The 144,179-nt window shown below is 34.3% G+C and overlaps 1 protein-coding gene across 2 annotated transcripts; it reads right to left on the bottom strand.

Annotated features, from left to right (window-relative positions):
- Nucleotides 1-27,526: 27,526 nt before the first annotated feature.
- On the bottom strand, nucleotides 27,527-93,501 carry LOC123540158 (neuronal acetylcholine receptor subunit alpha-6-like). 2 transcript variants are annotated; one of them, XM_045324965.2, is made up of 4 exons: nucleotides 93,202-93,501; nucleotides 34,205-34,427; nucleotides 33,681-33,781; nucleotides 27,527-31,394 (listed from the first exon to the last, which is right to left on the bottom strand). In XM_045324965.2, the coding sequence occupies exons 1-4, from the start codon at nucleotides 93,255-93,257 to the stop codon at nucleotides 30,950-30,952; spliced, it is 825 nt and encodes a 274-aa protein (XP_045180900.1). In that variant the 5' UTR covers nucleotides 93,258-93,501; the 3' UTR covers nucleotides 27,527-30,949. The 2 variants fall into 2 exon arrangements, with proteins under 2 accessions (XP_045180900.1, XP_045180899.1); XM_045324964.2 differs by lacking the exon at nucleotides 93,202-93,501 and adding an exon at nucleotides 61,454-61,838.
- Between the last annotated feature and the right edge of the window lie 50,678 nt (nucleotides 93,502-144,179).

The raw sequence follows: 144,179 nt of genomic DNA, 5'->3' as shown, positions 1-144,179 counted from the left end.
TTTCACTAGTGACTGCACCACTAGTTAAAAGTTTGCATCTAATGTTCACTCAGTGAAAGATATTACAGTGTTACAATGAAACAAACAAATAGTCTCTATAAAAACCGATGTTCCTAATTCTATATAATGATAATCAATATATGAAGGCATTAGTAATATTTAAATAGGTACCTGAGTATAACAGTCATATTGTAAACAGCAACAATAATAGACATAAATTTTGTTTATAGTGAAATACAGTTAAAGCTGGTTGACTCGACATCGCAAGAAATGAAAACAGTAGTGGAATTCGACGAATATAGAAAAAGACAATATACTGCATTTACAAAAGTACTATATCAAGTAACTAAAAAGAGTGGTTTAGAGGCTGCCATCATTTTGCATGGTTGCATTCTATGCTTCCAAAAAATCTTTTTATAGATTTTATAAACTATCACAATAGCAATATCTAAGTGCCGTGTGGCGGCCGTAACAAGTCTTCTCCCCGTACTTGGATTCATTATTTTCTGGTCCTTTGAGGTCATGGAGTCCATTCCGTATCTATGTAAAGCTGATTATTGGGGGCGTGATAGGTGTTGAACTTTATCTCTCATGAAATAGACTCAATCAAACCAAGTCTCCTATTATTTTGCTTGGTTACATTCAATGCTTCCAAAGGATCATTTTACAGATTTTATTAGAAAATATTAAAAAAAAGGTCTTTGCACTAACTTGCAGACTAGAATGCTGACGAATTGATCAAGGTATTTATTTTTAAGCTTACAACTTCTAGCTCAACAGTATAAATCAATTATTTGTGCAATAACATCTAGCTCAGATACGTGCTGCACGTGAAGTTTAACACTCAACATGACTGGATTCGGGTAGTTTTTCTCAAAGGCATTTCAGGTTTTTACTTGTGCAATATAGTGCTCACAATATGCATAACTTCATTTAATATATATTTGACGACATCCATTTCAACATCTCCTCTTGACTGTCCAAACGTCCTGAAAAATATATCGAAAAAAAGCATGTTGTTCATTTTTTAGTGTAACTCTATACATATGGACCATCAGCTTAGTATGTGATTTCCTGAATCTCAATAATTATAACGTGGTCATCCAATGTGTTTTCCCTTAGTCTACCGATATTTTGGTTTTATAAAGTATTTACATCCAAACAAACATTCAAACTTTAAAATCGGTATTTCACTGAGTTTTGTTTTCTGAAACAAAGTAATTTTTAATTTCCTGGCGGCCTTGTTTGCTCCGATATATGTATGTAGAAATTACGGCACAGATATATACAAAAAATAGGATGCTACATTACTACAGCATGGTATGGCTAATCTCTGACCGATTGAAGCCTGCCTGAAATAACATATCTTATCGAGAGTAGATGCATATCTAAAGGTGGTCTCCTTTACGGAAACGTATATTGACCCCCCTTATATATGCATCATATAACTTGAATATTAATGAAATATCTAATTTCCAAGATATGAAACTAAATATATGCTATAACTTTTACCACAAATTATTCTTGTAAAATCATATAAAATGCTTTGATCGAACATGTTTATGTTTATAAACAGAACGCTGGCCGAACAGCGACGTTGCTTTTAAATATTAAAAAAGAATAGTTATGAAAGTGTATGTAATGTAACAGATGTATAATTATATTGACGTATGTTTGTAATCTCAAATGAAAGAAGTTACGTTTTAATGAAGACAAATAACCCCTTCTTTAAAGATGATTTTTATCTCCGTAAATAAACATCTGTTAAGTATTCGTTTATAATTACAAAATTACGTCACCAGCGCGCGCATTTTCCTGCAGTCAAGAGGGAAGATGGCTCACCGCACCCCAATGAAATATTTCTTTAACCGGGTCTGTTATACTTACACTTTGTATTCTTAAAACGATAGCTGACATCAGACATACTATTGTATTTTTTTTTAATCTCAGATCTCCTAATGCAGCTTTAGTGAATATAAATAAATTCTGAATTCTTCGTTCGAAAAGAAAGAAAATGCTTCTAAAATCCTTTGCCATTGGTTTCTATGATGTATGATTTCTGCCATTTCGTGTTGGCGGGGTGAAAACACGAAAACTCGACAAAAACCTAATTTGTCGTGTTTTCGTGTTGTCGAGTCGGCGGGGCGAAAACGCAAAAAACGACACATTTTACGCGAAAACTCGACGTTTAGAGGGCGCCGACACGACAAATTTATCTGTCGAGTTTTCGTGTTGGCGGGTATAAATATGTCGTGTTAGCGCCCTTTATTTTTCGTGTTTTCGTGTTTTTGCACCGCCAACACGAAAACATGACAAATACATTATCTGTCGAGTGTTTGTGTTTTCTCCCCGCCTACACGAAAAACACGACAAATACATTACGAGATATGAAACTTTTGAGCTTACGTGTTTTCGCTCCGCCGACATGACAACACGAAAAACGCTACAAATACTTTTCAGACATCGTAGAGTTACTCTGAAACCTATGGTGTCTAGTTTCTGCCGTTTCATGTTCCTTCTTTTAATGTTGTCAAATAGTTTTTATACATAAAACATGTGATATTTAACAATCTTAATAACAGGATATTTGTTTTTTCGTACTTAAATAACACTTTGATAAATGCGCATAGAGGATAATTATCAAAACATGTCATTCGATCAGATTACTTATTTATGTGGAATAAATAAATAACTTAACGGAAAAAATCGCTTATGTAGTGCTTTACATATAAACTAAAACAACAGCTTTTGATAATTTGCTAAATATTTAGAAATACAGCTTACTTTATATGTTAAATATATACATAATCATTTGAAGGACTACTTTCACATTCACCAATACATATAACTTGATCAACCCTTCCCATTCGTTTTATATATTTTAAATATAAGGGGGATCAATATACGTTTCCGTACTCCTTGAATAAACCGTTATTCTTTATCAAAAGCTTTTAATGGGTCTGTTAAGATACCATTAGATATGTTTTCACAAAATAACGATTTATATCAATATAAAAGAAACATTTGCTCCTGAAGATATGTAAACTTAGTCAGACATTAGAAGATATAGACGTTACGTTAAATCTATTCCTGAAACAATAAAAATCTTATTGCGAGAATTGCAGCTTTTAAATTTGCTTGTCTGTTTAGGACACAAACATTTTCACATTTTATATAGAGAAATGTAGTTAGTAATTCTCTGAACAGAAAAGAATTTTTATATTTGTACATAATGGTGCAGTGTTTGTCATTTTGACAGTAGCTTCTTTTTTTTTACATTTTCAGTTAGTAAGATGGGAAACATCTTTAAAAAGTGTACAAACACATCAGTGAATTTTTGTAGGTCAAGTCCTCGATTAAAGAGATATTTGTACATTTTGAACAAACATGCTCATAAATATATAATTTAAAAATCAAAATATCAGGTTGTTGGGTTAAAGATACCCGTTTTACGAATTCCAGTGTTTATAAAGATGTCCAGTTTTTGTCTCTAGTTGTATGCTGTGTGTTGTCGTCTTGTAATACTAAGATAATAAAGTATAAATACTGCTTTAAAATTTCAATTTTTGTATCAGTACTATCAACTAGTAGTACATATTAACTGAATATGAAAGCTATTATCTCCAGAAATATCTAAAAATGAAGGGAATTTGTCTCACCATTTTTCTTAAAAATGCTTAAAATGTTTTTAATATAAAACAAAAGCAAGAAAACTGCAATTTTCACCAAGAAACGAGTAAATTTATCTGAAACAAAAGCAAGTTCTAACATTAGTACTATCACTCAAGGCAGAAAGTACTGGTAACACACTGAAGGAGCAGTAATGTAAGCAACATTGCATAAATATGTTCCCCCATAGAACTACCACTTGTGTTGATATAATCTTAATTTAGGTAATATGTAGACACTCTATCTGTCCAGAAATTAGATTAAAACTGCTGATCAACATAAATCATATTGTAAATATGACCTCAATAAAATATATTTTTGTACATCAGAAGAGTGATCGGTTTAATATTTAAGATTGCTCATCATATAGAATAAAAATAAATATACAGTGTGAGTGGGTTAAATACTGCGTTTATATATTAAAATAAATAAAAAAAATAGTTCTCATTCCGTTATGATTCCCCGATAATTAAACGTTTATAGAAAGTCTTATTCTCTTCCCTAAATACTTGTAGAAGACATTGTTGAGCCTCCAGTTTCGATTCTAACTATTTTAACGGGGAATTAGATAAACATCTGTAGGAAATCAATCAATGTCGAATTGTTTTCGCTCTATTCGCTTTAAAGCGAAATCTTTGATAATGTTTTCGTTAGAACATAGAAACCATTTGTTATACGTTCTTGTAAAAATGCCAGATACTTATGTGTGGGGGAGGGTAAAGTAAACCTATCGAATTTACATAACAGTTCAGAACAATGCGTAATTTTTTAAGCTTAAAATACGTTTGAAAACCCATATTGCTGCATATTTATTCACAGCTGATGTATCTTGCTTTCTATTCCGATCAGTTATAACAATATTATGATGATAGTATCGTATTTTTCAGAATACCCCTCGCATTTATACATCAACTATTTGACAGCAAGAAAATAGCTTTCTGTTTTTTCTAAAGAATGTTCCCATATGTTATCATTTTACATCATTCTACTTTTGTACGAAAATAAAGAAGAGATTATATATAAAAACAATAGATATAGAGTCTAAGTAAAACTTCAGAGATGACAGACGATGTAAATATACTTATTAATAACATTCTCTGTTTATTCAGTGCGATAAATACCTCATGAAATAAGTCGAACTGTTTCAATTTGAGTTTTATCGTGGCATATATGCAATATTGACAACGGTGTAAACAATTAAACAATTTATGTTTCCTCTAAGTTAAAATGTTCACATGAAAGTATAAACCGATGCATTTAAAATGATCATACAGGTTTAAAAACAAGACCTATCAATGTTTTTCGTATTTATAAAATGAAGCATATCATCAATTCTTGGGTACTTGAAATCTGAATCTAATATTTTTCTACGCTGTTTTATATTAATACAAAATCATACACAATTGAAGAAGTGAAAGTATTTTCATCATTATAATACATTTACTTATGAAAACCTTAGAAACAAGGAATATTTACTAAACGGAATAATATGAAAACAGAAAAAATAGTTTGAGCTATAGGTCGCTCTGAGTACTATAATAAGATTCTGTTTTCTCTATAAAGTGATTATTGACTGTCATATTTATCTGTAAGTTGCTACATAATAAAATATTTAAGGCAAGCAACATAACAGCAGATTTTGTTCAGTCGATTCTGTTCGCAAAGTGTAATGAAATGTGCAACCAGCACCAGATCTAACGGAATGCTATTATACAGAAATATCGAATTATCTCCTTGATTCAAAGGTTAAGAAAATGCAACATCACTTAGTCCCAAGTTCTGGACTTTAAAATGGTTAAACATACAAAAAGACTGCTGTTTTTGACAGAAAATGAGTTTTTTGAAAAACAAAGCAACGTACTAAAAGAGAATATTAAAATTAATATTATCTGCGAATAGTGTGAACGCCTATTATGTAATAGAGAATCGATCCAAATGACTTCCGTCGCTAAGCGACAAAAATCCGGATTGATCCCTCGACGGCAATATGCGATATACAAAATGAAACTATACAATCAGATAAAAAATGTTTTGTTACGGCATAGGCACTGAGCGTTTAGCTTTCGACTTTGCAAGAAGTACCAATAAGCATCTTCGCGACTTGCCAAACCGCGACGTTTCGCACATTGTAAATCAAAGCTGCTTTTATGCTACATCAAAAAGAAGGCATAATAGCTTTTAATCTTAGGATTGCGTCCGTTCCGGCTAGCTGAATGGTATTGAACTTGTTGAAAGGTGAACCGCATCAACTAAAACAAATTAGTAAAGTGGTAAGCACAAGTTATTTCCCATCTGAAGAGAGTTGCGTATACAGCGAATATATTAGATATTTAGCGGCCGTACAGCTACATTTACTATAGACACTGCACGATTTCGAAGACAATGATTGATTATGACATGTAATCTATGACAGATTAAACTTTGCAGAAGCAATGAAATAGAAATATGCATGATCTAATTTCTTTTTTTTTTTTTACTTTTGTTTTCGTATGTTTGTCTGATATTTAACAAACAAAACGTTTGAAGAAAGTCGCATTTGTCTTTAAATCAATTAATTTTCAGGTGGGGAGTTGATGTAAATCGTAACACACTGATAATAATTCTTTTCTCATTTTGGCCACGCCGTCACAGATTCAGGTTAAATAAAAAGTTCCAGCACATGATGGAAGAGGTGGACACCAGATGCCCCAGCGGTCACGGGCGGGCACCTAGATATAGCGATCAACCTTCCGTTATGCCCCAGCAGTCACGGGCGGGCACCTAGATATAGCGATCAACCTTCCGTTATGCGCCAGCTTTATGGTTTACAAACATGAAACTTTTAGACACCCCGAGGAAACAACAGGGGCGAGGGTAAAAGGTTCAAAGTCAGCAACATTAACAATTCTGCATTGTAGGATGCTTTGCTTAATATTTTATCAGATACTATACTTAACTTTCATTATTCCACTTGAGTATCATGAGTGTATAATATAACTCGTATCTTATTATACGAGAACATATATATAACCAACCCGGTTTAAACGAAGATTGATCCTCGCGTTTTGTGGGAAAGTGTTACTCTGGCAAAACTGCGGCTGCAAAAGAACGACAGGAAAATCCAGAGTAAAAGACAGTAGGCAGTCGCACTAGACCTTGCTTAGAAATATAGACTATATACACGTGTACACAGACTACGTACACAAAAATGAAATAGAATGATATAAAAACACATTGTTTGCACTGATATTATATTTGTAACTAATCCAAGAAGGTTCGTTGCAATTTCAATACCTTTCCGAGTACATGTGTGTCTTTCATCCCAATAATGATAACAACTCTAATAATAGTTCAAAACATCCGATTGTGCACGGAAAACCTGTTGTTTGGCTGACGTACATTCTTGTTTTGAAGTTTAAATACTACGCTTTCCTAATGAATTCTATCTCAACGGGAACCCAAAATACTCTAGATCTAGAATCTTTTAAATAATAAAATCTGTGAGAAGATCCTTTGGAAGGATGAAACGCATCAAAGTAAAATAAGCGGAGTCTGTCCATTAGAGGTAATGAAATGTGCAAAACCTCGTATCGTTTATTATGACATTTGTATTATATCATTAACGTAAAATGCTTTGATATGCATTTGAAAGTAAACGAAAAACAGATAATTTTGTCTGTAGTAAGAATATATGTTTCTGTGTAATAAACATTAAAGTGCCAGACGGTATAAATATATCAAAAGTATCGTAAATAGCACATCGTACTCGAACAAATGGTACGTTTCTTTTTTCTGTGATGTAAATAAGAACTGAATCATAACTGTGCAGATGCAACATTAAATTCACATCCGCAGACATATCTCCTGATCGTTTATGAAAACATGCTAAACTCCAACTACAAGTTTTTGTAATCCTGTCCTCATTTATGCTTATCGTAATTAAGTTCTTATACTTTTAGTAAAACTGACGTCATTCATGTCTATATTAATTATATTTTTATACAAAAGATTAGCTGATAACGTTTTCCATTAGACTGTATAATAGTATATGAAATGTGTGTTAAACCATCCAATTTGTTTTCCATCTGAACAAAGAAGACTGAAAATTATGTGTCATTATGAAACAATTCACTGTTTGCACGTCACAATTATATCATAACGTCAATTGTCATAGAGACGCACTGGAAAATAAACCTACATCAAACAGACAATACTTGGTGGATGTCGCCAAGGATGTGCATACTAATCCTTGATAATGTGTTAGAATTGAATAATATAACAGTGATTTGCACTTGAATAAAGTCATTGTTTGCTGTTTAAATGCGCCCCGTGGTATAATTCCTTTACATCTGAACTCCGAACAATGATTTATTCAACAATAATTCATTGTTCGGGATAAAATGGCATGCGAGGAAAACCCACTAAACAGCCGTACGTTTCGTTGGCAGACTTTTACCATTGAGATGAACTCAAATATTTATTTACCTTTTCTCCGCCATTACATAACGCTTAACTTCAAATTCAAGTTAGGTTAAACTCCAGTTATCTACGCGATGTTAAATCATTATACTTATAATCTTAATGTAAGAAAAACTGGCAATAATAAGAAGTATCATCGTCCACCTATATGTACAATGTATCCATTTGACTGGAGAGGGAACTCTATTTTTTATTGATTTAAATATTTTATTCAATTAAGATTATCAGGAGGGGGTGTTTTATCGTATAAAATTGCGTTACGATAGTGCATATATGACTAGTCGCAAAAACACTTAACATAGAAAAGAAAACTCGAAAACTCGAAACAGCGTTGTGGAAATCACTTTACCCATTTACTAACTGTTTAAACAGAACTTCCATTTTACGGTAAATCTACTGTCAGTCTTCATAGAAGCTAGAAGGATATGTTTTGTATATATACAACTTACATAAATGAGGTATTTAATGAAAGACATATGACTTACACGTTAGTTTTCTTTCAGGCTTAACAAATGAGTTATAATAAACTTATAAAGAATATCGTTTGATAAATCAGCTATATTTATACAAATCAACGAGACCAGCCACATGTTACATGTTATGGCTAAACGGTTATTTTTAGTCAGCTTTTGCCTACACAATTTAGTTAAAGCGCACTACAATTAACACAATATATAAGCACAGTATTACCCACACAAACTAAATGTTTTTTTCTTGAGATTGCCACTTTACTATAATCCTGCCATGTCATAATTAGATTAGACATGTGACGTATCTAACATACTGTTCTCTCACCTTTAATCAGATTTGTTTTTAATAATCAATCATGCATACCAGTTCTTGTTAACATCATATCTGTTGGGACTTTCAAATATTTGGAAATATGTTTTAAAGCATTTCTATTAACTTAAAACTGAAAAGCTGATATTTTCTTTTAGATAAATCAGTTAGTATGCAGTTCTAACAAGATGAAACCGTTAACAAAATCTTGAAAGAATGACAAAACCAACATTCTACAAAAGCTGTCACCTTAAATGTTGCAAACCAATTTGGCATAAAGTTAATACATAAAAAGACTGACATGCTGACAACGAACCGACACCACGCCATGAAATTCCAAATGATTTAATGTCATAACATATCCTGAATGTTGTTCATCTTCATTCAATGTCGTCGATATGTTAAGTAAATGTCAGTAAACATGTTATAGTTTCCGAACGCGAGGGAACCCCGTTCATTCAAAATTTTTAGGTTAGTTCATATTTATGTAGTGCGAATTATTGTACTGTAATTTTTAAATCAACCGATCGTTAAATTTAAGAAGCGGTAGGATTTGCTTCCCGAAAGAAGGGGCAAAGGAACAAAACGTTCCAAGTTTTGGAAATTGGCATACAATGTAAGAAAATATGCAGATTGACGATCGTATATAAGCATGATCAATCATGATTTTAGTGCGATTATTATGGTCAATCTGCCATGTGATTTAAAAAAAATGACATGTACATTAGGCTACATCTTTGTCTTTTCAAATGTAAATGCTACAAATGTATTTACCTTAAAAGAGCGTGCATTAACTAGTTGCACAACTTACGTTTTCACAACAAATCGTTACAAATATGTGTACAGATTTAGGAATATTAGGCAAATACATGAAATGTTTATATAAAAAAATCAGAACTAGGTAAATACATGCATTTAACACTTCCACTAAAGTACACAATCTTCCCAAATGTTTACAGGATATGGTTTAAATCAGACTGACGCATTCAAATGTTAAACACACTCCCTCGCTCGGAGGTTTTAAATATCGTTTTGGCAAGAGCAATATGAGTCTTCTAAAGTTTTAACCGAAATCTTATGGCAGCTTTTGCTTTCAAATAGTCAGTACACACAACGGTTTTCAACAAATATTCGAATGATTCATTTGTTAATTTTCCAGCTAACATGTCCTGTATTACCGAAAGCAATGGAACGAATTTTCTTCGTTCTTATAATATATATAGTATTAAGAACACATTAACATGTTGCTATGTATTCTTGATGAAAACATGTTGACTTTAAATTAAACTATTATAGTAACAATAGTCTTAAGACAGTCACATTTAACCTATAATTTTGTACACTGTCAGTTAAGATAGATTAAGCTTTTCGAACTTTTTTGAAACAATAGGAGTTTCCATACTAAACTGACATATCCATAGTATAAAATTTGGTCGCATGAAAAGTCTAACTTTGATTACTTTTGTCTATGTGGTTTTGTGCTAAAGCATACACTGCGTTAGGGATTATTCTTTGGGGAATAAGGCTATTTCTGGATCTTTGCTCTTTCTTCATTAAATCATACCTTCATGTAAATATGTACGTAAGTAAATTAAACTATACAATCATATAACAATTTTTATTTTGTGAACTCAACCTAGTTTTGAAACAGTCGCAGAACTAACATGTCTCGAGTTTAAAAAGCAGGGACAAACGTTATTGCACCCAGTAATATTCAGAATCATAACTTGTTGGTTATAGTTATGTATGGAAAATATTTCTGTTGTGTTTTCCGGTTATGATGGATCTGGTATAAAAATAGACAAAGGTAAGAAAATCTTACATATTTTTCTATTATTACTGTAAATAAATATTCAGCGAATGCTATTTGATGCGTGACTAAACAAAAATGATAGCCATGCAAGATATTTCGTGCAGCGACTAACTATTTGCTTCCTGTTAACACATGATGACTATGATGATATTTCAGCGGTCGAATTCTGCTAGTGTTTTCGAAGAAATATCGTGTTTTTGGCAAATAATAGGCGTCAAACAAAGGTTTCCACAAAACAATGTGGCGTTGTAGTTCAGACAGAAATGCTGTAGATTATGGGGTGTTATGATTCGGTTGGTGGTGTTTTGATTCCTCGGGGATGAGGGTAGGGCTGGAGTTATAATTCTCCGTAGCAAATAATGATGGTTTAAACTCTGGATGATATATCACCATTTTCTAGTCTAAAATCAAAATCTACAATCTTTATCGTTAATACAATATTGATCTAATCTGCTAATGGTGAGCAAAATTTCAAGCATATAATTTAGCAATTTTTAAAATGGAAACATAGCAAATGGCGGATAGGCTGTTTTATTCAGTATGGTACTGGTAACTGTTAAGCTGAACTTAAGAAACAGCTTCAAACCACAATTGAAATGTGCAAAGGTATTTTTTAGAAAATCAGGTACTTATTTTATTAAATACAGATGTCAACTTAGACTAAAAAACATGGTCGATTCCCATTTATTTACGCTCAAACTATAGTTTGATATGTTGTTTTTAATTATGTTAAATAATAATAATAATAAAATAAATGAATAATAAAGTAAATGTCTGTCTGTCATGACCTTCAGTTACGCCAGCTGTGGCTTCAAGTGCGCCAACATTTACAACATAATTAATAATAATAGTTATATTTGCCACAAAGAAAACTAGCTGTACATCGTCCGTCGTTGTAATTTATAATAGTTTGTTGTAGAATAAGAAATATTTTGAATGCTTAAAATATATAAATTATATTTATTTATATATATTTATAATATTTATAAATTGCCGAGAACTGCTGATTTCATGTGGTTTATTTTACACGAATTTGATCTAAGCTTCCAAATGTGTTTTGCTATTCATTTGATTATGTTTACTTAAAACTGCGTAACATGTTTATATGCACCTGATACACTAATCAGTTTGTATCATTAGTCTACTTGATTACACGAGTTTGAAAAAGATGTTAAGTGTTTAGTTTATGGTTGACATTTTAATTACTTTTAAGATGATAATATATTATCATTATTTGAGCCGTGACATGACATTTCCAACATAGTGGTCAAATGACGTAATCGGGAAATGCGACGTTACGTTGACGCCATAAACGTCAAATTAAATATTTCATATCACTGCACCTGCTAATTTGAGAAAACCTCTCTGAACAGCTTCCCATTGTCATAAAGTTATAGAACTGGTCTCAAATGTTTTGTCAAAGACTGTATTTTGTAAAGCAGTAAAAAAGTAAAAATGTAAATTTGACCACTATGTTGATAATGTTGTGGCTCGACTCAATTTATGTTGTGATGATGTAAACACTGATTGGAATAATTTCAAGTTAATCTTTTTATCTGCACTTGATGTCATTGCTTCTGTCAAATCAGTGCGTATTAAACAAAGAACTGAAGAATGGGTTGACTCTGAAATTCTACAATGTACTAAGGCTAGAGATAAAGTTTTTTACAATTTCAAGAGAGAAAAAAACTGAGGAAAATTTACTTCACTTCAGGGCTATGAGAAGTAAAGCTAGCTATGCTGTTTATAAAACAAAAAAGAACTTTTTCAAATCTTCTGTTGAAAATAATCAAAATGACTCCAAGTCTCTTTCGAAGTGCCATAAAAACCTAGGCATACCAAATAAGCATTCTCAGAGATCAAGTAACATAGGGTTGAACATTGACGTAGTGACCGTACCAGAGCTCTACGCATACTAGTGAATGCTAATGACTTCGTGTGTTGTAGAAAGGTATTTAGTTTGTAACTGTAATTTTCTTTTAATTGAAATCCTCTCGAAACTTGAAAAATGATTGCTTAAATTTGGACAAAGCTCACTGTTTTCGTCGTTCGCTAGCTGAGCTGCTAAAAGGGCAAATATAAAAGATTCAGTGTAAGTTATATTTCACTGGTACTACCAGTTAGTACGTTCATACACTAAAAAACACGTCAAAGAAATTTGGGCAGTTTTGACCGATTACAATGTTGGCAAAATTAGATTATAATTTTTCTTTACAAGAAAATAGCCGTTAGGTAACAAAGCGAATACGCCAATAATCCGGGGTACACCAAACATGTTATAGTCACAGAATTGTTTCAGTTCACGTGTAGTCGGGAAGAGAATAGGGGTGCACTTAAACTGTCTAACTATAGCTACTGCAGTCATAGGGAAGTGGTAGAGTGTCTGCCTTAGGTGTGAGAGGTCCTGGGTTCGAGTCCCGGTCAGAGCTTAAATACAGCATGTTTTTGCTGTTATCAGACTGTTCCAGATGTTCTACATTTTTAGCGAACAGTATAATGGACCATTATTTAGCAATCAAGATCGCAGCTGAATGTTAAATCAAATGCACCCAAATAGAAAATACTCCATATATTATGTCCCTTTGATGTTTCTGCTCTCCATGTTCAAGAAGAGTTACATTTCTTGATCACAAAAGTTTCTTTTATATGAAAATATTTAATGCTCATAACTCTCTGGTTAAAATATTGTCAATATATCTATTTTTTAGAAATATATGGACATTTGCCTTCATTTAAAAACTTTTAAACTTCATACCTATGATTTGACAAATTAGGTACTTCTGTTGCTGATAAGCTAGTAAGTAAATTACCAAATATTGTTAATAATTTTGGTAGGAGTTTTGTTTACAATTTTTATTCTTCAAAAGGTATTAAGCCGAATAGTTTTTCATTTTCATTAGTATTGGAAAGCAAAAATTTTAAGTATCTAAACAATCTGTGTCCAAATAAGGTTTGATGGGATTCCCTCTCGTTTTTTAAAGGACTCGGCCTCAATCATTGCTGATCCTCTCTCACATATTGTTATTCTATCTATTATACAGGGTGTGGTTACCGACGATCTTAAGTCTGTCCGAGTAGTTCCTTATACAAGAAGAATGACAAGTCGGATGTTGGAAATTACCGTCCAGTCTCCATATTAAGCGTTGTCTCTAAAGTCATAGAGAGGGTCATTTATGATTAGTTAGAGGAATACCTAGTCCAAAATAGGCTCTTGTATGAGTTTCAGTCAGGTTTCAGGCATGGGTTTTCCACCGATACTTGTCTTAGTCAATACACTGATTATATCCGTTTTCAAATGGACAAAGGTAATTAATATGTTGGCATAATGCAGTTTTCTGGTCAACAATGCCTATAACCCCGGATGTTTTTGCGGATGAATTCCGGATAGCATCCGTAACGCATCCGTGGAACTCCTAACTCATTCATAAGTTATCCGGTGTATCCGTTCAGAAATCGGGGGCATCCGGGGGCAAGGGCGCCACGGATAATATATCCGTAAGGAATCCGTAATAAACCTGCAACAGTTCTTAAAAGATCGTAACAGATCTTAAAAGATCGTAACAGTCCGGAAGACAATCACTGTGGTAAAAAATATGAGGTATTACGGTTTTATTCCTGTTCTACTAAGGTTAATTAAGGTTCTGTTATGATTGCATTAGAGATTTATAACGTAATAAATTCGCAAAACCCATTTTTTTCTTACACATCCGGAGCAATCCAGGGATGGGAATCCGGAACTCATCCGCAAGCCCATCCGGGCAGTGTTATTCTAGCTTGAGGTATCGTCTGTTCAGTTCAAATAGTATTCCTGGCTTGGAAAATGAACCGAACTGATATTTTTCATTCACTTTAAAAATGCGATTTTTGCAGTATAATATTGAACGAAATACATCTTATAATTTCTCAGACAAAATATGAAATATAATTTTTATTACTAGGATAAAGTCTGTTGTTCAGTATTTGGTTAAAAGCATTGAAAAACATGAAATAAAAATGAAAATCTGTTTGAGTAAACATTAAATGCCAAAGGCTGCATCTGGTGTTCACTCAGTAAAAGAAATTACGATCTTGCAATAAAACGATGAAACATCATCTACATAAATTCAGTGCAATTATTGAGCCGTGCCATGAGAAAACCAACATAGTGGGTATGCGACCAGCAAGGATCCAGACCAGCCTGCGCATCCGCGCAGTCTGGTCAGGATCCATGCTGTTCGCTAACAGTTTCTCCAATTCCAGTAGGCTTTAAAAGCGAACAGCATGGAGCCTGACCAGACTGCGCGGATGCGCAGGCTGGTCTGGATCCATGCTGGTCGCAAACCCACTATGTTGGTTTTCTCATGGCACGGCTCATATTTATGTTTATCTCGCTGGACATAAAATAATAATTTATTAGACTGTGAGTAATATATCATAATATTTTAAAGAATGTGCATCTTGTTTTAATGGAATTTGCGTAAATCGTCAACGATAAAAACTTTCTCCTTTCTTCCTAATGATAAAACACCTGAATAATCTTTCACAGATATACTTCACAAGTATTCAGTCAAAATAAGCGTGACGGCAAATCCCATGCAAGACAGCTTTTTGCTTTTGTTGTTTTTTCTTCCTTTTTATATCTCGTGGCCGCGAGTTCGCATTCTTTTTCATTCTTATATCTCGTGGCCACGAGATAAGGTTTTTTTTGTATCTCGCGGCCACAACATAATATAAAACTCACATGTCCCCTCTGAGCTTCCGTACAGTACAGTCTGCACTATTTTTAAGATAATACACAGTACCGTTAATACATATAAACTCGTTATTTTATGTTTGTTTGAAATATATGAGTATTTAAATGAAGTTTGGGACTAAAGTCTGTCCCATCCCATCGGTTAACATCAACTTGGATGCACGGTGACAAAACTGGTGCAGCTGTCGGTAAAGTAAATGGCGTTAGTTAAACTACAAAAAAGTCACCCTCGAGAATTTCAAGGATTTTTCTCTAAGTACTCGAATTTCTAAATGAATGCCACATATATTTTTCCAACGGCAGCTCACTGTTGTTAAAAATCGGCCGCCATTGGCGTTTACTCTCTAAAGAGGAGGAGAACATGAAAGTTCACGTGAATTACTTGGGGAGCAGCTCAAAATGGATTTAAAAGTGAATAATCGTCGTTTTATACTGAAAAACCTTGAAAGATCAACAGATTGAACAGTTCGTATATTCAAAAACAAATTTCAAATGCAAGAAAGACAAACTTACTCACATGCAACTTGCAAATTCCAAGTTAACTGTATGCTGTATCCCAAGGTCCGATTTACAAATTATCAATTCCCCATTTATTTTTCCACCGTCCAGTCGGAATACAACTTCATTTTTGTTTTATGTCGAACAACTACACACTCTAGATGATATTCAGGCACCAATTGCACCATACATATGAAACAATGCGTTGATTAGATCTACACCATTTTTCATACGCATGGCTCAAAAAATAACCTGTATTCTACGATTTAAAAATCCTTCCTTCCCATTGAATGTATTTCAAAGATTTATCCTCGATATATCACCCTTTCCAAAATTAATTTCCATAAAACTACTGCTTTGAAAACATACTACACTTTTCTATCGCGTCCGATTTGAAAGTGACATCACAAATGACATAAAACTGAATGACGTCACAGTAGACGTGCCTTACTGTTCATCCAACCAGTGGCGTAGCTTCTATAAGGCACTGCAGGCTTGGGCCTCCAGATATCAGAGAAAACGAAAAATTAAAATGCTAAATATGCAATAAAAATGGAATGGTAAGGGGGGGGGGGGGTAAGGCTATAGGAGCTTATGGTAATCTAAACATCCGTATTGAACATGTAATTAGAGCTTATTAATTTTATTTCCATGATTGATAAAAACAGATACCAGTAGTTTAACAATTATCTCGCTCGTATACCACGGCCCCGCAAAATATCGCCCTGCAACTTTGTTAATGTCGGAAAATAGACATTGCTTGCAGCTTGTAGTTAACATTTTATAAGCGCTTTTAACCCTGCACTAATTTTTTTGGCACCAAATTTGAAAATGGCATCATCGGTCCGCCTTATCCTGACCAATGAGATAAGAGAGATGATTAGGGCCTAATTACGACGCATATGAACGAAAAAAAGTTGTATTTGCCCACAAAGCACGCAAAACTAAAATCTATTTCCATTGAAGGGATTTCAATCTGGAACCCTTTTTAGGCGTAAATGGACGCATTACCAAAAGTAGGTCATTTTGTGAAACATGTTTAATAAGCAAACACTACACGGTTAAATCCTTCTTTGTTTATAAGTTTATAAAAAGAAAATGTTAAAAATATTTTAGAATGATACTTAAATCACTTAAACTAGATTTTGTATAATTTGATTTGATACAAAGAGGGGCCACACTTGTAAGTCTGCATTATTGTGCAGCTTTAAAAAAAAAATACGAATACAATCTCATAATTCTAACATTGAAGTTAAATTGAGAGGGCGCCGGTGCTATAGAAAATTGTGTCAGAGAGGGTTCCCGTGCCGGGTGAAGGGAGTTAAGAGAGATCCTGTGTGACAAAGAGGCAAATTTCGCCGACTGAGAGGGATCCCGTGCATTAGCGAAATCGAAAGAGTTTTTAAAGAAACGTGATAAAAAAACACACACATAAAGTTTATTTACAAATAAGATGGGATCAACGGCTTCACATCTGAGATACTAGATCGTGACTTAAAGCTATATTCAAGCAAAGTTATCTCCGTCTGCATTCCATCTTCGTTTGAACTTGTGACAACTGATAAAACAAATTTAACGATAAAAAAGCAAAGGTCTATGGCTACGTCTTCCCGTGGTTCAGATTTTTTTTTGCACAAACTTTAATTTTGTTCAGGATGAAAAAGCCAGCTACGCTCCTGTCAACTATAAATCCGTAATGTTCAGAGCGTGAATCGCGGGTCAAATGTTATAGAGCCAGATCGATTTAGAATGTAGATCTACATCATTTAAACACCTCTAAGGGTTTTGAAAGTTTAAAAGAATTTATAATTTTATAGTTTTAATATAGTCAATTTTTTTTCTTGTGTAAATACCGCTCTAAAATCACAATTTCGAAAAAAAATTATTTTACCAAAATGTTTAAATGGAGCCGAATTTTTGTTTTTATGGTAAAAATGGTAAGCTGAACCATGCGCGGATCCAGAGGGGGAGGGTCCGGTAGTCCGGACCTTTGGAAAATCCTAAAAAAAAAGGAAATATGAGAAGAAAGAAAGAAAATGATTTTTCGAAAAGGCAACATTAGGGACCGCATTCAAAGTGTATACATGAGGCTGCTGCACGTAGAGCGCTAATTCATATTTATGTTTATTATCTCAAAGATACGAATAAATCTTCCTTTTGATTTAATAGGTGAGCTCATAAATATGTGAAAATAAGGGGTATATTGTATATACAATGGGAATGGAAAAGATGTTATTAAATGCTTCTAAAACGTCCCAGAATGCAGGAAATGAAGCGCTGAATTTCAAAATACTAGTATTCAGGGGGAGTATGCCCCGCTATTTCCTCTTTTAGCATGTTCAACAAATACTTAGTGACAACTCTTTATTTGTAACCGGCTAACATCCACATAAATAACCTCAAATTATTCAATATAAACAGACACATGTTTGCCATGGTAAGAGTTCGGTCGGAACACCACTTGAGAAAAATGGCTGGATCCGCGCATGATGTCTACTCACGGTGTTCCGGTAGGGCCATCGTCACATAACGTATGTGAGCTCGAAGCAACGTAAGAACGAGACTACGATGTTTAAAAGTCGAAACCACGAAACTATGATGCTGAAAGTCGAAATCATTTCGTAATATCACCATTGTGGTTTCGCGGTTTCGACTTTTTAGCATCTTAGTTTCGACTTTACACTATCGTAGTTTCGAATTTTCATCATCGTATTTTCGCGTTTTCACCAGCATACTTTCGACTTTTCATCAATGTATTTTGGACTTTTTATCATCGTAGGTTCGGCTTTTCATCATCAAAGTCTGAACTTATAACATCGTGTACCGCCTTCCTTTTGTTTTGGCCTTTTTTTTTTTAAATATCCCAGTTACGCAAGGGAAAATTAAGCTGGGCATGAGAAAGGGTAAGATATTCTACCTTTTTCTGATTTACGGGTAACATTAATCTTAAAATCGACCCAAATTTAGGGAAGCTCTTAAAAAACATTTTGATCTACTAACGATTAATACTCAAACATCAAAAATATGTTTAAATTACTCTGTAACACTGGAAGTTAAGCATTGCCAGTTGTTCCACGTATCATCTTTTATTAATAACATTTATTTGAATTCATAAAACAACAGTGAGACTTTTTTTAGCAATACAGTGTGAACTCGGCCCGACTTTTATTTTCTAATACATTTAAACGTCGATAATTTTGAGTTGTCCCCTAAAAAAAGTATGACAGGGCGCCGCCATATTGTTTATATACAAGAAGCGACACGACGTCATTTAGCATTACGGTCTATGGAGAAAAATACAAAATTGAATATATCAACTTCAAAAAATTTTTTTTTTGAAAAATGAAAAAAGTGCCTAGAGATATGGATCTGCGCTATATAAAAACATATTTTACGGCATCATAACACATATCATAATTTTAAAAATGATGTTAACCAGATAGGTGGGACAGACTTTAGTATACTTTTTAAAGTTAAAATATTTTGAAAAAACTAAATTGTTCAAATAAAGAAAAAAACCGTTGTGGTATCTTAAGCAAACGTAATATATCTTTGCTCATGACCAACAGCTGGAATTGTATAAACTGACTCGTAAACTTATTAATTTGATAAAACGCCTGTTTCTATACAACAACATATTCACTGGCGTTTTACATAATAATAAAAATAATAATAATAATAACTTTACAGACCGCATCCTGCCTTCTGATACCATTTTACCTCTATTGCCGAATACCAGTGCTTAACGTTTTACATGGTACGCCCAGACGGGCTGTATATATAACGCCCTGGTTAATGGTGCCATCACTTATTATTATAAAAACGAAATACTACACACTACCCTACCCACAGAGCCTGTACCAGCAAGTACATTTAATTTAACAGACATTGAAAATATAAATGTTGAAATGTAAAACCATTTACAAAAATAAAATTAAAAGACTTTATTTTATGTTTTTCGGTGGTTTATCGAAATATAACGGTGAATTATATCCTGATAAACTCACTGGCCACTCAGTGAAAATTATCAAATCTGATACCCGGATTAATGTCAAAAAGTTTACCGAGCGTACTGAAAGCCGGAAACAATATGACGATGACGTCGTTAAAATGACGTCATCTTTACGATGCTTCCTGATAAAATTTCCCGCAAATTTTGACATTTTATTGAAATAAACACAACAAAAGTAGAGTTTTAGACATAAAATAAACAGAAAAATTGTTGGTATCGATGTAATATCACGGTAATTTCACTCGTGAACACCAAAAGTTGTTATTTTCACTCGTGGCTGCGCCACTCGTGAAAATATCACTTCTGGTGCCCACTCGGTGAAATTATAACGTGATATTACACCGAAACCAACAATTATCCTCTATATCACCTGCTATTATCGCATATAAAACAATTATCAACAAATTTGAAACAATGCCATAATGTCTCGGAAATACAGTTTCTTACGGTTTTGTTTGAATGTATCAAGTGATTTACTTTTGTTTAGTTCTAACGGCAGTTCATTCCATAGTTTTGGACTGATAGAGCAGAATGTATCAATAAATGTTTTGCACATAGTGTATGGAACAACATAACGACATTCAGAATTTTCGGATGATCTCAAACCTTGTCGGCTAGGAAAATACTCTGTAAGGAAATCTGTTAAATACCTATATGCTCTGCCAATGTGACACTTATACATGAAAGAAAGTATCTTTTAAACTAAATCCCTGCTTTCACTGGCAACCAATGTAAGTCATACAATGCTTTTTAGGAACTGTCAAATGTCCTCCTGTTAAAGACAAACTTACATGTTTTGAATACGTTGCATCTTACGCATCTCGCCGGTATAGCTACGCCATACAGTATGATATTGAAGTAATCCAGATGGGCAATAACTAGAGACAAACTAAAATTGTAGTGGCTGCTTTTGTTAAATATTTTCAGACGTTCTTAATTTGTAGGTAATTCAACATGACCATTAGCTCTTATGATATGTTCGTGTTTAAAATGCTTTTCTACTTAGCTTTAGTATAGAAATGTCATTGTAAGAAAAGATTATTTTTTACAATGTATACGGTTGATTTTACACTTTCTTTATAAAACACAAAAATGATAACTTCTAATACATTCACCTTTGTTAAATAAACATATTTTGTTAATAAACATATTTGAAAAGAAAAATATTGATTGGGTCCATACAATATAATTCGTCTTTTAAAACTGATATAAGCTTCCTGTTAGCAACTTTTCTTATGTTCAATATATTTAAAACAAACACTGATAATCTGTTTTGTTTTGTTATTTTTTTTTTAATTATTAATATGTGTAATACTAACAAACTCTCGATGAAGCATATATAGAAATTCTGACTACTTGAAAGTTTGAAGGAATGTGATCAACGTCTTTCTGTTTTTGTGCAGCATAATCTGTTATAACATTTACGTTTGAATTACAGACAAAGTTTGCCTGATGTACTTATAGATATGCCAAAGTAGTTTTCAATCAAACCGCACGTTGGGAGAGAATACGATAGAAAAATAGGTTTGCACTAAGATACCTAATCTTTTGCTTATTCTATATTTATGTGATATTTTGTTCTAAGACACTCTGTCTGGTACCATTGAGCAGATTTGCGACCACTAGCTGTATTGGTACAGATCTGAGGCAGATGACAAGTTGGCAAGGATATATGTGCTTTGTACCAGCGTCTTTTTAAAGCTCATTATAGCGCTTGAATCAGATAATGAAAACACTGTTAACATATGTTCAACTACGGTAACATCAGTATAGATTGTGTGTTCATATTCTAAGTGTGTAATACATTTAATATAATGATAAAGTAAAGTTATCAATACAATGATGCAACAAAGCTGACAGTATCAAGTACATCTTCTAGTCAACTCTGAAAAGAAAACGCCAAAAATCTCAACGTTTATTGTAGTTATATTTACATTAGTAATACCATTATGAAAATACTGCAGAATGATTAATTCTAATTCCAGTGTCAGACGTTCTGCTGCCGAGTGGGGAAGTTTGTTACTCGCTTAAGCCTTAACAAGTACTTAACAAGTTTGTCATCTTCTGTGGTTGAAGGGAAACATATAGGGTCCTAACCCTATATAAACGTTGTCATATGATTTAAGCTGTGTGTGCATGTAAAAACCAAACACCAAGACTAATAACAAAATATTACCCTGGTAAACAGTAATGCACTGGAAATAGAATATTAAAATCTAGTCATTTCTATTGATTGTTTTTATTTGACTTTTTTGCAGAACGTATGTTTGACTTATTGAAACTGACATATTTGATTTGATAAGTATGTGTTCTTACTGATAGGAGCGTATAGTTTATGTGTCTATGATTTTTTTACATAAAAATATCTTTAATCTAGAACGCAAACATGATCACTCACACTATCGCAGTTAAAGATGTGAAAATGTATTCTGTTAAGTTCATAAAGTACTCTTGTCTATGTAATGCCTAAGTTGTTTCGGCTGTTAAAGTTATTATTACACGGTTTTTATTATCATTGGGAACATACATTTCATGAGACTGTGTCGTCTTTATTACTCTTTAAGGGCTGATTTTCAACACTTTATAGCAAAGGTAACTGTGCATTAGCTGGGTGCATCTCGCCGTTCTCATAGAGGTTTAGGAAATTCCAAATAAACTGTGCGCGTTCAAGCCGAGAACCTTTGCCCTTGTAAACAAAGAGGTTGTGAAACACAATAAAACTGAAATATTGTTGTCTCGTCACCGTAAATGAACACAACACGAAATGAACACGAAAACATAGTAAGGTCTTTTTTATTTGCCTTGTGTAATTAAAGTGGATCCTCTCTAATAGGAGCATGTTCGGATGAAAAGGGATTTCGGATATTAAAGGTTTATAGTTTTGATCGAAAATATATGCTGTTTGTTATACATGTTGTGTATATCCATCTACTTGTGAATGAATTGATAAGTAATAGAAAGAGTAGGGGTTCACAAGAATAATTAGGTTGTTACGGGAAGGCGAGGCCTTTGAGAAATAATCTCATTATTCGAGTGGACCCTACGCTTTCTGTTTTGTATCATGGTCCGCCAATATGAACAACGCATTCGGCTACTAATTTGTTTTGACAAGTTAACATTCCATTTTAAGCGTTGATACTGTCACGTGACAAGCGTACTTTAACTGAAATAGAGAACATTTTCCTACGGTATTCTATATGTAGGCAGGATCTAAGGCATGTTCCCTAACTTAGTTAGTGTACGGCGTTAGAGTACGGCTTATAGCCACGCCACTTCCTCAGTTGAAGAATATTACAGATAGAAGTTAGCAGTTATAATGACACTGCAGATAAACCATGATACAAACATAATTAATGTATAAGTAACATGTAGCTCTCTGTTTATTGTGAAGTCAATTTCCATGTTAATTTAACTTTTCAATATCACCAATAGACAATGTTTTCACCATTCCATTCCATAAACAGAACGTAGCTTAAATGCGAATATTTTACTTGTCCGGTCAGTACCAAATACCTGTCTTAAATGTAAAAAATGCACCAAAGATGTGAGAAAAGTACAAGATTAACAAATTTACAAGGATCTTTTACATTGGCAGTACTTATCACAAATATATCTATTCTTATAAATTTCTGTTCAAAGGATTCAAGCCTGTGATTATTGCATGCATCTACAGAGATTATTATTGAAATGATAGATCAGTCTAAAGTACGAATGCTATATATATATGGCAAGCCAATTGTCCAATAATTACGTGAACCCCGGTTCACGGTCGAAAAACTAGGATTAACGATCGATAAACTAGGTTTTTCGAACGTAAAACTAGGTTTTTCAAATACTAACCTATATTTTACGCTCGTGAACCCAGGTTTACGTTCAATAAACTAGGTTTCTCGATTGAACTATGAATTTCGGTCGTTATCCTATGTTTACGACCGTAAACTTAGGTTTACGAACGTGAACCTATTTTTACGAGCATGAACTATGGTTCACGACGTTATCCTATGTTTTCGCTCGAAATAATAGGCTAGTATTTGAAAAACCTTGTTTTACGTTTGAAAAACCTGGTTTGTCGAACCTAAACCTAAGTTCACGTTCGTAAACATAGGTTCACGCTCGAAAATATAGGTTTAGGTCCGAAAACTATGGTTCACGGACGTAAACATAAGTTCACGTCCGTAAACATAGGTTCATGGCCGTAAACCCATGTTCAAGCCCGAAATTCATTGTTGATTCTATAAGCCTAATATATCGACCGTAAGCCATGGTTTACGTTTGATAAACTAGGTTTCTCGATTGAACTATGAGTTTCAGTCGTTATCCTATGTTTACCATCGTTATCCTATGTTTACGCTCGTAAACCCCGGTTCACGCTCGTAAACCATAGTTTACGAACGTGAACCTATGTTTACGACCGTGAACTGGGGTTTACAATCGTGAACCTATATTTACGAGCGTGAACTATGGTTCACGGCGTTATCCTATGTTTTCGCTCGAAAATATAGGTTAGTAATCGAAAAACCTAGTTTTACGTTCGAAAAACCTAGTTTATCGATCGTTAATCCTAGTTTTTCGACCGTGAACTAGGATTCACGTAATAAATTGACAATTGGCTTGCCATATTGTTACAAATCGATAAACAATGTTTTATGAAGATAAATTGTAGTTCACGGCCGTAAACTTAGGTTCACGCTCGTAAATATAGGTTCACGACCGCAAACATAGGTTTACGGCCGAAATTGATAGTTGATTTCATAATCCTAATACATCAATCGTAAACCATGGTTTACGTTCGATAAACTAGGTTTCTCGATTGAACTATGAATTTCGGTCGTTATCCTATGTTTACGACCGTAAACTTGGGTTTACGAAGATGAACCTACGTGTACGAGCGTGAACTATGTTTACGACGTTACGCTATGTTTTCGCTCGAAAAAATAGGTTAGTATTTGAAAAACCTGGTTTTACGTTTGAGAAACCTGGTTTATCGAACGTAAACCTAAGTTCACGCTCGTAAACCCAAGTTCACGTTCATAAACATAGGTTCACACTCGAAAATATAGGTTCAGGTCCGTAAACTATGGATCACGGCCGTAAACCCATGTTCACGTCCGAAATTCATTGTTGTTTTTATAATCCTAATATATCGACCGTAAACCATGGTTTACGTTTGATAAACTAGGTTTCTCGATTGAACTATGAGTTTCGGTCGTTATCCTGTGTTTACGATCGTTATCCTATGTTTACGCTCGTAAACCCCGGTTTACGCTCGTTAACCATAGTTTACGAACGTGAACCTATGTTTACGACCAAGAACTGGGGTTTACAATCGTGAACCTACATTTACGAGCGTGAACTATTGTTCACGGCGTTATCCTATGTTTTCGCTCGAAAATATAGGTTAGTATTCGAAAAACTTAGTTTTACGTTCAAAAAACCTAGTTTATCGATCGTTAATCCTAGTTTTTCGATCGTGAACTTGAGTTCACGTAATTACTGGACAATTGGCTTGCCATATATATATATATATCTATATCTTTGAACATGTTTGAAATTAAAAACACAAATTACAAATGCATTGCTTTACATTCAATTTGTTAATCTAAGAACGTTTTGGAAACAAACACATTGATTTTAATTGTTATTTTCATTCAGATTGTTGCAAGTTTCTTTCATGACATCTAAGGAGTCTTGATACCTATATCATGATATAGATATTGTCGTAAGATCCTGTTACAAAATTTGTGGATCAAACAGTAGAAGTTGAGAAATTTACTTGAAAACATGGTATAAAGAACACAGACTTTTCTCTTTTGTATCAATGTATTTCTGTTATAACGTGTTTTATCAAAATAAGATACAAACTTAAGGTGGCCTCCTTGAATAATCAGCAATAAACCTTTATCAGTTGATTAGCTATGTTTAGATATTTTTATGTTAACACGTATTTTATATACTGTTAGATATAAAAGGGGATTATTCTCGAAGGTAAGACTGCTGGGCTTAAATCAGAGAAAAGATAAATAACACATTTAAAGTGTTTGTATAAATTATAAAATTTATATCTATTTTAAAAATGATTTTTGGAAATGTTTTGTACAGAATGTTTGCAAAGAAATGTCAAGATAATAACTAATTTATTGGAATAACGTTGCACCAACACAATTTTATGTCATATGGCGATTTTCCAGCTTCGATGGCGGAGGAAGATCCCAGGTGTCCCTCCGTGCATTATTTCATCACGATCGGGCATTTGGGTAGAACCATCGACCTTCCGTAATCCAGCTGGATGGCTTCCTCACATGAAGAATCCAACGCCCCGAGTGAGGCTCGAACCCACATCGATGAGGGATTTGTGATTTGGAGTCAGCGACCTTAACCACTTGGCCACGGAGGCCCCAAGATAATAAGTAAATTGATTACTACGACGTCTGCAGCTTTCACATATTAGGAACTTGTCTTAACAAATAGAATGCTGAGACCAAACTAGTCAGTAAGTCCAACGCTATGTCATTTGAAAAGAAATGAATATTATATCTGCATTTTTCAATTTTACGATGAATCCTGATCGTACGCACCAGTGTAAATATTTAAAGGATTGTGTTTAAGCATACGTGCATGTGTTGAATGCTCACAGATAATTAAATAAGAGCTAACACTCTGGTCCTTTGCTTTAATATGTTTTCATACAAGATCCAGTCTCAAAGTTACCAGTCTGTATGTTTGAAGAAAACAATATAATGATGGTTATACCAAGACTTCTGTTATGTTCCCATTTTGTTATCAAGGGTATGATATAAGTCATCTCAAGAAATGTCAAAAAGATAAAGATAAAAAGATCTTGCTTTTTTTTCTTCAGAAAATAAAAACTGCATACAAAATCAATTTTAGGTGTAAAACAAAAATATATAAGATTTGCATGGAACAGGAACCCGGTACACTGACCTCAGGAATGTTTCTTAATAAATTTTCCCCTTTTTACAACTTAAATTCACAAATATGTACTACTGAATAATTAAATGACATATGCCACTCAATTTATCAATTGTTTATACATGTAAAAATTCTAAGTCGCCATTTTTGATATTGTCACCGAAGGTGAAAGGATATAGAGGGGTATATAGGGGGTGTCCGTCCTTTAGTTCGCCCGTCCGTCAGTGCGTCAGTCTGAAAGCGAAAATGCTTATAATTCAAACAGTATTTTAGCTATAATCAGCGAACCTAACATACTTAGCACATTACCTTTGCTCACTTGATTACTTCTCCTTGGTTTGGTAAAAGGTAGGGATTTGACTGTACTTGAGTAACCTGTTAATGGATATTCGTGAAATGTTTCACAAAAATGTAGATCACTAAAGGTGGTGCATGTACACCTTTCGTCAGGATCTCTCCGGTATATATGTGTAAAGTTTGAAAGCATTCGGCCCAGCATTTTCTGAGAAACTTGATTACATGCAGAACTCTAAACTTTAGTGACGCGGACTCTGACGCCGACGAAAGGGTGATTACAAAAGCTCTAGAATTTGAAACTTTTCAACCAGGTGAGTACAAAATAAGCAAACACTGCTCTATCTATTGAATTAATTTAATGATCAATGCTTGTACACTAACTAAGTTTTCTTATCAAAATAGACCAGTATATAAATTTGCATAGTTCAACAATTAGAATAAAGATAAATTTTGCGAAAACGAACATTTAAAGGAAGATATAATACATGACAAACATCTATATAAACCCTTACAAACTCATCTAAAACACATCTGTTGCTCTTTCAAAAAACATAACGAACATGGATATACAATACAGTAAATGTAAGCATAAAACGCACATAGAGAAACACAAAAGCAAGAATCACCCTTCAGGATTCTCTGGAAATAGAAAACAGAATAAGTGCTTTATTGACGTAACTCTGTGTCAGTTTCTTACGACGTCAGAATTAAACTTTACTTGGTAATAAGTTTCCACGACGTTACCTACTACACATAGACGATAAAATAATATTTACGTAATTCTATTCGTTATAAATAAACCAAGAGTCTGACGACATCACTGAAATCACCAATGTTTACCACAGAATGAATCTGTAAAATAATACATAAATATTACGATAAAAATTTGTTTCACTTGCATAGTTCGTACATATTCTACAACGAGGCACATAAACTGCAGTACAGGCAGAACATACACCTGAATTTATATTATCAACACAGACACTCCTTATGATCATATTGAATCATTATTCTTATAAGAAGTATAACCGAATGATTTGCTTAAATTCTTCTATACCAAATAACAAAGCAGACATTAGGCACAAGAAAGAACAATATTCTCATAATGCTATAAGTACAAAGTCGTTTTCCTTCTAATAACCTCCAGAAACTTCCTGTTCAAAAAAAAACATATAGGTACACTATTCTAATATCTACGGTGTAAGAAGAAAAGAAAGGTATATAAAATGCTAGTTTGCTTTTTACAAATATGTAAATATCAAACATGATTCTTTCACAGACTGAAGATGCAAATATAGTTCTTCAACAAACTCGTGACACAAACAAAAATGTCCTACATTAATGTTGAACTGTTATTTACGTTGATTAGAGAACACTTTTTCCACCAAGATGGAACTTTGTTTAAGTATCTTGTTACTAATGAATGTAAAAAAACAAGAAAGAATATCCAACATTAAGCATTACTAGCAACGGAAATACTACACTGCTCAATGTAAGAATAAAATTAACACAACAGTACAAATAACTCTTTTTCATCAACGAAATGAATGTAAGAAAGTCGAAGATATTAGCAGTTTATTTCATATTTTGTAATACATAATGTATCCCTATCATTGCTTATACAGTGTATTTTCATACATTATTGTTCAAAGTTTATTTCACGATATATTTACATAACCTTTGACGTCAGTACTTGCAAGAAAGTATTAATGTTATTTACACCTTTTTAAACAAACTAAGCTATTAGCATACATGCGTGCATAATTTGAGCATAAAATTACAATTGAATCAAATCTATTTGGCAAATATGATAGTATGGAACTGAACCTTAATTACGGTACATATTATATACGAAGGCACATACCCGAGGAATACAGGCAACTGTTGAATCCACCAGTTTGCCTCCAGGGTTACTTAATTTTCACTCAGACACTTTACTAATAATGTGTAAATAATTTATGAAACTACACGTCGATGCTTTTGCGCAAATATTCTAAAATCATTCAGAAAATGAAAGCTACTGATGAATAAAGAGACTCGCTTCTCAAGATTTGTGTAAAAAGTTTAAAATAAGACACTAAATTGGACATATTTAAATAATGGAAGACTCGTTATTTTTATAACTGGTAACAATTGTAACGAAAATAATATGATTATCACAATGTCATATTAGATGTCACCTTCAATTACATTCGTTCATAACTTTAACACTGTTCAGACGTTTTCATCATGGTATTTTATATTAAAGTTGTTTTTCACAAATTTCGTAGCGCATAATTCAAAAATACAGATTCCAATGTCGAGTTTCTTAATCGTTTGAAAAAGCAATTTCATCAGTTATTTAAAAATAATGATCTGTTTTTGAAATGTTAAAATGTTCAATTTAATGTGTTACGGATTTTAGTCCTAAAATTGGAAACTCTTAATATTAGTTTACTAGTCTACAAAAAGTATATATACACCGAAATTTCACATGTCCTTAAGGTTTAGTAAAATATTCATAAAGACGCAATAAGGTTACAATAATTTAGAAGATGTACCTGACCGATTTTTGACACACACTCGATTGTCCGTTTTGTCGAGACAGCTTTACATGCACTTTATTACTGACTTGATTCTCTGACATGTTTATCAGGTTTAAGGTAGTTCTGTACATGTTTTAAACAACGGAAATGATGACTTTACATTATGTTTTCGGATGACTTGGAATAAACCTCAGAGTCTGCTAAAAAGAAAGGTAAAACATGCCATACACTGACAACTCATGCGTATTAAAATGACTGATATACAGGTAAAGATAGATTTAATAACAAAAACGTTTTTTATTCCAAAAAGCTTCTAATAGTGGTTTCTATTAAGTCATGGTAGAATGCCACACCGCTTTGCTCTGATCATATCAAACAAAAACAATAGATTGTGTTACTAGGGGTCTTCATTGTTAGAGTTTGTTTTGTACGCAAAATATCATAAGAAATGCAAGTTTTCCATAGACTTCCATTATGTGTCGAAATGTTTCATACCAGTCCAGTGTAAAACGCATGGCTCGGCCTTTTATGGTCTGAATTGTCTTAGTACATTATGATACTATGAAAATCGGAATCAAATATAATTCTGTATTGTATTGTATTGACCCAACTGTGCAGATATACTTTAAACTGAGAAATATAATGTAAATGCAAATGATAACTGGAAAATTACGAGAGATTTTCATGAAGTTTTTGATTTCAGTCAACGTGACATATAAAACAATAAAACCAAAAAAAGAAAAATGTTGTATCAAATGGTGACAGTATTATCTATAAATTAATTCTGAATGAATTAAAAATACCAAATTAAGATTTAGATAATATTTTTCAACTTCTATTAAACTAAAAGATAAGCACGAATATCTTTTCAGGGTGGCCAACCAATGTATGTTATCGTATACACGAAGGAAATCTCTCAATACAGGTAACATTTAATGAAGGCACATGTGTTTCCGTCTTCGACACTTTCTATTTTAATGAATCCGTCAAGTAACAAGAAAATTACAAACAAAATTGCTACAAGAATCGAGCGATTTATCAGGTCTGTACGATATCAAAAATCCACATGGGTTGGCCACCCTGCTATTGTTCGAAAATAGTTAGTGATACATGCGCCCATATCGTTACACAACAGTAGAAATCTACCCGTTAGAAATTTGTTTGAAATATACTTTAAATCTTGAGTCGAGTTCCTTTAGAATGTAATACAAAAAAAAATGTTAAAGCTAGTACGTTTACAATATACTTAACAGCAATATTATTAACACAGATATATAGAAGCTGAGCAGTATTCTTGTAACACCATTTGTTTCGTTTAACAATGCACTTTGAGTTCCAGGACAGCATCCAGTTTCCTGGATATGCAGATTACAGATAAACTCGGGAAAGGTGGCGTTGTCCCTTAACATTAGGCGTTCCTCAGTTCGCCGATCCTTGTTGCCAACAGACACTTGCAGCGCATGCGTAGAACTAGATACAATACATGATGACGTATTCATGTCAAAGTCGATTATCCTTTTATTAAGTAGGTTTGAACCAAGTCTTATTTCACAATCTTCGACCGTAGCAGTGAGATTCGTTTCACAGAATGTCTTTAATTGTAAACGTCTGTACATATATATTTTTCCATTGCTCTTGATGACATATTGAGGACTGGAAATTTCTCTTGGGGCTTCGACCCTGAAATGAAGTCAGTAAAAAGATAAACCAAGTGCATACCCATCACGATTTTGCTCCACAGAACTCTTTAAAGCTTGTTAAAAGTGGTCAATCATATTTGAGCAACATTTTGTGACATTTTTCCCTTTTAATATATCCGGTTAGAGATTTATGTAAGGAAAAACGACCCATTTAACAGTATCCCTATTAGAAATGTTTGTTTTGATATTTCTTATGAAATAATGTAATTACTCTCCTTTAGTACGAAAGTATGAAACAGCGGCCAACTACTTTTGATTTTAATATAATTTCTAATTTACATTTGTATTTGATTGATATTAGGATTATTCAACAATCTTAACCAAAAGGTATTTTTAAAACCGTGTGTAGCTTCGAATTTCATAAATTTCCAATCTAGCCTGGTTGCGCAACCAGGAGAGGTAAATGGAGATAATATTTTTTACAAATCTGGATTTCAGCTTAACATATATTTGTCAATGCAAGTTCTCATATACATATTATTTCGTAGGCAAATTATGTTTATTAAATCTATACATATGCTAAAAATACTCAAATACGTGTAATTGATCATTTTTAAACATTCCATCAAATCCATTTTTTATCTAAATCCGATTGACCCCCTTTGAAACATACACTATTATTTTATGATAAACACAAAAGCAAGTTTAAGAATAATCCTCCCGAACTACGTTTTTAAATAAAAACAGAAAAACTGGAATGTTTCGAGTGTTTTAAACTATTGAAGTGATCTCGTCGTAAACATTAGCTTCCACGAATAGCAGCAGTGAGCACAGTGCCATCTTCCGACTGCTGCCTCACTGGAATATCAAGTCACAGACACGTGACATAATACCCAACCAATCACATTATACAGACAACCTAGAACTGTCCTCTTAATATCAAGCGCCAAGCAAGGAAGTTACAATTACCATTTTTCACGTCTTTCTTATGACTCGGCCAGGAAGCCACCCCACGACCTCCGGCAATCAAAGCAGTCGCTCTACGGCTAGGCTGCTTAGGCACTTGCGGGGCGTGGAACAGAAGTTACGATAAATTCAAACTTGCCTACTGCTAAGACGGTCAGATAGTTACAAAATGGTGCACGTGATTGACAATACATTTAGCCTTTTAAATTATCCAGAAAACGGGATGTTAGAAATATTGCACGGCCTTAAAGATACATGTAGACATTTGCGATATATTTGTTCCTTTACGTTATCAAGAAGGCGGGATAAATAAAACATTGCACGACATTAAAACATTTATTCCATTACGCTGCTGTCGTATAAATGATATTGCTACAAATACTGCGCAGTACATGTGATAAACTAGAAGATGCATTTGTAGAAAAGCGCATGTCTTATCCAATGCAAAGTAGTAATGGACAAGAAGTCAATAGGGGACAGAAGCAAAAGTCCAGAAGACACCGATGGATGGCTGCAATAGGGATCATCTACCAAGAAGTTTCAACATTCTGGGCCTAGTGATTCTCAAGTTATGGACTTGAAACGGTGCTCCATGTTCTGATCCCTGTGACCTTGACCTTTGATCGAGTGACCCAAAAATCAACAGGGGTCATTAACTCTGCATGTCCAATCATTCTGTGAAGTTTCAACATTCAGGGCCAAGTGGTTCTCAAATAATTGACTGGAAAGTGTTTGCCTTGTTCTGGCCCCTGTGACCTTGACCTTTGCTCAAGTGACCCCAATTCAATAGGACTCATCCACTTTGTAAGTCCTATCACTCTATGAAGTTTGAAGGTTCTGGGTCAAATGGTTCTGAAGTTATTGATCTGAAACGGTTTTCCTATTTATGGTCCCTCTGACATTGAACTTTGATCAAGTGACCCATTATCTACTCTACGTTCTCCAGTTATTGATCGGAAATAAAGTGTGACGGATGGACGGACGGACTGCCTGAAGGACTGCCTGCCTGCCTGCCTGCCTGACGGACGGGAAGGAAAAAAACATGAGGGGAAAATAATTAATTTCTTTAGGCTACTAAGAACGTGGTATAGTAACAAATGTTGCACGATATTCACGATTTAATATTTACGTGTTCAGAGGGATGGTCAAGTTACAAATGTATCAAAACAATTATAACAAAATGTGCATGTAATCCGTGTTACATATTCCTTCCTTAACGCGTTTGAGAAGCATTCGCGAAATCTTAAGTCATTCGCAAAAATGAATGTTAAATAGTTGACATAACAGATTTAATCCAATTCGGCCTATCCAGTCTGCTATTGTTAGTGTAGGTTAATTACTCAAAGTTGAATGTGCTTACACGTTATCAATAGTGAGAACAGGGGTCCAGATCTTCTCTTGACTCACGGTAATCTCTTTCACAACAAGAGGATACCAAGACAGCCTACTGTCTTTCCATATCTGAAATATAGTGATATATGTATTACTTAGTGTATAATAACAATCGATATATGATTATGCAAACATAATATAGGATAAGTCAGTGGACTATATATAAGAAAATGCAATATGCAACTGATAGAGGATGGAGACATGTTAGACACATAAATACCGAATTTTATTTCATGATTTTGTAAATAGTAGTTTATTTTTATATATAAAGGTCGATTATATCTATAACTTTTACTGTTTCATACAAAGGGATTTTCATTTAATATTTTTCACTGTTACGGAATTATATATAATAAGAATTCTGTCAAAAATATGCATCAAAACGATGTATATAAAAGTACTGTATCAAGTCAAAAGAGTTATTTACTTTAAAAAGGTGGAAGATTGCTAGGATGCTTATGAACTGATCATTGTATTTATTTATAAACTTACAACTTCTAGCTCGACAGTAGAATCCAATGTTTGTGCAATAACATCTAGCTCAGATACGTGCTGCACGTGAAGTTTAACACTCAACTTGACTGGATTCGGGTAGCTCTTTCTCGGAGGCACTTCAGGCTTGTATTTGTGGAATATTGTACTCACAATCTGCACAGCTTCATCTATATATTTCACATCATCCATTTCAACATCTCCTCTTGATTGTCCAAACGTCCTGAAAAAAACATATCGAAAATATGCATCTGTTTCCGCTTTTAGTATAAAAAAAATCTTTAGGATGGTTATTTGGAATGATTGAGAGCGGGGCTACGAAGATCGAACCATAATATACTTTACGACTTAGTATGTATGTAAAGCTGATAGCTTATTCACTGTCCTGTTATTTTGGAATATGGTATGGTAAAGGCTGAGGATTTGTCTATGTTGAAGTATTACGTAATTTTATCTCTCCAGTGGTGATTTGCCTGTTACTATTCTGAGGTGGTGTCACCCCAAGATCCCCTCCCATAGCCCAAAACCTCCCCCCTACTGTGTTCCGTAATGTTTATTCTTGTTGTCACATTGTTTTACTTTGTCCATGTTTTTATTTGTATATGTCCTCATACATACATACACTGCTTTATGGTTTTAGACAGTTATTCTTCTTGGATCTATGTGTTTGTTTTAAAGAAGAACAAATGATATATATAAGGAGATAATATTGGTTACTGTGTGGTATATATTGCTTACTGGTATGTCGTACGAACAGGCAATATGTCCGGCCTTAGTGTTTTAAAACGTATTCACATCGTAACGAACATTCAAACTTTAAAATCCGTATTTCACTGAGTTTTGTTTTCTGAAACAAAGATATTCTTGATTTACTGGTGACCTTATTTGCTCCGACATACATGTATAAATTACGGCATAAAAATACATAAATTTTAGGAAGCTACATTACTACAACATAATATGACTAATCTCTGACCGATTGAAGCCTGTCTGAAATAACAAATTTTATCAAGAGAAGGTGCATATCTGGTGGTCTCATTGAATAAACCGTTATTCTTTATCTAAAGCTTTTAATGGGTCTGTTCAGATACCATTAGATATGTTTTCACAAAATAACGATTTATATCAATATAAATGAAACATTTGCTCCTGAAGATATATAAACTTAGTCAGACATTAGAAGATATAGACGTTGCGGTAAATCTATTCCTGACGCAATAAAATTTTATTGCGAGAATTGTAGTTTTTAAATTTGCTCCTTTGATGAGAACACAGACATTTTACAATCTATACAGATTAAAGAAGATAGTCAATCTGTGACTAGAAAAGATTATTTTTTATTTTTACGTAATTGTGAAGTGTTTGTCGTTTGACAGTAACTTCTTTTTACGAGGGTCTTGCAAAACATTGTGTCATTAGGTTCGGATACTACTTATCCCCGGGTACTGCAATTAAATAAAACTAACAACTCGAATACTACTGCTACATTTCTAGATTTACATCTCTGTATTTACGACAATTTTATACATAACAAAATTTATGACAAGAGGGATGATTTTAATTTTAATATTTTAAATTTCCCCCATTTGGATGGGGATGTACCCCGGGCTACATCTTATGGGATATATATTTCTCAGTTAATTCTGTTTGCAAGAGCGTGTAGTCATGTTGAGGATTTCAATGAACGTAACCAGTATATTACAAATAAGCTTCTTCAACAGGACTACCGTTAATATAAATTACGTAAATACTTTGCTAAATTTTACTATCGTAATTCAGATTTGATTTTAACATACAATAACAATTTAAAGACATTTCTGTGAGAAGGTATATTAAAACCCGTTTTTTATGGGGATGTGGTTTTCAAACTTCGTAAGATTTTAGGTCATGGCAATTTTTCAATTGTATTTAGTAAAGTCATTAAACGTTTTATTAAAAGAGGTTATAATCCAACTGTTTTGAGACACACCGCATGTTTGGTATTTAGCCCTTTTACAGTTGGACGCTACGCTTTCCTCTTTGATTGTGTCTAACGGAACAGGTGGAGGACTCTATGATAAGTAGTTCTTAAATCCCACCAGGACTGAGCTATTTTGATTTCCGTCTTCTGGCCTGCTTTGTCGGGCCCATAAGGGTGTTTCCCTTGTTGCTCTGTCTTCTGCAAAGGCGTTGGGTACATGCGTTTTAGGTTCTTAAGGATTGCATATATAAGAGCGTTTTTTTTTGTGTTTTACATTACATGCCTTCTGTTGCCTTTGCTTATGTTAGGGTTTCACCTGGCGGGGATAACTTTTATTTACACTGTCCTGTGAATTTGGAACATAATGAGGGTAAGAGTGAGGTTAGGTTCACCATAAACCGGTTTAAGCTCCCCAGTGGTTGTTTTGCCACTGACCGTTCCAAGGCGGTGCCCCAATGTGTTCCTTCAATTATTTGTTTTGTCCTTGTATGTGAGTGGTGTACGTGTGTGTGTGTTGATCGAGTGCGCGTTTAGGGAGGCTGCGTGTCTAGAACAGTCCTACGTTGTATCAAAGTTATTTTTATTACAAACCTTCAAAGATGTAACCTTTTTACCCTACTGTTAAAAGCAGACAAATAGTCTTCTTTTGGTATCTGTTTGAGACAATGATAAATAAGTGAACTTCTGGACTTGTGTTTCTTTCCAGAAAGCATTTTCTTAAGCCTTCGAAATAAAAAAAGTCACAGTTACAACTTCTACCTTTTCAGAAGCCAAAAAGACTTAACAACCACGTACTTATGAGAGGATGCGTTGTCGTGTAAAGATTGGACTCCTGAAGAGCTTGAACGTTTTTACTGTAACTAGATAGACAAGGCACTTGAACGACTGACACACTAGAATTGAAAAAAAAAATGCGTACAACATCTCTTTTTCAAACATACGGTTCTCTTTGTAATACAGGGTCGTTTTTTTATCTTTTCGCTTCCACTGCTTATTATCAGCCATTCTCTTTGGCTCAAACATGTACACCCAGATTTCGTCACTTGTTAGCAAGTTAGAAATAACCCAACTATCAAAGCCTTTTTATGTTTTCAAAAGCTCCCGGGCATATTTAAATCGATGTTTCTGTTACTCCTATATGAGCAAATGAGGTACCCACCTAGCGCAAACCTTTCTCGGGTCCAAACGCTTTATCAGAATTGTTTGCACACTGCCTTCTGCTATGCCAGTACAATTGGCTATATCTTTCACCTTGATCGGCCACAGCTTTTACAGCAGCGATGGTTGCCTTTGTAACAGAGGTTTTAGGCCTACCAGAAAGGGTATCATCTTCGACAGATAAGTTCCCACACTGGCACCAGATCAGAAAGAAAATACTACTGTACATGTTATGACCTATCCCTAGGTATACTATTAGAACCATGGCCATGAACGGGAAAATATATTAAGCCATTTAGTCGCGCATTCCTCACCTAAAACGCACAGTTCGGTAAATGTGTACTATGGATATTGAGCAAGTGGTAATTTATTGTCCATTGTGTACCGGTCATATTCCTTCAACATTTCTTATCTCAGAGAAATAACACGTAGTTTATAGTTCCGCCAACGTTATAGAAAAAACAAGATGAACTTCCCTGATGAAGTTCCGGTCTAGATTACCAAATCGGTCTGACCGGCTGGTGTGAAAATGTATGTCAGTTGTCGTTTAACTACACGTGTACACTTAAATGTGTATATGCAACGTACCTGTGCATTTTGAATTTAATAAACAATACAAATGTGTACGACTTTTAAATTCAAAATAATTTCTGCGATGAATTTCATTCATCACTTCAATATTTATTGTACAACTGTAAACATTTTGTATTCTGATTTTGTTCACATTTCGCCTAACATGTGCACACTGCTGTGATCTCTATACCGGACGCTCATAAGGGAAGTTCACGGTTTTTTTTTGTAACGTTGACGAAAGAATTAAAAACTGGAGTATCTCTGCAATATGAAATATTGAGACAATGTGACAGGTGTACGGTGAAAGATAAATTACCGCTTGTTCAATATGCTTGGTACCCATCCATCAAAGAGCGCGTTTTATGTGAGAAATGAACGATTGAAATGAGTTAGTGCAACCCAGGTTCTTTCAGTATACCTAGGGGCAGGGTGTAATTTTCTTTCTAAGCAGGTGCTAGTGATATCCCAGCTTTAAAAGCTTTAATCCATCTATAAACTCTACGCATCGAAAAATTGGCCTGAGGTCCACATATACCACACAATTCATCAAATATCTGCTTTGAATCTATATCAAGCCTAATCCGGCAGTCTTTACGTCCCTATTACAATGTGACAAGTAAATTGGTCGGTGTATATGACTGCATGTATTTCAATTTGAAATAACTCGGTCAGTTGAAAAGCAATGTGCACAAAATAAATGGATATCGTTAGTTACTGGACACACCATTCAACTGCAATGAATCGTTTTAATTAATACCTGGGATAAAACTACCGAAACCCATTAGTGACAGAACCTTTTGCAGGACCCTCGTAATATTTTCCGTTAGTAAGATGTAAAACATCTGTAAAAAGTGTACATACACGTCGATGAAAATTTATTTTAGGTCAAGCCCTCGATTAAAGAAATATGTGTGCATATAAAAAATAACGCCCACAAATATATAATTTAAAAATCTAAATATCATGTGCTTAAGTTAAAAATACCCGTTATATGAATTTTAATCTATGAGAATGTTCCGTTTTCTCTCCAGTTGTATTCTGTATTTTGTCTTCTTATAATATTAAGATTATAAAGTTTAAATACTGTCTTAGAATTTCAACATTTCTACCTGTCGTACATATTAACTGGATGTGAAAGTTATTATCTCCAGAAATATCTAAAGTATAAGTTTGTCTCACATTTTTTCTTAGAAATGCTTAAAATATTTTAAATATAAAACAAAACCAAAAAAACTGAGATTTTCACTAAGAAACAGATTTATCTGAAACAAAAGCAAAGTTCTAACATAACCGCTGTCATTTAAGACAGAAAATATTTGTAGCACACTGAAGGAGCAATTAGAGTAGAAACCTACTGTGTAAACAGTAATGTAAGTAACGTTGCATAAATATGTTCCACGTAAAACTACTACTTGTATCAATATAATCTTAATTTTGGTAATATGTAGCCACCATATCCGTCCAAAAATTAGGCTTAAATAACTGCCGATCAGACTAAATAGTTCTGTAAATATTATCTCAATAAACTACATGTTCATACATTAGAAAACTGATTGGTTTAACATTTAAAAAATTACTTGTCACATTGCTCATCATATAGAATAAAAATTAATATACAAAGTGAGTGGCTTTCTTACTGCGTTTAACTTGCAATTAATAAAATTTCTATTGTTTTGATTTCGATGTTATTCTCCGAAAACAACAAAAGGTTTATAGAAATTTGCCTCCCTAATTACTTGTAGAAGAAATGGTTGATCATCTAGTTAAGATTCTAACCATTTTAACATGGAATTAGATAAACATCTGTAAGAAATCAATCAATGTTAATTTGATTTGCTTTACATAGAAACCATTTGTTATATGTACTTGTGATAGCCAGATACTTACAAGGGGGCATGGGGGGTGGCGCGAAAGAAAATCGATCGTATCGAATTGCATAAAACTTACGAACAAAACATAATATAAGATACGTTTGAAGACCCATATTACTGCATATGTATTCAAATCTACTGATGTATCTTGCTTACTATTACGCTCATTTATAACTAGGTATCGTAACTTTCAGAACATGCCTCGCATTTACACATCAACTATTTGACAGCAAGAAAAAGAGCTTTCTATTTTACTAAAAAATTTTCCCATACGTTATATTTTTATCATTTTACTTCTACATTTGTACGCAAAAACAGAGATTATATATAAAACAAAAGATATAGAGTCTAAGAAAAACTGCAGAAATGACAGACGATGTAAATATACATAACACTCTATGTTTATTCGGTGCGCTAAATACCTGATAAACAAAGTCAAACTGTTTCTGTTTCAAGTTGCGTTTTATCTTGTCATCGTAGTTTATTCGTGTATATGCAATATTGACAACGGTGTAAACAATTAAACAATTTATGTTTCCTCTAAGTTAAAACGTTCACATCAAAGGAATGATCTTAACGTATAAACCAATGAATTCCAAATGATCAAACAGGATTAAGAACAAGACCTATCAATGGTTTTCGTATTTATAAAATGAAGCATATGAGCAATTATTTATTATATAAAAATAAGGACCATAATGGAAATTTCTATCTCCTTTTTTTTGTGTCATCCTTTGTGTTATAATGTATATGACATGGCTTTATTTAACATGCATACTTGTTCATTGTTATCTGTATGTTGTTATTTATACTGCCATGAATATGTACACTGTACACAGAAATAAATCTATCTACCTTTATTATAAGGTACTTAGAAGGTACTTAAAATCTGAATCTGATACTTTTGTACGCTGTTTTAACACAAAATCATACAAAGATATTTACTAAACAGAATAACATAAAAATAGAAAAGAGTTTGGAATTTAGCTACAAGTTATTCTGAGTACAATATTAACATTCTGCTTTCTCTACAAAGTGATTCTTTTCTATCACATTGTTCTGTAAGCTGATACATAATAAAATATTTTGGAAGACAAGAAACATAATATGATAGCAGATTTTGTTCAGTCGATTCTGTTCGCAATGTATAATGAAATGTGCAACACCAGTCACGCCCCTAGCACCAGATTTAAAGGAATTCTATTATACAGATACAACGGATAATGTCCTTGATCAAAAGGATAAGAAAATACAATCTTAATAATTATTCCCCAGTTCTGGGAGACTTTTAATGCTTAAACGTACTAAATGAGAGTAAAAGTAATTTGTCAATAGTATAAACGCCTATTATATGATAGAGAAACGATCCAAATGACTTTCGTCGCTAAGCGACGAGAATCGGGATTGATCCCTTGGCGGCCATATGCGAGATACCAAATAAAACTATACAATCAGAAATAATATTTGTTTCTTACGGCATAGCCACCGGGCGTTTAGCTTTCGACTTTTGCAAGAAGTGTCAATAAGCCTCCTAGCTACTTGCAAAACCGCAACGTTTCGCACATTGCAATTGCTTTTATGCTACATCAAAGCTTTAAATAATAAGTTTGCATCCGTTACGGCTAGCTGAATGGTATTGAAAGGTAAACCGCAACAAATTAGTAAAGTGGTAAACACACAGAAGAGGGTTACGTACATAACGACTATAAGATATTTAGCTGCTATTATAGATACTGCACGATTTCGAAGATAAGGATGTAATCTATGACAGATTAAACTTCGCAGAAACACTGAAATAGAAATATGCATGATGTAACTTCTTGATTTCTTTACTTTTGTTTTTGTTTGCCTGATATTTAAGAATCAAAACGTTTGTATAAAGTCGCATTTGCCCTTAAAATCAACGTTGAGTAATTTTAGACCGAAATCTGTGATAACGTCCTCATCTGAAGTTCAGAATCCATTTGTTATATGCTTTTGTAAATATGCCAAATAGTTTTCAGGTGGGGGTGTTAATGTCAATTGTATCACACTGACAACAGTTCTTTTATTTTAGCCACACCGACACAGATTCAGGTTAAATGAAAAAGTCGAGCATTTGATGGAGGAGGTAGACCCCTGATGCCCCTGCGGTTACGGGCGGGCACCTAGACATAGCGATCAATATCCCGTAATGCACCAGCTTTATGAACTATTATACACCCCAAGGAAAACCACAGATTTTAGGGTAAAAGGTTTACAATCAGCAGTATTAACAATTCGGCATTCTCAATATTACATCAGATATTATACGTAACTTTAATTATCAAACAACTTGGTTTTCTTTTGATGTATTATAACAGACATAAGATAAATATAAACGAGAACAATTACATAACCAAACCAGTCTGGACGAAGACTGATGAGCGTTATTCTGGAAATACTGCTACAGGAAAATCCAGATTTAAAGACAGCAGCCAGTCGTTCTAGAATTTGCTTAGAAACATAGACTATATACACGTGCGCACAGACTGCGTCAATATACACAAAAAAGAAATAGAATTACAATGTATATAAAACGTATTGGTTTGTATTTAGCCTACTGATAAAATATGCGTAACGACAATAAGAAGCTTCCTTGAAATTTCAATACCTTTCCGATTGCATGTGTGTCTTTCATCCGCATAATAATAACAACAACTCTAATAATAATTCAAAACATTCGATTGTGCACGGGAAAACTGTTTGGCTGACGTACATTCTTGTTCTGAAATTTGAATACTAGGCTTACCTAATGAATATTATCTTTTGGAATCTCTCTATTAATAAGATCTGTGAGAAGACCCTTTGGAAGCAGAGAACGCATATCAAAGCAATATAAGCGAAGTCTGTCAATAAGAGGTAATGACATAAGCAACATCCCTTATTGTTTATTATGATAATTATGTAAATTAAACGTATTTACTAACTGTTTTGATATGCATTTGAATGTAAACGAAAACCAGATAATTTTGCCTGTAGTAAGAATATATGACATTAAAGTGTCAGACGGTACAAATATATCCAAAGTATCATAAATAGCACATCGTACTCGAAAACTATTGTGATGTAAATAAGATCTGAATCATTTCTGTGAAGATGCAACATTAAATTCACATCCGCAGACATATCTCCTGATCGTTTATGAAAACATGCTAAGCTCCAACTATAAGTTTCTGTAATCCTGTCCTCATTTATGCTTATCGTAATTAGGTTCTTATACTTTTAGTAATACTGACGTCATTCATGTCTATAGTAATTATATTTTTATACAATGAATTAGCTGATAACGTTTTCCTTTAGCCTGTATAATAGTATATGAAATGTGTGTTAAACTCTTATTCTAACAATCCAATTTGTTTTCCAGTTGAACATAAGAGACTGAAAACGATGTATTATTATGCAACAATTCACTGTTTGTACGTCACAATTATTACATCATAACGCCAAACGTCATAGCGACGCGCACACTGAACAGACAAATATTTGGTGGATGTCGTCCAGAATATGCATAATAATCTTTGATAACGTGTTAGAATAATGTAACAGTGATTTGCTCTTGAATAAAATCATTGTTGGCCGTTTAGATGCGCCCTCGTGATATAATTCCTTCGCTCCTGAACTCCAAACAATGATTTAATCAACAACAAATCACTGTTCGGGATATATTAGTTAAAGAAAGATCATATGGAAAGAAAACCCACTAAGCAGCCATACGACTATTGGCAGACTTTTACCATTGAGATTTACTTTGTGCCCGTCTTTACATCACGCGTACCTTTGTCAACATGAAGCCAAATTACTAGACCATTAAATTCAAATTAGAATAAATCTTATTTGATCCGCGCAATGTCAAATTTTTAAACTGATAATCTTAATGTAAGGAAAAATGACAATAATAATTAGTATCAACTTCCGCCTAAAATTTATTCATTCGACTGGGCAGTGAACTCCATTATTAATTTAAATACTTTAACAGGAAGGGGTGTTTTATCGTATAGATTTATGTTACGATAGTGAATATATGACTTGTCGCAAAAACATGTAACATATCATCCAATAAAGAATATGATCATCACATTCTAACAATTTTGCATTGCCCGTGCTAGAATAAAGTAGCACTAAAAATGAATATGGTAAAACCAATATTTTACAAAATGATACTCTCATCTTTAATACTGCAAAACAATTTGGCATAAAAAAACTGACATGCTGACAACGGAACTGACACCACACAATGCAATTCAAAATGTTTTAACGTTATTACATGTAGAAAAAATGATATCGCTATCCTGAATGCTGTTCATCTTTATTGTTGTCGATAATGTGACTGTTGTGTTTGCGATAGTTTGAATTTAGTGTTAAGTTTCAAAACTACTCCAGTAAATGTCAGTAAATATGCTATAGATTCTGGTGGTCATATACGCGAGTGAAACCCGTTCATTCAAAAGAGTTTAATTCTGAGCTTATTTCATAACAAGAAGTGCTAATTATTGCACTGTAAATCAACCGATCGTTAATTGTAAGGAGCAGGAGGGTTTGATTCTCAAAAGATGATGCGAAGGTACAAACTGTTTAAACTAGGACGTTTTGGAAAAATGTCATGCAAAGTTGTAAACTATGCAGATTGACGATTATGTTTTAAAAATAGAATCACGCCGTTTAAAAACCGAGCCCGTTTCACAGTTTTGTTATTGTCGACATACGTGGTACCTCTTCAACATACGTGTGTTTCACTCGAGTGCCAATATTGTGGTAAATCTTCCATGTAATGACAAGTGCATAAGACAACATCTTTTTCTTTTCTAATATAAATGTAACCAAAGTACATGTTGTATGTGCCTTAAAATAACATTCATTAACTTCTTGATTATTAATTCAAAAACACAACTTAAGTTTTTTTTTTTCAACATTTCGTTACAAATTGGTGTACAGCTTTGGGAATGTAAGGGAAATGTATGAAAAGCTTATATAAAAAGTCAGAACTAGATAAATGCATGCATTTAACACTTTCACTAAAGTACACAATCTTCCCAAATGTATACAGGATATGGTTGTAATCAGACTGATGCATTCAAATGCTAAACAAAAACAATTAATCAGTTTTACACTCCCCCGCTCTGAGGTTTGATCGTTTTGGCATATTTACAACAGCAATAGGAGTCTTCTGAAGTTTTAACCGAAATATTTGCTTTCAAATACATAAAGTTAGTACACACAACGGCTGACGTTGATTGATGTTCAACAATTTGTTGAACAAATGTTGGAATAATTCATTTGCTAATTTTTCACCAATTTAAAACTCGTAACCGAGGTTTCTTCTTTCTTATATAACAGTATTAAGAACATGAGAACATGTTGCTATGTATTCTTGATGAAAACATGTTGACTTTAAAGTAAAGCACATTTGTAGAGTAAAATTGTTATAAGACAATCATATTGAACCTATAATTTTGTACAAATGTTGGAATAATTCATTTGCTAATTTTTCACCAATTCAAAACTCGTAACTGAGGTTTCTTCTTTCTTATATAACAGTATTAAGAACATGAGAACATGTTGCTATGTATTCTTGATGAAAACATGTTGACTTTAAAGTAAAGTACATTTGTATAGTAAAACTTTTATAAGACAATCACATTTAACCTATAATTTTGTACAGTTAAAATTACTCTTACAGATATGTCTACTTTTTATAAAACAAAAAGTATTTCCATACTTAATTGCCATATCAATATTATAAAATGTGGTCGCACAAAAATATGTATGTTTTGGCCAACTTTGTTTACTATGTCAATGTGTTTTTGTTCAAATGCATACACTTCGCAAGGTTTTTATTTTCTGGGAGGTTGTGTCCTTGGAATGAGGCTATTTCTGGATCTTTGTTTTCTTCATTTAATCATATTGTGATGTAAATGTGTAGGTAAGTAAATTAAACTATACAATCATATTTGTCACAAACTGATATGCGGGCCTCAAAGTAAGTACTGTAGAAAGACAGATTATTGCATCATCTTTCTGTAAATTTTTGAGATATTGAGGTAAACAATGATTTTCTGCATTTGATAACTTAGATGTCCATGTAAATTTTATTAAATTCGGTTCGGTAATAAGGAAATTATTAATTTTGAAACTCCAGCAATTTATGTTTTTATCCCCTAAACCACTGTAACGGGCCTTAAATTGTACAATTTACTTCTGCGTTCAAGGCTCTGTTGTGAATGACGTGCAAAACCAATAGTTCGTTCCTCTTTCTCCCTTGTACCGTTTCTTAAAGTAACATTTTTTCCCTTTTCTTTTCCATTATGATGAAGCAATGATTTTCATTACCAGTTTGTACCACAATGATTCTGCCTTGCCCACCTATGATATGATAGTGCTGATCAATATAATACCACCAACCAAACGAATATTATAAACCCCATGTCTCGTTTTATTCTTATCCGAAATTGTTTGCAGGTTACAACTGACATTCGTGTTCACAACCAATTATTCATCAACTTTCCGGCATGTAAATCGCTTTCATCATTGTACAAATAAACCACGCATATCAATATGTCTGCTTAAGATAAGTTTTATCATTTTAATTAATCTGAGTTTCGCATATTTTCACAATATTTTCCATATTTTCCTTGAAAATTGTCAGAACTGCTGACAGAATATTGCTTGTACATAATAACGAATAACGTTATAATCTACATATCTTACTGTCACACTTGGTTATTACATGAACATGTTAGATAATATATTTGTCAAAAATGTGAAAACTATTTAAATGTATGATTTTTATGTAAGTGGCGTCATTTGAAAGTCTAACAGAAGTGACTTCTCCGTACTGGTCCTCTCTTTTGAATCAAAATGCTTGAATTCCGTATTGGCCCTGTTTTCTCGTATTGGCCATGCTTTTCTCATATTTGCTCAGTTATACTTTGTATTACCTCTACCTGTTTCATATGATGCACGCAATTGATCTAATACAGTGAGTAATACTGTAAAGATGAATAACAATATGTTGTATTTAATTATGTTGTTTTACCACGTATGTATAACCTGATATGATGCCTGTTTGTCTTGACCCTCAGTTACGCCTGCTGTAGCTTCTATGCGCCAACATTAACATTGCTCTTATTTGCCACAAAAAAACTGTGCAGCGTCCGTCGTTGTAATTTCTAACAGTCTGTTGCAGTTTTAGAAATATTTTGAATGGCATAAAAATACAAAATGTAATTAAAATTGTTTGGAACTGCTGATTTCATATGGTTTAGTTTACATGATTTTGACCTTAGCTTCAAATATGTTTTGCTATACATTTGATTATATCGTCTAACAATGTTTACTTAAAACTGCTTAACATGTTTAGATGTACCTGATATATTAATCAGTTTGTATCATTTTATTTATGTGAAAGGCTACTTGTATACGCGAGTTTGAGAAATATGTATGCGTTCAGTTTATGACTGACATTTTGAATACTTTTAACATAATACATTATCCCTCTTACTTTTCCGACAACCAAGTCTGTTTTCCATTTTCCAGGGACTTCAGTAAATACTGTTGTTAACGAACAGTTAAAGTATCTTAAAAGACGATGCCACCGATTTCAAAATATTTGTCCATGTTAAAAGGTTAAAAGGAAAATACAATATTGCAATATTGAACATTTTACAATGCACATGTAGGGACATAATTTGCCAAACAGAACGTGTTCTGAAGTGACATTTGGTTAATCAAGTATCATTTTAGTTTTGTGCGGTACTTTTATCAAAATGTAACACGAAAATTATCTCTAGAAAGAAGATACGTATCTGAATATTCTATAATGTGTGTACTTTACAAAGATACGTTTTAAATGTAGCGTTCTTAGAAATCCCTATGCAATTTCTTGAGGGGTTTATTGGTCTGTTTCTATTTCAGGTTTTGAAAATGATTGTTTTAACATTTACAGTATATCGAATAACAGCAACGTGTTTCGATTCTAATTATTTAGAAGTGATATCTATTTTAAACATTTATAGATCAGTCCTCATGGTAGGAAAAGCAAAATAGTCTAAGACAAAATGTTTAAAATAAAAAGTGGAAAACCACAAGTCGCTAAAACGATATAAACGAAAGTGTTACAGGCTCGGTTTAATTGAGCCTGTTCATTGATAGTAGTGGAAGTGCAAGCTACCGTTCACGCCCTCTAGCCCTGGGTTGGGCAGAACACAACATTTACACAATCATGTTATAAAAAAACAGAATACAATTTAGAGACATCCTCATATATATTCATACGGCGGGGCACATGGAACCTTCAATGGCACATGGAACCTTCAATGATGCACAGAGTGCAATTCCATAAAAAGCAGCGTATGGTCCCTAGATAAAATAACGACTCTGACCTAAACGAGAAAACCATGGGCAGAACTTTAGAGATGATATGTGGTTATGGAGCCTGTATATCACAGAAACTGCCAAAAGACAACAGTAAAAATCAGGCGCCATATCCAAGGGGTGATTAAACAACACCCAGAGATTTTAAAGCGGGAGTATTGGAACAACCCAAACCGAAATGTTTAAGCTGAAAGATTAAACAGTACACTAACACAACATAAATGTCGTGCTGAGACACAAATGCGTAACCTAAACAAAGCAGTCACTACTTTTACTAAAGTTTTGTTTACATAATTATAATAAACTGAGTTTGTTGATACGGCACAGCAACACAAATATGTCATGACGCGACCGGCTTCATTGTAAAATAAATACACAAAAAACGCACATATTCCCGCATAATATGATATTGTTCACTTTGTTATTCTTATTGTTGTCTTGATCCAGCTATTTTAATGTTCAAAAATTTACTTTAGGAAAACAACTTTTTATAAGGAGGTGTTGTGTAGTATAGGTTTCAAGTAATTAGATTTGGAACAGTTTAGAGTGCCTAGGCATAGCAGTTTTGTTTTGTGCATTGTTTATTACTTTTAGGTAGTTAGTTAACTTTCTGGTCTTTTTATTACAATCGGGTACATTTAATTGCAAGCAGGGTCACCTGACATTGTTTGGACATTGACAGAAAAGTCTTGCGAAATATTTCAAACGACATACATGTAACAATTATGTTTCCCATTTGCACGACGTTTGGATAAAATTAATATTAAAAGAAACTGTGTGGTGCTATTTTCAAGTTTCTCTCTTATTCCCATTATCTTAAAAACTAGATTCACAAGAGCAAAATGTCTGTTATTTCGAAACTTTTAAATAAGATAAAAACTTTTTTTTTTCAATGAATTTGTACTTAATTCTCGATAATCATCTAAGCCTATGTCGAAAAATATGGGGTTTTTTTCGGCCTAAACCTAAATAACGTACGTCTTATGACTATGAATCCTGTTCAAAGAAATCGACAAAAGCAAGTTTTTGGAGAAGATAAGAAAGAAAAAAATAATTCACTCTTACTTCAGTCAATTTAATATACTCATCTGGGGCACTTACGGTGTGTCTTCTTGTACCATAAATCATACTATCTAACTATATAAAGAGCAGGGCAATTTTGCAGATGTTTAAACTGAAAGATTTAGCATAATATATGATCCGGTGATTAAACGTTGTCATTGTCTGTTCCTTCAGTATGATAAATTTGCAATCTGTGACAACAGTTACCCCACCCACCCAACTTCATACCCAACCAGCCACATTTAGGTGGACTATTTTGAGAAAATGTTTGATTTTTACCTTGTGTTGATAGAAATAAGAATTAGGTCGTAATAATGCTAACGCAACATGAAATAGTATCGACAGGCAGATCTCCTCCTAACCCATGCACGATAAGATACAACAATTACATGATAATACTGACGTTATAACCGTCTGATGTACTTACATATTAAATATTGAAGGCTATTAGTTTTTGAAAACTTTTTATTATTCTGAAATCAAAATTTATGAAAGAAATAAATGAAATAGTGGATTATATACTAGTAAGAATTGTTGCTCATTGAACTTTCTCATAATGTTCCAAACTACAATGATACCATTTGCGTTTCGATATTCTGTTTTATAACCAAATAACGATATTGTGAAATCAAACGTACGAAAAACAAATGCTTACATGTTGTTTGCTAAGAATTCTATGTGCACTGCATAAAAACGTTTAGACACAATTTATCTTGACAAATTATATATGTACGGTAGCGCAAAACGTGATTACTGACGTTTCTACGATTTTTTGTTTAGGTATTCCAAATGACTATTAGTTTGCTGGCTAACATTCTTTATATTTTCATAAGGAATATTAATAGTTTTATAAAGTAAGTTATTCGCTACCTCTTCTGTTTATTTCGGGGTTTGATTTCTGCGGTCCAGATGCCAACGCATACCACGAGGCATGCAGTAGTTTGTTACCATTAATTATTAAAACTACATACCATTGTTTCTCTTTTTATCATATGTGATGTTAACTTCTGTTTAAACAAGAGCTGTCTCCGTAGGATGACACATGCCCCCGATGGCACTTTGAATGAATAGTTATGGCCGATGTTAGAGTTAAGGACCTTTGACCTACGGAGCTGGGTCTTGCGCGCGACACATCGTCTTACTGTGTCACACATTCATGCATAGTTATTTTAAAATCCATGCATGAATGACAAAGATATGGACTGGACATGGCCATCAATGCACTATCATGAAAAATGATCTTTAACGTCTAAGTGTGACCTTGACCTTTGAACTACAGACCTGGGTCTTGCGCGCAACACGTCGTCTTACTGTGGTACACATTCATGCCAAGTTATTTGAAAATCCATCCATCGATGACAAAGATATGGACCGGACACGCCCATCAATGCACTATCCTTTAACGTCTAAGTGTGACCTTGACCTTTGAGCTACGGACCTGGGTCTTGCGCACTGCACGTCGTCTTACTGTGGTACACATTCATGCCAAGTTATTTGAAAATCCATCCATCGATGACAAAGATATGGACCGGACACGCCCATCAATGCACTATCCTTTAACGTCTAAGTGTGACCTTGACCTTTGAGCTACAGACCTGGGCCTTGCGCACTGCACGTCGTCTTACTGTGGTACACATTCATGCCAAGTTATTTGAAAATCCATCCATCGATGACAAAGATATGGACCGGACACGCCCATCAATGCACTATCCTTTAACGTCTAAGTGTGACCTTGACCTTTGAGCTACGGACCTGGGTCTTGCGCACTGCACGTCGTCTTACTGTGGTACACATTCATGCCAAGTTATTTGAAAATCCATCCATCGATGACAAAGATAAGGACCGGACACGAAAATTACGGACAGACCGACAGACTGACAGACCGACAAACGGTTCAAAAAATATATGCCTCCCTTCGGGGGTATAAAAAATGCTGGCTCAAGGTTAACTGATTGATGACGGTTACCGTTATCGTTAACACATGTTACGATGCACGACATAAGCCATAAGATGGTAATAAGCCAAACCAAATATACGTTGCACTGTTCCTTTAGTATTAACATTTATTTTGGTTGATCGTTTATTTTGAATTGTCCACGGACGATATCGCCTTCACTTTGACTAATTTTATATCTAAATTCAAAGCTATTGTTTGCTTGTGGGTATTTTCACACATTGTTTTGAAATTCTTAAGAACAACCTATTGGCATGTCTGTTACTAAAATAAACTGAAACTTTGAAAAAAGGTTGCCGCATGATTTAAACGGCCGATAGAACAGTGTCAGTGGTAATAAAAAATCACTTCTTTCGTTCAAACTCTTTACAAATAATTCGTTCAGACATGAATAGTAACAGAAACAACTGACGCTCAAAGTATCTTAAAACAGCATCATGCTTACTATAAATGTGATATGTTACAACTACAGAATAAACGGAACTCGTAATTAACGCGACTTTGCTCAAGGGAATGTTACATACAGCGTTTGACGTCATAGGCCGTTTATGTTTTTTTTTTTTATTAAATGCAGATTTCTGTGGCAAGTTTAGATGATTTGAAACCAAAGCGAAAATCTTTAACTTACATTCATTTATATAAACACGTACATGGTAATGTGTTAATACAAGTAATATATTTATGTATTTATAAAAGTAAAATCGATAGGAAAATAGCGCAATAAAAATAGGATAAGCGCATGCACTTACTTTGTACACAATTTTATACTTGTAGCATCGTGACATGTGTTATATGTGCTTTCTACTATATTTCATTCGATTTCGTTAAAAAAACTTGAAGACAATCAATATCAAAATATAGTATTACGATTTCGATCTGTCTAATCTATATATGTTTACTTTTCAACACTTTCAGTTTTGTGAACATATAGAGTATCGCTTGTACCTTTCTGTGAAATTAGCAACATTGAAGAAAACAACTTGTTTAATGTTTCAAAATTAATAAAACACAAACCATAAATGTTTACATAAAATGACATCTGTTTATAAACAAATCAAATTATATTGCTCAAAATAACGCAAGCGTCTGCGATATCATTCAAGTTCTCTCTGAATCCGTATCGCTAAAATAACTATCTCATCATCAGGCATTAGTAATAATATGTTAACATAATGCAGTTTTCCCAACAACAATGCCTAAGAATGACCCCATAACTGTGATTACTTTCACTTTAAAAACGAGTTCTGTCTTTCACTAGAATATTAACGAAATACTTCTTATAATTTCGCATAGAAAATATCAAATATGATTATATTTACAAGGAGAAAGTTACCTGTTGTGCAGCATTGAAAAACATAACAAATGAAAATATGTTTGATAAAATATCCCAGGACAAAGACTGCACCTGGTGCTCACTCGGTAAAAGAAATTACGAGCTCGAAATGAAATGAAAATATCCTCTACATAAATTCTGTGCAATAAATATATTTATTATATACCTATATAAATTCTATAAAAAAATCGGCTTGTATTTCACAATTAAATATGCAGAGACAGACAAAAAATCCGTATTGTACCTTTTAAATTCCATAGTGTACCTCCCGTATTCATGCTGCCGGACTATTTTCATTAATATGCATGATCCGTCACATAACTATAAATAGCGCACATAAAAACTTCACTAAGTACCATTTAATATCTATGAACATTAAGGATTTCGTTCAAGAACAAAACAAGAATCAAAATAGTAAAGGTATATAATAAAAGGGTCATTATAACAGTAGCCAGATCTGGGGCTTGCGCGCCTCGTGAGATCCGATCTGGCAAAATCCACTCGAGCCGAATACTGCATCCCAGATCAAGCTTCTGTTATAATAACCCTATTTTATGTTGATCTCGCCGGACATAACATAGTAATTTACACAGAGTGTAAAAAATGATAAGAATTTAAAAAATGTGCATCTTGTTTTGATGAATATAAATGACAGTTGCGTAAATCGTCAACTGATAAAAACGTTCTCCTTTCTTCCTAATTATAAACACCTGAATAATCTATCACAGATATACTTCACAAGTATTGAGTCAAAATAAGCGTGACGGCGAATCCCATGTAATTTCTAGAAACATTAGTAGGCCTGTTTTTATTTCATACTCTTTTTTTCATCTACTAACGATTTGTTCAAACAATTGTACAAAATCAATCAACGTCAAACTGTTTTTACGCTATGCGTTACGAACAAACACTGATAGCTTTTTGTTAGAACTGCAAACAAACAACATGTCAGGATGCCAAATAAAGTTCAATCAAATATCCAGGCGGGAGAGAGTAAGTACATAAATAAGACTGGCATGAAATGTATTAATTATGCAATGCCTTGTATATCCCTTTATGAAAGTGAAAATATATGTATGCAAAGGTTTTATATGAACGTTAAATTAAATTGATCGGTTTTCGTCTTTAAGCTTTTTCATGTTAAAAGGGCTAACTTGTTCAAGGTAATGCTTTTATTGAGATTTATTCACGACAGGGAAAAAATATACCTGATAGTATACATTTTCAGAGAGAGAGAGAAAGAGAGGGAGAGAGAGAGAGCTGCAACGAGTCTGAACATACATTTAGTTATTTACTTTAAATATAGAATCCTCATCAAGTATATTTAATCATACTATATATAATTTTATTCATACTATATGTAAATTAACTGTTAATTGCGTATATAGAGCTACATTCATATTGTTCAAAACAACTTCCAGTTTTTTAGCGGCAGAATATAGCCTGTACTATTTTTTGGCTTGTATATTTCTTAAAGTTAGATTATATAAAAAAACAAATAGATGCTCAAATAAAGAAAAACTCGTTGTGGTATCTAAGCAGATATTTGCTCATGATCAACAGCTGGAATTGAATAAAGTCAATTGTTGTTTCATGGACACGAATCGGAATGTAAGACCATTAGCTCTCATTTAGTTTGGCTACCGACTAGATAATCTTTTTTTTTTTTAGAAAAAATAATTCTTTTATATATTTTGACTTCATCAGTCTTGGCTCTGTTGTTTTGAGAATAAAAGGGACATAATGATACAAAATTTGTATTGCCTCAGGAGTTATCTCCTGTGAACAAAACATAAGGTCTGAACACAGACTAGCTCTCATTATATGTACGTGTTTGTTTCAAATGCTCTTATTACCTAGGTTTAGTACAGGAATGCTATAGTAAAAACACAAAAATAATGACTTTTAATACATTCACCTTTGTTAGATAAACATTTTTGTTAATAAATATATTTGCCATGAAAAATAATAATAAGGTCCATATAATATGATTCGTCTTTTAAAACTGATTACAAGCTCCCTTTTAGCAACTTTACTGACAATCTCGATTTATTTTGGAGGGAGTGGGGGGGGGGGGGGGGGGGGGGGGGTATGGAATACTAACAAAATCTCATCATAATTGAAGTATTTATAGAAATTCTGACAATTTGAACATTTGAAGAATAGCAATCAACGTTTTTCTGTTTCTGTGCAGCGGAAGCTGTTATAACATTTACGTTAGAATTACAGACAAAGTTTGCCTGATTTACTTGTAGATATGCCAAAGTAATTTTCAATCAAATCTCACGTTGGAAGAGAAAACAGTAGACAAATAGGTTCGCACTGAGGTACCTAATCGTTTGCATATTCTGTAGTATTTATGATGTTTTGTTCTAGGACACTCCAATATCATGGAGCACACTTGCAACCATTAACTGCACTTGTGCAGCTCTGAGGAAGCTAACAAGTTGGCAACGATCAGCTCTCTATCAGGTCACCTTGTTGTACTTTGTACCAGTGTCTTTAAAGCTCATTATAGCGCTTGAATCGGGTAATCAACACACTGCTGTCTTATGTTAAACTACGGTACAGTGAGTTCATATTCTAAGTGTGTAATGCATTTAATACAATGGTAAAAGAATCTTATCACTACGATGATGCAACAAAACTAACAGCATTAAGTACATCGTCTAGTCAACTGTGAAGAAAGAACGCAAAACACCTCAACGTTTATTTTAGTTATATTTACTTCAGTTATGTCACAATGAAAATATTGTACAATAATAATTCTGATTCCAGTGCCAGAAGTTCTGCTGCCGAGTGTTTAACTTTATTGCTGGCACAAGTCTTTGTCTCACCTTCTGTGGTCGAATGAAAACATATAGGGTCCTAACACACTATAAATGTTGTCATATGAACTAAGCTGTGTGGGCGTAAAAACCAAAGACCGACAACAATAACAAAGTATCACTCTGATAAATAATAATGCGTTGGAAATAAACGTAATAAATAGAGTATTAAAATCCAGGCTTTTTTGCAGAACATTTAGACTAAATATATTTGACTTATTTAAACTGTCATATCTGGTTTTATTCAGTCAGGAACATGCGTAGGAGCGTATATTGTATGTAAATTCATCTTCAATCTAGAACGCATACAAGCTACCTCACACAATCATAATTAGAGATGCGAAGATCAATTTTGTTAAGTTCATGGAGTACTTTTGTCTATATAATGCCGAAAGTTGTTCCGGCTGTTAACGTTATTTTTACTCGATTTTTATTATCACTGGCAACATTCCTTTCCCTTGTACACATTGAAAACCGTCGTTTTTATTCCTCTTTAATAGCTCATTTTCAACACTTTATAGCAAAGGTAACTATGCATAAGCTGGCTGCATCTCGACGTTATCATACACGTTCAGGATTTTCTAAATAAACTGAAAATATGCGCGTTAAAATGAGTTTGAATAAGCCGAGAACCTTTGCCCCTTTGGAAACACAATAGAACAGAAATATTTCGTCGTTTTCACTGTAAACATGAATGAACAAGGAACCATGGAAAATAAAATCCTTTTTATTTGCCTGGTTTAATAATACGAGTATGCACGCATTAAGCCACGTTTTAAAGAAGTGATAACACTAGTTCATTATTCTTGAAAGTCGTTTCAACTGGGATTGCAGTCCCTTAAAGAAGAACAAAATGCTGTATAGACCGTGGGAAGTGATATTACGTGGTAGTTAAGAAAACGGTCTTTACGCATTTTATACAACAGTTAATAAAAGACAGAAGCAGTATTAGCAGAAGTTGTAAAATTAACTACATTTGTGTAAATTTGCAACGTCTATATCAGTCGTATATATAAGATATACATTAAATATAAGAGGCCAGAAACTCATAGTTTTATGTGGTATGCAAGCCAACCAGTGTCACAAGACAGACACATGATAAGAAGTTGTAATTTTATAACTGAATATGTTGTTGCAGTTAAAATCACAAGTTAGACTCATTTGCAATATTTTACTATTCAATACGTTTCGAACGGTATAATTAAATGGTCCTGTACTTTCCATTGTATCGAAAACCTTAGATCATATAATATTCAGATTTTGCTTCAAGAGATTCTGCAGATCATTATGATTGGCATGGTATAATATTTCTCTTACTGTTGTCTTGTCTATGATCGCAGATATGCTTATGTTTTGTTAATTTCAACATCCATTGATGTTTGCATATTTCAGACGTTTCTCTAGACGAAATATTCGTAAGTAGACGAATTGTTTTTGTGATATTTGCACGTCGTAATATTTGCTTATAAAAATCTACTTTTTATTATGATGACGAAACCCATTCCAACAGAATACAGAGGTAGAATACTGCCACCCCATACAAAACAGGCAGTTGTAACGTAACCATTGTGATGACATGTTTGGTAGTGAAATATAACATATCGCATTTACATTAGATATTTATTTATATATATTAAGTTATTAGACACCAAATCAAGTGCCACTACTCGATTGTTTAATAAGCTTTTATGTTACTGTAAATGCCTTACCAGACACGTACACGTCCTTTATGCTTTTGTTTAACCAAACATGTCTAATTCCATTTTTCAATTTCGTATATATGTAGAACAATAGCATGAAAAGATAACACTTGTGCAACAAATTCAGAATATCAAGAAAAACGTTTTTAAATGTCTAACACTTTGACAATTGTAAGCACACATATAAAGACGGTGCCTAAAATTATTTCTTTGCTCGTTTTGTCCTTTTGTGCGTCTACGCGATGTGTGCATGTGTTTATGTATGGTGCTAGTCTCGTGTGCACGTCCTCGTACTGTGGGTTACGGTCTATTTTAGTTTTATCCAAATATTGTCTCAAATGATTTTACTTTAAAATGTCTATGCATTGTTAAATGGCACTTCAGTAAGTTTGTGTTTTGCACATCTATTCCAGTTATATTTTGACACATTCATTTTCATCATTATACTAATTTTACATACTATGATACAGTAACAGTTACTATGTTTATTCTATTGTATGTTGTAAATATCCAGATGTGTCGTTATGTGATTATGTTTCAAACACCAAATAGTTACATTTACTGTGTATTTTGTGCAGAAAAATAATAATATTTTCTTCTAAACAAAACTGATGCAATAATATCTAGTGCGACTGTTTCTGAAAGCGAACTAAAATTACAGTTAAACCTGGTGGGTCTTGTTGGCTGTTCTGTCTACTTGTTGTAGAAATAGTCAAGCATTTCTTTTACAATTTTCTTATAATTACGAAACGAAACCCCATATGTTTGTAGCTGTCCACTGAAAAATCAGATGATACAGTTTCAGTTTTGGTTTCAGTTTTTTTAAAATCTGGACCCGTACATGTTTCAACTGTTGCAGTATATATAAACTGTTTTGGGATCAGCATTGGAAGTGGTTTAACTTTTTTTGTCGTGACTATACCTTTGCTGCAAAACAATAAACAAAATACCAAGAGTCAAAGAAAACATTTACGTGTAAAATATGAGCAAACGCCTGGCCGATGCAACAAAACAATTATTCGATACACTTGTATGGACTGAACAATAAAACAAAGCTATAAAAGCAAAATTGAGGCCTCACTTGACTTTTCACACTTTTTAATCTAATATATTTTCAATGTTTGCAATTTAAGTCCAATTTAAGGTCACAGTAAAAAGTAAGGCATTGCTAACAATGTACTATTGATAATTATATACATCCAGCATCAATACAAGAGTAACGTTATAAATATGACATAAAGGCTTATTTATATATGCAAAGAATTCCTATGCTATTTCTACAATACTCCACTAATATTGAGGTAATTGTTAATATAAAGAATACACCAACCTAATTAATCTCATTTTAAAAAACATGACGATATTCGGTACCGTACACTACATGAAAAGTTAACAAAATCTTAGGTACACAATAGTACATGCATATCATCAGCTGTAACCCGACTTTGATTTTAATCGTATAATTGTTTATGTCAAATCAAGAGAAACCAACTTATGTACGGGTTAACGAAGTGAAATGTTCTAAACCTTTAATAAAGTAATCTCAGATTTTTTGTAACAGTTGGTTTTCTTAAGAACTCATTTCTCACTTACACTGGCCACGACATATTGTAGATTAACTCTTTTAAAATGCGTTCAGTTAGGAATCGTAACATCATAACCAAGTATCTGGAAAATGAATTAGGACGGGCGGTAGTATTCCCGCAGTGAACAGAAGCCAAGCCCATTACTTAAGATTCATTACTATTGTGTTCTATCGAAATAGGTGGCGGTTGCATGTGTAGATGGAAAAACCGAAACTCCGTTGTTTTTGAAGTATTAGAAAAAAAAAGTGCAATGACGTCCCCTAAAAGGCCTGTTTTTATTTCTATGTCGATAATTTAAAACATAAAGAAGCTGCTAAGCTATTCGTATTATTTACTTTTGCTTTCATCATAAGAAACAAACAATCCATACTTCACAAGAGTGTATCCAAAATATCTATTTGATATGTATGTTCATTATTATACATCATCGTGTCAGCGAGCGTTTGATTGACACGGGCAATACTCTTAATATCATACTGCACTCCAAAATAAGCGATCTGAAATATAATGTTGCGTTTGTTCATAACATTCTTAATTTGAAACTGTGATACTTTCTGCGATTTTATGTTTCCAGAATATATTTAGAAAGAATTTTGATCACTACCAGAATAAATTTGACTCATTTTCGCCTGTTTTTAAAATCTCGTGGGAATAGCAGAACATTCTTTGAATCCGGAATTCGTACTGTACATTAACATAAGTAAAGTGTCTAATATTAGGACTAAAATATATGTAGATTTTTCAATAAAGTGCGAATACATGTTTCTCCTCTGAGAAACTTACTGATAATATCTACGTAGTAGATTTTTATCAAACTGACAGTTTAAGTGATAAACCCTGAAAATAATGAGTACAGGTTTTCCGTGTTTTGGGCCCAATTAAATGACATACGTACTAATTACAATATTTCCAATTTTGATAAGCCCTTTATAATAAATAAGAAGTCTATAACGCTTTTATGGAGATGAAAACTCATGCACAGTCTGAATGCAGATATTTAAAAATACAAGTTCTGTTATTTGCAAAAAACCCAATACCATGTTGACTCTAATGGTTATTTGATAATAAAACATATCTTAGAGTAAACAAATAAGGTTATACTAACAGACACTATTTATTGAAAATAATGGAAAAAGTCTTAAGCGACTATGTTATACATTTTATGCTGTCTTTCCTTCCAAAATCCGTCTAAATGAGGTAACAGTCGAATTGACCATTAGTACAAACTTATTGATACAATATTGTTGCAATGTATCCTAATAAATAACAAAAAGTATTATGTAGAAGTAAGTAAACCGTTGCAACGCTTTTGAAATTATGCAGAAAACCAACATTTTTCATGCTTTTTTACCAATGTCTAACACTTGTTTTCATCCACTTCATCAGCTCTAAATATGTAAGGCTGTAGTCTTGGAAAAGAAAGTTAACGATACATAAAATCTATTGGACCACTGTAGTTGGTTTGTGTGGGAAGGGGAGTGGTGTGTTGGGGGAGGGAGACGGGGGAATTAGGGTAGCTTATTGGAACTATAGCAAAACTTGGAAGGGAATGAACAATACTTCTGATAGAGACCGTCGACCATTAGATGGTGTGTACATTTTACACTAGGCAACGGATATGCTATTATAGCAGTATACGAAATATTCATGTCGCTTTAAAAGCTTGCTTACAATTAATATTCAGCATGAACGAGTTCATAAACTAGGTATAATTTATAGCCTTAAGAGATATGAAGACATCATTATAACTTCTAGCTGTGTAACTGTTTTATGCACTTCACTTGTTCTCCGACGCATGTTTGCGATATCAATACGGTGGCATTTTGACATTTACTACAGCTATCACTTCATTTCTGTTATCTATATTGAATGTTAAGGTGTTCAAAAAACTGATGGTATCTATATGAGAAGCTTGGCACCAGTGTGCTATTTTCAGGTTTTGCTATTTTGTCTTATTGGCCAAGACTTTAATTTCTTGCGTAATATTATTTATATACTTTGTGTAAAAACTACCTATGTGTTAATTTATGCGTTTCTTTTATTTGGTGAAAACATGTAAAGATAATATTCAAACATAGAAGAATAACTTCACCAAATGTACTTAAAATAATATTCAGGTTTTTTTATTAAAATGAACTACTACCTGCGCGCGCGCGTGCGTGTGTGTGTGAAAGAGAGAAATAGGCATATGTCTTTGAATCAATCGAATATATCAATTGATCGGAGGAATTAAAGCAAATGTTAATTCTACTTGTGTGTCAGAAACTACGAACATGTCTTTTACTAATGGTGTACCTGCACCGTAAAGAACTGCATTACAGCTTCGAACGTTTCTGGTAATTTTCAATTAATGCTCGAAAAAAATGGCCTGCGGATAGTTTGACAGATGAATTAAAATTACACGTGAGAATACCTTTGGCAAAACGAATACAAATGAGCCGCGCATTGAGAAAACCAACACAGTGACTTTGCGACCAGCATGGATTCTGACCAACCTGCACATCCGCGCAGTCTGGTCATGTTCCATGCTGTTCGCTTTCAAAGCCTATTGCAATTAGAAACATCGTTAGCGAATAGCATTGATCCTGACCAGAATGCGCGGATGCGCAGGCTGGTCTGGATTCATGCCGGTCGCAAATTAACTATATTGGTTTTCTCATGGCGCGGCTCAAATGATATTGGTTTCTAAAATAACTGATTACGTTTGCATTTGCAACAAACATTTTTGTAGGCGACCTATTAATGCATTACATAAATATCTCCTTAGTCCCCATTTATACAAGACAGTTCCATCACATTATTAACATTCATAAAAATTTAAAACTAATCTTACCTCCAGAAAACGCAGGTCAAGAAATAAACACTAACTACTAATCCTTCTGTTTTCATCTCCAAAGAATTGTTATATTCCCAAAATAAAGTTCACTATTTATTAAATGATTTCAATCAGTTTTACTTACGATCGGAAATATTATTAAGAAATAACTTAATAAATTTGTACAAAAACTATTTATGCACGTATTGAACGAATCATTTTCTGAACTAAAGCTGCCTCATTTTGCACAACCAGTCCGAGTGTAACTGCTAGCGAGTGATGTTAAAACAATTCTAAACGCTCAATCAGAATTGTAATACGTCGGCCCATATGCAAACGTACGATAAAACACACGAAGCTATTGCAGGAACAAAAAATTAAAGGATAACGATTAGGCACCGCCTAGACTGAAAAAAAGTCTGAGCGATTTATGACAGATTAACCAGTCTACAACTGGCGTACCTGTTCTCTTTTTTGTTTATTATTAATAGGTAGCTTTTGAACACTATAATGGTAAGTATATAAGAATCTAAAAAGTGCTCCAAGTTCCACAAAGTCATTGAGGACGCACGCGTTTATGTATTCTTTTATATAAATGTAACATTTTTGAGTTTGACATAGGAAGACATTTGTTTCCATTTAGAACGTTAGGGTTTTAAATGGTTCGGCATTTTCATTTACATCGTCTATTACCCTTTTTGTAAGTATATACATTGTATCCGTTCCAAGATGGTCCCACAAATTTATTACTTTAATTTATTTAACTTTGTCATCTTTGTTTCAAATAATTAATATTATATGCAAAAAGGATCGTATGAACTTTGACCACCATGATATGTTTTACTCTGGAGAACATACGGTGACACGAAGAAAACAAACTTAGGAAATGAGTTAATCGATAAAAGATGAAAAAGGTAACTTTTGTTGTTTTCAAGTGTTGTTTTTGTTTCTGGAATACAATCCAGATGAAGATATTGCGGTTTTATGAAACATGTTTTTTTGCGAAAGGAAAAAAGTGTGATATTGTTTAAAGGGCAAGGTATGGATAGCATAAATACATATTTGTCAAACATACTTTGCATACTAGGTAAATGGTAGAAATATAAGAATAATAATATTTCGTGTTGTTGTTTTTTACATTATGTCTATCCTGGATGCTCAACCAAAACAGATTGAAAAATATACATTTCTAAAGAGATTTAACGCGACGTCATGTACCTTTTTAGTTTTTATTTCTTAAATAGATGTAACATAATATATGAAAGAAGAAAGATATTGCTTAAATAAAAGTGTAAATGGTATAGGTGAATGTGGTTACTGATATGACTTTCATTACCTTGCAGTGTTTGTATGCAACCACATACAGAGAAACATACTAGACAAAGGCATGTTACAAAATCCGCCTTTATATATATGTCTACAATACCATTTGTAACACGAGAAAGACTTTTCTAGATATTAACCGTCTTCAGTTGGACAAAACGGATTACAGATCAATAAAGTTTGTTCTTTTGAACGTTTGTTTTCTGTTAACTGCTTCCGTAGACAAAGGCCTTTTAAAACAGTTTTTGCCAACAGTATAATTGAACATCAGTGTTTTTCACCCTCATCAATTTGCTTCAAGATATTCAGCATATCATTCAGTTTAGCTTGGTTGATATTTTAAAACATGCCTATTTTGTAAACTACCAGCAATTTGGGTATATCTTCAAAATATACAATCATACGTTCTTGTTGACTTTCCAGTATCCATTACCGTTTGCATATTTTAATAAATGATTTAGATGGTATATCTATAGCATTTTTATCATCATGAGAAATTTGTCATAGATACACCAATCAATTCGACAACGTAATTATTGAACGGACTGATATCACCTTATAATGTTATAGGTATATTTTAAACGATAGAACGTAATCATTATAAATTAAGTAGCAAAAAAATCAAGAATAAATATCAAAAAGGGAGAGGCACGTTCCAAAAACGTAGCCTCCCAAAACAATAACCAAGCACGCGGACGTGCATACGACCCACACACACTCAAACAAATTAAACACTCCGAGACAAAACGAACAAATAAAGAAGCACAGTGGGGCACCGTCTTGGAACAGCAAACGACAAAACCACCAGTGGGGGAACTCAAACCGATTTATGGTGTACCTAACTTCGTTCTCTCTCTCCACCCCCAACCATGTTCCAAAGTCACAAAAGTTGTCCTCGCCATGTGAAACTCTAACATACGCAATGGCAACAGAAGGTATTTTCTGTAAGACATGTAAGACACCCAGATGGTCTTTGTATTTATATACAAATCAATCCTAAAGACCCTATAACGCATGTACTCAATGCCTTTGTTGAAGACAGAGAAACTAGGGAAAAACGAAACAGGCCAGAACAAGATATCAAAATGATAATAATAAGATTAAGTCAAGTATGAAAAATAACCAGGTCTTAATCTTATTATTATATTATTATTATACCAGATTTGTTGAGCGCCCTTTTTTTGTATATTTTGCATATGAAAAGGGCGCTCAACAAATCTGGTATAATAATAATATAATAATAAAATTAAGTCCTGGTTATTTTTCATACTTGTTGATTTTAACGCATAATCTTTTTTTTTAGTTCATTAAAAAAGTAAATATTGAAATGACACTCACTGAATATTCTCTGCTTCGGCTGTTCCTATTATGTTACAATCACTTTGGTGTCAATGAATAATCAAGATCTAGAAATACAGTTCTAAATCTGTAAGATCCTCATTACAAGCATACCAGGCAAAAATATTAGTCTGTGTTTGACTGAGTTTGTTCATACGAGGGAATTGACAGTGCAGCGTTGCCTTTCTATTTAAAGACTACTGTTCTGGTGAATTAAGTAAATTTGTAGGATGATAAGATGTCTTAATTATGTTCAAGCAAATATTTTATTTCAATATTGCACAATAACAAAGGGTTTGTTTCTATATACGGAATATAGGTTATTGTCTAGAATTTATGCCAGAAATATGAGAATAACTATTATCACTTCACATAAGACAAAGGTGGTCTATAAAACGGCCGGTTATGAAGGCAAGGGCGAGGCCTCTCTTGACCTCCTTTGTTACACTTCGTAAACAATTATCTTATTGTTTACAGTTAAACCCCGGCGTTGGACATTGACAGAAATTAATAGTAAAACTGAGAAACACTTGTTCTAAATTATATACATCTTACATAAACAGTAGCGTAATTGAATAAATATAACATAACCCATTTTCTACATTAAACAATGCCATAGATTTATTATCAACTATTCCAGAACACAAATGAATCTGCTTCTTTAACTGTGTTCATTTAAAAGGATATTTTATAACTACACTTTTAGCAGACTCAGAGATTTTATACAAGTTTGTTTCCTAAACTGAAAGAAAATGTCCATCACAGTTATCTGACAGATTAAAGGTAAGTTCTGTACAAAAGCACTTTGCAACATTCCTATATAGTACCTTGAAAATAAATTAGGAGGGCAATATAAAATTCCTTGCTTGAAACGAAGCAAATCTCATAACTAGCATTTCATTACTCAAATGTGTTGTGTCGAAATAGGTGGCATTGCCAAGTTTAGACGAGAAAATTGAAACTCCATTGTATTTGCAATAAGCGTAGTAGATGAAGACTTGTCAATTCTCATCAAGCGGTTATGGATTTTTGTTCTTATTTTGGTTGTTGGTATCTGTTTTAATTTTACGAATTAACTAGGGTTAATAAAAGTATATATGATTTAAATATTTGCTTATGACTATATTCCTAAATGACACTAGAAAACATTAGGTTGATGTTTATTGTACGCGTTTTGAAATAATATTATTATAATAAAGCATGTGATCAAACAATTTTAGTTTGAATGGAAATAATTCAAGATAGTGTTTATGTTTTTTTAGACCTGCTTTCAAACATTCTTTTCACCTTTAAATATCAAATAACAAAATGGCGGTGTTGAGATTTGATTGGATATTACTTTCAATAACGTGTAAGAGGTACCAATAGACTTCTTTATGTTAGTAGTGTATACTTAATTGTAATGCAAGTTTGGGGCTTATTCAAATCACTCTTAAATGTGTTTTCTGCGAAAGTTAGTACTGGTGTCATAAGACAAGATGAACGTGACCCCACTTGGATTCAAACTCAGGACCTCCTCCGATCTAGGTAGCTAACACTAATAGATCAGAGGCCGTATTCATAAAGCATCTTAAGTATAAGTTTTGACTTAAGTTGAAGATTTTACTTAAGTTTGTGATGATTTCAGCTTAAGTCTAAGTAAAAACTTAAGTCCTAGTTATAAGACAGCTTAAACTTAAGATACGTAAGAAATGACTTAAGTCAGAAAATAAAATAGCGTGGAGAGTACGATTAAAGTGTTGTTTTTCAGATAAAAGCACTTAAAACATAATTGTGCATGTTGTATCTGTCTGAAATTAATGTTGTTTTTTAACGTTTTCGTCCACAATAAAAAACAAGAATTACTTATTAAGTTTTTTTATGAATAACAAATATACTTAAGTAAAATAAATTTCTTACCTAAGTAATACTTAAGTAAATAATCAATTTCTTGTACTTATACTTAAGATGCTTTAGGAATACGACCCCAGCGCTGTCGTTATAAAGGCGTCTTTAAATGGATTTAGATAAAGTGCAAGATTTATATCAGCACAAGACAGATATTAAAATATTAAGATGTCAGTTATATCGCAGTCAGTCACGCTACCATCCACAAACTTCACCCAAATGAGAGGGAGTATTCTTAGAAACATCACTGTTTAAAAGTACATCGATATTAGTAAAGTTAGTTTACCATTGAGAAATAGAAGGAATGGAATGGATTTTTAAATGAACAAACAGTACATTGCAGTTATGACAGAAATTCACAAATAACACTTATTAGGACCTAATGCAGCGACTTGCCTGTCTATTAGCTTCTTTTTGTTTCCACCCTATTTGATCACTCAATACTCGAATTGTAAGACGGAAGCAAAGGGATATGTCTTCAGCTGTGATATTTTTTGAAACATTAATCATACCAATATTTTGTCGGCTTTCGGATTTGTTTTAGATCTCAAAGGAAAGCTTTCATACCTAAACACTTCAGGCGCAGATCACTTTAGCAGCTGGTAATAATTAGATATTAATGGCTTAGAAATGTATTTTGGCAAATAGATAAATGCCATTTTTTCATAAGCGTTCCTCTTAAATATCGTGCTAACCAGGGCTTAGTGTAAACAAACGTTACCTTTGTTTTGTGTTAAAAATATATTATGATTTATATGCACTGCGTCTGCTCGTATTTGAGCAATGTTATACCATAATGTTTCCCAATGTATTTTGCAGATTGGCATTAAGTCATAAGCACAGCTATCAGCGATTCCGATACTACGTTTAATAACTGAATAAATACAACACACGTATTTATTTTAATACTTACCCTGCTATATTTCTATAATGAACTTGTCCATCTTTCAATTTGGACAGTACCATTAACTGTAAAAGGGAAGCTTACCAAAAAGATACTGACTGAATGGCGAACCGTACAGACCATGATCAGACTGCACGGATGTACAGGCTGATCTTGGTCTGCACTGGTCGCAAAGGCAGAATCATTTGCCACCAGCAGGCTAAGGGTTAGTATATTAGTACTTAAATCTGTTAATTAAAATGACTTTATTTCGAATACCTACACAGATAAGGGTGAAAGTCAAACAATTATAGAAACTATTCATTTTAAACTATCATGATTATAACATACCCTTTATACAAATGACCGTTTTTATGACCGGCCTATATCAAACACGTTTTTATTGGAATGAGCAATCAAATTATAGAAAAAAATGTGAAAGTTAAATGCTGACTCATGTAATAAAGCACTTATTGAGAAGCTTATCGGTCAGGTAAACAGTCAAAACAATTGACCCTCAATAGTGAAAACAATTGACCCTCGGTCCTTCAGGCAACTGTTTTAACTATTTACCAATTTGGAATTGGTTTAAAAACAAGGAAGAATATCCAACAGGGAAAGCCACGTTCAAAAAACGCAGCCTCCCCAAAGACACACGAACAACCCTCGCGCACCACACACAAAAAATGAAAAACACAAAAGGACAAAACAAACACAAGAACACAGTCGGGCACCGCCTTGGAACGGTCAGTGGCAAAACCACCACTGGGGAGTTTAAACCGGTTTAAGGTGCACCTAACCTCACTCTTACCCCCACCTTGTTCCAAAGTCACAAGACAGTGTAAATAAAAAGTAATCCCCTAACATACGTAAAGGCAACAGAAGGTATGTAATGTAAAACACAAAGATGCCCTTGTAGATATAATATAAAAATGCAATCCTTAAGAACCTAAAACGCATGTACTCAATGCCTTTGCAGAAGACAGAGCAACAAGGGAAACACCCTTAAGGGTCCGACGAAACAGGCCAGAAGACGGAAATCAAAATAGCTCAGTCCTGGTGGGATTTAAGAACTACTAATCATAGAGTCCTCCACCTGATCCGTCAGACACAATCAAAGAGGAAAGCGTAGCGTCCAATTGTAAAAGGGTTGAACACCAAACATGCGGTGTGTCTCAAAACAGTTGAGTCATAACCTCTTTTCGTAAAACGTTTAAATAATTTACTAAATACAATTGGAAAATTGCCATGACCCAAAATCTTACGAAATTTGTAAACCACATCCCCATAAAAAGCGGGTTTTGATATACCTTCTCGCAGAAGCGATTTTAAATTGCTATTGTATTTTAAAATCAAATCTGAATTACGATATGTAACAGTGATATCGCCACTAACGTTCGGACAACCGACAGATACAACATATTCACATGTGGCTGATAACTACTTTTAGAAAATAAAAGGAAAAATCATTGTTTGAAAACCTTTTAGATAAAACCGTGAAATTGAACATATTCCTGACACAACATACTTGTTACTAGAAGACTAAATCGAAGATGCGTATGATTTGTTTTCCAGATTTCCCTACCATCATTACCACTTTCACAAAAACACAAAGTTCACTTCACGGTGTCAAAGTCAAAGCCAAAACATGTATTTGATATTACTACAGGTGTGTCTGTTCAGATTTCCCCGTGTCAGCAAGTGTCTGTGAAAAAATAGGCAACATTCCAGACACTATACTACACTGCTGAACTTTTGGTAATGTTGTATTCCCTACATTTACATTTTGTACAATCAGAACTTTTTAATTTACTGTGTTTTTCAATGTTTACACTTTATTCTAGGTTTACAGTCGTACAGACACAAATCAGATCATATGGCAACTGGAGGTATATACCGGTTGCCCTTCCAGGCACTGTTCATGCCAAGGCGTACACCTGTGTAAAACCATCAACCTTCCGTAATCCATCTATGTGACTAATCACATAACAAATTTAACTATCAAAGCGAGGGTGTGAAATTACACTGCTGAAGAGAACGACATTCGAAGTCAGTGACGTTAACAGTTCGGAACGGAGGTCCCATTCACACATACTATTAAGAGAAGTTAGTCACGTAGTTAGCATTAGAAAGTTCAAAACTATAGATTTCACTTTAAATGTGCTTTTGTTGTAAAGCTTTAAGTGCGTTTAAAAGGATTTGCTTACTTTGAAACCGGATTAAGATAGCACTTTGAAGGTTTTGAAATATCAGATGACGGCTACATATATAGTTTCTTTACTAAAGAGCTAATACATGTTTATACTATTAACTGTTAAATATACCTTAGATTGTCTCCATATGACGCTCTTTATGAATTCCTTGAAAACAATACGAAAATAAATTGTATTCATTCATTCTCAACAGAAACTGATGTACGTAAAAAATGCATCAAGATATTGAAGGCAATTTCTCAATGTTAGTTCAATATAACTCAATGATATCAATGTTTTAATGAATAACGTGACAAAACGTATTGCCTTTCTGAACAATTGGCATCATTTTAATTTCTATTAGCTTCTCTGTCTTATAGTTGGCATATTTACTATACTCGTATACTAACGCAATTTTCCAATTTAGTAAGAGACGCATTCGGACATTTATTGCAGCGCATTGAATGTCAAGGTGTTAAACAAACTGACAAACAGTATCTTTATGAGGGATTTGGCACCACTTGAAACTTTCAGGTTTGTGTTTTTTGTCACTCTGGCCAAGAACTTTAACTGTATGCGTAATATTGTATGTTTATTTTGTCTAATAGGAAAAACTGTATGCAATTAAACACAAGATGTTTTTGGTATAATAGAAAAATTGTCCTACCCATGATTTTCTAAGTCCAAAAAGGGCCATTATTCTTGCAAAAAGCAGGATGGAGTTATGTTTCTTGATGTACAAAGTCAGTTTATCGGTCAATATAATTAAGAACAACTGTTGCAATAGCTTGAATAGTTTAGGAGCAAAGCTGACCTAAAAATAAAACTTAACCAATAAATCGGATATTTTCTAAGTCCAAAAGGGGCCATAATTATTGCAAAAAGCAGGCCAGAGTTATGTTTCTTGTTGCACAAGGTCAGCTTATGATGGTGAACAAGTGTTGCAAGTTTTAAAGCAATTGTTTTGATAGTTTATGAGAAAAGCTGACCTAAACATAAAACTTAACCAAGAAATCTGATATTCTAAGTCCAAAAGGGGCAATAATTCTTGAAAAAAGCAGGATGGAGTTACGTTTCTTGATGTACAGGGTCAGCTTATGATGGTGAACAAGTGTTGCAAGTTTCAAAGCAATAGCTTTGATAGTTTAGGAGAAAAGTTGACCAATAGGTTGATATTCTTTCATAACAAAATAATGGTATAATGAGTTCTCTGCAAACGTTTTGGATAAAGGCCGCCACTTTGAAATTTGTCTCTACTTGAGTTTGCGGAAATACCATAAATTACACAAAATTTATAAAAAAAGGCACGGTAAAAGTTTTTAAAAATTTGCAACAAAGTGCGAAGCACGGTCAACTGTAAGAATATACCAAGCAAATGCCATTTTTAAACATTACTATTAGGGGCCTAATACCTTAAGCACAAAATGCTTTTGTTAATCAATATGAAAAGCAAGCCTGAAGAACACGAAGCACATGTACGTAATCGTTATCTTTGCAAAACACAGAGAATCTAAAGAAACACATTATATGCCTGACGAAACTGACCAGGAGACATATAGGATGAGGTGTGTCTCGATACAGTTGGGTCATAACCTCTTTTGGTATTTTTTTAACTTGACGTATTGGTACATGTATACGTTCTCGCCGTAACGTCTTAAAGTTTAAGACCAAATATGAATTTCGACATTAACATTGCCAGAGATTTGCACATTTTATATTAATGGTAGCCCAGCTGTATAACTTAAATGGTAATGAATTATTTATGTTCATTTAAATCCCCTAAATGACTACACGCTCTGGCATCCGAATTATTTGAAAATATTTATTCCTAAGATACATCCCAATCAAATAGAAGGTATTGGAAGGGGAGGGAAAGGGTTGGTGATTTAACAATACAATCATCCCTCTTGTCATATAGTTTTGTACGTATATATTTCAACAGTTTCTAGTTTTACATTCCCGTTTCATATATAATGGGATATATTATGGTCTAAACAAAACAGCAAGCTCTAAAACTTCATATACACTGTAAAACATTTATTTCCAATCCGTCTTGATTGCGCAAACAAGATAGGCAGATGGAGGTATAATAATGGAGGAATATACGCGTATTAAAAACTAGCATTTGTAATGGAATTCAGTTAGATAATTATGAATGGAAATCTTTGGTAAAGTTCTTATGTATGTATCATTTCATAGGCTACGTATGTTTATAAAATTTATACTTGTGCTACAGTCGCACGATCCAGGATAGGAAAACCAAATATTTAAAAACAAACTCTAGTGAGAACGTATTAACTACTACGTGAGCATAATTAAGTTTAAATGATGCTAAAGATTTGAGCAAATTCAATGCTTGACCAAAATCTTTTACACCCACCTTTAAATACGTAACAGGTGTTCTAATACACCAATATAAGCATAATAATAACCTCTAATATTGTTATTAAGTAGTTAAAGAAAACAAAAACTTTGATATGACTGTACTTAAGATAAATATTTAAAAGTATTTATTAGCTTATATTCAAAGTGAAAAAAAAGCCTGTTATCAGAAATATCCCATAAATTCACAGGTGGTTATCTATATGGATCAAACATTACATTTATTTATTGCTTTGCTTACTTCGCAAATAATAAATTCGATTAAAAAGAACATAGTGAGAAAGGCTGTATATAACAAGGTATCAAAAAGGGAAGCAAAGTATATTTTGTCAAAAGTTTGTGAGTGAATACAATTGGGACCAGTCGACATAGAGACATATCAAACCCACGTAACGTTATGCCAGTTAAAATTTAAAACATTGAGTGCGGACTGTTCTTACGACTTGTAAGATAAACAAGAGGGCCATGATGGCCCTATATCGCTCACCTGTTATCATTGCACTTGAGGACAAGAAGGTCCTCAGTAAAAATATTTAAGTCCAAAGGACAGGAACAACAAAGGGAAGAAATTTAACCAAAAAGAAAAAACAATGCTTACAAGGTACAGATATGTCAAAATGCACCTAAAAATTGGAGGTACCATCCATGTTGTATCACAGAAAAGTGGTCTCGGTTTTTCCCTACGGCCAATAATAAAAAAGTTACTAGAATTAAGCTATTTATAGCGTAAAAGGGAAGTAATTAAAACAAATATTGTAAGTGAACAAAAGAAGGCTCTGCCAAATACATCTGTTGACATAAATGAAATTTCAGATCAGTATCTTCATTAGTTACGGAGATACCCATTTTAATTTGAAATAAAGGGAGGTCCATAGTTTATCTACCCTGATTGTCTCAGTCCAACTAATGACAATTATGAAATTTCAAATAAGTCCTATAAGTACTTACTGATATAAATCCATTTTGATTACAATCGGGGGGGGGGGGGGGGGGGGGGTAATCAGATATGAAATAACTCTGGAACCTACGATTGGATCTGATTTGTCACGGAATCTAAGATTTATTGTTGCTGAAGATATTTTGGAAGTTTGTATCAAATAAAACCATAAATGAAGTCTCTATATGGCTGCAAAAGCCAAAATAGCCAATTTTGGACCTTTAAGGGGCCATAACTCTGGAACCCATGATGGAATCTGGCCAGTTCAAGACAGGAACCAAGACCTTGTGGTGATACAAGTTGTGTGCAAGTTTGGTTAAAATCAAATCATAAATGAAGCTGCTATTGTGCAGAAAAGGTCAAAATAGCTAATTTTGGCCCTTTCAGGGGCCATAACTCTGGAACCCATTATGGGATCTAGCCGGTTCAAGAAAGGAACCGAGATCTTATGGTGACACAATTTTTGTGCAAGTGTGATTAAAATCAAATCATAAATGAAGCTGCTATTGTGCAGAAAAGGTCAAAATAGCTAATTTTGGCCCTTTCAGGGGCCATAACTCTAGAACCCATTAAGGAATCTCGCCAGTTCAAGAAAGGAACCAAGATCTCAAGTTTGTATCAAATAAAACCATAAATGAAGTCTCTATATGGCTGCAAAAGCCAAAATAGCCAATTTTGGACCTTTAAGGGGCCATAACTCTGGAACCCATGATGGAATCTGGCCAGTTCAAGACAGGAACCAAGATCTTATAGAGACACAAGCTGTGTGCAAGTTTGGTTAAAATAAAATCATAAATGAAGCTGCTATTGTGCAGAAAAGGTCAAAATATCTAATTCTAGCCCTTTCAGGGGCCATAACTCTGGAACCCATAACGGAAACTGGCCAGTTCAAGAAAGGAACCAAGATCTTATGGTGATACAAGTTGTGTGCCAGTTTGGTAAAAATCAAATCATAAATAAAGCTGCTATTGTGCAGACAATGTCAAAATAGCTAACTGTGGCCCTTTCAGGGGCCATAACTCTGAAACCCATGATGGGAACTGGCCAATTCAACAAAGGAACCGAGATCTTATGGTGATACAAGTTGTGTGCAAGTTTGGTTAAAATAAAATCATAAATGAAACCACTATCGTGCAGACAAGAAATTGTTGACGCACGCATGCACGCACGGACGGACGCACAGACGACGGACGACGGACGATCACAAAAGCTATGTGACAGGTGAGCTAAAAAGTGGAAAACCACAGGTCGCCCAACACGACATAAATGAAAATGTTGCAGGCTCGGTTTGATTGAGCCTGTTCATAGACGGTAGTGGAAATGCAAGCTACCGTCCACGCCCTCTAGCCCTGGGTTGAGCAGAACTCAACATTTACACATGCTATAAGTACCAGAATATAATTTAGAGACATCTGCTGATGTTTTCATACGGCGATGCACATGGAACCTTCACTGATGCACATAGTGCAATTCAACAAAAAGCGGCGTATGGTCCCCAGATAAAATAATGGCTTTGCCCGAAACGAGAGAACAATGAGCAGAACCAAACAAACTGGAATGTAGAGAATCGATCTTTGGTTATGGAGCCTGCATATCCACAATGTTAACAATGTAACCCTACACTGTTTAAGATGATGCATCTAGAAAAAAAACAAAGTATTGCATACAGTGCGTATGTCTTAAAGGCTCATTTCGGCTTACATTGCCTCTGAAGAATCACGTATGTCTGAAAACGTTACACAAATAGCGCAGTTCGGCTTATATTGTCCCTGAAGAATAACAAATGTCTGAAAAACATTACACAAATAGCTCAGTTCGGCTTACAGTGCCTTTAAATAATACCATATGTCTAAAATAAGTAACACAAATAGCTCAGCTCGGCTTACATTGCCCCTGAGGAATAACATATGTCTTAAAAACGTTACACAAATAGCTCAGTTCGGCTTACAAATAACATATGTTTGAAACACGTTACACAAATATCTGTTCAGCTTATATTGCTTCTGAAGAATAACATATGTCCGAAAGAGGTCAGGCAGCTGTATGTGGATGGATATTCAGTTATAACGATTAACATATACTTAACAAGGCGTAAAACAGTTTTACATTTTGCACTTTAGATAGCAAATGAATTTATTAGTAATTTTGATTTCTAAATGGACTACAGGTGTTATACAGAACAAGAGCTGTCTCCATAGGATGACACATGCCCCCGATGGCACTTTGAATAAATAGTTATGGCCGATGTTAGAGTTTAGGACCTTTGACCTACGGAGCTGGGTCTTGCGCGCAACACGTCGTCTTACTGTGCCACACATTCATGCGTAGTTATTTTAAAATCCATGCATGAATGACAAAGATATGGACCGGACACGCCCATCAATGCACTATCATGAAGATGACCTTCAACGTCTGTGACCTTGACCTTTGAGCTACGGATCTTGGTCTTGCGCGCGACACGTCGTCTTTCTGTGGTACACATTCATGCCAAGTTATTTGAAAATCCATCCATGGATGACAAAGATATGGACCGGACACGCCCATCAATGCACTATCCTTTAACGTCTAAGTGTGACCTTGACCTTTGAGCTACTGACCTGGGTCTTGCGCGCGACACGTCGTCTTACTGTGGTACACATTCATGCCAAGTTATTTGAAAATCCATCCATGGATGACAAAGATATGGACCGGACACGAAAATTGCGGACAGACTGACAGACGGTTCAAAAACTATATGCCTCCCTTCGGGGGCATAAAAAGAGAGATGTTATAGATATAAAACTGATGATTTTCTTATAAGCCTACATTTGACTACTTTTTATTTAGCACTGAAGGAGAAATTAGACAGCATTTTTATTTTAGATAAGCTTTAACATGCGCTGCAAAGGAATATTGAAAGTTCGATGGTGAATGTCGAAACCACGATGATGAAAACACGAACCACGATGGTGAAAATGCGAAATGGTATCGCGTTTTCATAATGATTATCGTGGTTATGTGATTTCAACTTTCACCATCGTAGTTCCGTGTTTTTCGCCAACGTGATTTCGACTTTCATCATCGTGGTTTCGACGTTCATCACCAACGTTTCGTGATTTTGACTTTTGAGGTATGGGTTGCAGGAATAAAAATATCGATAATCCAACCGAAACAACGTAACTAAGTGATTTTCAAATCACGACAATCATGGGAACACATTAATGCAATATATATCATCAAGTAAATCTCTGCTCAAAGTGTTTTGACAAAGCAATGTTCCAAATGATAATAAATTGAAAGAAAAATAGGCAGGATAAGAAACACATCCATCTTCTAAAACACACAGAGGTAACATTAAACAATTTTCATGTACTAAAGAGAGCTACATCACACATTTAAAAATATATCTGACTAAATTTCGAAACTTTTATTGTTGGCCTTTGTCTACTTATGTGGTAAATTCACATGAATATAAGAATAATTACATTTGGACGGGAAAAAAGAGATTGATTTGGAGTCAAATCAGTGTATATTTATTTATTACGGAGTATTCCGTTTAAGTCAGCGCTATAGGTCTTAAGAAGTGTTGCTCGTTTCATAATCTCCCAAGGACATACTCAATTAAAACGAGGTTTCTTTATATTTTGCCTGGTTGCAGTATCATTTTTATGCAGTTCATCTTAGGATGTATAAAAAATTATAAAACATTTCATGTTCAATGAATTTGTGCACGAGGCTGTTGTTCTGTATGACTGTTTGCAAGCAGCGTATGGGTTCACTTAAATTTAGATCAAAATGTCTGGAAAAATAACGGATTGCTTGTATATTAGCTACACTAAAGTGCCCTATACGTGCAAGTCATAAATTGAAACGGCTGCAAATTTTCCCACATAGATTTTAAAGACACATTCTTCATTACTAACAGCTAAATATTCAGTATGAAAAATCAATAAAATAAGACCTAAAATATTTCTTAATAAAAGTGAATTTTAGCAACAAAAACGTGTATTTAGTTTACAGAGATCACGTTGATGGTTGCGTATTTGTTTTGTGCTAAGATAAATGAATCTATGAAATCGGTATAACTGAAGTTAGTATTATCTTTCGACTCGAGTTAGGAAGCTTTGATTTATCTGAAATAATGTTTATTGTTTTCTTCCGCTGCAGAAGCTATTTGCTTAACAATTGTTATTTTTAACGGCGGGTATAATTGTTTAAGATATGTTATGAGGCTTTTTACGTCTCGCTAATAGCTTATTTTCAACTAATAGCTTATTTTCAACAGTCAATTGAAAAGGCAGTTCCGAACCTCATGCAACTAACAATCACCATAACAATTAACACATATTTTAAAGAATTATTTTTGTGCTATGCGTAGAATCTTCACAGAGCAGTTTCCACTCTTACAAAATTTTATAAAAGATCTTTAACCGTAAATTATTTTGTTCATGCATTTCACTTTAGTATTACAGTCAAACCTGTGATAAAGACCACCTCTGAACAGAGACCACCTGGCTCTAAAGACCACATTTCTGTTTCCCATTGTAACATTTACAGTGTATTTTTACCTGTGAATAAAGACCATCTCCCAATAAAGACCACATTTTGGCTCTCCCAAGGGTGGTCTTTATGGACAGTTTTGACTGTACTTGTAAATTATTTCATTCAGATTTGTTTTTGTTTAGAGTCTGGCTACATCTATTGTACTTGTCGTTGTCATTAATAAAACTTGAAATACGAACTCCGGATATATAAGTTGAAACATAAACATAGCCCTATATGCAAAGACATAGCCTGAATGTCCGCTCTCCAAATACTCATACAAAACGTTTTATATTAAACTCCAAATGAAATTATCAGAATTATGTCTGATCATATTTTTTGTTTCTGCACGTGCTTGTGAAATAATCGCATCATTACAGGTACTATACTCCACAGCTTAATTTGCAAACTGTAAATAAATGTTTCATTATACGTTCTTATGTCAATAATTCATTTTTCTTACCATTTACTAGAAGAGTAAAACAGTTTCACTGTTCATATGAATGATCATTTCACAGTTTACAGTCATGTATTCAAACGTACTTTGTTAGTTTTAGTTTTTAGTTGAAATTGAACAATTTGGCTTGTGTAGTAAAATCTAGGCAGATAGTTTAAAAGCATAGAAAAATATAGCTGACTCAGTTCCATTGTGCCAGTCACGAGTGGCAATTCAATAAGCATAGTCCCTTAAGCTCCCTAGCTCTGCCTTTAGCGAAATTTAATAAAACATATATTGAAAGGATTCACAGATGCTAGAGTACCCCGCCCCTAAAATACCATAAGTATCAGCTTCGAGGCTCTATTTTCAACGGATAGGATAACAGAGATAACATGTTAACATTCACGCTACATCTGTAGTACCCGCCCGCTTAGCTCAGTAGGGAGACCGCAGATCTACGAATCGCGGGGTCGTGACTTTGATCCCCAGCTTGTAGCTTTTCTTGCAGTGTAACTATGTTACATTTCACGCATCCACCAACGCCGTTATCAAATAAAATATATATTTAGAATTGATTACGTCAAATTATTGAACTATGTTACATTATCTGCATTGAGAACTAAGGTGTTTCCAAAAATGTAATTGATGTTATCGTTTTTAGAAATTTGGCAAAACTATTATATCTTTCTGGTATATTTGCTATTTTCACAATCATCGTATTGGATAGGCTTTTATCACTGGTATAAACGTATCATGTTTTTATCAAAAACAAGATTGTAGTTTCCCACCTATTTCCGTGTAATTGTACGACGATGTTTATATTCTGATTAGCGAACTTTAAGATATAAAAGATAATAGGTAAGGGTAGATTTCTCGGAAGCACAGAGCACAAAAAACACAGCCCCAGAGCCACGCATTTGCATAGTAGGCCATCAACAAAAAGAAGCTGTAATGAAAAAATATTCAGACGGGTTGCTTCAAACATCCAACAAGTACATATTAATTCATGCTAAATATTGATGGAGGGGAGGGAAATGGTAAAGGGTGAAATGGGGTCGGGGGGCGGGGGGGGGGGGGGGGGGGGGGGGGGCTGGGAACCCGAAGGGAAAAGTCGAACAAGGACGAATATACAAGGGAATGTCATGTTCTTTAACAACAGTCGCACTACAACGTAAACTACACTGACAAATAAACATTGCTCTACATGATACGGCGGTATATTTGGACGAGTACCCATCCGAAGAATCTGCCGGCTCGTCCATTATGTTATTCGAATGGATATGAGAAAAGTGTTAAAAGGACGAATAAACCATGTCATTTTTTATTTGATCCTATAATTTGTTTGCTCAGTTGACAGGACACGATTCTGTCTTTGAATAGAAACATCGCGTTAAGCGTTTATTGATGTTGATTATCTCTTCAGATTACGGTTTACTACACGTTTGTCAATGCTTTGGGCAAAAGGAGATCCTAGTACAATATCCAAAAATAAATACTTTGTAATTCTACTGAAAATATATTTTGTTTTTGCTTGATTGACGGTAAAAAGTAAGTATATTTATAACTGAACAGACTCGCACACTATCTGTAATTTATGAGACATTTGATGGTTAATATGATTTGTACCAAAGGGTTATTCATAGCTCTACAAATAATACCTACTTTTGCATCTAACTAATTTCGATGCTAAAAACTATTAACTAACATTTTACTTAGCACTTCATTAAAATCAATGCTTCCAACTGACTGACTCATTTTAACTGACGAAATTATAGCAAGTAAAAAGGCTTGTTTAAAACAGGCTGCCAAATAATATTACTGCTGCATTACTTTTCTTAAGTGATTTTCACAGCTGGACTACCCCATGCTTGGAGAACGTTGAAGTTGTATCATTTTAGGGATCCACCACTGATGTAAAAATGCTTGTATATTACACTTCGAGAAGTTTAAAAACCGAACTACCCTGAAACACAGACTAACACTCAATACGAGCAAGCAAGAAATAATTCTCACCCCATCACTACCTTAATTTTGTTACATTTTGCATAACTTTTCAATCGCTCTCATTCCTTTCACAAACCTTGAAAGAACGGAACATGCTTCTGCTAATGTCAGTTGTTTCGAATGCAATTAAATACAAAAGTAGTACATATGTTTGTGTTTGTTTTTTTTTCAAATTCAATCCAGTGCAGTCTCTGCTTTGAAATATAGTTGCCAAGCCTGAAATAAAGTTTAAATTGAAAACTAATTTTTGTTTTACCATGAAACACTGCAGGATAAGAAATATACATAAGTTAATACCCTCTGTTTTCATTTTGCAATATTTGCGATGCCATTTATTCCTGAAGCAATGACATGAAAAACGAATTAGTACGATATTTGCAAACTGTTTACCAATAAATTTAACAAACTGCAGCTGTGTTCAGTTTTAAATTTTGTAAATAAGATTTCCCGGCAATGTCTACATAAAGAAAAGTGAAACATCAAATGAACGGTTCAATTTATGTAGCGGTGAGGTCATTTTCAGAAACGGCCTGTCGGTAACATTTTCTGTTCAACTAAGCGATTAATATTAAAACGATTTTTTAAGTTAAAATGATTCTTAAAGCTAAATACAACTGTAAATTGTTTTCACCACCTGTCGGTGGATGATAGAATAAATGGTTCATAAGGAAAAGGATACACTATTATTTAAAGGCGTTCCCCAATATTGGACACAGTGTGAGATTTATAAAATACTTATTTTGTAGATTTGTATGTTGCGAACGTGTAACCGACGATAAAATACAATCGCCTTCTGGTCCAGTGTCATATTGTAGTTCTTTTGATCTATTTGTAATTTAGATTCCGGTTAACGAATGCACTTTAATACCCAGCTGGCTTACGTAAGGTCGGTGGTTCTACCCAGGTGCCCGCCCGTGATGAAATAATGCACGGAGAGGCACTGGGGTCTTCCTCCGCCATCAAAACTGGAAATTCGCCATAAGACCTATAATTGTATCGGTGCGTCGTTCAATCCAACAAAACAAAACAAAACAAATTGATATATAATTAAACTGAGTCTGTTCTTTTATTTCTTTATTACGTTCTTCATAGATATGATTTAACTGTGCTTTTTGTCTATTTGTACTTAAGGACTTAGTAGGGTAATTAAAGACAGGCAATGCTAATACAAAATTCCTATTAAATACTCGATAATGAGGCAATAAAGCATAAATTTAGTAATGGGATCTATACATAAATACGTTCGTAAGGCTCATTAATAGAACGAATAAATGAAGTGTTCTTTTATCATCTTCATAAAATAATGTAGCCTATTAATTCCATTGTGGTAGAATACTTGTTTAAATTGAAATTTATTCAAAACAATATTCTAACTGGATTTGAAACATGTTCAACTAACATAAAAACCTAGGAAATAAATGTCCTGCTGAATGCGGCAAGAATCATGGATTTTCAAGAGGGCCAAATGTATTCTGTTACGAAAATAGCATTTGATTCTTATTTAAATCATGCTTGAAATGCTAACATTGACCATAGTAACGTTACACTATGTTTTCCCGCACTGTTTTGGCAATATATCTTTGGATTTGTAACGGGGGTGGTCAGAGGTCATATGGCGACTTTTCAGTGAATAAGACCCCAGAGGCCCTTCTTAGTATTATTTCAGGCAAGGGAAGAACCACCGACCTTCCGCAAGCAGCAAGCTGGATTACTTTATTTCGGGAAAACGTTCTTCACCTTTAGCGGGGTTTCATACCCATGGCGGTGAGAGACAAGTAAGTTCGGAGTCAGCGACCTTAACCACTCGACCATGGAGACCCACTTTAGATAATGTTCGTTGTATGATTACTATAAATAACAAACTTGGTGTTTGTCTAAAAGGCTCATGGCACCAATGACAAAACATGGGTGATCTACATAATTTTAACATGCGACAATCTAATTATCAAGAAATTTAGAGAAATACCTCACGTGGTCTCTTTTATACATTTCTTAACCTATGTTCTTATTATTTACATTGAAATCCATACTTAATGAAAAATATAAGACAGTTACCTTTAATTAACCGAAAAAGTTGCTCCTTTATTATCATACATAAATTGCATCTTATTTGAATAAGTATTATATAACTAGAAATACATTCTGCATGCCCACGGGCAGAATGCCGAAACAACCAGCACCGTTGGCCTCTAAGTGTGACCTTGACCTTAGACCTAGGGACCTGGTTCATGCGCATGACACTCTATCACATAATGGTGAACATTCATGCCAAGGTACATCAAAATCCCACCATGCATGAAAAATAATGCTCCGGACAAACTTCAATTTGACCTTTGACCTCCGACTGTGACCTCGACATTTGAGATAGGAACATGGGGTTTGCGCATGACACTCCTTCTCATTGAGGTAAACATTTGTGCCAAATATAAATAAGATTAGTCCATGCATGTCAAAGCTATGGGCAGACAAAATCGGACGGACGCACGCACGGACGGACACAAGCACATACACCGACCCGCCAAAAGTGACAACAATATCGAGCTCACAACAAGCGGGCTCGGCAAAAACTGTTGTTTCATCACACTATGCCATAGATGTATTATAATTTATACCAGAATATTATTGAATCAACAATCCTGAATTAAATTAGAATTCATGACATATTTTTACATATATTCAAGTTACGTAAACAGAACACACTTAGGCTATGACTAAAATATAATTCATCCACACAAATGCACAATCTGTTTGATTATTATGAGCATTATAAAATATTCAAGTATTTCTTTTTTTGTAACTGAATTCTGTATAAATCAAAACACAATGCTTTTACTTTCACCTGGATGAGTAATTAAAGACGCTTGTCTTTCAAAATGATTAGTTGTTTGTTCAAATATCGTAAGCCAGCTGAAATGTCAAAATAAGACACAACTCCGGTACTGTTTATTAAGAGATGGTGTTTCAAGCAATATACCAAATGCAGCATCCTAAAATGTGTTTACGACAATTCTTAAATACATATTCTTACGTCCATAACTTTCCTCCCATCCTGATAAATTCTCCTCTATTCATGACTTGTGTTTTCGTATAATGAAATGCTGGAAATTTAGCGAAGCGGGAAAAATTCATCTATTGCCATTCCGGTACCCCCTTTAGTGTGTTATTGAAAAGGTGGTAGTCACCCGTAGTGGCTTGTTTAGATAAAGAAACCACTAAATTCAGCATCTGATCATTCTTTGTTGGTTTTCATGTAACTGATACTTGCAAAAACTGTCTGCTGACTAAAACTTAGAAATTGTTTTATTATACGATTTATCATAATATAATTTATGTGAAGCTTATGGTTGATATCAAAACCATTCTTTAATGTGATGTTATTTGCATTGTTTCGCATTAGAATTTGATCTACGATAATGTAATTTTCAGTTTAATGTAAATTGATTTTATTGCAATTTCAATTCCAATTACAATTAATTGGTAAAGAAAAACACGCGGATATTTAATTATGTTGCTTACAGCAGAACACTAACACAGCTGGTCATAATCAAATATTAATAGCTTAGTAATGCATGTTTACAAAAACGTAAATCCAGTTTCCATCTGCAAGCAACGTATACGTTTAATTTTGAAAACACAACACGACGTACGACGACATTCAGCTTTTCCAAGAAGTAATGAAAATGAACAGGCTAAACTTCGAAATGAAAGTCGCATTAATTTTGGTCTACAGTCAGGATTAACGTTCGTCGCCCCGACTTCATCTCAGTGTTGTTATATTTTCTGGTCCTTCGGGATCATTGATCTCAACTCATTTAGATTTGAAGATTGAATACTGCTTAAGCCGGTGCTAGGGGGCGTGGGCAGTGTTGCTTTTTCCATTACTGCCCATGAACAGACTCGATCAAACCGAGTCTGCAATTTTCACTAATTGCCATGTTCTCGTTGCTTCCGAGGGATCTACCTTCCAGATTTTATTTTTTCATTTTTGTTAATGAGGAGTCAATTTTACCCCTTTCTTTCGATTTGAAAAATTGCCGGGGTTTTGAAAGCCATGTCAGCTTTTTATTTATGAAAAATCATTTGCACGAGGAAAACCACAAAGCCCACTAGGGTCCGTAGCTAAGCTAATGTAGATTTTGAATCGTTCCGAATGCCCTGAATGATGTCGTCTAAAACTGGCGGCATATGCCTCAGGTCTCAGATGGTTTCAGCTATTTGTATAATAAATGTTGATTTTGCGGAAGATTGAAAGGGCCCTCAGTCGTTATTAAGATTTGTACGCTACAGATGTTAAAAGAATGTAATGCTAATTAGAGATTGGTTCCTAATACAATTCCTGTTCTGAGAAGTATAGCACCGCAGGTTCAAAATGTATTGGACTCATTTCATTTAAGTAGTTTCCGAAACTTAATGGGTACCTAAATTTAGACATAATGGATTAAATGATCGTCTATATTTCAAAATATTTATTCAAACGGAGGGTTCTTAGTACCAGGAAGAATGTAAAACTAAGGTTAATGTAAGACAACACTGAGTTTACGATATCAATACACGTATGTGTAGATAATTTCTATAATAATGATAACGTGCTTTTAAATTAAAACATATGGTAAAATTAAAACATGAAATAGAATAGCTCGCTACAAACAGTATACACGTTTTAGTTTATACAGTTGAACAAGTAGAGCTATATGATATGAGTAATAACAAGTAGTAAACAACAAACTCTATAATGTCTGTTCCTGGTAAAAAACCTATTCCATCTAAATTAGCAATACTGTACATGCACATTTAAACTGACCCCCCCCCCACCCCCACCCCCCACAAAGAACAGAAAATATACACAAAATAATATTCCATCTGATTCCGTTTCAAAATAATTGTTCATCAAACATGTGACGTAAACTGTCGGCTTTTCAGATTGTCCCAATTAATACAACAAAATGTAGACGTAAGTAAGTTTTATGTGAAATGAATAGACATAACATCCCGAGTTGGTTTATATTAAGAAATATTAATTTATGAACGAATCAGATGTTTGCAAAAGCAGTGCTTCATTTTGCAGAAGAATATTCATTCCTTTCATCTAGAAGCAAAACATTGTTATGGATCTGTCCATGTGCAATCGTATGATAAATCGTACGATGCTGTATCAGGAAAGATAAATCGTACGATGCTGTACCAGGAATGATCAATCGTACGATGCTGTACCAGGAATGATATAAATCGTACGATGCTGTATCAGGAATGATAAATCGTACGATGCTGTATCAGGAAAGTTACATTTTGACATTGAACCGCTCAGACTGAAAAATGTATGAGAGATTCTTAAAAGAATTATTATAATTTGTAAGTAGGGCATCTGTAATATTGAATATTGAATTTATAGTTATGGGAAAATACAGTATAGTTGCATATTCCTTACAATAGTTATTTTCATTAACAGATCAATTTTAAAGATGTAAAGATCTGAAAATGCCCGACTTTCTCGTTTTTGTCACACAGATTGAAATTTGGAATATTACAAGTTGCGACGTACCCAAACGGTGTTCATTTTTATTAGTTAGGAGTTTACGATATTTCATATACGAGAAAGGAGTTGCCTATAGCAACCAAACATCATTCTATTCATCAAGGGGGAGATAATAACGTATTCATTCAGCGTTGACACAAATAAAAAAATATTAAAATAATACAACTATTTGTATTTTGGTGGAAACGAGCATCTGTATTTTCTGTTTAGTAACCCATTTAGTATTAAAGTTACTATTCTCTGGAACAAAATACGGTACTTGTCCAAAATGTTTTATCGGAGGTATATTGTGTTTTGTGGTAACAGGGCAATGAAAATGTGCAACCATTTATCATTATAGATTGATCTACGTGCGCTATCAACACTGTTACCACCTGCAAGACAGGGCTAGTCAATAAACATAAAATGTTTGATTTAAAGACCGCTAATGTTTGGCAGAATGCTGATTGTATTAGCAAAGAACATGGCCTCATTTGACCGCACTTATAATACTACTAAGCACATTTCCAAACTGTTTACAATAACTTCAATTTATGGTACATCTACTGCCAGATTTCTGTAAAATCTTGTTTTGCTCAGTATTACACTCGCCTTAAATAAATATTATTTCAGGTGAATAAATACTAAATACACCCATTATTACATCAGACTACAAGAAACAGAAAAGTATTGCCAAGAAATTATGAAATGCAATTTATTCACTTCTCTGACGGACCACAGAGCGGGAAGGAAAATAGCAAGAAATAGTAATTTGTCACTATAACTGAATAGTGAAAAGTGACCACACTGAAAAAACAAAGCTCAGAACAAGCAATATATTTCGTTACGAGTTTGACCTTTTTAACACGTTTTAACAGAACGCTTCAAAGAAATTACACTGGTCTCATTTAACTTTAAAATTTGTAAAATTATGATTTCTTTTTGCATAAATCATGTTGTTCTTATCAATTTTTGTTTTAATCATCTTTTACTAGTATTGTAACAGATTTCGTCTCAGATCCTATCATAATTGATATAATATTTTATTTAAAGATGGACATTTGATATGGTATCTAAACGAAAACCAGTTGTTTAGACGCAGTCATCTCCTTATATATAAACATCTCACTTACTTCTTCAATGCATTAAAATACAATAAAATTACTGAGTAAGTCAAAAATACAGCAGGCAGAACAATAATATATTCTGTTTATTGCTGCATTCCTGCTGAGATAATCAAAACAACATCAGCCGAGAATAATCAACCGACTGAATCATTCAAGACCAGTACAATACACTTTAGTATCAACAAAAGATAAAAGTAAGGGCACAGAGCACCCCCGAACACAGCCATAGAGCCATGCATCGCAAAGTAGGCTCACAACAAAAAGAAGCTGTGACGGAAAGATCTTGTAGACGGGTTGCTTCAAAACTCCAGCAATAAGTATATTATAAATATATGTAAAATACAGAAACATGGTGGGGGTGGGGTAAGGGTAGATAAAAGGGTCGGATGTACATACACAGATAGATAAACAGACAAGTAAGAAAAAAAACAACAACACTGGGGCACCGCCTATGACAAACGCGCACAGATACACAAACAAACAGAAAAAAAAACAGTCGGGCACGTCCTAAGGACGGCCGGCGGACAAAATTATGATGGGCATGATAACTTACTCATGGTAAAAGGAGGAGGCAGCAAATGCAAGGAATCGTAATGCAAGGAAAAGGGCTGGAAGCCATAAATAGACTCATTTCTAAACATTGTCAATCTATTTTACTACGCATAAATATATAACACTGTACTCATGGCGACATAGCTAACGATACATTTTAGCTATCAATATGCTTCTAATAGCAGGTATCATATCAATACCCCAGTTTGATGACATGGATACCTTTGATATCCAAGATGCAAGCATGGAAACATTTCCTTCCAAAAGCAAAAAACAGACGTAAGCAATTGGATTTTAGATATAAGGATTAACATATAAATCGCAAATAGATTTCTGCTCAAACCGGGGCTAGAGGGCGTGGACGGTAGCATGCATTTCCACTACCGTCCATGAACAGGCTCAGTCAAACCGAGCTTGCCTCATTTTCGTTTTTGTTGTGTTGAGCGCTATCTTGAGTTTCCACTTTTTCTATTTTAGAAGTTACTTAAGCTATCAGTTACAGTTAAACTTCACTTCTTTGACCTTGATATGCTAACGATATGATCACCTCTTCACTTAGTGCAGTTCAGTTACAAGCATATTCAATTCTAGAGTTCATAAACAATGTCGAATTTATAAAAGCAACATTTATATACATGTACTAGTAACTTATCAACATTTATAAATTTCATATAATTTTACTATAGATGGAATTTATGATAACTGATTTACGTCATATACAACGCAAATTGAAATAAGAGGCATCATTGTAGTTCATAATTATGTGTGCAATTGTAACATAAGTTTATCATTTTTCAAGCAATAATGTTACACACAAATAGCTGTAGTGTTAAAAATACGGCACAATAGCTTGCAGTTTTATTGGGCGAGAGTACAATACAATATTGCTTACAACAAATATTGTTAAAAAAGTTTACCTAAGTGATTTTCACAGCACGAACTCTTAATGTTGTGAGGAAGTTAATGTAAAATGTCAATCAAACGTTTCAAAATAGCATTTCCAAGCTTTTACCAATAAAAACTATCGTGCGTCTGCTTTGAGAACATTTTAAACGCACTGCATTAATAGCATACGTGCAAACAAAATTAGTATTACGAGGACTCTATGATTGTCAGTTCTTAAATTCCAACTGGCATTGAAGGTTCCATGTGCACCGCCGTATGAACACATCTGCGGATGTCTCTAAATTGTTATTTGTACTTTTAGCAAGTGTAAATATTGAGTTCTGCTCAACCCGGGGCTAGAGGGCGTGGACGGTAGCATGCATTTCCACTACCGTCCATGAACAGGCTCAGTCAAACCGAGCCTGCAACATTTTCGTTTTTGAGCGACCTGTGGAGTTTCCACTTTTTCTATTTTGATATCTGTCTTCTGGCCGTTGTTTCGTCGGACCCTCATGGGGATTTCTAGCATGTGTTAGGGATTCATCCGGCGGGGATACCATTCATTTACACTGTCATGTGACATTTAAACATGACGAGGGTAAGAGTGAATGATAAACCGGGGTTGCTTTTCCACTGATCGTTCAAAGGCGGTGCCCAACTGTATTTCCTTGTTCGTTTCTACCTTGGGAGTTTTCTTTGCATGTGCGTGTGTTTGTCTATGTTTGTGAATGTGTGTTAATCTTGTGCACGTCTGCGTGCTGTGGGCTGCGCTTTGGGGATGCTGCGTTTTTGTACAGTCACTTTCCCTGTTGGATACTTATCATTTGTTTTTAAGCTATTTCATCATTATCAAAGCTGATACAACAAATTCAAAATCAACGCGAAAAATAAGCAATCCGATCAGTCCCATGTTTACAAACATTTTCAGTTTCATAGTTCGAAAATTACACAACATAGCTGCATAATCATTTGTTAATGCTTTTCGAATAAATGATTTCTTCAGCGAACATGAAATAAGTGGATTTATTTTATTGAAAGCTGATGACAGAAATACACAGAAATAAATCAAAATGGACTTTCCAACGCAAGAAAGTCCGGATAACCTGTGGCATATCATGTAATCTTCGTTTATTCTTATCTGTTTTAACTCGATTGTGATGAAAGCTACCTACAGGGTGTCAAATGAGAAAGCGTGGTCGTGACTCCAGTGGCGCTAATTTTAATAGGGCATCGCCAATCTTGGCAACAGTCTGAGAGAGATATAAAATAATTTATATATCAGTCTATTAGTAGCGTACCTGTTACACGTTAATGGGAAATTTATAGTGCTGGATCACTAAATGCCTGATTGAATATTATCCTCAGTAAATCACCTTTTATTTGCACGAGTAAAAGTACAACCACTTCATAAATCTTTGATAGCAATGAAAATGAACTACAAAAAACATCGACAGATGCATACTAACTCCCTTTTCGTATGCTGGTACTTAACAGTGCTTTGTTCGTTAATGCCCTCAAAAATCAAATATTATAGACAAAACAAGCTGATTACAAAATTGCTATCAAAGCATCTGTAATGAGGTAATAAAATATATATTTAGCATAATAGATCTTACATTTTTATGTTTGTGATAATAAGGTACTTAGTGAAAATACTCAAAACTAAGTACACGTACCTACACTTTTCACTTGATTATGCCAGAAAATATGTTGATTTACAATTGTGAAAGGTGTCGTAGGAATCTACATTGTAGAAATTTTCTGTTCGCAAAAATATTATCAAAACTGTGATTGCCCTTTAGACCCTCGTTTTAAATAAAGTATGTAAAAAAGATCCCTTGGAAGCATAGAATGGAGCCAAAAAAGAATAGTAGCAGACTCGGTTTGATCGAGTCTGTTCATGAGAGGTAATAAAATGTGCAACACCTCTCACGCCACCTAGCACCTACTATCTTGCATGAGGTCCATAGCTTTCAAAATCAGCGTAGCAAGAAATCAAGCTTTATTTGCCAATACTTTTTAGTATATTCAGAAGTTTTGAAAATTCATTGTTTGATTGAATTCTACCTTGTAGAAAAAACAACAACATCCAAACATGCAGAACTACCTTTAAGTTAAATGTTTTACTTGTCATTAAATATTTTCATTGACGTTCAAACGGAAGCACATTTTTCTACGAGAAATTATAGAAAAATCTTTGATGCCATTTTAAAGAAAAGTACAGGCCACTGTATTTTAATGGCGATACACACATGGCTGGAGGTTGGGGCGTGGCTCTTTCGCTTACACCACGGGCAAGTCTGATCCAATGTAAGTTCAAAATATATTAGCCTGATATTTTGTCATTTATCTGAAATCTATTTTATATTTACTATTGGTGCTAATCGAAAATTTGTTAACACACCAAACAGAGACGCTTAGACTAAAATAAACGACAGCCAAAAGCGTCGATTTACCTAAAAACAAAGTATTCAGAATTCAATTTAGTTCATACTAATTTATTTTTGGCTCAACTGTGATGAAAGAATTGAACCTTATGTGAATTAGTCAGAGTCCGCTTCCTGGAAAAAAACATATGAGATGGTATGATCACGGCCCCGGTGGAGCTCGTACAAACGACAAAATGACCCCAGCGTTGAGAGGCAAACACCTTAACAACTAGAACACAGCTGAGTTATTCTACTCCAGCTAACGAATAGATGATCTTTTCTAATTTGTTTAAAAATATTTTTTCTGATATATTCTGACCGATCTTTCTTGGCTCTGATTACCTATATTTGAGAAGAAAAAGGACATAATCATACAAAATTTGAATAGTCCTGTGAACAAAACACGGTCTGAACACAAACAACATTTATTCCTTTTCCGTCACAAAAATGTTAATTCAGAGAAAATCCTCCCATAGCGAATGCTTTACATCCACCAGTTACAATAAACGAACCATTCAAATGCAATAAGTTTGATTTCGTACAATAAATGAAGCTATAAACAACATGGCGACAAGGTCACTTACACTATAAAGAAAGTCACTGTATTGTTCCGTATTGAGGTCTATTTTTACTGCGACAGTCGTTTAGAGATGTACAACTTTTGAAAAAAATAACCGAAGTACAGTTTTTGCTGATATAAGTCTGACTTCTTAACTGAATGACTGTAACATGAGCGAAGTCAATTTCGTTTACAAGTAACTGACGTGATAACAAAAATACATGTATTATCGGTCATTTGCTGGTTGCATGATAAAAATGCATACAAAATAAACGCGATAGAGGTACTATACATTTTTAAAGAAGTATCTTTAAAAAAATACACGGCCGCATTAGTCAATGCACACTTTAAGCTAAGAAATGTGCATGCACTCTGCACTTTTTCATACGATCGGGTATTTATAAAGCAAAACCTGGAACAACTGATACGTATTAGACCTTCCTGGCAAAACAAAATGTTTTAAAGTAAAATTTTCATTTTGTATGTAGAACATATTTGACAGAACACATACTTATATCATAATTATATTAATCATAATCCAGGAAACTGTGACAAAAATAAGACTAAACAGGAGGGGCCAAAAGGTGTGTGTGTTTGGGGGGGGAGGGACGAGTTGACTGGGTTACGAGTTGACTAGGGGACGAGTTGACTGTAAATCACTCCGTATCAGAGTGGCAGAGTTGCACTCTGCCGCAGTTTCACTAGTTTATGACGTTTTACAATCTATTTCCACAGAAGCCTTGCAGCGGATTATACAGCTCAGAGCACCTGTACATATCCATTCCATTCGGAAACCTGTGGAATTTGTCATCCACCAATCAAAGTGTACAGTTTTAATCAGCTGTTAAATGACCTTCACCCCAGATATAAACAGGAAGTGAAGATGAAGTCAATGTCGGCCTGGAGCCGAAAATATTTTTACATGCATAAATAAATGGCGAGTTCAATCAATCCATTATCTTTAATCTTGCAGAAAATTCATATCGACAAGATTAACCGTATCAAAGTAAAGTTTTCAATGTACGAGGCTAGGAGAACAATGATATTCTCGAGTATTTCTAGGAGAATACAACTGTCTTATATCTAGCGTATGAATGTACTACACTTGTCCTCCAACGCATATTCCCACTACCAATACAGCTATACCTTTAGACATTTATTACACGTATGAGTTCTATCATATTATCTACATTGACTGTTATGCTGTTCAAAAACCTAACTGATGCTATCTTGTGGAGACGTTATTCAACACTTTTTACATTTTCTTGTTTATTTGCTATTTATGTATGTTATCTCGGCTAAGGCTCAAAACTGTGCCTCAGGCACTACAAGAAAAAAAGAAGGTACCTTGTACGAACATTTACTATTTGTGATGCCGTATTGAACAGGATAAATGTTGTAGTATATGCTAAAACATCAGTATTTGTCTGTTATCAAAGTGGCATATGCTTCCATGTACACACCAAAGAATACAGTTACAAATAGGATGCTATAACTGAATAATATATTTGCACAGGGAAAGGGCAGATGGAACGATAACAAACTATGTTTGTTGGTGCTTTATAACGGAATAATCATAACAGAATATTCTATTATGAAATAAATAACATTTTCTGTCAATATATTGTCTGCCTTGTATGATATAATTAAACAAGCATAATCATTGCAGACATGATAAAATAGCTGACTGTATACTTTATGTCAGATTGTTAAGGACCACTAGGCTATTTTGCAAGCGATGCTGCAATTTTATAATTAAGTAAGTTTGAATTTACAACTAGTAACACTGCACAGCTGGCACGGATACCTCTAAAATCCAAGATTAAAGTAATAGAGTAATAGCCTGAAACTGTTCCCTTCCAAAAATAATAAATTGACAGGTGTTGACCAGCTCTGTGATATGCAGTTGGATTTCAGATAAAATGATTAACGTAGAAATAGAAAATTAAAAGCAGCTTATCTTAAAAGACGCTTGCTTTATATATATATAAAGATTTAAGTTATTTTCAATCAAAACTCTACATGTTACAACATCTATTAATTAAGCACAATAAGCACTAAAGTACTAGTATGTAAACACAACGTTTATCGTAATCATTTCAAAAATGATGACTCATAGTTGATACGTTTATTAATCATTTATTTGTTAATCATTTTTAACTGAACTATTTTTAAGACGATTTATACATCAAATGAAAATAACCATAATGAATAATTTCCCATTGTTTTCGGTGATATCATTTTGAATAAGTTATTTTTACAGAATGAAAATATACTTTTAAAAAGTTTATGTAGATTGATACAAAAATTCCGAAGAATAAAACGTTTAAAAAGTTTACAGTTCAACTGCTGCGAGAAGTCTAACGTGAACTACAGCAATAGAACATGGGTAAATAATTAGTATAACATCATAATTAAAAGTAAAAAATTAATTCAGAGTCAACGTGAAAACATATATATATTATATTATTATCTTATCAAGTACTTTTAATTCTACATGCATAAATTTCTTAATCTCACTCCCTACTTTCTATACAATGGAAATTGCATTACAGAGATATTTAGTAGGAATTTACCTAAGGTCAATTTTATTTTTTTTTATGATCTTTGGTCATAATATTTTGATACATGCAGTCACCAAACCAATCAAATTCACAGAATCTGCATTTAAGTCCTTCCAAGACATTGTCAACAAGCGAAAGAAAAACTGGCATATTTGTAACTTTGGGCGTGTCATCTAATTTTGCAACTGAGATTCAAAGTTTTTTTAAAAAAAACAACCGAAATTTGTCTTACCTTAAAACAATGCAGGATAAAAAATATAAACCTATTAATATTCCCTCTGTTCTCATTTTGCAACAGTTGTTAAGCCTTTCTTTTATCACACTGTTCGTATAGCAATAGCGAAGCACCAGTATGTATTTGGTTTCAAAATTAATTTTACCAGCTGCCTATGCGTACAGATTTAAAACTTTGTACATAAGACATCTCTATTATCGTTATATAATAGAATTAATACACCCAGCGAACGTATCAAGTTAGTTTTGAGCGGTGCGTCAGTTTGCAGGAACAGTCTGTAGCTAACCTGGGAGCGATGTTAAAACGATTCTCAACGCTCAGTCACATTTGTAATATGTCGGGCCACATGCAAGTGCGAGAAAAAATCATACGATATTATAGCAGCAAAAACATACAGGTAAAAAGATAAACTAACACTTGATGGGCACCGCCTAGCTTGGAAAAAGTCTGAGAAATTGTATGAAAGATTTATTATACGTCAGTCTGTAAGTAGCGTACCTGTTTCTCCTTTATGGCTAATTTATTGTTCTGGAGCTCTAAATGTCTTATTGTATATTATCTTCAGTTAATTATTATATATATGCTCACGGGGTCAATAATGTGCTGCCTATTTGTCTTTGGTACGGAAATGACCATTGAAAGTCGAACATAAGCGCCGGACGCAAACTAACTTTAATAGTTGGTTGTTGTCAGTATATTTATCTTAATTGAAAAAAAAATGGTAAAAGAATTGGTAAAAGAAGTACAGTTATAAAATAGAAGACAATATAAACTGGTATGGAAAATCTATCAAAATGCGGTTATGAGGCAAAACATATTTTGAATAAAAAGATTTAGATATTAATAGGTTCGTGACTGCAAGCTTTTACAATGTTCATTACGATAATAGCATGAGAAACAATGGAGTATGATTTCATCTTTAAAAGATTCTCATTGTGGTATATCTCTGATGTTTTATTCCAGAAATGGAGCTGCATGGTGCCTTGCAAATAAAATGTTCAGTTACCTTCAGTTCATACTGCAATCAAGTGTAATGTATTAAAGAGCAAGCATTCATCAATTTTATAACTTCTCCAGTCTAACTAATATTGACTTTTCTCTTGTTGACATATACCTTCTTATTAAGGCGCTGGGTACAAGCACATATGGCTTTCAGAGAAAATTCTCCCGGTTTCGTACGAGGACTTTTGTGAGAAAGTTAATGTATATATAGATCATTTTAAGACCACTTAGCTACAAATGAATAGTGCAAAAATTAGAGAGAAAATGACATTGATATTTTAATAATTCCCAGCGTGTAGTTGCCACTTTCTTGGACCATCCGTCCCAAGACCTTTGTGCGGAAACTCCATAGTTTTCAGGGTCTGTTACCAAAACTTACAGAAATGTAATACTATGAAGTTAAATTGCACACATTTTCAGGACATGGATGTATCGTCCTCAGTTCTCAGGATTTATGACCCTTCACAAAATACTGTATATTTCGCAGTGCAATTATAAATATTGCTCGTATAACTCATGCTACAGTTTTCAATGGATCTGGTTCAAACTTGTTGATTTTATTTTCATTGTGGAAAGAACGTCATTGCTGGCTGAGGGGCTATTGCAATTTGAGGTTTTGCAGAATACTGTATATTGCTCGGCCCAAACTTACAAAAATACGTAAGTGTGACATGAACTTGTGCAAACTGTCAGAGTATATGTTAACCATGCTGGGTTTTAAAAGTTGGCTTTTTACAAGTTGCAGTATTTTACTTTACGGATAACTCACATGACAGTTTCCAAGTAACCTAGGTCAAATATACGGAAACGCATTGCTATTAAGTTAATATACATATACTACCGACCCATTATAAACGCTCTAAACCCGCTAAATTTCTAAAATGGACTGGTCTATCATTCGGTTTGGGCAGTAACATGTATTATTCAAATGGGTGTTCACTGCAGATTTACTGACTGAGTAGCGAACAGTGCAGACCAAGATCTTGTTCTGCACTGATCGCAGAGGCAAAATAATTTGCCGCTAGCAGGCTAAAGGTTAACGAACTCACGATTTGTTTTAAGTGAATTTGCGCACATTCTCGGGATAATCATGTACTACATTTTTTGTACCCTATCATCCAATAGACATGTTCATTGACGTTTACCCGTCATATTAACAAATACACGTTTATGAGCACATATTGTCAGGATATATACGTACTGCCATATTCCCTAAAATACCGATCCCCCTAATGTTAGTGCTACCTGACAAAAATGTTCGCATATAGTAAGAACTTACATTTCTGTTTTTGTTTTGGGTTTCACGCCGTTTTTCATCAGTCAGTTATGTAACGGCGGGCAGTTAACCTAACCAGTGTTCCTGAATTCTATACAAGTAAAAACCTGTTCTCCGTAAGTAACCGTCAACTTACCACATTAATCAGGGATTTCAGACACAATATCTTTTATCAAGACGTCACGGAGAACATAAGCCCCGCCCGGGGATCGAACTCACGACCCCGCGATTCGTAGGTCTGCGCTGTCGCCAAGCGGGCGCGTTTCACATTTCTGTATACCCCGATATAAATGCTCCCCAAACTAAACGCATCTCTACCTCTATTAACAATATGAAGTTTGGTTGTAAACCATCCGAGTCTAGGGCATATTCAGGTAGGAAACGTCAGTTTACAAATAGTTGTTTTAAAATGTTTTGCACATGCACGAAATCTCAATGCTGGAATTTGCGTTAAGCGCATGTATTTTTTACCTCTGGTTTGTTGTCGAAAATCATTTTGGGGACAGGGGACAGTAAATTTGAAAATTCCACAATGCGTTGATACTAGTGCGAGAAAAATCATAAAATACAATTTTGAGAAATGTCAGATAAGTGTAGAGCGAATGTACTGCATAAAGCACTTCATCTTGTAACATTTTCAGCCTATCGATTCCGTTGTCTCATTAGAAAAATGAGCACAGTTCCTGTTTTAGGACACTAAATTTTGTGACAAAAAATGGCCCAAAATGCCCATCTTGTGCGACCTGTCCTGTATTATCTGCAGAGAAATGGCCATAAACATAATTATGTGTATTTTTAAGCATGTAAACAGACGAAAATTATAGTGGGAAAAAAAGTGTCTCAAAACAGTTTACGTTTGGTCGCAAATTTGAGCTGAATCTAGATTGGCGGATGACCGTTTCCATTACCTCAAATAAGATTTTAGACCTGGCCGTCTACACGGAGCTAGGAAAATTGATTTAATTTCAAGTCGTCCGCAGAAATGCTTAGTTTTACAAAAATCACAAATGACCAGTTGAATATAGAGGCCTTTAAAATACATCTACATATTTTATTAGAAAAAACGGGCCACAGTAGGAAGCTGGCCCCTGCCAAAAGATTTTTCAGTTTATGAATAAAAGAGGGTTTCGCTTGTCTTGAAATTTTTATACATCTTTTCCAAATTTAACCAGATAAAAAAGACTTCGCTAAGAGACACAGAATGTTAAATACCCCCGTTTATATCATTTTCTGGCATAATTCAACATGTTCTCTCAATGGGAACGTTGCATCATTTTATGAAAATAAAATGTCCCCACCCACTATTTGCCTATTTCATAGGGTCCCTACTTACATCCCCAAGATCGACTAAATGCATAGCTGTCTCGCTAAATACGCGCTACGTGGGTTTTAACAGAAATGACGCATTTTTTACTAAAACACTGTAATTGGTGGTAGAGTCTTTAAAAAAAAACAATCGTGTGTGTATGTATTGACTTTCATGCCTTGATGTTTCTAGCGGCCCCTATGTGCAACGGTTCGAACAATTTTGGAAAAAGATTACCCAACGAACAAGGAGTCTCTTATTTCATCTACTTGTTTACACAAAAGACGTATTAGAATCGAAATGGAATACAACAAAACCATATTTTAATAATATATTCAAACTCCCCTAGTGTGTTTGATAGGATAGAAAATAAACGTTATAGTGATGTGTTGATGATAGTTATTTTTATTGCAAAGAAAAAGGTTTGTTTCCGCAAAAGACGCTAGAATTTCATTATCGTTAAACAGATGGTAATCATTACATTTATTGTTCTGGTTTATAATGGGGGATTAATATTGTACTTAGAAATAGTACTTGATAATATCATTAAAGGTTATTGAAAACATTACAATGAACTAGACTAGGTGTATATGAAGACTCGCGTGTGTTTGTGCTTCCTACAGTAATAATAAAACACAGTCAATATAAAGCAGCATTACAAAGCCTTGTAATATTACTCATCATTTCAATGAACATGTGTATTAAGCCAAAACTTTGTAAGTTAACATACAAGGACCATCTTCAATAATATTAAATCTATTGAAGGCACTTCTAGTAGTTGTTACTGCAGTGGTCTTTCCGTTACTTAATGAGATATGTTTTTCGCTTAAAAGAAAGTTGAATGATTTCTAGACGGTACCGAGCTCCTCATGTTAAATGGAAACAAATTGGTGGTGAACATGATTTAGTCAGTAAAAAGAGAATAGCTCGGTTTCTTTCCAAGGCAAAGGTAAGATTTGGGTAGTGTAGCCACGAATGAATACAATTACAGTTCAATTCCTATACATGTTTAAGCATACGTAAGTGTTCCATTAAAAAGGTGTGTTAATGTCGATTTTGTGAATCCAAAATTGAACAAAAATTCCAGAAATAAATATCACAGAAAAAACATGAATGTTTATGACATCAGCTGCTTATACAGTAAAAACGTTTTCCCTTGAAAAAAGTATGATAACAAGTATGTAGCCCGAGTAAAAAAAGAAACTTTCTTTTTTCATGTAGATTTTAGAAGTTATTCTCCGTGGCCGAGTGGTTAAGGTCGCTGACTTCAAATCATTTGCCCCTCATTGATGTGGGTTCGAGCCTCACTCGGGGCGTTGAATTCTTCATGTGAGGAAGCCATCCAGCTGGCTTACGGAAGATCGGTGGTTCTACCCAGGTGTCCACTCGTGATGAAATAATGCACGGAGGGGCATCTTGGGTCTTCCTCCACCATCAAAGCTGGAACGTCGCCATATGACCTATAATGTGTCGGTGCGACGTTAAACCCAACAAAAAAAATAAATTATATTCTATGTACTGAAGTGAAAAATGAAAACTAAACCAAATTGTCTTGAAATTTATTCATAGTTTGCCTCAGTTCTTGGTACTGATAACTCAATACTCATTTCAAAGTGGTCATGTCCATAACAAAAAAAAAATGGCAAAGTAACATATACCTTTGGTTGCTGAAAACGATAAGTGTACATATTGAAGAAAATATAATTGAAATTAAAACGAAATCTGTCCATAGAAACAAATTCAAGGAAATGCTCTTAAACTGACTGGAATGTGATCTTTCAACTGGAAACAATTTGCGATATGCACAGACAACTATCGTATCTTACACGGCGTCTAATATACACTAACCAGCTGTTTGATAAATTCTATGGATGTTCAATTATGACGATTTACATATATATAACAAGACTAATAAACACAATTAAGTTTGGCATTGCAGTGGAGGATTAAGCTTATTTGATTGCTAAACGTGTTTATATACATCCGCTGTAGACGATAGATTCCAAGTTGAAGATATGAAAACAGCCCGAAATACTTCAGTCTATAAACGATGACTAGTAATTATATAGTCTGAGACTGGCAAACTCTGTGTCACCATTTTACCTTGATAATTATCAGTCCCTTGTGCCTTGATTAGGGACTGACGTTTTTTACGAAAACGCACTTCCTCACTTGTAGAAATCATTGCATCTGTAAAATGTTTATTTAAGGTAAAACGTTAGCTGACATGGCTTTGGGGAGGCTGCGTGTTTGGTGCGTGGCATTCCCTGTTTGATATTTGTCTTTGTTTTTGATATTCGTCAAAAGGTTCGATACCATATAAGAGAGGACTCTGTGATAAGCAGTTTTTAAATCCCACCCGGACTGAATTGTTTTGACTTCTGTCTTCTGGCCCGTTTCGTCGGCAAAGGTATTAAGTACATACGGTTTTGGTTCTTAAGGTTTGCTTTTTATATAATTATACAGGAGCATTTTTGTGCTTTACATGCCATGCCTTTTATTTCCTTTGCGTGCGGATGGGTGTGCGACATAAACTGGTTTAAGCTCCCTAGGGGTGTTTTTACCACTGACCCTTCCAAGGCGGTGCCCCAGTGTGGTAATTTATTTGTTTGTTTTGTCCTCGTGTGTATGCTTTGTATGTGAGTGTGTGTGTTAGAAGTGTGTACACCTACGTGCTGTGGGTTTCGTTTTGGGGAGGCTGCGTTATGGAACGTGGCATTCCCTGTTATATATTTATCTTTGTTCTTTTTTTATAAACTAACAAATACACATACAAACACGGTGAATTCACACATCAATGTATCAAAACGGTGCTCTACCTTGTTTTTCTTAGGGACAACCGCTAAATATTACAAATTGATCGCGGTATCAAATCGAAGATGTTCACCTCAACGCGTAGCAATATATCATCAAACCACATAAATATTTGGTAAACAACAACATTTTTACCAGCAAAAAAACTGTCAAGTACATGTTTTATCATACTGTTCCGTACTACTGGATGCTTCTATATTATGTTCTGAAAAAGTTTTCCCCACTTTAAACTAATTTGCATTTTTAAGACATAAAAATAAACAATTGATGAAAAACAAGTTAACATTTAGTAATAATTTGAAATTTCAGCAATGTGAAATTATTGCAAAAGCATCAAAACGAGAAATTATTGCAAAAGCATCAAAACGAATATATATAACAGCTCTTTTATAAAGGCGATGAAATATCGGCCTGGCCCCTTTATGAAGTCCTTTTCCTGATTTAAATATATGTATCAGAAGTTGACAATGCTTTTGTAAAATAGTATAGATCTACATGTTTTATTTGCTGCTCGACTGTTTCTTTCTTTGATGTCGTGTTTGTTTGTTTGTTTTTTTTTTCTTCAAAATATAGACCTCACAGTTCACACATTGGTACTCCTGTCATTAATACTTAATAACCTTTTTCCAACGAAAAGTTGATTCTGTACGCAAAAATGTACACTTTATTGTCCTTAAACGTTATATACCTAACTGTCGCCAAACCATTTGCAGATTATTTCAATTTATTATAGATCTTCAGTCAATTTTCTGTAAAATCATTTAGTCTGTTTTACACTCACATTATATAGATACAATACAAATTTCGTTACATAATGTTACGTATAACAAACCGACATGGTTTGTAAAGCAAAAGTGAACAATAAGCGCTGCCATTCACCAATCAGTCAAGACCAGAAACCAACTTTTTTTCAGTACATCTGTCACGGCAGCCGGTTTTGAATACCTTTATATCCTTCCACAAAGAAATGCAACGCTGTAGAACACAGACAAAACGACAAAACGGCTGTTAAAGCCAACTGAAATGACACAAAATTTACACATTAAACAATCCAAACAGTCGAAAAAGGCACGGCTTTAGATTGGGGTCTATTACCTACGATACAACGATCTAGAAATAATTCATACGATGGTCACAACTTATACCTGCTTTCAGTAGAAAACAGATTGGGAATAAACTCGATAGAGAACATCGTCAAGAATTGTTATCTTTAAGGTCTATCAGAGTTATGAAAAATGGATCATTGTCTGCCTTCTCGCATCTGCATTTGTAATAAATAGCCATGCTGCGTTCATACTGTTTTAATACATGTATTTCAACTCAACGCGTTTTTATTAACGTATTTGGTTGTGAATTAAAACTTACACTTTCGTTGACCAGTTGTATGAGGTACATTAAGAGTTTTCAGGAATATCCATAAACGTATTATAAATAAAAAAAATCATTTTAACAAACTGAACATCCATATGCACGTACTATTTTGAAAAATTGATTACAGTTTATCATAATAGGATATACTAGTATTCTACATATAATTGTCACAAATGAGAGCAAACTTGTTTGATATTTTTCTTTGTTTTTTTTTTTTTGTTTTATATAACATATTGACATTATTATCTGTTTGTTTACAAAGTGGCAGACAGTTATCGGTATGTATCAATTATTACATCTATTAATGTATTGCACTATAAACGGAATATTAAAACCGTATAAGTAATAGAATTCGCAAAGGAAAAGTTAAAACGATAATATTTTCTGTGGCTTTTCAAATGCAATTATCTAAACAAAATCAGTCGATATAAGCTAAATGAAAGGAAAGTGAGACAAATGCCAGTAACTATTTACAAATGATTAAAATTGTAACCTAGTCCGGATGTTGAATCGAAAAAATTGTGACCTTTGCCAGTCTATTGATTTGCTTGTATTGCTAGCATATTAATCATTGCTTATGTATGCACAAGACCACAGAGCTATTCTTACAATATTACGACTTTTGCCGACGTATTTGAATTGAGCATCTGCTAAGACAATATAAGTACCCATCCATATCCAGGTTTATCGACCAAACTTGCTAAAACAGAAAAAGATTTGAGGCAAGTTGTCTCATGTTTTAAAACAGTATGAATTACAGAATACAGTAGATCTATAATTACAGCTTTTTGTTGGAATCGGCACTTTTTCTTCAAATAATGGGAGCGGAAGATGGGGTGGGGTTAGAGAGAGTTAGTAGAAAGTGGACCACATTTCTAGGAGGGGAATGGCAGATAGAAGACGAAATTGAAACAACTGCCTATTGAAGAAGATCACTTTAATATCGTTTTACTTCAGTGAACGTCTCTTGTTTGATTCTTATCCGCCTGAAAGAGGTATATAGATTTAGCGTTGCCCGTTCGTCCGCATGTCCGTCCGCTCCCTCCTCTGTCCATTCGCCTATCTGTAGCTTCAGGAACATAAGTTATGGCCCTTAGTACCTCTATAATGTTTACTATTTAGAGCATTTCTTTGTACATTTAATGTCTTTTTAAACAGAAAAAGTAGAAATTTCACAGGTCGCTCAACACGACAAAAACGAAAATGTTGCAGGCTCGGTTTGATTTAGCCTGTTCATGGACGGTAGTGGAAATGCATGCTACCATCCACGCCCTCTCGCCCCCCGGGCTGAGCAGAACTCAACATTTACATATGTTAAAAGTACAAAAAGCAATTTAAGAGACATCCGCAGATGTATTCAAACGGCGGTGAACATGGAACTTTAAAGATCCATTTTTGCTATGAGTTATTGTGACTAAGCTTAGTACATATAAAGCTTTCTTGGAAGCTGACGTTAATAAAAAATAGGATACTGCGTCCATAGTTGGAATTAAGAAAGCTAGCATGGGAGCCATGGTTTGAGATGCATTTATGGTTGCGTAGGTCAAGGTCATTGTTACTAAAACTAGAAAAGTAATTATCTCAATACCGGTATAAATTCAGTTAGAAATGAGTTAAGTAAACCTAACTTGTAAATAAAAAGCATTCATAGGGAACGCATTTCGTTTTGTGCCATTTAAGGTAGCTTAGGTCAAAGTTTTTGTTCAAAAATATAGAAAAATAGTTTTCGATCAATAGTTTAAAATGATTATCTTTCAAAACAGTGAAAATTGCAGACTCGGCTCCATGTGCACCGCCACATGAACACATCTGCGGATGTCTCTAAATTGTTTTGTGTACTTTTAGCATGTGTAAATGTTGAGTTCTGCTCAACCTGGGCGTGGATGGTAGCATGCTTTTCCACTACCGTCCATGAACAGGCTCAATCAAGCCGAGCCTGCAACATTTTCGTTTTTGTTGTGTTGAGCGACCTGTGGAGTTTCTACTTTTTCTATTTGATTGAGTCTGTTCATGAGCAGTAATGGAAAATGCAACACTGAACACTAAATGAAATGAAATCAATGATCCCGAATAACAACACCGAGATGAAGTCGGGGCGTCACACAGCACTTAACATCCGCTGTTGTGAATTAAATAAAATCGGCTAAGTAGATCCCTCGGAAGCACCGAGAACATGACAAACAGTGAAACTCGATTTGCATTGTTCTCGGTGCTTCGGAGGTATCTACTCTCCAGATTTTATTGATTGAGCCTGTTCATGAGCAGTAATGGAAAATGCAACACTGTCCACGCCCTCTAACACCGGCTTAAGCAGTATTCAATCTTCCAATCTAAATGAAGTGAAATCAATGATCCCGAAGGACCAGAAAATATAACAACACTGAGATGAAGTCGGGGCAACTTTTTACGGCCGTCACACGTCACTTAACACCCGCTGTTGTGAAGTAATATTGTCCGATATTGTAACCAGGTTTGAGACACTTATATTAAAACTGAAGAAATATTGCTGACAATACTTGGCAATTTTCTTTATGGTTACGAAATACACCTCCAGCCCTGCACAAAGTTTCAGTTAGTTGCGGTAAAGATTTCTCTCTTATGCAACTGAATATGATTGAATGCCAACTTATTTTAAAAAACTCTTGAAACGAATATCAAAACTTGAAAATTGTATTGTCGTAAATGAATACAGGACAAAAACTATGTAGAGCAATGACGGAACACTAACAAAAATACATCTTTGCAAATCGCTTCAAAATGCAAAAGCTTGCAGATATAAAATTACTTTTATCTTTAACCCTTAGCCTGCTAAATTTCTATAATGGACTGGTCCATCATTCAATTTGGGCAATACCATTTAATATTCGAAGGGGTGTTTACTGAAAATTTACTGACTGAATAGCGAACAGTGCAGACCATGATCAGACTGCACGGATGTGCAGGCTGATCTTGGTCTGCACTGGTCGCAAAGGCAGAATTACTGCCGCCAGCAGGCAAAGGGTTAAATTATCCCCGTTATATTTATGTAAAGAAATTAATACACCCAATGAATGTTTTAGATTATGTACTTGCGGTGTACCATTTTGCTGATACGGTCTGAAATTCCCATAGAAGAGGCGTTTAAACGATTATTGGCGTTCAACGGCAGCCAAATTCAAGCTGATGATTACATACAACAGCAAACTCATACAGGTAAAAAGCTAAACATCTGGTAAGGCAATGCCTTTCCCGGAAAATGTGTGAGAGATTTATGAAATATTTATTATGTGCCAGTCTATAAATGGTGTCATTGTATCTCCTTAGTAGTTAATCGTTGAATCTGGAGCTTTAAGTATCTTTGTTAAAGACTTGTGGAGCTTGAATGTATTTGTTCTGGCGGTAACGAGGCTCTGACAAGTAAACTGACAGTAAATTACCCTTTATTCCAAGACCATTAGCCTCATACATTTTATTGGAATATATAGTGTTCGAAATTAAACTCACTTGTTTTTGCCACCAATGAAGTCAGAACGTACTAAACATAACAACAGGCGGATACTTCATAACTTTTAGCATTTTCAGTGCTTTGTTACTCATTTGCATTCAGCAATTAAAGACATAACAAGCTGATATAAAATACCCATTAGAGCAATGATTATAGAATGTAATAGAATGTAAATTTAGCAATAAAATCGTTCATGATAATAAGGTTCTTACAGTGGAGGTTCATCAATAGAATAAAATACTTACGTTTGCTTTCATCATCTTCAAAATAGCACCCCATTGCTTCAGAATAATACAGTATCTGTTTATTCATTGCAAGAATTGAATTGCAAGGATCACCTCGTACACAAACTGAAAATTGTTTTAATTTCTTGTAGTTATTTCATTGAGTCTAATATAAACCTGATCTAGGGGCCGTGAGGGATGATGCAATATTCATTACCTCTTAAAATAATTCATTACAACCGAATGAGCCATTATATTGCTTAGTTACGTTCTGTGTCTATGGATTTGATTTGCTCTTGTTGTTAATTATCATAGACCATTATAATAATTGCTGGAAATTATGCTTTAGCATACAGAACAATAAATAGGAAAAACTGAGTTCGAAGAACGCGAATCCTTAAAGCCGCAGCTCTATAGACCAGGAACGAGTATCACACCTGGGATAAAGATATGACCTGACCGATAAAAATCCTGTTTTCATCCTTACTCAATCAAATGGGATGAAATATGAGCTCCTTTCAAATGATTTATACCCTCTACACCAGACTATGAAGATTCAAGCCTGTGAGCAATGGGTTAACTTCCCACGCCGTTGTGAAACAAATCCGAACGTGCAGAACTAACTTAATGCGATTATTTGGTTCACCTAACCTTCTTATCATCTCAGTACACTCTGAAAACTATAATATTCTCTTCACAGTGTCATAGTCAAGGACTAGACATTTATTTGATACTACTAATGTAATGGTTGTACATATCTCTGCGTGTCAGCAAATTACTATGAAATATAGGCAGTCTTCCAAGTACTATTCTTCACGGCTCAGTTTGTGAGTCTAAAGCAATCACTTACACTAGTAAGTCTTGTTTTTTTTCATTATTTGTTGTTCATTTGTCTTTCTGGAAATGTACAATTTAAGTTAACGTTTAATATAAGCATTTTGATAAGACAAGTAGTGTAATAGTTTTTACACTGGTTCATGGGGTTTAGTGAACCTATCGGCTATACGATTATCCTTATTAAAATGAAAAGGTATGGGTAGATTTCCTGAAAGCACAGAACAGGCAAACAAAGCTAAAGCCACAGATAATTGTTGCTTTGTGTAATTTCCTTTGATACTGTAGTGAAATTTATCGTGAGTACTCATTCTGTAGTCTCTGCCCTTTTATTTCTTATTTTGATTGTAATATCAAGACGTTTTATATTTTTAAAGGACAATACATATAACATTTTACCATTTAGTTGATGTGAGGTGAAATTAGAAACCCTGAAAGATCTTCGTAAGTAACAATACTATAGACACAAAAGTGCACGAAAATCAGTTTCTTTATCAAATTGTATACCATTTCAAATAGCAACATTTTTGTAAAAATGACCTTCATCATGATCATTCTTTTTTTCTAATCCAAACAAGATAAATATATTAAAGGGTGATGATCTCTTGCCTAAGTACTTACCTTATCCTTTCTAGCGAGTGCATGGAGTTACAGCTTTTATTGCAGTCAGAAACAAGAGCTCCGCCAAGCGGGGCAATATACGCCCGAAGGATTACATCATAGGATGGGAGCAAAATTTAAAGAACTTGACTGTTGTAGCTCAAAGGAGTGTAACAACATAAGGAAAACTTCAAAAACAAATCTAAGTCCAACAAAAAATTATTCAAAATCCACAAAAAAATCCTTATCAGGTACAGGTATGTAAAAATACACCTAAAAATTAGAGGTACCATCCATGTTGTACCACGGAAAAGTGGTCTCGGTTTTTCCCTACGGCCAATAATAAAAAAGTTTCAAAATAAGCTATTTATAGTAACATTAAAGGAAGGTAATTCAAAAAAAAAATTATTGCAAGTGAACAAAAGAGGTCTGCCAAATAAAAACAAGAGCACTGCAATGCAGAGCAATATACACAAAGCAGTCATATCTGACCTTTGACCCTTAAGTGTGACCTTGACTTTGAAGCAAGTCATCCGAAACACGCGCTCTGCATATCGTCTCCGTGTGGTGAACATCTCTGCCAAGTTTCTTTGAAATCCTTCCAGCATTTCAAGAGTTACAGAGCGGACTCAAAACAAACTGATATGATTTTTGACCCCTAAGCGTGACCTTGACCTTAAAGTGAGTCGTCCGGAACATGCGCTCTGCACGTTGTCTTGGTGTGGTGAAGACTGTGTCAAGATTCTTTGAAATCCTTCAAGGGATTCAAGAGTTACAGAGCGGACACGAAACAAACTGATATGACCTTTGACTCCTAAGTGTGAACTTGACCTTGAAGCGAGACATCCAAAACATGCGCTCTGCACGTCGTCTCGGTTTGGTGAACATTTGTGTCAAGTTTCCTTGAAATCCTTGAAGGGGTTCAAGAGTTACAGAGCGGACACGGAATTGCTAACGGACAGACGGACACCAGCGTCATAACATAATACGTCCCTTCGGGCGTATAAATATGTAACCAAAATATGATTTTATTAAATAAATCAAGGTCTATAATTACGATAAATTTCATCCTCAACTTGTTTTTTTCCAACAAATGTACTCATTTACAAGGCTATACATCTAGTATCAAAGAAAAGTAGATTTCAACAAAATTAAAGTTTTGAAAATGAAATATTTAAAAGGTACAAAAATGACCATCATTTTCAGTTTATTCCAAAGTTACGTTGGCCGGCCTTGACTTCCATGAATGGTTTTCTTTTCTTATCTTATAATCAATGAAAGCCGCTTCAAGAAATGACTGACTCAGTTCTCTTTATCATCTGTACATCCAAAAAAGGTAACGTAGACAAATGTTGTAGACCACTGAGATACGGTAGAGTTTTTCCAGTTATACTGCACTATTTGGTAATACCGACGTTTGACACCACTACCTGCAAATGAAGTCCAAAACATATTTTCTCTAAGCAAACAGTAACCCATTTTCAACACTAATGTTATTAAGCAGATACTGTTAATTTGTCTTTGTAACCGTGACATTGACATTGATCTCACTGGTCCGACATATATCTCGACCTAAGCTACAAAAAGGTCCAATTTTATTTCTATATCTCAATCCAACCAAAAGTAATTGAGCAAGTACGAAGGGCTTGACATCGCCAATCCACCAGTTCATCACCAGGACAACGCATTGTCCACCCAACGACATCGCCAGACTAACACGCAAATTAAGTGATTTTATATTCCCCACCGAATATGTTGTTTTGTGAATGAAACTATCCAGATATACACAAGGATGCGTATCCAACAGGGAAAGCCACGCTCTAAACACGCAGCTTCCCAAAACGTAAACGTAGCACGCAGACGCGCACACAACCAACACACACACACACACACACACACACACACACACAGAGAGAAAAAAACACAAGGACAGAACGACAAATAAAGGAACACAGTGGGGCACCGCCTTGGAACAGTCAGTGGCAAAACCACCACTGGAGAGCTTAAACCGGTTTATGGTGCAAGTTGTCTCACTCTTACCACCCCCATGTTCTAAAGTCTCAGGACAGTGTAAATAAATTTATCCCCGCCAGGTGAAACCCTAACCTACGCAAAGGCAACAGAAGGCATGTAATGTAAAACACAAAAATGCTCTTGTATATTTATACGAATGCAATCCTTAAGAACCTAAGACGCATGTATTCGGTGCCTTTGCAGAAGACAGAGCAACAAGGGAAACACCCTCAAGGGCCCGACGAAACAGGCCAGAAGACAGAAATCAAGATAGTTCAGTTCCCGTGGGATTTAAAAATTACCTATCACAGAGTCCTCCACCTGTTCCGTCAGACACAATCAAAGAGGAAAGCGTAGCGTTCAACCGTAAAAGGACTGAACACGAAACATGCGGTGTGCCTCAAAACAGTTGGATCATAACCTCTTTTGATAAAACCTTTAATAACTTTACTAAATACAATTGAAAAATTGCCATGACCCAAAATCTTACGAAATTTGTGAACCACATCCCATATAAAAGGTAATAGGTAAGGGTAGATTTCTCGGAAGCACAGAGCACCAAAAACACAGCCCCAGAGCCACGCATTTGCCAACAACAAAAAGAAGCTGTAATGGAAAAATATTTCAGACGGGTTGCTTCAAACATCCAACAAGTACAAATTAATGCATGTTAAATATTAATGGAGGGGAAGGAAATAGTAAAAGGCGAAATGGGGTCGAGTGGGGGGGGGGTGGGGGTGAGGGTGGGGGATGTTGAGGAACCCAAAGGGGAAAAGTTGAGCAAGGACGAATATGCAAGGGAATGCCATGTTCTTTAGAAACAGTCGCACTACAACGTAAACCACAATAGCGCAGACACTCATGTACCAAAGATAAACATACAACTACGATCAACTGAATAACATAGAAACTGGTTTTGATATACCTTCTCGCAGAAGCGTCTTTAAATTGCTATTGTATTTTAAAATCAAATCTGAATTACGATAGTAAAATTTAGCAAAGTATTTACGTTATTTATAATAACGGTAACCCTGTTGAAGAAGCTTATTTGTAATATATTGATTACGTTCATTGAAATCCTCAACATGACTACACGCTCTTACAAACTGAATTAACTGAGAAATATACTTCCCATAAGCAGTCATGTACAAAAAGACCGTGCATCAGTTTGTTGGTTTCTATTTTCTACAAAATCAAAAAGAAAACCTTTGCCGTATGGTGCTCTAAATTTGTATTAAGGATCGAGAAGATCCAACAGTTGGTTTTTGTTTTGTTGGATGAATTTTAAACAATTAAAGGAAATAATTCTACAGTTACTGGAGAGATGCTCGTGAAAGATGTGTATGCACCGCCACCATACAGGGAAACATATCTGTACTAAATTTCAATGTATTACTTTTTATGTGATAATTTAGGGATTGTAGAAGAGTTAAAAGGCAATGACTGAAGTAAATTAAGTGATTCTGACGAAATTTGCGCGTGAAATACCGCCTTATAGTGATTTATGTTTGTGTAAAGATTAATGAAGATCCATCGATATGTTTCATAGTTACAGTCAAAATCAAGGGAAAACCCCAACCCCACGGTTTTTCCAGGATCAAGTGGAATAAGTCTACATGAAAGTAAAGGTCATGTGATAATAATTATATGATCTTCGGTGATTCTATCTAAAAAATTGAATCATAAACAGTTTCATTTCTTTAACAAATCAAAGAAAACTCAGCTTTTACTAGGTCAGGGGATACTACAGCATGTGGACAAAGGACATGTGCTACCTGGTGACTAATAACTATAGGAGATTTGATGGTTTTAGCTAAAATACATTTTGAATTATAAGCATTTTCAATTTCGGACGGACAACGCCAAAACAATATACCTCCATCTTCTACTCCAATTTTTATCATGTTTTTAAATCAACCCGGATAAAAATAAATACTGTCAACATAACAGCTAAACTACATGACGAATATATAACAAAAACGATATAAAATTATTGTGTTTAAATAAAACAAATGCCGTCTTAGGAAATTTTTAAAAGCAGAAACATACGAAAAGGGATTGTAATGTTACACACAAGCGAATGTTGGAAAGGGAGCGATGACATCTTCACTATGCTAAGAATGTCAAGTATATTTTGGCAAGCAAATACAAACTAGTTTCGTTTCAAATAAACTGAAAGGAACCATTATCTATTAAAGTATAATAATATCTTGTACTTATTTTTTCTGCACTCTAGAAGAGCTTAAAAGTCAATGTTAGCTCCTTCTTTGAACCTGTTTGGCAAAGTCTAATAATTAGCGTAAAACAAAGCTAGTGCAGACATTTCTACACTGCACAGTCTTAAATGTATAGGCATCGATAGTACCCGAACTGCTAGCTAAGAATATTAGCTCAACACTATAAACATTTCCTTCCGGAACTAACAGATTTGATAGACGTTGGTCAGCTGTTTGTTGTAAGGCATATTAGCAATAATACACTGGGGGCTACTTGTACTATCTTATACAGATAAAGATTTTTTTTATTTATTTTACATTAGACTTTTAATCAATTTATAATTACATCTACATAACTTATAACCTGTAGACTCAGTAGTCAAAGGCACTTCAATTACAATGGATAAGAAGACAGTCAAAATAATCTCTCTGTTATACAGGAATTTGAGTATATCTTGGAAACACTAAATGGTATCTGCCAGAGGAAGCAACTGTTGTTTGAGATAAGAAGTGCAAAACATTGTACCTGAAACAGAGGTTAAGCAAATTTTACTGAAAAACGTTTCTTTGATATATGAATAATGTCTTTAAAATACCCAGAAAGTGCGAATTTATTTCTAGAAGCTTTCCTGGAACACTAGTTTTCCTTTCAAATAATTTTTAATTATGCATTTTACACTTTAGCTCCTACCTTTACAACTTGTGAAACTTTAACGAAGAGCTCAAACACAGAATGACGTCAAAATAATTCAAACGACAGATAATAAAACGATATTCGGTCTCTGGTAAATTAAATTGATTTCGAAAGAGGAGCATTTTTTGGAAGAGGGAACACTTAAACTACGTTCAGCCCTCGCATTCTTTTGACACATTGTTATGACACATTGTTTCATAACTGGTCGAATCATTTAGATATTGAAATAAGTGTTGTTTCTAATAATAGCTTTAAGTTTCTGTTACAGTCAGCTTACTACACTGCATGGCTTTCAATAAATAACGTCAGATTTTAAACAACTTGTGTTTTAAAAAAGTCTACATAAATTTGGTCAGTTTGTTTATTAATATTAATTTGGTTCATATGTACTAAATACTTCTGTATTTTAACACGATTCATGATAATAATAATTGCAAGCACAATGACATTTCAATAATAGCAAATAAAGCGAACATATTACTTTAGAAATAGAATGTTTTGAAGCGACATTAATCGGGAAAGATAAATATATTTAATATATTTTCTAAGAAATTTGATATTTTTGTGAGAGAAAATGCGTTACCATGGTGATACATTTTAAGTTTGTATTAGAAAGCCAACGCGCATTGTAAAATAATTATCAACTGCACAGACGGCGAAAAGTGTTAAATAACCATATTTCTCTTCATCTTTCAAAACAAAAATACCTTTGGAAGACCTGAATAAAAATTGTACTTTAGGTCTAAGAGGCCCCATGTGGTTCTGGGACGATCTGTGTATGAAAAGAATTGGAACCACTGCCTTACCCTTGCATGATCGTAAGGGGCGACTAATATGGTCTTAACCCTTGGTTTTGCAGTAACTCTGTGATTCCAGCAGGTATGCAAATTTTGATTCCATACCTCATGTTTTTATTTCGATGTAAATGAGATGTGGAACCAAAATTTGTAGTCCTGTTTGGCGCAATATAACCTATACTGTGTTGGTGCGCCGTAAAACCCAAATAAATAAATTAAGTCTAAGATATTGTAGCAGATAAAACATTGAATCACACGAAATTCAATAAATTGCTTCGGTTCATTTAATTTGAACCTATCTTGGTGACAATGTATACTAACTTCATAAAAAATGCTTTTTAAAAACTCTCCTTAGAACGATTGAACATACTGATATTCCTTTTGTTTTCCTTTTGCATACGTTTTTGTTTTCTGAAGATATGCCGAAACAACTATAAAAATATGGCATTGAAATTTGTTTACAAATTGATTGTAAAATGTGTATATGTTTTGTCAATATAAGAATTTCTTTTGCACCCAGTGAATGAATCGGATTATGCATTGTATAGAACGTCATTTTTGCAGGAACGGTTTGAAGGTAACTCCTTCTTTTTACGTTAAGTGATTCTTAACGTTTAGAGAAATTGTAAAACATCTGGCGACATCCAAGCGTGTGTTAAAAATACGATTATGATAGCAATACATTCAGGGAAAAAACAAACAATAGCTAACTGGCAACACATAGAGTAATAAAAATTTGAGAAACTGAGGATTTATTACATGTCAGTCTGTAAGGAGCTACCTGTTCCTCACAAAGGATGTTTTTGTAGTTCTGAAGCTTAAATTGCCCGATTCTATATTCTGCTAAGAAATTAACCCTTAATTACAATACGCATTAAACTAGTACAGTTTATTGTTTTAAATGTAAACCCCAGAATATGAATTTGTTTTTTATCGTATAAAAAAAAGCCAATGGAATTTGAAAGAACAAAAGATTGAGACAGACCTTGCTTTTTTCATTAAATCGTTGAGTAAATTAAAGACTGCACAAGCTAATATGAAACACCTATCAAAGCCGTCGTAATGAAATAAACCATAAAGTCAATAATAGGAGATATAAAATAATAGGTTTTTGATGAATAGGTGTTTAGTATGAGAATGGAAATTAGGACTTTCTTTTATCATCATAACAAGAATATGTATAAAGTCTATGTAAATAATTATGCTTCTATGAGGCGTGCTGTATGGCTTGCGCATTATTTCAGTTTGGTCTTTACTGTTTAACTCATGTCGTTGTGTTCCTTGACATAATTGAATCAAATATAAGGCAAAAGAAATCATGACTGAAAAAGCCATTTTCGTTGCAAAAAACGGATATTGTAATAACATCATATTACCGTTACATAAAAATATGCAAGTTATTGACAAAACATTAGGCACATAACGTTATATCGTTAGCGTTCATAAATATACTATTACTTTGATACTTTGATAACAGTTGGCCCGAGTGCAGTAAGACTCACAACCTTGCTGGAATCGTGAATCTTAATGCCAATGAAATCACATGCTTCAAAAGCACATAAAATACGTAACCATGTGATGAATTTGTTTGGGACTGAGAGTGATAAAAAAAGATATGCTTTTGCCGATTTAGTAACTGACCCCAGTTCCGTTTTTCTATTTTTATCTTAAACTGTTATATTCATCGTTTCAGTTGACTTTTTTCTGACCTCCGAAGCTTTAATTTTACGGAACATAAAAATATACATCTTCCATGTCATAAAGAATGCTAAATCGTGTGCGGCTGTCTGACAGTTTATTTTGTTTACACGATTGTCTTGTCATCATTTATAAAGAAAGTGTCATAGTCATTGCCAAACATATATTTGATATAACCAAGGATATGCCGGTTCATCAACAAGTGTGTTAAATGGTTAACAGCGTAGGTAATATATCGTAAAATTTATGTTTTCTACGTACATACTGGCAACTGAGCTTTTTCAGACATTTTCATTAATTTTGAGGAGACCACACCAGTTTTGCTGTCAATATAAAACAATTTCTGTCTATAATATAAGTATTTATGTAAGAAATTAATTATGTGTTGAACTGGAATGTATAGTTATTGCTTTCAATCTAAGACTACGGTGTGTGTTATTCACGCAAACCGTCTTCTTTCCATGTAAAGTGATTATGAAAGTGTCCTGTTTTGATGGATAATATATGCTGCGTCGTTTAGTTTGACTATTACATTTAGATTATGCAGCAAAAGTAATTACCTTTTCTTTGGAAAAAAAAGACGTAACAAGAATGTAAGACTGTCACAAAATACGCCCGTCATCGAACTTGGCCTAATTCAAGGGCCATAATCCAAGAGTGCCTGGGGCGATTTGGTGGTTATCGAACTTGGCCGAGATATTATGTCCACAAACATTGTTAGCAAGTTGATGAAGATCGGATGAAAACTGTTCTACTTAGAGAGCGGACGAGGCGAAATTCGCAGGTTTTCGTGTAATTCAAGGGTCCACAAACATTGTCAGCAAGTTTGGTGAAGATCGGATGAAAACTGTTCGACTTAGAGAGCGTACATGCTTTGGACGCCGACCGCCCGCCCGCCACAGGTGTTCACATAATACGCCCGCTCTTTCAGAGACCGGCGTATAAAAGGGACGAATGCAGGAAATTTTCAGAAAGAAAAGGGAAGAAAAGAACAGTCCAGAACGATCTCATGATCTATATGATCTATTAAATTTGTTGACGTAATTTGGTCGGGAAGTGAATATTCAAAGTTAATATTCATTAAGTACACTACCCCGTGATATATTTTCGATGCGGGCTTGATTGAAATTAATTTTGTAATGTATTTCCATTATATTTACAGAATTTAGTCCATACATTTAGCAAGCTTGTAATGTTGTTGATGTGCTATGTAAGTTTTTTTAAATGTGTTGGTAGGTGTATTTTGAAGACATTTTTAAAGAAAAAATGAGTAGGGGTGTCTCCATTCGACTTCTGCAAGTTTTAAAACAGTTGTTCTTCGAAGACTTGTTTTCAAATCCTATATATGTGTTGCTCATACGTAGTTTACTTGTATGTATGTATGTATGTAATGTTTCGAAATAAATGCTGTTTCGGCCAAAAAACAAAAACAAAACAAAAACAACATCATTTAGTTTAGTGTAACCTAGCCGGGATGATGGATAAAAAACTTCAACATTTGTCAAACGTACTTAACATTATAATTATGATAAAATAGCTCATTTTTGTAATAGTTTACATGGCTGTCTTTACATTTTGAATAATTAAATGAGTTGAATAAGTAATAGATTTAATGTAGAAAACACACGTCTGAAGCTCTTTTTATCACATGCTACCTTTTGATACTGACACATCGCAAGTTTCTTACAACAACACTACTAGTATTTTACTGCCACGAAGTAAACCATGTGATGTTATGTCTTATGTCAGACGATTATCAGTCAGTATGTTTATAATAAAACGGCTACTTTCAAACATTAATCCATTTCTCAACATTTCTGACCTGATAAAAGTGGATGTTACACATGGTCAGTTAGTATATTGAAAACTAAGCATCGGTATATGCTCTGAACCGCTAACATTTCCTTCGAAAAATAATAAATTCGATAGCTGTTTATTAGCTGTGTGATTTGCAGAACGGATATATGGAAATTAAACTTTGAGTTGCTGTTGAAAGCAACTTGTTATACTATCAAAATGCGTAAGATCTATTTATTTCATACTAGCTGTAGAAGCAGCCATTATAAAATCGTATTGCATACTATAAGGACCAAAACAATCATTATTTCAATATATATATATAAATAAAAAAGAAAAACATCCAATGGGTTTCCTCTATCTGTATTTCTGTCTACATACCGGTTTCATATCATAATCATCAGGGCAGACATATAAAAAATGTGTAGTTGCTACGCAACGTCACATGTGTACACATGTGTACGCAACGTTATTTTATGACGTCATCAATATTTGTTTTGTTTTGGCTTAAATATATCAAAAAAGTAACGTTCCTTAGACAACCTAGCTGAAACATTATTACTATGAAATTTATAAAAAGGAAAAATTAAATACTGTGGGTCCATTTTAGAGCATAGATCTAAATGTTCACTAACAGGCAATTGTCTTGTTGATGGGTCTCTTATTTGCTGATCATGAACTGTTCTTCTGTTTCTTAATTTATCACCTGTTTTTTATATGTCTGCCCTGATGATTATGATATGAAACCGGTAGGTAGACAGAAATACAGATAGAGGAAACCCATTGGATGTTTTTCTTTTTTATTTATTATATACTTGTCCAGGAGGAGTAACTTTTAATATTTTCTATTATATATATATATATATATATATATATATATATATATATATATATATATATATATATATATATATATATATTAACTGAACTTTGTCATCTGATCTGATATTTTTGTGACTCGATAATTGTTAAAGATGTCCTCAAGTCAATGCCTGATACAGAAATAAGGTCAGTAATTCGGTCGAAAATGTGCTTCCGTGGTGTAGTCGAAAGAAGTCCATAGTAAATAGATCCCAATTTTCCCATTTTTTGCGCAAATTCGTGTAGAACGAGTGCTTTAATCATTTTTATCACTACTAGAATACATTCTGCATGACATGAGACGGTTTTCGTGTTCATATACTAGTGCCCCACATGGCAAGTTTTGCAGATAGAAACCGGAAGTAGGTGTTTAATGTACGGACAAGAGCAAATATGCGCCGTTTTTAGGGTAGCAGACCACAACTGACTGGCATTTCACTAGGAACTACTCAACCCTCTATTTTCTTTTCAATTTTTTCGTTAATTTATGATAGAACTTTCATGAAAAATAGGTGTAGGAAAAAGTGATGTTCTATAAAGATACGTAAAGACGACCTGAAGTTGTCTTTTTATATGAAACAAAGAAGGATTTGAAATACTGACCTTCAACCTACAGATCGTGCATTTAGCTTGTCCTGTGCATATTTGTGGTTTATATATGTAATTATATAGATTTGAAACGATGAAACACTAACTAACAGCAGCTGCCAAATGTTTATGCCATTTTCAGATACGGCTGGACTCTACCGCGCGAGCGTTGACGTCATATTGCTAGATGACGACTTTGCCAAGCTCACTACCCTTATCCAATGTAGACAAACCCGGTAAGACCATAAGTAGCGGGCAGAAGAGCTTGCTGTAACCACTATGTTTTTAAAGGCTCATACAGAAAGGATTTATCTCCTACAACGGAGATTGACCCATTACCTTTTTTTCACTATTGATTTATTGAGTAGTTGTTGCACATTGATAAGGATACATCAACACCAGCTATTTTACAATGTATACAAATGAAGCAAAATTATGAAACCAGTATAAGACTTCATTCAAAATGCCGTGATTGCACTATTTTACTGAAGTGATTTTCACTGCACGAATATCCTAGACTGCGATAAAGTTTATGTTATTTACACCATTTAAAGTGGCACGTATGAAATAAGCTTTTCTGTGTTTTACTAATTTTTTGAATTGTTAAGTTTAGTGTAAGGATTGTTGATAATAAAGGCAAACACTTGAACGGGTGATATATCATTGTGCAGAGACAGTTCTTTCTTTTCACCTAGAAGCTATGTTAAAACGATTCTCAACGCTCAGTCAAAGTTGTAAAACGTTAGACCACATGCAAGCGTATGATAAAACCTAACATATTATATCTGCAAAAACATAGAGGAAAAATGATAAACTAACATTTGACGGGTACCGCCTAGAGCAGATTTATGAAAGATATAAGTCAGTCTGTGAAGAGCGTACCTGTTCTCCTTATTGTTGGTTGTATATATACAGCTGTGGATAAACCGAATCTGAGGACGCACACTTACTTTCCCTCAAATATGTTTTAATACCTTTAAAAGTGCCATGCACTAAAGTCAGTAAATCAAAAACTAAAAATGCTAATAAGAGTTTGGAGTGAAAGCGTTGAGAATGAATGCGGTTATTGAATACATATTTAGTTTAAGGACATACACAATAAATCGTATGTTTGTTAGGCTCTCAAGGAATAATTACGGGAGATTGCTTTCACTACTTTAATTAAGTAATCATGTCTATGTATTGAGTGGCTCGTAATTTATAGAAATAATCAAACAAGGTTCCTAAAATAACTTACACAACTGCATCATGTTTCTGTCATCTTTAAATGTGTATGTTTATGCACAATTTCATTGCGGTAGAAAAAGTCAGTATGTGTTTAAGTAATGCAAGCATAAAATTGCATGGATATCTTTGCAAAGCCAACATTTTATCTTACTTTCATTCATATTTTAGTGTTGATAGAACCTTGTGGTATATTTTATTAGGCAACGGAATGCATGGCAAATACCTAGCCTAGTGGTAGAGCGTCCGCTTCGAGTGCGGGAGGTCGTGGGTTCGATCCCCGGCCGCGTCATACCAAAGACGTAAAAAATGGTACTAGTAGCTTCCTCGCTTGGCGCTCAGCATTAAGAGGGTAGTGCTAGGACTGGTCAGGCCGGTGTCAGTATAATGTGACTGGGTGGGGTATCATGTCACGTGTCTACGGCGTGATATTCCAGTGAGGCAGCACTATGAAGTTGGACATTGTGCTCACTGCTACAAGTAGACACCGTCGTTTATATGACTGAAAAATTGTTGAAAAAGACGTTAAACCCGAACACACACACACACACACACACAATACCTGACGTGTTCAATTTGGAAAGCAATGGTACTTAGTCTCAGTCTGACAGACTTAAACGCAATCAATATTTTATTGACTTACACTTTGTAAAAACGTACACTGAAATGCAGTGCATTTGTTCAGTATCTAATTGAAGTTTCGACACTTAAGTCAGGAATGAAGTACAGATTTTAAATCTTGATCACTTTGGATAGTCTTTGTACGATATAACAGTCTTCAAATAAGGTTCACAATAAAGACACTATATTTGGAAAGAATTGAAAATATGCTGTGTGCTTTTATCATCTTAAATAATTATGATTGCAGGTTTTAGTGAGATAGAGAAAATCAGCACTAAGCATCATTGTTGTTTTATAGCATAGTTAGCCGAGGTATGTTTCAGCAGCTGGTAACTGTAAGATACTAATGGCTGACAAATGCAGTCTAGCGGCGGTAAATAAGTTCTTACTTTCATAAACGTTCTCTTGAATAGTTTGCTTACCATAATTAAGTGTAAACAAATATTACCTGTGTATTATAATTATAATTAAGGTAAATAGTATACAAATATACATATGATGTTTATACAATGCCCTAACAGAATGTTATAAACTGCACAAGAGAATCTGTATAAAGAGAAAATATCATGTTTATGGTGAAGCATTCGAGTACCGAAGGGTACTTAGGGATGGAAAGGGACACAATATATGTGACAGGTACGCTATAGTGTATAACATATTTGTCCAGCCCCCCCTCCCCCACCAAAGATCTTAACGCCTACAGATAGTCATAGTGATTGGCAATAGATACGCAACAAATTCAGGTCACTTGGTACTTAAATCCTTTTGTTATATATAGCGTATTTTTAAAAAGTACTCTTTCCATATACTAACATTTAATAGAAGATCTATCACAAACTGAAGAAATAGAAAGGAAATCTTGTCTTAACACTGCCAACAGTTTGTAGTGGTCTGCTTCTTGGCTTATATTTCATCTACAACAAATAAGCCAACGTGCCTGTTTATGTATCTGTGCATAGAACAAAGGCGTTTTCCTATTTAGATAAAATACAAATCGCTGAATCTAAACTGAACAAATGTAATAGATCTGTATCAGATATATTACATTGATTTCAAATAAGTTATTCTGGATGTGCTGTTTAAGGGACAGGTTTTGAAGTACAGGAGAGAATGAGGCTAGACAGCAACAGATTCAGCATAAAAACGTTGATTCAAACCGCATGCGATGACTGGAACAAGTTCTATAGACCCATACGTTGTCTTTTTTCTGGAAGATTGTTTTTAACGATTGGCAATACAAACAAAATCCTTAAGAACGATTTAAGATCTTCTTCCCCAGCGCATGCGTAAGTACCGTCTGCACTATATTTTATCTATCATAATAAAACTTCTTTATCCGAAAGTTACTTTACCGCAATCAATCTTTTTCAGATAAATATTTAATACTATGTAACAGCTTATAGACTTAAATAATCAAATTGATAAAAAGTTCAATTTTATAGAAAATGACGTCATGCTTTTCTGTTATGAAAGGCGCAGGTGGTTATCTGTATGAAACAAATACTGTTACGTTACAAAAAATACATATTAAAATATAATAGATAATCGATCTGCAGTCAAGGCAGAGATAGGAAAAGTTACATATAATAACAGTGAACAAACAGATTTATTGGGTGCATCGAAAGGAACATTATTACATGACTCATTTTATAAATGGCTTCCTTCAATACTGTGATAGTGAATAACGTAAAAATCATTACGTATCATTCTTAATATGCTTAACTTGAATATCTATAATAACAGCTCCGGGCATGTCAGCTGCATGCCTGAAAACCCAGAAATGTTATCTTAAATGCTGGCTACAGGCCTGTGAAGCCAAAAATTACAACACCCACACAGCTTGCAATCTGAAATAGATAGTTTTTACCAGTAATATTATTAATATAAAATATATGTGTTTTTGAAAAAGGTAAACAAAACAGTTCTGAAGAGTTCTTTATATATATTCAAGAATGGAATCATGCTATAGATACTAAGCCTAAATTATACTATTACTGTTAATTTGAAAAGGCGTTCGAATTTGAAGAATATCTCAATACTATTGTCCTGAGGCAAAATTGTTTTTCATAATTTAAAATTTTAGGTACAACCCCAACTATATGCAATACTATATAAATAATTTTAATTTGACACCAGACTGTGTCTGCATATGTATGTATACTATCATCAACTGATTATATGTCGTTTTGCCGATACTATTATTATAATATCTTCACGTAAACACGTGCTCCTCAGGTTGAAAGCACGTTTTCGCTTTATTTTAGAGCTGTTATCTGAATTGATGATACCCTATGTTCGCAGTAGCTTATATTAATATTTGAGAGAAAATTATATCTCATTGACTTTAATGGTATTTATCTTGAATGAGTCTGACCATTTTGTCTGAGTACTAAAGTTACAAGGAACCTGTTTGATCTGTTTGTTTCTTTTCTTACTTTTTGTTTCATGAATGAATACCCTTAAAGTACCTGGTATGTTGGAACGTAATTCTATTAATTCCGTAATGTGCCGTTATATGTACCTGGGATCTTGGAACATTCTTTTATTGGGATCTTGGAACGATCATAGATCATCAATAAAAGAATGTTCCAACAAACCAGGTTATTCAGGGTTTATATATATATATGTATGTACACTGATGAGCCGATAGGCGAAAGTAGTTTGTATTTTTATAATTAAATACTGTTGGAAAGGCATGTGAAGTCATTTTATATATATATATATATATATATACCAGCATGAATGTAGATACCTTTTGTCATTTGTACATTTAAATCAATGAAAAATGCATGTTCCTCTTTCATTTGTGCTATATTTTCCTGCATTATTACTTGTATTTAACCTTAAATTTATTTGTGTTGATGCTATGAATAAAGCGACCAGAAAGTAAGTTCAATTTTCATGGAGGCCAAAGATGGACGACGTATTGTCTTATTGTCATTAAGGTAAATTAAATTATATAATGATACTGCAATAATTCACATTTGTTTGTATACTACATGTCCAAGGGTTGAAGTATGTGTCCTAATAAATGGCTTCAAAATTATTCTGAAATAAATTGTAAAGCGGGAATGTGTTAACCCAATCAAAATACGGTACTGTAATCTTAACTTAGTGCCTCGTTTTGAAAACTTAACAAGGTCACAGTTTTGTCTAAGACGTTTGTCTATGGTAAAAATTCTTAAGTGCACTCGGCAGTTGCGACTTCATTCCAATAACAAACAATTACCATGATCAAAGTCAAGGTAACTGCATTTTTGAGTAAACTGAAATATTTGGTCATATTTGTACTAAAGGTCGATTCTTTTGGCTAAGATGCTCTTTAAGTCAATTGTTTTTAATATCACACCAACTGTCTGATGTTTTGGCAATATATTTTAGATGATTCAATCAACATTTGAAGTTTTACAAAGTTTTACAAAGATTAAAAAGCCCGCCCGCTTAGCTCAGTAGGTAAGAGCGTTGGTCTACGGACCTCGGGGTCGCGAGTTCGATCCTCGGGCAGGGCGTATGTTCTCCGTGACTATTTGATAAACGAAATTATGTCTGAAATCATTAGTCCTCCACCTCTGATTCATGTGGGGAGGTTGGCAGTTACTTGCGGAGAACAGGTTTGGTTAGGTTAACTGCCCGCCGTTACATGACTGAAATACTGTTGAAAAACGGCGTTAAACCCAAAACAAACAAACAAAGATTAAAAATGGGTTGTAGATAGGCTTACTTAGAAAAAGATAATCAAATTACACAAACTAATTTTTTAATTTATTTTGATACATTCAATGAAGCTTTTTGCAAAAAGTTGCAAAATGTGAACTGCATTTTTGATACTTTCATATCTTTGCAATAATACCCGGTAAAGGTATAGAAATAAACGCACCCATGGTGCAAAATGAGGGCGCTTAAATGTGGGGATACGGAATGTCAATAAGATAGAATGGTCTTGTCCTTGTGTCCGATCCTGGGATCCCACACACTGATTACCAATATTTAAAACGGATATTGCAACCAATTTTTAAAAGATGATCATTATATATCTATATAGATGTGCCCTAGAAGGAACGTTTCCTATGCTTTAACTTGTATTTATTTTCTTTACATTTAATTGTTACATTTCCAATGTAATAATCTAAACAGAAGGCGTAAACATGTGTTGCGTAAAAGATATGTTAAGTGTAAATGAGGTATAGTCTATAAGCGTAGTAATCATCATTAGGTCAGTAGTAATGCCAGAATCAATAACTCTGTCGCGTTTTTCAGAACTATGTTCCTTATAAGTATTTCATGTTTAGTTCAACTTTAAAAATACAGAAATTTTGTACGTCTGTTTATGGTCAGTAGGCAAGTGAATTAGGTCACTAATTATAGCACTTGTAGTACTAAGTATCACCATACTTGTTTTTTTCTAGATCTGTTTTTACTGCAGATATTTATAAAGGCCAATAAAGAATATGTTTTCAATCGGTAACATATGGACTAATTTTGTTATTTTATCGCTTTTCATCCCTATGCTTCTACAATCATTACTTTTCTATTAAGATTTAGAAACTGCTATTATACTCATACTCCCTTTGATAAGCAACTTTCAGCGTCTTAATGTCGAACTACTGTTTCTGCAAAACATATATTTCTTTCAGAGATGATTCTACGAAACTTGCATTTTTTTTTCGTAATAAATTTTCTTACATTTGCCAGGTCTTTGATTTTAGATTCTCTATATCCGTGATCTAAAAGATATTTTTAGAAAGGTGCCAAAGATGTTGTTGCTTGATATGTACCATTATCACTCCTTAAACTAATACAGCTGTACATTTATAGAGAGTTTCTTACTCATATGCTCTTTTTAACGTTACCCACAGGGAAGACCATTTATTTCATACTTTGACTTTAATCTTCTCCTATCACTCTTTCTTGTCAGTAATTTTTGTGATCGAATCAGATTTAATGCATTTTCTACTTGGTGTATTGGATCATAGATGCTATTTCTCAGTAGATCGCCAAATTAAATAACTAGGGGGTATTACTTGTATGTCATTTTAGCTTGATTCAAAGGATAAGTGTTACGAAATAAATAAGAGCTTTCTCGTAAGATAGCATGGTGAAGTAGCTAATAGCGGTAGATGCGGCGTGATGTAACTACTGAGTAGGGGCAACAAAAAGGCCGACAAATAACGGCAAAATACGATAATGTTAATAGCTTAATTGTTGACTTTGCGATTCTTTATTTTTTCACCACAATAAAAGAACTAGAATCAATAAAATAAATTCACTTTATTTGTAATTTGAACAATTGTACGCTGAGGTTGCGGAAACAGTATCCTACAGTGTTTAGGAACCAAGCTGTTCAATCACTCATCTATTTCAAGGTAATTTTACGGTTTGTGAGTCATTGTAAACTCAACGCGGTTCATGGACAGAAAAGGAGAACCACCGTGTAATACTTGCTGTGCCCCAGTTTTATTAACAGTTTTGCCTTGGTCTATGAACACATTTCTAGTAAGGATGCTAGTACGTATATCAAATATTTAAATCAACATCTTATCCGTCTATCGGTTTTCTTTTCATCAGATATTTACGAAATATTAATAATTTATGGTAAATTTTATTTGGAAGACATTATTTACATGTATTAAAGTGTATTTATTTATTTATTTATTTGGGTTTTACGGCGCACCAACACAGTATAGGTTATATGTAGAGATAGTACCTAAGTTTTTCAAATCATAGGTTTGAAGTAAAAAAGCTTTGAAATGAAGACAAATGTCCATATATTTCTCAAAAACAGAAATATAGACAATATTTTAACCAGAAGTGCGGAGTTATGAGCATTTAATATTTTCATGATAACGAAAATTTTGTGATCAAGGACAAGTAACTCTTCTTGAACATGTAGAGCATAAACATCAAAGGGACATAATATAGTCAATATTTTCTAATTGGGTGCATTTGATTTAACATTCAACTTTGATCTGGATTGCTAGATACTGATCCATGATACTGTATGCTAAAAATTTAGAACATCTGGAACAGTCTATTAACAGAAAAAACTATGCTTTAGCAGAATCTAAATAGTTAAGCTCTAACTGGGACTCGAACCCAGGACCTCTCACACCTAAGGCAGACACTCTACCACTTCCCTATAACAGCAGTAGCTAATAGCTATGCAGTTTAATTGCTGGATTACATTGCGTGAACTGGAACAATAATCGGTGAACTCCGGATTATCGGCGTATTCGCTTTGTTACCTAACGGCCTTTTTTTGTAAAGAAAAAATATAATCTAATGCTGCCAACGTCATAATTGGTCAAATCTGCCCAAATTTCTCTGACGTGTTGTTCAGAGTATGAACTTACTAACTGGCAGTACCAGTGAAATATTACTTACACTGAATATTTTATATTTGCCCTTTTTGCAGCTGCCGAACGGCAAAGACGATAAGATTTGTCCAAATATAAGTAATTATTTTACCAGTTTTGAGAGAATTTCAATTAATGGGAAAATACAGTTACAAACTAAATACCTTTCTGCAACACATGGAGTCATTAGCATTCACTGTCAATCAGTATTATGACTAAGATCGACTGTCATTCATTCATTTCAAAGTTTCATAGACAGAGTCCGTTGTTTACAATTTTATCGTAACCGGTGCACTTTTAAAAATCACTTTAGTTTGAAAAATCAAAGTATGCGAAGAGCTATGGTACGGTCTCTATTATATGGCGCCAAACAGGACTATAAGGTTTGGTTCCACATCTCATTTATTAAAGTGTAATGGTAGCATGTATGGCCGTAAGTTCTAAAACGAAAAGTGACGTAAGAAAATCCTGAAAAAAGGCAATTTCAGAAATCGTAAAATTACAATATGGCATACAGTTGTTTAAACAATAATACTAACAGAATAACGATCATAACAGAAAAGCATCATTGCAATCAGGTTCTTCTGTTTTAGAAATTAGATACGCAGTCAGTGTTTTATTGTGACTAATATAGGTCTTATATATTATGTTTATTGACTGTTTCAAATAAAGATAATAAACAATATTCGGGATGCCTTATCTTTAATTTCTTAACTTTATAATGTCCTATATAGCCTCTTACAAAATAAGTCCAGGAGCTTAGCATGCATGTGTTATAAAACTTGTCTGTTGATGCGTCAGCAAACCGTAGATCTCTTTCTTATCTCTATCAACACAGCACAGCTTTTCTTGAAGCGATGTGCTATCTGAGAATCAGTTTATTTTGAGAGTCCACCTGATATTTCTAGGTATAGCTCCTATTGAAGAACATTCTGACTACAGATCGTTTTCAGTTAATCATTGCAGCATTTCAAGCATATCTGTGATTTTTTGTAAACGTAGCTACAAAGCAAACCGTTAATAAACATCAGGCTAATAACTTAAATGTGCTGGTACAATTAGACAAAACGACTAAAATGACATTTCACACACTGTCTTAAATTTCAATTATGTGTCAATTTGGTGATTATCACTTGTATGTTTTCTTAAGAGACCAGACAATAATACATATACGAGACAGAACAGATATGTATTGATCATGATCGACACTTGGCTTAAGCTACCGACATTTGACTTTGATATGGCATGAACGTATTCTAACTCTAGCGTGATTTGAAGGAACAGTAGACACGGAAAAGAAAACCGTAACTCTGTGCCAAAGAATGTTGTTTTAGCAATAGTTTGTAACTTAGAAATTCGAAATATAAATGGGGTTCTGATGATGTCTTGACCTTTCTCTCTTGATTCACTGCTTCAGCAGTGCACTCAGTTAGTTTATAATAAATCTCTGATAGAGTCTACCGTATCTTAAATAGTTATTCATTTCATACAGCAGTTACGTAAATATCCAAGAACAAAGTTTTGTAAACGTCTAAGAACACTGACATTATATTTACAGTAAAGTGGGACATGTGTTTAAATAATTAAGATGTGGGGTAATACATCAATAGCTATTAATAGCAATGATAAATTTTAGGAGTGTATACAAAAGTTTTCTAAAAGGGATAAAAATTGTTTATCTTACATCCTTCGTTGTGCGTTATTATTTCACCGAAGAAGAGTTTTTATGTCATTAATAGTAAACTATGTGTCAACAACTTTCATGTCTGCGCATTGTAGCACATAATCAAATAGATACTCCTATATGAACACCTTGCAATTTCAGATTTGAGATAAAATGCGTCTTTACGTGAAAATAACTTGTACGATTAAGACAAGCTGCTATAAATCTCTGTATTACATATGCTATGCTGCAAGTTTTCTGATAAAAATGATAAGGACATTACTTCTAAGTAACGCCTCAAACAACTACATTTTAACAACATTGATTACATTTTCGCCGTCTTATATAAAAACAAAATCACTAACATCTAGCTAAAATTTCTTACTTTTGAAACTTTATGGAAAAACGGTCGTGATAGTAATCCTTATTTGTTAATCTGTTGTATCAAAACGTAAGCGACATAGACATCAATTACGAAAACGCTCTAATACCAGCTTAGCATGTTTAATAACTATTTAGGAGATCTCCCTATGTATGTGCACTTTTAATATTATTTCTATTATGATTCACTTATTATCAGCATCATTAATTCATCCGGGAGCGGCAGATAATACAGAAACATTGCCGGTGCAAATCACAGAGATATTTTAATGGACAGTCAAAATTGTGTATCATCTCTGCAAGTCACACCGTCATATTGGTCAGTATTCTGAACTGTGCATAACATAGATACCGTGATGTCATCCGACATCGTGGGGTACAATCTCGTGAATTCGTTGTAGTGTTAGACTATGGAAATTTATTAAAACTAATGAATAAGTGCATTTACTATTTAATTATTCTTATTCCACGAATACGTGTCACCACATAAGTTTTTTTGTTTAATTCACGAAACTACACGCCCACGAAACCAAAATGACATCACAACACACATTGTTTGTATTTAACAGATAATTCAGTAACAACAAAAAACCAGTTCATGTTGGGATAAGGCCGTGACTTTAATTTTCAGATGATCATGGCATATTGAAAATGTCAAATTTTATACATAGTAAATGAATGGAAAAACATGAAAGACGTGCTCAAGCTAAAATGCATAGAAACAAACATAGCAGCGCGATGATGCAGAAAACTATGGTAATAGGCGAGGAAAAAACTAGACCTAACGGGACCTTAGGTACAAGAAATCCTCAAGCCAAAGAGAAAACGGGGCGAAAATGCTCCCAGAGGTCTCTTAAACAATGAGATGATATTTTAACAAATTTGTCCTTACTATGTTAGGTTAATTCAATATGAAACTTAAAGGACAAAACTAGACCCGATGCAAGTTAAGAAAGTCTTCAGTAAACCAACGCGCATACACCAAAATAAAATATAATGATAAATTTTACTGTGATATAACTAAAGAAAAATAAATGCATTAAACTCGGACCCGGAGCTAGGGAAAGGTTATAGCAAACTATGCTACAATAAATAATATATATAATCCATCCAGTGATTGACTGAGCTAACCGACAGACTGGAAATACAAAACAGCGGGGATTTACATGTCTGTTTCAACATAACCCAAGTGTTAGAGGTATGTAGCAAAGTGATCCACAAATTAAACAATATGTACGGACCTACACGTACATATAATAAATGCAACTTTCGACTGATCACTAATAATCGTATGGCCGATAAGTTGAAAATCCCTGTTTATATAAGACACAGTCAATCAGTGGACCAGGTGAATGGCCGACCACAAGGTACAAGGCCCCCTCTAACGGTTAAAGAGCGCCCGCCCAATAACACCAATAATAAGAGATGACCAACCGAGCGCGAGGTTGCAAATACGAGAAGGTCAATGTAGACAAGTGAGCTTTTATTGTTGATACTGCCGTAGTATGCAACAAATACTTTGTGGATCACTAATTATTGCTCACAACACGGACAAAAGTTAAACTGAAATTAGAATTGGCTGGAGCCAAATATTTTGATAAAGAAGACTTTCTTCACTCTACCTCGAATAAAGTTTGCCAGCTATTTAAGTCACGACAACAAAATGATTCGAAAATGATGATATCAAATAATGCTAGCTCATTACCATTCAATGTACGATTACTCATAAATCAAGTTTATGTATATACATTCACATTCCGTACAAACGCTATATAGCCATCCAAAATGTTTATAAACTAATAGTTTTAAAATTAAAGCTGATTCCATTTAATCGTATTGTTCAATGATGATTAAATGTTCCAAATAAAGCATACCAGCAAACTTGAGTATATGCACGCACAATTAAAGAAATAGTTTGTTCTCCCATGGAAAAATATTGTTTAAGGGGACGCATACTTTGAAATTAGAAAAAAAGTGGGTGGGGTATTATAAAATTTATCTGCAAAAAAGTACACGGTTTTGGTAAATGAAATGAATACTGTTTCAACTGTTATAAGTACACAAAGGATTGCTCACTAAAATAAAAATGAGAAAAACTGAAACAAGAAAGTTATTGTTAAATTACATAAGACTTCTTGTGTACATTCAAAGTCAACAATTAAGACTTTTTGGTGCGAAAATAATAGTGCTTCACTTTGTCCAAACATTTATCAATGTCCTACAGATTCTAATTTAAAGAAAGAATGTGAAATAAGTTCACTGTCTTGCTTTTCATTTGGCATATGTGAGCTAAAACACATTATTTAGTTTGTTTACAAAGTAGTGCATAAGAAAAGATACGGTGGTCAAGGAATGCCACATTACAAAACTAAAAGAGTATATTCCCCTTAATACATTAAACATTTATCATTACAGAAGTCTAGTGGCTTACAATAAAGGCCTAGAAATGTTGCCATTATTAATTTTTAACTTGGTATTCATGAACTGTAATGCACTTAAATATCAAAACACATTCAACAAACTTTTGAAAATCTACTGTCTTAAAAATCCCTCAAATAAGGTATGAAATTTGGTTGAGAGGTCCAATCAATGTGTATATGTGCAAAAGCAACATTTTAATCTTGTTCACAAAAGTTACTTAATACACAGCAGGAATGTCAATGAATGATCAAAACTGGACGAATATACAGTTATCCTCACTTTAATGTCATTTATAATTTGTCCTTGAATTCTCCACCATACTTTTCATAACTCTGTTTGCACGAGTTGCACGAGAATGCTGTCATTCACGTTAAAAAATGGGGTCAAATAAGTTGTAAATGCAATATCATGTAAACGTAGTTAATGGATTATGCAGTTCAAGATAAACTTTATCTCATAACGTAACGAACATGTATAATGTTGTAACAACAACTTTACCTACACTGATTTAAGTAGCAGTCGGTTTATAAGTGACTTTATTGATTCATTTTGTGTTTTGTTATTGTTGTCAAAAGTATAACGGAAGTGCCTCACAGCTGAAGCGGAAACCAGTTTGATGCGCAAAGTAGTCCACTGTAAGTAATATTTTTTGACAAATGTCCACAGAAATTAATAATTTTCTAATATTAAAGACGAATATCTGAATAGGATTCATTATTTGATAAGAAATTATAATCATCGACATGTTTTTTTTAAAAATCGTACACGTGCTGACACCTAAGTTGTCTCCCGTTGTTTATTAGAGTTACCTTTCGTCCGGCACAGTAATACATTTGCAGTGAATCGCCGAGAAGTCGTGGGAAAATTAAAAACCATGTAAACAAACTAAAATTAACCACCTTTTCAAGATGAATTTCAAGTGATCGACATTATGCATTTAACCCGCCTGACCTGTGTAGCATCTTAGATATCTGTTCTAAGGTATTCATTGTGTAGAATGTCATGTTATGTCCTTGCAATGCAAATTCCACTCTGATTTTTTTGTTTACATTTTTTGTCAATGAGAAATATGGCGTCCATCCCGAGATGAACTGACGTGGCGTTAAATTTTTACATGTTTAAGCAAACCTGGTGTGTTAGAAAGAAAATCTCATCCCTTCAACATTATTTGGAACACTGTTATTGTAAAAAACCTGTTTTTTCCTTATACAAAAGCTTAATATTTTGTGTTGAATGTACTTTCACAAACACCTCTGTTTTCCTATTACATTCATAGTACCACATCCTTATCCACAAAATACTGAATATTACAGGTGTCCATCAGTATTATATCAGTTTAGGAATATGTTTTTTATTTTCCCACCATCGATTTCTTGAATATGCACCCCTTCAGCATTGCTGTATGAACTGTGAATGTAGCAATATGCGTCCCCTTAACATGTTTATACACACAACAAAAGTGTTGTCAGCACTGTACTGGATGTAGAGTTTCGAGCGGCATGGCATGGTGAGTTGGCAGTGGAGATTGGCTGCAGAACATTGGCGACTTAAGATTGAAATGGTTGTAGTGCTGAAAATACAAAAAATTCAGTGACAAAGAGATATTCGTACAGAAACACAATTAAAGGACATCAATCTGGCAATCTGGGTTTGGGAGGGAGGGGTTTTTAAATCGAACGATGTTTCCTGCACAGCTGTCCGCAACGAAATGGGCAGTTTTCAGTCTTAACGCAGGAAAATTCCGTGCAAAGGACTGAATATTTTGAGTGCCGCCACACTAAATGGATCAGTGTAGAAATGACGTTGTAAGAAATTGTTGTCAAAATTGATTCAATCTGTCATGACGTGCCTATATTATCGGTATATCTCGATATATAAATAATACCCATGAACTTCTTATTTCTAATGAAAATAATTTAAAATAGCCTTTTCTATTTAGGAAAATAAAACTTAACCAGATTGATGTTCCCTTTTTACATGACCATACACATTTATTAATAACTATCTACCTATAATGGTCATGTGACTTGAGGCGGCGAGGCATAACATCAGGTGAACAAACGCGCTCCCAAATTAAATAGATTTTTTTCAAAAAAGAACATAAATCCTCTTAAGGGGACGCATACTTTGAAATTAGAAAAAAGTGGGTGGGGTGTTATAAAATTTACCTGCAAAAAAGTACACGGTTTTGGTAAATGAAATGAATACTGTTTCAACTGTTATAAGTACACAAAGGATTGCTCACTAAAATAAAAATGAGAAAAACTGAAACAAGAAAGTTATTGTGGAATTACATAAGACTTCTTGTGTACATTCAAAGTCAACAATTAAGACTTTTTGGTGCGAAAATAATAGTGCTTCACTTTGTCCAAACATTTATCAATGTCCTACAGATTCTAATTTAAAGAAAGAATGTGAAATAAGTTCACTGTCTTGCTTTTCATTTGGCATATGTGAGCTAAAACACATTATTTAGTTTGTTTACAAAGTAGTGCATAAGAAAAGATACGGTGGTCAAGGAATGCCACATTACACAACTAAAAGAGTATATTCCCCTTAATACATTAAACATTTATCATTACAGAAGTCTAGTGGCTTACAATAAAGGCCTAGAAATGTTGCCATTATTAATTTTTAACTTGGTATTCATGAATTGCAATGCGCTTAAATATCAAAATACATTCAACAAACTTTTGAAAATGTACTGTCTAAAAAATCCCTAAAATAAGGTATGAAATTTTGTTGAGAGGTCCAATCAATGTGTATATGTGCAAAAGCAACATTCTAATCTTGTTCACAAAAGTTACTAATACACAGCAGGAATGTCAATGATCAAAACTGGACGAATATACAGTTATCCTCATTTTAATGTCATTTATAATTTGTCCTTGAATTCTCCACCATACTTTTCATAACTCTGTTTGCACGAGTTGCACGAGAATGCTGTCATTCACGTAAAAAAATGGGGTCAAATAAGTTGTAAATGCAATATCATGTAAACGTAGTTAATGGATTATGCAGTTCAAGATAAACTTTATATCATAACGTAACGAACATGTATAATGTTGTAACAACAACTTTACTTACACTAATTTAAGTAGCAGTCGGTTTATAAGTGACTTTATCGATTCATTTTGTGTTTTGTTATTGTTGTCAAAAGTATAACGGAAGTGCTTCACAACTGAAGCGGAAACCAGTTTGATGCGCAAAGTAGTCCACTGTAGGTAATATTTTTTGACAAATGTCCACAGAAATTAATAATTTTCTAATATTAAAGACGAATATCTGAATAGGATTCATTATTTGATAAGAAATTATAATCATCGACATGTTTTTTTTAAAAATCGTACACGTGCTGACACCTAAGTTGTCTCCCGTTGTTTATTAGAGTTACCTTTCGTCCGGCGCAGTAATACATTTGCAGTGAATCGCCGAGAAGTCGTGGGAAAATTAAAAACCATGTAAACAAACTAAAATTAACCACCTTTTCAAGATGAATTTCAAGTGATCGGCATTATGCATTTAACCCGCCTAACCTGTGTAGCATCTTAGATATCTGTTCTAAGGTATTCATTGTGTAGAATGTCATGTTATGCCCTTGCAATGCTAATCCCACTCTGATTTTTTTGTTTACATTTTTTATCAATGAGAAATATGGCGTCCATCCCGAGAGGAACTGACGTGGCGTTAAATTTTTACATGTTTAAGCAAACCTGGTGTGTTAGAAAGAAAATCTCATCCCTTCAACATTATTTGGAACACTGTTATTGTAAAAAACCTGTTTTTTCCTTATACAAAAGCTTAATATTTTGTGTTGAATGTACTTTCACAAACACCTCTGTTTTCCTATTACATTCATAGTACCACATCCTTATCCACAAAATACTGAATATTACAGGTGTCCATCAGTATTATATCAGTTTAGGAATATGTTTTTTATTTTCCCACCATCGATTTCTTGAATATGCACCCCTTCCGCATTGCTGTATGAACTGTGAATGTAGCAATATGCGTCCCCTTAATTCATCCGGGAGCGGCAGATAATACAGAAACATTGCCGGTGCAACTCACAGAGATATTTTAATGGACAGTCAAAATTGTGTATCATTTCTGCAAGTCACACCGTCATATTGGTCAGTATTCTGAACTGTGCATAACGTAGATACCGTGATGTCATCCGACATCGTGGGGTACAATCTCGTGAATTCGTTGTAGTGTTAGACTATGGAAATTTATTAAAACTAATGAATAAGTGCATTTACTATTTAATTATTCTTATTCCACGAATACGTGTCACCACATAAGTTGTTTTGTTTAATTCACGAAACTACACGCCCACGAAACCAAAATGACATCACAACACACATTGTTTGTATTGAACAGATAATTCAGTAACAACAAAAAACCAGTTCATGTTGGGATAAGGCCGTGACTTTAATTTTCAGATGATCATGGCATATTGAAAATGTCAAATTTTATACATAGTAAATGAATGGAAAACATGAAAGACGTGCTCAAGCTAAAATGCATAGAAACAAACATAGCAGCGCGATGATGCAGAAAACGATGGTAATAGGCGGGGAAAAAACTAGACCTAACGGGACCTTGGGTACAAGAAATCCTCAAGCCAAAGAGAAAACGGGGCGAAAATGCTCCCAGAGGTCTCTTAAACAATGAGATGATATTTTCTGAATGATAAAATGCACGTAATCTTACCAACATAGAAGAAAGAAACTTGCAATATGCCCTACCGAAATGCGCTAAAATTGTCATTTTACGTGTATTGAGGGCCACTTAATATTTTATGAAAATAAAATTTGCCAAAAATAAAATTTAAAGTCTGCATTCTAATCAAAAACACCTTTAAGGTTGCCGGAAACCACTGTTTCAATTACTTCCTGTAAAGATGATATGAAAATATCAAGACCAATAGGTGACAAGTGGACACCGTCTTTACTATACAAGCCTGGTGTATCCGGTGTTAACAAAGAATGTTTTACCCAACGGCCGCCCATCTCCAGTACCTTGCGACCTACGGACCTGTTAATGCACTTTCGAGCCTTCTCGACTGATGATAACTTGCAATTAGACTGCCAGACCAGTCTGGGCAATATGTTCGACCAAACTATTGAGGTGGTCTGGCCAGCCAAGTAAGAAATTTGTGAAAGGTCGTTTTTTATGGCTGAAGATAAAGTGCCTTTATTTACGTTAAGAATTGAATTGCCACCGCAATGTACTACAATCATATCAGGAGGGTAGCTTGTCCTTGCCAACTGCCTGCTTATCCTCGGAAATACCTCACACCATGCCATACCGCTCCTTGTTATCCACTTGATAATGCAGTGCTTTGTATCCAGGCCAAGATTTACAGACGACCTCTTTATGGCGCGCTGTTTGACCCAGTACGGTATTGAAGAACCGACAACCCATATGACTGAAAATATATATATACAGCAAAAGAAAACTGAACATAAAGATCATCATCAGCGAATGTACTTCATATATGCGTTAGATGTCCACCTCCCTTTTTTCTTTATGATTTCGTGAGGTATACTCATTGAATCTAGATATGTCGCCGCACCTATACGAAAACTGTGAGAAAGCAGCCTTTCAGATGGAAAACCCATGGACAGCAAGCACTTTTTTAATACTGCAGAAAATTGATACCTTGTAACAGCAGAACCATTAGCATGACAAAACAAGTAAACTGAAGTAGGTTTTATCTTTAAGTAATTAATTATTGCTTTGACAGGACATAGATTAGTATCTTTAATTGTTGACAAGGTGATTGTCTGAGGAGGTCCGCACTGGTTATTTTTTGATTTTCTCAAAATGAAATATGCGACCTGATTGCCTCCTACCTGCTTTAATCGAATGTCAGAAGTTTTCAATGGGCGTTCGCTTTGTGAGTGTGAAGTAAACATTAGCTCACTTATTCGAAACAGTCCAAAGAAGGCTACAAGATATATTGCTTGAAAAAGAACAGTTTCATACCAAGATGAGCAGATCGAACGGAGAGATGTATACAGGCTATCAAGCATATCTATAGTTATGGGAAGGCGTGTATCTGAGCATGCATTTTGGCGCTTAAAGCTTTCCATAACTTGTTTGAAATAAAAAGTATTTGTAGGATCATGCCAGTTGTTCATTTTATGAATATATGCCAACCCTGATAAATATGTGACAGCTGTCTTGCACGACAGGCCTTTATGATAGAGTCATGCTACATATAATGAAATAACCCATTGCAGAACGGGCAAAGACTTTGGAATATTATAGGCATCACAAAACTTTTGAAAAGCCCGGAAAGCGGACCCATATGCCAATTTTGCCTTGTGAAGCTAAAGATTTCGTTATTTTCCAAAGATGTCCAGCAGGTGTGGGGGCACTTGCGCCGATAATTTGTCCGCTTCTGGTGCTAACTGACTGAAACGCTGAAAATCAAATCTTGAAAGAGCGTCTGCAATACCGTTATATTTACCAAGGATATGTTTGCTTTTGAACAAAATGTTATATTTTAAGCACTGCAGAACAAATTTTCTAACAAAAATCATCACAACCTTTGATTTACTCGTCATAGAGTTTATAATATGGCATACTGACAAATTATCACACCGGAACACGATTTTCTTGTTTGTTAGCTCGGTTGGCCATAAGAAAACTGATGCAACAATTGGGAACATTTCTAAAACAGTAATGTCTTTTGTAAGGCCGTGCTCATCCCAACTATCAGGCCATGCACCATTTGCCCAGGACCCGTTAAGGAAAATACCGAAACCTTTCCTCGAACTGTCAGTAAATAACTGTAGCTCGACATTACTCCGCCATTCCTTATCATGTATAACTGACGTGCCATTGAAATTTGCCAAGAAAGACAACCATATGTGTAAGTCATCCTTGACCTCTCTAGAAACCCTTAAATGGTGGTGTTTTTCTGGAACTATCCCGACAGTAAGGTCGATAAGTCTCCTCAAGAACGGTCTACCCACGGGAATCGCTCTGCAAGCGAATGTTAAGCTGTCAATAAGTGACTGAATATTATGTAAAGTTGTTTTGGCCTTTGACAGCATTTCTTTTATTTTTGCTCTCAGTTCATTCAGTTTTGGAAACGGAATTTTAATGGCCATTTCGTCAGAGTCTAAGACTAGAGCTAGAAATACAATAACCGTTGTAGGATAAACTGTTTTATTCTTTGCAAGAGGTACATTAAGTTCCTGACATAGCTGAAAAAACTGAGAGAGTAAGCTGACGCATTCTGAAGTTTCTGTTTTCCCGCCAAATAAAAAATCATCCAGATAGTGCTTAATGTTTTTTGAACCAGAGCGTTTCTTAAGACACCATTCTAGAAAGGACGAAAACTTTTCAAATGTAGCGCATGAAATTGATGCACCAAAAGGCAAACATTTATCAAAAAAGTATTTGCCTTTGTGTTTGATGCCGAGGAGCTCAAAATCATTCGGACTAATTGGTAGTAATCTTAATGCTGATTGAATATCTGTTTTCGCTAAAAGAGCATGTCTACCAAGATCTTGCAACATGGAAACAGCTTCATCCAAGTGCATGTACTGGACAGAACTTAATTCTAATGATATGAAATCGTTTACCGATAAATTTTTCGGGAAACTCAAATGATGAATTAATCTAAAATCGTTCTTTTCTTTCTTTTCTACAAGACCTACCGGTGAAACTCTAAAGTTCGGAAACGGCGGCTCGCTAAAGGGACCACCTAGCCTGCCTGCTTCAATTTCTTTATTTAACTTGTCAAACTATATCAGGCCTTTCATTTGCCGATTTAAGATTCATTGATTTTACAGGAAATCTTGGCCCAAAATAACATAGTGAAAAACCTTTAGAAAAGCCATCAGAAAGTTCACACGCCACCGCTTGATCGGGATAGTCCTTTAACTCCTTACTGAGAGCCAGAATATCAATAGGAGAGGTACCCAACAAAAACTTAACGTTTAGAGAGAAGTTTTTGTTGAAAAGAGGTTGTTACTGTTTGTTTGCTCCGAAAAGAAAAACACTGGGTTTTGGGGTGTGCATTGCTGAAACAGCTTGAACAGGTGTGCCTGTACCTACATTTCTGAGCAAAAGGGCAATAACCTTCATTAAACTTTGCACAGATACCTTGTTGAGATGATAGATCAGGCTGTCCAGATATTGACGCATTAGAATAGTTGCGGGACTGTTGCATACTTGGGACTGTCATAACCTTTAACCATAAATCTGCATTTAGGCTGGACCATGCTTGTAAGCTATTTTCTTGCCGCATGCGAAACTGCTCGTCATAAATTCTCCAAGCAAAATCATTTCTACGGGATGCAGCTTGCCTTATAGTAGACATGTAACTTAAAAGTTCAGAGGATGCCTGTGGGTTCTGAACAAGATATATGTCCATGAAGATGATGAACGCATCGGTCCATTGTTCTATGTTTTTTACTTTTTCGTTGGACCCTTTAGGGCGAGTTTCCAAGAAACCTTCCTCGGACAAAACAATATGCGCCCCTTGAATAGCGTTGAACTCTGAAGATTTTAATAATAAGGACAAATTAACATATTTCCCAGACCAAATTTTTTCTTTAAGATGCACCGGAATTTGTGCGCTAACAGTGTCATTAATAGTCTGTAGCATAGGCATATTGGCTGATGAATGGAGAGACTGAAGGGGTTGCAGGTTCGAAACCATGCCTTGCTGTGATAGACCCAATGGTGGAATTAAAGGTGTGTTTTCCGTTTGATTATGAAAATTAAAAGCAGACAATGGTAACTCACCATGTTCTGGGAGGAAATTCCTGTCCCGTGGGTCTATCACGGGGTCAGTCTGAATTTCAACTGATGCTGTTTCATGGTCCACAGGCTGTCTTGCTGGTTGAGCCACAGGTTGAGGGACAATGTCAGCATCACCATTTCTATCTGCCAAAGCATTTTGAATCTGTTGCCGCCTTGCCTGTCCACGTGCTGGTGCTCTACCACGGCGTGGTCTGTCCTGCGCAAGGTCACCTCTTACGGCACGCCGACGCCGCTCTCTGCCTTCCCTCGGCATATTTATTGTACCTTGCAAGTTTACAACCAATATGAAATATAATAAAACAAAATAATATTGTTATTAACAAACAAAATCAACAAAAACACACAAACCTTATCAATTTGATTTAATTTTAAACTCGCACTTGAAATAATTTAAAGAAAAACAACTTTTTAAATCGAACGATGTTTCCTGCACAGCTGTCCGCAACGAAATGGGCAGTTTTCAGTCTTAACGCAGGAAAATTCCGTGCAAAGGACTGAATATTTTGAGTGCCGCCACACTAAATGGATCAGTGTAGAAATGACGTTGTAAGAAATTGTTGTCAAAATTGATTCAATCTGTCATGACGTGCCTATATTATCGGTATATCTCGATATATAAATAATACCCATGAACTTCTTATTTCTAATGAAAATAATTTAAAAGAGCCTTTTCTATTTAGGAAAATAAAACTTAACCAGATTGATGTTCCCTTTTTACATGACCATACACATTTATTAATAACTATCTACCTATAATGGTCATGTGACTTGAGGCGGCGAGGCATAACATCAGGTGAACAAACGCGAACCCAAATTAAATAGATTTATTTCAAAAAAGAACATAAATCCTCTTAACATGATACTGCCACATGCTATATGCTATTGTTGAGTATGTACATATATGTATACCTTTTTATCACACTAAAGCATATACTCTGGAAAAGACAATGTATATTTTCGAATTTCATCCACTTCTTGTTATTGCATTTTATATTTGTCTAGGTCTTGATTATCTCTGTATGCTGATTCCAGTTAACATAAATTAAGGATAGTCATGTTAAACATATGTCGATTAGCGTCTGAACTACTGAGGTATTGCAGTTTTATTGTTGTACGCGTACGAGTCGATATAGGTTTCCATTCTTTATTTCAATGAGCTTTTCGGGTGCAGTGACATTATTCAATTCTATTTATAGTATTTTTAGCCATGACAGTATAGAAAAAAAGTACAAAAATAAATGGAAATTAAGTTTATATGATATATTTGATCAAGGTTGTACTGCACATTTGGTAAACCGGAAACAATACCATACATAACAGAATAAAGCCTAGACCCGGTATAGAATACCAATTATTAGCAATTTGTATGTGAAGTTTTTAAACCGTCAATGTCACTGATACTCTAAAGATAAAACAGTGTAATTAAACTGTTGTCACGTGAAATAATTTCAAATAATTCTGAAAGTCAGTTTGAAGATTTTGGATCCCTTTCGTTATGGGTAAATATCTCAAAATACGCACATGAACCTTTTCATATAATGAATAAAGTGTCAATTCACAGCTGTGGGATGTTTCATTGATGCTTTCATTTTATTTATCATCTATCCGGGAAAATGTCTACAATCTTGTTATTTCCCCAAGAAAACCCATTTCTTTAGTTTTAAATTTCTCAAACCAGTCTTACGAAAATTCAGCGCATGATCCTATCTTCTTTTTGCAGAATTTTCTTATTATGTAATCAAACTTCAAGTGTGTTAAACAACCTCGAGATTTTTTAAAAAAAAATCCAGACATTAAAACGGAATGTTTTACGTTTATGAATTCATAGTTTTTATTTACTTTTTAGCTCACCTGAGCACATATTGCTCAGGATGAGCGAGCGATTGTGATCGCTCACCGTCCGGCGTCCGTCCGTAAACAACATCATCTCCTAAAGCACCAGGGCAATTTTGATGAAACATCACAGGGATGTTCCTTGGATGGCCTTTTAAAAATGTTTTCAAAGAATTTAATTCCATACAGAACTCTGGTTGCCATGGCACCCGAAAGGAAAAACCTTAAAAATATTCTTGTCCAAAACCACAGGCCATAGGGCTTTTATATTTGGTATATAGCATCATCTAGTGGTCCTCTACCAAGATTATTCAAATTACCCCCCTAGGGTCAAATATGGCCCCGCCCTGGGGGTCAATATAGGGAAAAGCTTCTTGTCCAAACCCGTGGGTCCTAGGGCTTTGATATTTGGTATGTAGCATCATCTAGTCCTCTACCAAGGTTGTTCAAATCGTCCCCCTAGGGTCAAATATGCACCCCGTCCCGGGGATTACATGGTTTAAATAGACTTATATAGGGAAAAACTTTGAAAATCTTCTTGTCCAAAACCACAGGGCGTAGGGCTTTGATATTTGGTATGTAGCATCATCTAATGGTCCTCTGCCAAGTTTGTTCAAATTATCCCCCAGGGTAAAATATGGCCCCGCCCTGGGAGTCACATAGTTTATATAGACTTATTTAGGGGAAAAAATTGAAAATCTTCTTGTCCAAACCCGTGGGTCCTAGGGCTTTGATATTTGGTATGTAGCATTATCTAGTGGTCTTCTACCAGGTTTGTTCAAATTATCGCCCTAGGGTCAAATATGCACCCCGCCCAGGGGACCACATGGTTTATATAGACTTATATAGGGAAACACTTTGAAAATCTTCTTGTCCAAAACCGCAGGGCCTAGGGCTTTGATATTTGGTATGTAGCCTCATCTAGTGGTCCTCTACGAAGATTGTTGGAATTATCCCCCAGGGTCAAATATGGTCACGCCCCAGGGGTCACATGGTTTAAATAGACTTATATAGGGAAAAACTTTTAAAATCTTCTTGTCCAAAACCACAGAGCGTAGGGCTTTGATATTTGGTATGAAGCGATATCTAGTGGTCCTCTACCAAGTTTGTTCAAATTATCCCCTTGGGGTCAAATATGTCCCCGTACCGGGGGTCACATGGTTAATATATAGACTTGTTCAGAGAAAAACCTTTAAAAAAATTCTTGTCTTAAACCAAAAGGCCCAGAGCTTAGATATTTAGTATGTGATATGCTGTAGTGGTTCTCTACCAAGATTGTTCAAATCTTGACCCTAGGGTCAGTATAGGCCACGCCCGGGTGGTCCCATGTTTTATATAGACTTATTTGTTCACCTAGTTTTTGTTAGTGAAGGTTAAGCAAAGAAATTTGTTCAAACAAGCAACTAAACTCAGGTGAGCGATATAGGGCCACCATTGCCCGTAAGAAGCTGACATAAATTGTCAACGGTGTTTATAATGCTGGCGTTTCATTTATCTCAGAATAAATTAAAATGACATGATTTATTGCACTGGATGACAGCCCGTTCTAAATCATAAGGATTTATCTCATTGACTAAAGAGAAAGTGAAATATATAGTTACAGCCGAGGAGGAAGGGATCCATCATTACTGGGCTCCTCATGTATGTAGGGGGACATGCAAAAGTATACACTTGTGCAATAACTGTTTACAATAACACTAATGGATGCAATGATAAACCACAGATGCAACAGGCACACAACACTCTTGGTAAAGAAAAAAAAACAGCAGTGTATCGACCTGAAATGTACACTGGCAAAACCATCACTTAGAAATATAAACCAGACTTGTTCTTGTTTTTGAACTTCAAAAGTTGTATACCACGTGTTTTGTCGTACAGATAGATTATGGAGACAATAAAGTATGATAATACCATCTGTTGAAAGGTTTAAAGAAAGAAAAAAAATATATTGTAATGACTGATTTTAAAACCCAAAATTGTTTTCGTTCTTTTCCTTCTTTTATTCACTTAAAATACGATTCCACACTGTTTTTACCCAGAAGTGCATGCATAGTCTCAACTATTGTGTTTTATGCTTACATTTGATTTCAAAAATGCATCAATGCTTATGTATTCTCCCAATAACGAATATATCATCTAGTGAACATATTTGCAGAAGTTTCAAAATTAAACGTCTGTTAACAAGGACATCGTACCTCCTTCAGTGTGAACATAAGTTAGGCTCCATAAGATGTTTTGTTTGTTTCTTTTGGGTTTAACGCCGTTTTTCAATAGTATACCGGTTATGTAACGGCAGGCAGTTAACCTAACTAGTGTTTCTGGATTCTCTACCAGTATAACCCTGTTCTTCGCAAATAACATGAATCAGAGGTGGAGGACGAATGATTTCAGGCATGAGGTGTTCTATATCGTCTCGGAGAACATACGACCCGCCCGGGGACCGAATTCACGACCCCGCGATCTGCAGATCTACGGTCTCTGTATTGAGTTAAGCGGGCGAGCTTACTTTAGAAATGTATCTGCGTGCATGTAGTAATATTTTAACACAGACCAGTACATGTAAGCTGCTTTTAAAATGCAGAAATTTACCACGATTATTCTTTCTGGGAGACAAATACTCTCAGAGTTAGCTGAAGGCCTGTGTCTGGTAATTGTTCAGTGAGACAACCTATAAAGTCTATCTCATAGAGCTTCTTTATGTGCGTCAAAACAAGTATTTTACACATTGCAAAAGTCTTTGTGTCCGGTTTAATATAAAACAGTATATACATTTCCAGGATCAACCTTTCATGATGGAGACTAAATTATTTAATTTTCAAGTGTGAAATATTTGAGTTTTACAATTCATTCACACGAGAAAGGGTTTTACCTGATGGATATTATTTTTATTTTGTCTTTATTGTAATAATTCTCGCGGACGACATAATATTTCTGTTGAATCATCTAGAAAGGTCATATTTTTGTAAATAGAATGGAAGAAATCATGATCAGTTATTCTGTTATATATGGGTGTTGGTTGTTTGTGTTATGTCTATTTGTATTTAGATATGACTGGGCGCTTTATTTTGTAGTTTATTTTGTAGCTTTCGTATGCATTCATAAATATTATATAATTACATTTTTTTTATGTTGAGAACATGTTTTGCTTTTTGTTAGGAACATATTTTGGCTGATATCTTTATTTTTCGAATAATGTAAAACATAGGACATAGCTTGCAAAAAGTACAAAGAAGTAAGGTTCTCGGTAACATAACGGTTTATTCGAAGTACAGATACCACTTATGAAAAGAAAGTACGAACTGTCTGAAATAAAATATGAACTGTCTGGAATAAAATACCGACAAACTGTCAAATTAACCTGGGAAAAAGTGTATTCCAAGTCAACATTATAAGTCTTGTCATACTGTGGACTGTCATTATATAATAGCCAAAGAGAACTAATTACATGTAACTGTTACATATCGGGAATACCTGTCAAAACGAAATGAAGACATTTGCTTTTGTATATTATGACAATTTGTAAACATGCAGTCTTGATTTTATTTGACATTTATGACAAAGGGAAAACAACATTTCGGCTAACGACATAATAACATGAAGTGTATTTTTGGTGGTCATCTATGATATTGGACCTTGCGTAATGAAACAGTAATATTATAACTTGGAGAACTCTAGAACATTTCAGAAGTTAGCAAATGAAGTTAGATTGATGGACATCATTAACTGGGAGAGTACAATACAGCGTAATAACTAACATGGCCAATGACAGGAGATCCTTAGCTACAGAGATGGTGATGCGTTACGCTGTAGAAGAATGTCGAAACCAAACGACAAATGTGTAGAAGGATGGCGAAACCAAGTAACAATGGCGAAGTGGACTGACAAGCTGTGAGCCTGTGGAGTTTGGCGAAGAAGATGGTCCAACTGGAAAATTACAGAACACTAAAAAGAAACAACTTACTATCTTTTCTTTCTTTCTAAATATCAATACATGATTCATATATTTTGGTCATTACATATCGATTTTACTATTTATTTAAGATCTGTAGTCAAACATCAAAATATTCAAAGGTAAGATAAATATGCTGAATAAAATCTTTGTATAAATAAGTGA

Source organism: Mercenaria mercenaria, chromosome 16 (genome assembly GCF_021730395.1).
Source record: "Mercenaria mercenaria strain notata chromosome 16, MADL_Memer_1, whole genome shotgun sequence".
NCBI lineage: Eukaryota > Metazoa > Mollusca > Bivalvia > Venerida > Veneridae > Mercenaria > Mercenaria mercenaria.
This window is presented reverse-complemented; position numbering and strand designations above follow the sequence as displayed.

Bases quoted from the DNA above. Each gene is read 5' to 3' on its own strand.
- LOC123540158 (XM_045324965.2), bottom strand. From the start codon at position 93,257: ATGAGAACAGAGGGAATATTAATAGGTTTATATTTTTTATCCTGCATT. The intron at 34,428-93,201 runs GTAAGACAAATT...TGTTTTTTTCAG, and splicing joins TTATCCTGCATTGTTTTAAG to GACGTTTGGACAATCAAGAG. The intron at 31,395-33,680 runs GTAAGCACATTC...ACTTCATTTCAG, and splicing joins GTTCTCACTATTGATAACGT to GGTCGAAGCCCCAAGAGAAA.